This window comes from Camelus dromedarius, chromosome 20, assembly GCF_036321535.1.
Source record: "Camelus dromedarius isolate mCamDro1 chromosome 20, mCamDro1.pat, whole genome shotgun sequence".
Taxonomy (NCBI): Eukaryota; Metazoa; Chordata; class Mammalia; order Artiodactyla; family Camelidae; genus Camelus; species Camelus dromedarius.
Window position 1 is genome coordinate 6,801,248 of NC_087455.1, and position 123,797 is coordinate 6,925,044.

Sequence of the window (123,797 nt, forward strand, 5' to 3'; positions counted from 1 at the left end):
GGAAGCTTGGAACACATGATATGATCCCTCCCTCCATGGAGTTTATGATAGAAAGCTAAGATTTACAGTTTAATTTTTTGCGGTTTTTACAAATATTATATTTATTTTCATAAAGCTGATACCGATAATGTCCATTTAAAACCCATATCCCAGGCCAAAAAGTACATATAAAATAAAAAAATAGCAATATTCTATTGGGGATGAATACCTGAAGGCAAATTTCAAGGGGGGTGCAATTAAGTGACTAAACGTGAGATAGTGAGTAACACGGAATTTATGAGAGAGAGGGAGGAAGTGTAGAGGGTTGACTTCAGACTGACATAAAATGTGCAACTGACGTCAAGCAAGGGCTTTCCTTTGAGAGTAATTTTGGACCCAGTACATATACAAATGTGCTGAGCAACTTTACACACGTCTCATTTAATCTTCCCGCTAGCTCTGAGGAGCAAGTATTTATTTTCTCTGCGAATAAGGAAACAGAGGCTGAGAACCAAGATCACTTGCCGAAGTCACACTACTGACGGGACAGACCCAGATTCAGACTCTGTAAATCCCAGAGGTCATTTAGATGCAGGGCACTGTGCACACGGGTGTGAAGCAGAAATCCTTGTGACTCAAAGTGTGGCCCATGGACCCTGCATCCCTTGGGAGCTGGTTAGAAATGCAGAATCTCAGGCCCTGCCTTAGACCTGCTGAATCAGAATCTGCATTTGAACAAGACTCCCGGGCCACCTGTGTAACAGTCTGGGAAACATTTGTCTGTGATGTATCATTTCAGACTTCCAAGAAGAATTTTTACTGTCAGAAATTAAGATAATAAAAATAATCATCACACTTAAGCTTACCATCCTGAACCAACCACAAACTTCCCTGAACTTTTCAAAATATCATTTAACCGGAAAAGATGATAATCTGCTTTGCTTATTGTGCGTAAAACCTTTGGCAAGACAAAACGTTCTGCTCCCCCTGTGAGATCAACAGACCGTTTCTAGTGGTGTATTTATTTAGTTAGCATTTCTCACATATATTACGTAAAACCACCCCCTTTCTATCAGCTATCTCTGGTTTATTTGAATTTCTGACTTAGCTGGACCCGAGCATACACTGAAGCTCGTGCAGCAACCCAAGTGTTTCTCTTTGGAAGTCCCCTGGGCCCCCACGGTGGCCTTGGCTCCCGTCCTCATCCCATAGATAAGACAGCTGTGTCCCGCCTCCAGTTCTCCAGGTGAGTTGGGATCCAGCACTGGCTGAGTCCATACTGCTTTCCATTTTTTGATGATTTTCTGGGCTTAGCTAAGGCCCTTTTCAGATCTTCTTTCTCAGCTTTGCTGGGAGGAGAGATGCTAGGTAATTAGAGGCACCTGAATCAGAGTAAGTGCAGGTAATGCCAAGCAGACTTTCCCCCCCATCCATGATGGCAGAGGAGGAGGGTCGCTGGTGGGCTAGGACCCAGGATGGGACCCCAGGGGTCAACTAGGGAAGGCAGAGGTCAGGAGAGAACAGTGCTAAAAAGCCAGTGCTCTAAGGTTGGACAGAACTGAGATCGAATCTGGCTCTGTTTCTTATTTGCTGGGTGATGTTGGGTAAATTACTTACCCACTCTGAGCCTCCCTGGGCTCATCTACAAAGTGAGATTATGATGTCCATCTCTGGAGGTTGAACTAGATAATATAAGCAAAATACTGGACGCCAGTCCTGTCCTGGGCAGGCGTCCAGTAAAAGAGAGTCTGTAATTTGATTATAGAGTAGGTCACTGAGGGATAGAACTCACAAATGTCACGAATCCACCAATTCTTAAAAACAGAGAGAGAGAGGGAGAGGGAGAGGGAGAGGGAGAGAGAGATGTTTCTCTGCACGAAATTCAATAAAGGATAACTGAAAAAATTAAAAGGTATATGACTTCTTTGGATATTTAATGCCATAATGGCCAAATCCACCTGAAGTGTATTTTTTTATGGTCCACAAACAAGAATACATTTTATACTTTTAAAGAAAATTTAAGAACAAGTTTGCTGGTCCTGGATCAGAGAACAGTCCTAACACCCCCTCATGTCGAGTGTGCGCCGTGTGTGTAATTACCTTCACAGAGAGCCGGGCCAGTCTTCCCAGTACACCAGTAACATGTCCATCTTTGTCTCGTTTTACAGATGAGGAAACTGAGGCTTAGAAAGCATGAATAATGTGACCAGAGTCACACAGCTAACGAGCGGCTGAGCCAGGATTTAGTGTCACTGCTCCAAACAAATTACTTTCTTGTGGACCTTCTGAACAGATTTGACAAAGAATCAAAATCAGGAAAGGAAAGTCCATGAATGCCAAGGGTCCGCTCGGCAGCCCGAGGGAGAGGACGTGGCTAGTGGGGAGATCCACCCCTGGGGCCCCGTCGGGGAGGCTAAGTCAGCGTAGTGGGGTGTGAAAAAGGTCTGGGTCATCCAGGAGCAGAGAGCAGGGGAGACCTGGCAGGCTGCTCCACACCTGGGCAGGCAGGTGCGCAGGGATGTTAGGAGACAGTGGGTCCTTGTCCACATGTAGTGTGGTGGGCTTTGTGGATTATGTACTCGATTTATCTCCACTCAATTATCAGTGGTGGGGCCCCGCTCACGTATGAGGAAGCACCAGGTGCCTTGGGACTGCAAAGGTAAGGAAGACTTACTCCCTGCCCTGAAGTCGCACTAGTGGCTGGAGGGGAACAGGCTGCAGAGAGGAGGTCTGTGCCAATGAGCTGCAGTTCAGGTGTGATGGGGACAGTACAGGTGAAGCCTGGCTGGGCGAATGGGGAGGAGAGGGATCCACGGACTTGCTCGTTGGCGTCTACAGTCCTCCCTTTTGCTTCTTTCCTTTCTTTCTTCCATCTTTTCTTTCCCCTGCCTTCCCTTGCCTTTCTCCCTCCCTCACTAATATTTTTTTGAGCACGATCAAGAGCCCAGCACTGTGCCGGGTGCAGAAGAAAACATACGGAAGCAGCTGACCCATTCTCTACCCCCACATCTCATGGAACCCTGAGGGGAAGACGTGGAGCAGGACTCTGGAGCAGCGAGGTAGAGGGGTGTGCAGGCCCTGGGCAAGCTGGAGGAGCCACCGGGTGGGGTAGTCCCTAAAAAAGCATGTCAGGTGGAGTCGAAAATACTTTACTAACAAGATTCCATGTAATCTCTATCTTAAAATAACAGAGTCAGAGCAAGGACTCTATTAAATGCAAACACAGAGACAGCAGCAGACTCTGTGCGGGGCTGCCATGCACAGTTCTGCAAGTTGCGCACTGCACAAAAGGGCTGAACTCCAGCTTACCCTCTTCTGGCCAACTTGTGTGCTCTGGTGCAAGACTTCATCTGTCCAAAGCAAGTGGGCTTTTCTTCTAACAAAGGGGCCACTGCTTCCCCTCCAAGCTGTGGGACTGCACCCACCCTGCAGGTGCACCTTTTTCAAACCACATGGAGATTCCATGTGCGCTAGCAATGTCCCAACTCTTTCTGAGGATTTGGGGGAAGCCAGGCCTGAGCGGTCTTGGGGACTGAAGCATTTTCACCTTTAAAGCACAGAGAAAGACAAAGCAGGTATCTACCCTGAGGTTTTACAGACGAGGAGTCCCAGGCTCTGGGAGTCAGCCTGAGCAGCCCGGGGCCACACAGCTTCCTAGCAGCACAATTCCGAGCAGAGCAGACCCTCATGCTTGGCGGGCTGCCCTCTAAGCCCTGCAGTCTCCAAGGGTGTCTCCCCAAATGCAGGAAATAGTACAAGGAGAGATGGGGCCAGGGATCTTTCCCCAGCTTCACAAACAGTGCCGGGGCTGTGGGACGGCGCCATGGCTTTATGGTTTCTTGGAAACTTGAATTCCCTGTAGTCAGGAGTTTCCCAAGTTCTTTATAAATAGCGTCATATTATTGATGACAACATTCAACTCATGCCCAGTGAAATTACTAACAGCAGCATCAGTAGCAGTAAAAGGGGGTCATTTTCTGGTCAACCTCTATGTTTCCAATATGGTGTTATATTTCAAAGGTCTTTTTATTCCTATAAGTTGGGAGCCAGGGATTATGTGTGTTGGGTGAAGAGCAATTAAAAAAAGAGAGATTTACATTAAGGGTCCCTAGGAGGGAGTGCGCTGGGTGCTGGGAGCGTCTGATGGAGGGGGCGTTTCTGAACACAGATGTGTGCACATGGAAAATGCATGAGCTTTGCACTGAAGATTCGTGCACCGTACGCAGGCGTATCATGTAAAAATGGCAAGCGTCCCTCGGTTGTGTCTTTCCACCATAGGCTGTTTACATGCCTTGTCTGACTTGATCCTCACTGCACTCCTGCATAGAATAGGTGATGGGTTTACAGAGGAGGAAGCACAGCTCTGCCACTCGTCAATGCAAGCTCAGAGCATCTCCCAGAAACTCCTTTTCTTTACCTGAAGCTGGTTGCTGCTAAGTTAGATTACATGGGATTGTCTGTGAAGCCATGGTTGGTCCCCACGGAGGTGGGCACATCGGCATCCTGTCCTCCCCTCCTAGCCCTGCTCTGCCTGCACAACCCGCTAACAGGTGAACGCCGTTGTGTGTGGATGAACTGGACCACAGGCTGGCTGCTGGGACTTGAGAGCAGACCCCATCTGGAAAGCACACATGTCCTCCTCCTGCCTTGGCCCAAAAGCAGCTTGAGCACTTAGGAGGGTGTGCAGGGCACGTATCTCCTGATTGTGTGAAATGTTCCCTGGCAGACCTCAATTCAGCAGTCATAAAACTATCTACAAACCCCAGCTGGAGGGACGAGGCAGACCCACTATTCCCATGCTACTTGAAATGAGATCGCTTCCTCGTAACCCTGGGAAATATCACATGTACGTACGTGAGTGAATGTGTGTGCGAGAGAACGAGAACGTGGTATGCAGACATCCCAAGTTCCCTTTCATCTTGGAATCCATGTGCTTTCTTTTTCTGCTGAGTTGTTGGTACAGGCAAAGGACACAGACAAACGTATACTCATTAAAAATGCTTCTCAAGTGGCTAATTTGTGCAGGGCTCTGGAAGAGCTGGCATGATGAGCCCAGAAATGAGGACAGGGCTGTGCCGAGAGCATTGGGCTCTGCCTCTTCCCACTTCAAGCTCATTGTGGATGTAAATGAAATGTTTGTTGAATTGAACCGAGTGCAGAGAAGCTGAGAAATAATCCCTCTCGACTGTGTTCCCCTGGAGACCAATCCAGGCACGTACAGGTACAACCAAGTCAAAGCTCAAGCCACCGAGTCATTATTACGGATTATCAGGGACCAGAAAAGATTGCATTCAGCTGTTCACTTGTTTATTCAACAGACATTTATCTATTAAGCTCCTGCGTTTGTCAGAAACTGTGCTGGGCTCTGGGGTCGTTACAAAGAGGTAAACCCAGAAGCCCCACCCTCAAGTAATTCAGGAAGAGGACACATTCCGTGATAAATATAACACAGTGTGCTCACTCCAGTGGCTCTTGGGACAGGCAGGAGGGGCATTTGGCTGGGGGCATGTGGGAGGCGTGCAGATAAGTTCCAAACTAATCTCGCTTGAAAGTTCAAAGAGGAAAGGGAAGGAAACAGGCAATGGCTAAATTCCACAGTGTTCCTGGCGTTGAAATGGAGGTTTTTACACAAGTTGTCTGGTTGTATTTCACAAGACCTTGCAAGGAAAGGGACTTTTCCCCTCATTTTGCAGATAAGGACATGGAGTTTCAGAGCGGTTCAGATGACTAGTTCAAGGTCAGAGAAGTGGAACATAGCTGATCAGGGTTTGCAGTGTAATCTTCCAGGCAACACAGAGGGTCATAGACTGGAAGCAGTTGGTGAGGCTGGGGAGACCGGCCGGGTAGTCCACCCTGCAAAGAGATGGGCTCTTTAATGTACAGACAGGGGTGCTGCTTGGCAGCCCAGGGGCCAAATTTGGGTCGCGGTGGGTCTTAAATGGCAGCGAGTTGAAGTGTGGGAATAGAAGTATGGACCACAACGTCCAGAGCCAGATGCCTGATGGGTAAGGTTAATTTCCCCTCGCACAAGCTGTGTGACGTGGGGTCACTTACTCAACTTCTCGGAGCCTCATTTTCCTCATCTGTTAGCATAGAGATATTTACACCGGTTCCCTTCTCCCAGGGCTGCTGGGAGGAATGAATGAGTGGCACATTACCCTGCATTAAGCCATCCCAGGAACACGGAAGTGCATAATGTACGTTAACAATTCTAAGGGATATTCAGCACCAAGCACGGTCTCCAGTACCTAAGAAGTGCTTAATAAATGATCATTTTTCTAACCTCATGTTTTATCAAAATTATCAAATATCTTCCATGCTTAATTGACTTATATCAGAATAAGGCAAAGAAGGGAGTATTGGTCAGATACTGATGCCATCTTGAGGCAGAGGCATCATTTATAAATTGAAAATAAATCTATTTTTTGGACACCTCAGGAGTTAAGGGCAAAGAGGACTCACTTTCTTGACTTGCCGTGTATTTCCGTATGTGGCCGTGATGCCAGGGAGAGCTAAGCCTTGGTGTTCAGGATGTGAAGAGTGGGCTGGCTGCATTCCTGGCAATGGATAGATTACTGAATGGGTGTCCTTCTGAATACTTGATGGCTCAGGATAAAAAAGGGTGACAATTGCCCAGTGTTCTAGGGGCAGATTGTGAGATGAGATGGATTGATAGGTGAGCTGTAATTTAAGGGTTTAGATAAGGAACAAAGCATGCGTTTTGGAGGGAATACAGTTTGGTTAGAATTCTCTCGTTTATCTGCCAGATCACGTGTTGAATCCGGGTGGTGGTGGATGCCCAGGACAGGTTTCCCGGGGGCTATTTCAGCTTTCCCAAACAAATTTGGATAGATGAGTGATTGGTTTGGGGTTTAAGGGAATTTTTTTTTTTTTGCAAGATGTTGTCTCTGTGTTACTATAAAACATTCCATATTTTATTAAAGGAACAACTGCATAAACTAAATAAGACATGGTTTCTTTCGTCACCTTCTTAGAAGAGTGGCAATGGCAGAAATTCAGAGCCTAGCCTTGAAGGGGGACAAGCCTTAGAGGCCATCAGGGGTGGAGGGGCAGGCGCGGGGGAGGGGAACCATGCACCAGGGAGACCTTCTGGCTTTAGGTCTCATTTCTGCAGAAGCCCTGGCATCTCCCTTCAGTCCAAGCTAACAACGGTTGCTGTGAGTTTATTTTGACATTGTCACACCGTCCCCAAAAGGTGGCATTGACATGCTTTCTTTTCTTTTTGCCTTGGTATCACAGGGCCTGATATACTGCTCACTGAGTATCAGAATCATCTTGACACCAAACCCTGGCAGCTACAGATTCCAAGGAACATGCTTCTGCCTCTCGAAGAAGCTCAGATAGGTCTTTGTGCTGGGGTGAACAGGACTTGACAGTCCATCTGCTTGGTGGAGATTATTTAAGGGCAGGGTAGGCTTGGACTCAGAAAGGCACGCAGAATAAGTGGATGGGTTACTCGTTGAGATAGGTGGTCAGAGTCGTTGCCTTCCCCCAGTGCCTGCAGGCTTGTCCTAATCCACTGCCTGAGCCTGCTCCCAGGGAGGCGGGGGAGACTTCAGCTTTTCTGTAAACAAGAGGCAGGGGGTGGGGCACAGGGTCCTGCTCCCTCTCAAAAGCACATCAGAGAAGGACAGCGTGGTCTAGGGTAGACCCTGTTCAGTAAATCTCCAGGACCACCAACTCTGGGTCAGGGACCAGGCTGGCAGTGGGTAAAAAATGATGGAGAGACACACACCCTGCCCACAAGGAGATCCCATCTGATGAGTGCAAAATGGGGTTGTGTTGAAAATGCACAGGGCAGTAGGAGCAGATATTCGGCAACATGCTTGGGGGAGGTCAGGGACTGTTTCAGGGAAGACACTGTGTGATGGGAGGCTTGAAGATGAGTGGTCAGTGCCAGCTGGACCAGGTGGCAAGGAGGGAACGACATACACAAAGATATGGAGGTGAGAGAGAGCATGGAATAAATAAGATGGAGAAGGAGTCTGGTGCTTATGAAAGATACGCTACAATGGGAAGAGGAGAGAAGGAGCAGAACTGGAGATGAGGGCGCAGCTAAAGGCAGTCCCGGCAGGTCTGCACGCCAGGCTGAGCAGCTGTCACCTTTATCCCGCAGATGAGAGGGGCTCCTAGGAGATGACACTGAAGGGGCCAGTGGAACTCAGGCAGTCATGAGATGCTGGTGGTGCTTTTCTTCTTCCCCTTCCCCATCTCCTTCTCCTCCTCCTCTACTTCTACATCTGATCCTTGTTGAATTTATTGTAAAATTATGAGTTTATTCCTCTGTCTTAATAAGAAGAGACTCTTGTGAACATCATAGACCTTCTTTAGATATTTGTCCAGAATTTGAGGTCACTATTCAGCACATGATCCTTATAGGCAGGATGGCAGGTGTGACCGAAGAAGGGGCTCAGAGCACACAAACTGGAGGAGGAGCCCTTAACATGACCAGACCCGGTGGGTTTCAGGTATGTCGCTTGGTGCCTGTGATCCACTGAGGCGACCTTATGCTGTTACAGCGGTACAGGGGGTCCAAGGGGCCCTTCCCCCTGCACTGAGGGTATCTTTTTTTCACACTGGGTTTATTTCAGCCAGAAAACGTTGTTTGCCAGAAACAGAAATAGTCCTTAGTTAAAAAGTAAGGAGGACAAAAGGAATCTGATGGAAAAATGTGGGTTCATTCATACAACTGAAAGAAATCTAGGCAACTAGGTAATAATAATCATAAACATATATTGAGCACTTACTGTATGCCAGTCACCATTCAAGAGATTTAATGGATTAATGCACTTAATCTTTACAGCAATACTAAATACTAAAGAGGACACTGTTATGATGTTAATTTTATACACTAGGAAATTGAGACTCAAAGAGGTTAAGTAATGAACCCAAGGTCACACAACCAGGTAGCATGAGAGCTGGATTTGAACACACAAAATCTGGTTTCCGAATCTGCTTTTTACTCCTGTGCTAAAAAACAAGAAGCAGGAAGGTAAAATGGAGTCTTCCACATAGAAGGAGAGAAAGAACGATGGGTCTCTGCAGAGAAGTGGCAAGTGCAGTGGAACCAGCCTGCTGTCCTGAAACTGAGGACGGGGAGGGCTCCCTGACCGAAAGGCTCCCCAGACTGCTTGGAATGCAGGGGAGTCATTTCTCAAAGGCCAACACTGGATTCCACATAAGATTTAATTTGAAGCAACAAAGAAACAAACTGAAAAGAATTCCACTACTAAAAGAAAAAAGAAATGATCCCCAGAGCCTTCTCATTTGTATATGAATAAATAAAATTTTTAAAAGTTGAAGCTGTTAGTGTTTTTTAAAATTATATTATTATTATTATTAGGCAGCTTTTGCACACAGAAAAATATTTAAGGTTGATCATTTTTTAGTATATTAATAATTTAAAAATCCATTTTTTCTTTAGGTCTTTCAATTCAACTTATAATTCTCTTTAAACATAGACTATGTTTTAATTGTTATTTTCAGAGACTCCCTTGTTCAATGTTTAGATAAATCTAAATAACTTTAAACAATGGGCTCAGATAATGGCTCAATTCATTAAAATCCTTCCAGTATTTATACTGATATGATAAGCAAAGCCTTTCTAAGTATTTGAAACATCTAGTGAAGCGATAAACTTACAACCAAGTTTAAAGACTCTTAGATTCTTCTAAACATGGCAAATTTTCTTAAATTTTCCAATGAAAACTTACAAGTCTATATTAAATTGCTACTCGGTTACATTTTAAAGTGGCTTTATCAGGCTGTAATATGTCAAAAACATTTTTTATTATACCACACACTTCAAATACCAAACATACGCTGATTTCCTCACAAGTATTATTTCTGTGATTTACTTCCCCATCACTCAGTATATTTCTAAATTTTCCCAGCGAAAAAGTGTTTAGCACCAGGAGAAAAAACAAGTCATTTTAACATCACAAGCCAGTGCCGTCGTCAGTTTAAGAGTTTATCAACAGAGGTTTCTGGCTAGAACACAGGGTCTGAGGTGCAAGGACAATTTTTGTCTTCATGCCATTTGGCATGTTCAGTATTTTCTAGTTACTATGGCAACAAGCAACTCCAAGTCCACACTTTGCACGTGGGATTAGTTTCTACACTCCTGCCCCTCGTCAACAGTGAGTGATCTAACCCCTTTTAATCCTGAAGCACAGACTGCTAATTGTCCCCAAATACCTACTCTTCTTAGCGCACGTTCCCAAGATAAAGACTACATTACCAGTGTCTCTTGTGAGGCAGCTGGAAGCGGCCTAGGGGGTGAGATGTAAGCAGAGACTGGTTTGGGTAATACGTTGGAAATGTCCTAAAAGGTAGAGGGCATGCTCTTCATCTCTTTCTAAATGCCTGGAATAAAGATTTGATGGCTGGAACTGCAGCAGCCTACTTGGACTAGGAAGTAAGCTTATAGACAGACGGTGTGTACTTTTGTGGAACAAGGTAGATGAAGCCTGGGTCCCTGAAACAGCAAAATGCCATATCAGCCTTGTCTACCAGGACTTGTAAAAGAGAGAAATTAACTTTCATCTGATTCAGCCCCTGTTATTTCAGGTTTTCTGCAGTCAAGCCTAATCCTAACTGCTACAGACACTACCATCTGGTTTGAGTAGGTGAAATTCTGAATCTTTCCTCCAACAACAGAATTATTCACCAGTCAGCTATTTTACTGCCTGGTGGAATTCTGCCTTCTCCTAAGTTTGGCTAGTCCTAAGGCACCCTAGTGACAATTTTTTTTTTTACCAAATTGACACTCCAAATTAGTAGCGGATGTCACACCTCTTAAAATTGATGTCATTTTACACATTTACACAACCTCAAGGTAGATTAAGCTGCATCCGGGAATCATTAAATGAGGATCATTAAGTGCAAGAAGTTACCATTAATTTATATTTTATGCATTTACTGTTCAAAGTATATGTCAACACCAAAATATTTGGTAACTCGATACACTACAAATAGCAGTAGCCAACTTACTGTGCACCTACTATGTTCCTGACCCATTTGATAATCACCTTATTTAACCTTCCCAACAGTCCTAGAGGGTGGATCCTATTATTATCCTTGTTTTAGACATAAGTATTCGGAAACTGAATGTTCTGCCCAAGTGCATGCACGCAGCTCCATTCCGTAAACCGCTGAGTTATAGAAGTACTCCATCCATTGTGTGTTCTCTGAACTGTTTTAACTACCGAAAGGGGAAAAAAAAGATGTTTGCAGGTTTAGTCTCAAGTGAAGTTAGCCTAATAAACTACAAAATATGCAAAGAAATCATGTCAGGGCCTCTTTTTTATTTCTCAACAACATATATGAATCTCATCTTTTCTTTTTAGAACATGGAACTCTTATACCCCAAACTCGAATATTTAGGCTTGGTTTCGACTGGGCAAAAATAACTTGCTCTCCTTTGGGGAAAAGAAAAATTGGCAAATTCAAAAATTTGAAGGCTACCACCATGGGCATGTAGTTTAAAAAAGAATTACACGGCTTTCTTCCCCTAGAAAGATGCTGTTGGCCTGACAGAGCCCAGATATTGGGCAATTCTTAAACTGCATGACTTTCCACTCTCATTTATAGAACATTTTGCAGAAATGCTGACAAGTACCGAATGCATTAGAAAGATATTTGTTAATAACAGCCATCATTTATTGGATGCTAAGTATCGAGCAGTGAAAAAGTAATTTTTAATACACAGTCTTTCTCTTTAAAACAAACCTGAGAGGCAGGTACTATATACCCATTCTGCAGATGAAAACCAGAAGGCTCAGAATGTGTAAGTCACCTGACAAGAAGCTCCAGCACACAAATCCAAGTCAAGAGTCCCTGCCCTGTGTCTCTGTGTTTGGCTGCCTCTTCCAACAAGCAAGGCTGCATTTCACCCTTCTCTGTCTGTTCAATTTCCCAGGTTAAGGTGCTGGTTTTGAAATGTCATAAAACTATGACATAGAACATGTTTAATCCCTAAAGAGCTCCACAATTTCTTTTCAAGAATGAAGACGTTAACCTTGGGGTCTTGGACAGCCTTCAAATCCAGTAATTGCATTCTGCCTCTTTTGACTTTACTCAGAAGTAAATCATGCAAAAACATCCTAGAACAAAAGGTTTCTGTTTGCAAGGGCCCTAAGAGATTGCCTGAGCCAGTGGTTTTGTTACCAAAACTCAGGTCCGGCTGCTCAATGCTCGAAAGCCAATACTAGAAAGGCAAGTGTTTGTAGAAAGGAAAGTTTGCTTATTACGGAGGCTGGCAACTGGATAGGAGAGGGCAGACTTGTATCCAGAGGCATCACTCCCCTGCTGATTAGTGGGCAAGGGCTTCTGAAGGGGGGTTTCAGGGGTATACAGGCGGAGGGAGGGGCTGCACGCAGAAGAGCTCAGGCAGCTCTGACAGTCATTTTGAAGTTAGTCATGCGGTGTCTGATCAGCCTCATCTTGATGTTTTAAGTACAGTTTCTTTTCAGTTCCAGGGCCAGTTTTTTCCCATCTCTTTGAAGCCAGTCCTCAAAATAACGGCAGCTTCTGTCATGGCTACAGTTTGGTCATCATGCAGTTAACTTCTTCCACCTGGTGGGGGTTTCAGTTGCTACAAAACAGCTCGAAGGACATGGCTCAGAATATCATCTACAGCCCTTGAGGAGGAACTAAAGGTCTTTGACTTTGTTGAATGACTGACTATTATTATTTTGTTTTGCTTGACTATTTCCCTTTGTTTCTGTATTTACTTATTTCTCTGATTAAACTTATTCTTTGACTAAAGTTATTCTATGGACAAGAGGCAAGTGGAGGAAATAGGGGGTGGGGATCTGCCCTGGGAAGGCCCCATAAGGTCCTGCTCCGTTTCAACTTCAGTCCTGGAAACGGCTTGTCCAAATGGCAACCCAAGGAGAAGTGCGCACAACAGTTTCAACCACCTTTGTGGGTTCGCTCTCTTATCCCTTCTTTGCTTCTCTTTTGAGGTACCTCTCATAACGATAATCAATCACTGATTCTGTCATATCCCAGTATCCAGGCCAAAATCCATCCCAGAGCAAATGTCCAATGAATATTTGTTAAATGGATCAATGCAGGTGGGAACCCAATGTGGAACCCCCTCACGTCTCATGCAGCACAGTTTGAGAACATTGTTTTAACTCAAACTCCTAATTGTACAGAAGAAAATTGATATCAGTAGAAGGAAACTGTCAGAAGTCAGGTGGTTACAAAGTAGCAGGGCCAGGACTTGGAGACAGGACATCTTAACAAAAAGACTGTCCGTGGCTTCACAGGGATTTACGGCTGAGTGGCGGAGTACTGTGTGGTCCACCCACGTCTATGGCTGTATTACAGACAGAAGTTGTTTAAAAAGGCAAACTCTGGGACCCTCCTGCAGGTCTGCTGAATTCCAGATCTCTGGGACTGGAACCCAGGAGTCTATGTTTCAAATAAGCCTCCTAGAGTCCTCCTGTGCACACTGAAGTTTGAGAAGAAAACTCTGAAGTTTCCTTGTTTGGCTCCAGGACAGAAGCTGAGACTCAGATAACTGCAGTCATTCCCCTGCCTGGAGCCAGACTGAAGAACCACTAACCTGGGAGGGCTATCAATAGAGTCAGGTTCTTGAAGAAATTATTTATTCCATAAACATTTACTGACAATCCCCATGTCCTCGGGGCTCCATCCTCATCCCTCTTGTCATTCCTCACAATGTCCCCAAGTGATCTCAGCCACGCCTGGTCTCCACCACCACCCGTTGCCTGTGAATCTGGCATTTCCCGGGTCTTGCAACTCAGTCCTGAAAATGCGACTGCCCAAGGCTATGTGGCTTTGTAAAGCCAGACATAAAAAAAAAAAATGTTGGAAGAGGTCACTGAGAGGACGTGACCTCTGGTTGACCTGTGAGCTGGACCCAGGCAATCGAAGGCTCCTCGTCCCCTCCCTCGTCCCTGGGACGTACGCTCTGCCCGCCGTCCCCACAGTGGGAGCTATTTTCAAGGACACAGCCCCGAGAGTGCATGCGTTGTTGTGTCCCTGAGGATGGCATAGGTAACTGACCCCCGTTACGGCTTCTCTATAAACTCTTAAGATTCTGGCAGGCAGATGCAGAGATCTGCTCATCTTGCTGCCCAAAATGAGCCGCATAAGAAAGTTTCCCTGCTTGTGAAACCTACCACTTATGAATCTGGAGTATCTGCCTCTTTCTTTGGTCTCTCCTTGTTTCCATGTATTGCACTGGTTTCAGATTTCACCTGGGAAGTTCCCAAGGTTGCAAACCAACAACCCGTAAGTGACCTCACTACACCCACCCGTTAGCCTATCACAGCTGCCCAAGTGTGGTGAAATACCCAGCACCCCGTCCATCCCCCGCGAAGTGTGGCTCCAACAGGACTGGAGCTGTGTCCTGCTCGTCCCCAGCCTGTAGCACAGTGTCTGACACGTAGTAGGCGCTCAGTACATTTTTGTTGAGTAAAGTGAATGATCATGCCTTTCCTCCAGGACCTTTCCATCTGGCTGGAAATGCAGCTTAATATGCAAATAAACTACAAATGTACAAAGGAATAACAGATTCTGAGAAAGACACAGTAGGATTTCATAAAGGAAGGAGACAAAAACTGCACAGGGAACAACAGAATAGCAGTAACAGCTTCACATGGGGGCAGCCCGTCTACTCTACCTAGAAAACCGTGCGATGAGACAGCAGGCGCCAGGCTGATTCACAGCCTTCTCGGACACCAGCAGTCCACAAGCAGAGCCTGGAGGTGGGTTTTCTAGAGGACTGGCGATGTGTGCAGAACACAGGTGTGACGGGCACGGCGGGACACCCTATTTATTTATTTTTTATCCTTTTTTGTATTCTTTTTCATTATGGGTTACTACAGGATATTAAATATCCTATAATATGTGTTATAAAGTAGGACCTTGTTGTTTATCTATTTTATATATAGTAGTTAGTATCTGCAAATCCTGAACTTCCAATTTCCCCCACCCCTTCCCCCCAAGCCCCACCAACTATAAGTCTGTATTGTATTTTTGGTTTGTTTGGTTTTTTGTTTATTTGTTTTGTGGGGGGAGGGGGTAATTAGCTTTAGTTATTTATTTAAATAGAGGTCCTAGGTTTGAACCCAGGACCCGGTGCATGCTAAGCATGCACTCTACCACCGAGCTACACCCTCCCCACCGCCATAAGTTTGTTTTCTGTCTGTAAGCCTGTTTCTGTTTTGTAAATAAGTTCAAGGACACCCTATTTAAATATTAGTTCATGGCTTCTGTCCCCTCTCTGTTCCCATTTTCCCCATTTCAAGCCATGCCTTGGATATTTCCTTTCTTCAAAACCTTTTAGCAAAGGGAAAATTAAAAGTAGGATTTCTTTGAAATCCACTTACATAGGAAAAGGAGAGAGGCGTGGAGAACACTAGGTGGGAAAGTGACCAAAAGGATCTCTGAGGCTGGAGGTCAGCTGGCGCTCCGTAGAGGGTGGAGCTCTCGAGAGGGGTGAGCAGGCAGGTGGAGCACCCCTGCTATAGAGGGTTGGATGGGCCTCCCCCGCCAAATTCACGTTCCCCCAGGAACCTCAGAATGATCTTAATTGTGCATGTAGTTAAATAAACTGAGATTATGTTACTATAGGGTGGGCCCTAAGTCCTGGTGTTCTTCTAAGAGGAGAAGACATATACAGACACACATACATCCAGGTGAAGATATGGGCAGGGACCAAAGTGATGCTTCTTCAAGCCAAGGAAGGCCATGGATTGCTGGAAGGCCATGGATTGCCAAAAGCCATCAGAAGCTGGGAGACAGGCAAGAGACGGATTCTCTCAGAACGTCCAAAAGGAACCAATCCTGCTGACACCTTGATTTCAGACTTCTGGCCTCCTGAACTGTGAGAAAATAAATTTCTGCTATTTTTGGCCACCCAGTTTGTGGTCATTTGTTCTGGCAGCCCTAGGAAACTAAGACATCCAGGGACACTGGACCGCAGGACAGGGGTGTTTAGGAACCATGGTCCTGTGTGGGTTTGGCAGCGGGAGACTGTGCTGTTACACTGAGTGCTGCTAAGAAGCAGAGCTCCCTCCTTCCGGGCCCTGTGTTAGATCTCTGGATCTTTGCAATCTCAAGGGTTGAAAAGCCCCATGCTGGATGTCAGGGAAATCTTCTCCAGCCCAGCCACATGGAGATCTATGTTGATTTCAAGGCCATACTAACACGGAATTTCACCAGAGCTCCTGGGCTGAGTCATGTCTGCTATGTGGGGTTTATAAAGAGGAACAGTGAAGGAAAACAAGTGAGAAACATACGTTGGGACCACATCAAGGAGGACTTTTATTGCTAGGCTCTTAAGTTTGGATTTACTTCCCAAGGCAATGGGAGCCATTGAAGGTTCAAGGGTTTTAATTTGGGAGTGACTTGGGGGAGTGACTTTCCTTAAGGGGGACTTAGGGAAGATAACCCTGCCTGTAGTTGCATACAGGTTTATTGAGTGACTGGCTGCAAGTAATAGAACTATGATCTAAAGTGGCCTGAACAAAATAATTGTATTGACACATACAAAAGAAAGGCTAGAAGGTAGGCTTCAGACATGGTGTGATCTGGGCTCTGGATCTATTTAGCTTTAATTTGGGTTCCCTCATGCGCATGGGATGTCTTCCAGAGAAACTGAGTAAAAAATACTTTCTTGTTCATGTCCAGTAGGAAATAAAGAGAAGCTTCCCAGGGCTTACATTTAAGAACATCTTTCCTACAAGACCCAAGTATATTTCTCTCAATCTTGTTGATCCAAATAGGGATTCAGTCTACTTATTCCTGAGCCAAATTCTGGCAAAGAGATTAGGAGAGTCATGATTGGACAAGACTCATCAGCTGTCTCAGCGGTGGGATCTAATCTATGCGACTGGTGTCGTGTATGGCTCTGTTTATCACCTCTGCTGACGCGAATGCCTCAAGATTGTCAAGGTTGGAAGGAGACTTAAGGACCATGGGGCCCGCATTCCCCGCATTGCAAAACCTCCTGTACAGCCCTCCTTCCACATGTTTACTCTTGAGGTGTTTAAGGACATGAGGTTCTCCTGAGGCTGAGCACCTGCTGCCTGGGCACTTGGGTTATTGACCTCCAGCAGAGTGGGGTCTGCCAATCAGACTCTGCTCCTGGAAAAACTAAATCCAGAGTGGGGCAACAGTGGAAGGGAAGCTGATAGGATTATTTCGACCATTGCCACGATGTCGGCTGTGGTGGGGCTGGGGCCACAAACACGCAGAAGACTTTCAGGACCGATCCCAGGACTTAACAGAGAAAGTCTATGGGCCGGGAGAGAGTGGAGCAGAGCGAGAAGGGAGGGGGCAAGAAGAGAGACAGAGGGGCCAGAGCCAGAGAGACAGGCTGCCTTCCTCCTCCTGGCTCCACTTTCAGGGTCAGTCTGTACATCCTTACGTCACTTCTTTTTTTAAAAACATTTTTTATTGAAGCGTAGTTGATTTACAGCGTTAGTTCCAAGTGTCCCAGCAAAGTGATTCAGTTATACATATACATACAGATATGTATTTTCTTTTCAGGTTCTTTCCATTATACATTCTTAAAAGAAATGGAATACAGTTCCCTGTGCTATACAGCAGGTCCTTGTTGTTCGTCTGTTTTATACACAGTGGCGCACATCACTTCTTTTTATCTAAGGGAAGCTGGGCCAGGGCCTCACAGCCCCAAGAACCTGAAGCAAAATGCTGCCCAGAACAAAACCACGTGGCCAGCAGCTCTGGACTCACCTTCGACAAGCAAGGCAGCTCTTTCCTTTTCTGCACAATCACCCAGATGGCATCCAAACCCATTAGGATCTTTCCACTCTGGTGTGCCAAGAAAGGGCATGGGGAAAAGATGAAATCAATTCCCTTAACCATTCATACTGAGAGCTTTGCTGTTGCTCTGAAAACGTCGTGGGGGTAGGGTGGGGTAGTGGTGAGTGTTAAATCAATGTCAGAGCTCCCCCGGGAACTCACTGTGCAGGCACTCCAGTTGTGACTGTTACCAGTTGCTCTCCGGCAGGCCTTGTTGAGAGACACACTCAGGGTGAGAAGGAAGAACGTTTGCAGACACACGTCTTTGACATGGAGCCCCAGATCTGGGGTCCTGGAAATGGGCTGGGGCATCAGAAGTGCTTTCCTAAAATATCACATCTCTAGAAAAAAAGAGGAGAACGAGAGAGAGAAGCCTTCTCTGCTAGCTGGTGAAAAATATATCGTAAAAAGAAAGGAAGTGGGGCTAGAAAGAGTCTTGCCAGGTTAACCCATCAGCGACTGGGGGAAAAATGTCTGCTGTTCATTTTTTATATCGATAAGGTCATATTTTAGGGATGTTTCACCACAGAGTCACTTAATAAGAACTTTCCAGCTCACTGTAGAGTCATCCGGGGGAACTGCCAAGAACCCAGGGCTGAAACTGAGGACTGACTTTTGAGTCTTGGCAGCAAAGCAGAACAGCGGATGATCTGCAGTCACTAACTTGCCTAATCTCATCCTCTGTCCAGAATCTACTGGGATATAAGAGGATATGACTGTAGCATTTTCCATTTTTCAAAGTGTTTTTCTGTCCATTACATTATTTGATGCTTGCAATAAATAACACTTTTTAAAATTAACTCATCCAGGAACTCTTTATTGAGAATTTAGCATGTGACTGGCATGAGATGGGTGCTATGGTCAGCAGGGAGCAAAACCCAACGCATTCCCTGTCCACAGCTAGCTGAGTCAAATCAGAAGGCAAAAGCCACCAACTATATAATCACGAAAATCAACAGGGCACTACAGGCAGTTGTCCCTGTGAGGACAGCAAGATGACCACTCTTGTATTTTGGATGATAATTTGGACCCAGATGATGCTCTGAGCCACGCCCCCAGGTGCTGAATCTGAGAGGTCTATGTCAGAAGGTTCCCTTGGCTGGAAGATGCTTCTGCAGGGAGAGTAGTAGCTGATGCTCCCAGGAACCGTCTCTGCTTCCCTCATTCCACACACTAAAGGATTTTGGGGAGCGGCAAGTGTGGTAAACATCCTGATTCACTTATCAGAAAGAGCAAAGTGCACAAGATGCTTCCAGGCAGACCAAAAGGTTCACCTCTACCCCCTTCTAGAAATGAAACAAAAACGAATGGGATCAGGCAAGAGGTCTCAGAATCGGTCGTGAAACACCCAAAATTTTCCTCTCAAACTCACGGAGAGTGGGAAACTTAAGACAGGCGGCAGGTCCCTGGTGCAGACTGGCAGGGCTCCTTGAAGAATTCTTGCAGATCCACATGCTTTTTGTTTTGGCTCCCCTGCCCCTCTCCCCCGACTATGGCCCATTGCACATCTCTGCTCCCCTCCTAGTAGTGAACTGTCTCACTCTCTCCCCTGCCCCTTTTCATTGTTATCTCTTCTATTTCTCTGAATAGCTCTCCTTTGCTCCCCCAAGTCCCAGGGGAATTTCCAACATGGCCACCTCACCCTCTGGGACAGGCCTCCCCCAGCTGTGGGCAGGAACCTGGTGCTAGAGGAGTCTGCCATTGGCACAACTCACTTTTCTTGAGCACTTACTGTAGGCTCTGTACAGTTTTTAGGATTGAACATGTCTGAATTCATTTACTCATCACAGCAACATTTCAAGACAGCTAGTCTTAAGCCCATTTCCACAGGGCAAGAAACTGAGGCACCGAGCTAGTAAGCTTAGGGATTCTGGAAGTAGCCTAAGATCACACATCCGGTGAGGGGCAGTGCAGGGTGTGAACCAAGCCTGGGGCAGCTGGTCCTGGTCTGAAGCAGGTACCACACATCCCTCCGACGAGTGATGGGTTAAGAAGCTCTCTCCACTTCCACAGCAGAAGGCTGACCTCTCCGACTGGGGCAGTGGAAGCTGGAAGAATTAACTGGCCCCTGGGCCAAGCTGTGCCTCTCTCCTCTTAGGATTTCTCAGAAAAGTTGAGAAAGAGGGAAAGTCCTAATAAGGAAATAAGAGCTGTAAAACCAAATTTTTTTCGGTAATGCCTCTAAAATCGTGCGTGCTGCTCTTAAGCCTCTAAGACTGGCATTCTGCCACTGAGCAAGATGTCTCCACCGTCCCTATTTCCCTATAAAGGAGGAAGGGCAATAAAACCCCGCAATGCTGACCCCGAAAGGGGGCCCGGTCCCCTAAGCCCCAGCCCCAGGCAGCCTTGGAGCTGGCCCCTGCCTGGGGTCCAGCTGCCGCGAGCTTGCCCAGCTCTGGTCGGCGTTGCAGCCTCTCCATCTGGGAGGAAAATACCGCGGCGGGCAGGCGGGCCGGGGCGGGGGCCGGGCTGCGGTGGCCGCTCAGCGGCTCAGAGTTGGGCCCCGGCCGGGGCCTCACCATTGCTCCAGCTCCGCTCCTCCCCTCCGTCTCCCTAAATCCCACCGCCAATCCCGCTCCCTTAGAGGAAGTCGGTGGCTTGGCCCAGCCACCGGCAGGGGGATCGGCCCCTTCCCGCTACCGTGCACCCGATTCGGGCTCTTCGGAGCACCGCCACGTCCTCTCGGTGGGCGCCCGTCACCTCCTCCGCGGGGCTGACCCCAAGGGGCCCCGGGCCACCTGGCCGCTCTTCCCTGCTCTGCCAGCTTGAAGGCAGCGGCCTCCGCGCGAAATGTCGTGGAGCTGTCCGCGCAGAGCCCCTCTCCGAGCGACGATCCGGTCCCAGCGCCGCCTCTGGTGTCTCCCGGGCCGGGCCTCCGCCGAGCGGGCAGCAGTCCACGTGGCTCGGAGCTCTATCTTGGGCTCGCAGGCAGCCCGGAGCCAGGGGAAAGCCGAGCCGAGTCCGGGCGGGAGGGGGGCCGGGGCGGGGGGGGGGTGTGTGTAGGGGAGCGCAGGGCAGCGAGGGGCGGGCACTGGGCGGAGGAAGGGGAGGGCCGCGCGCAGCGGAGACGCCCGCCCCGCTCTGGCGCGCCCCAGCCCTCGGCCCCGGCGGGCCCCTCCCCGGCCGGCCCGCCTCCCCCTCCCGTTACACCCGGGGGAAGGTGTTCCCGAGACCGCTCCCATCCTCACCCCGCCTCCCCGCTTCCCCGGCTCCAGCCTCCGCCGGCGGAGCTCCACTATGCCAGACAGTTTCGACACTTTGCAAAGACAAAGACCAGAGGGAGGAGGAAGAGGAGGACGGCGAGGAAGAGGAGGAGGAGAGAGAGAAGGAAAGGGCTATGTGAGCTGGGAAGGGGGCGAGTATCCCGGACACTCACCTTTTATTCTTCTCCGAGTCCTCTCATCGCCTCAAGCCCCGGAAACTTCCGCGTGTCTCCAGCCACGGTGAGTGAGCGCGCGGGGCCGGGGGTGCGCAGGGGGCTGCGTCCGCCGGAGTTGGGGCTCGGGCAGTTCCGTGTGTGTTCTCTGAGTGGAGGAGTGATTGCCCGGAGCCGGGGACAGAAGTGGTGGGGAAGGATCCAGGAGGGTGTGACAGGAGGGTGGAAGTAGATTGAAGACCCCGGGCGCCGGGAGGGAGGAAGACACGCGTAGGGAGACCTCTTAGCAGCAGCGCCGCCGGGGTTTTGGGGAGAGGACGAAGGTCGGTCAGGAGGGTCGGGCTCAGGGGTCTTCAGTGGTTTCAGGAAGAGCTGCCAGGAGCCCAACGGGGAGCCTACCCTGGGTCTGGGGCAGCGATCCCTGCGGTGGCCCCAGTGACATTGCACCCGGCGCCGGCCTGCATCTCTCGGGTCGGGGCCGCCTAAAGGTGGAGCCGCCAGAGGGGCCGCGGGTGGGATGAGACCCCACCAGGCGGCAGGGCTCTGGCTCTTTAGAGCGGAGCCTGGGGAGTGTGGGGGCGCGCGGAGGCCACCAAGTGATCCGGTCTGGCGGCCGCGGGATGGTATCCGGAGCCAGCTTCCAAATCCGCTGCGAGCAGGCGCAGATCTGGGAGGTGGCCATAACCCCCGGGGACACCGCCGGCCCGCGTTGCTCCGGATATGGTGGAGAGGTTGGCACCCGGGACGAGGCAGCTGGACGTGGCGTGGTGGGCAGGGAGGGCCTGGGGTGGGCGAAGCGGAGCGTGGCGGGGGTGGTGCTGGTGGCAACTCGAAACTCTTGAGTCCGCCCCAGTCCCGTTAGGCGCCGCAGCTGCCGCGAAATAATCTGACAAAAGTTAGCAACTTGTCTGCGTCTCGGGTGTGCGACCTGCGCGGGGCAGGGGCCGCTCCTTGGGAGAGCGCAGGAGCGGGGAGCCGTGTGGGTACAGCCAGATTCGGAATCGGGACAGTGGCGCAACTTTCAGCTCCTTCTTTCACTGAGCGTGAGTGTGTTTGTGGTTGACCTTGCGGGAGGAAGCGCGGCTGAACTTGAGATGAGGATTGAGGCTGCGCCCCAGCTGGGCAGTTATGCCCCCAGGGCACCTTCGCCTTATCCTGCGGCCGGGTCTCCTGGGAAACGTGTTGGGATCGTCCGGGTTCCTCTTGTCCGCTAGAGACCGAGTCTCCTCTCCCTCCTACCCGAGGGTCCCAGCCAGCGCCTAGCACGCGCCAGGCTCGGTGCGGGCGCTGGGCGAGTGGACACCAGCTCGCCCAGAAGCGTGCGAGTGGGTGGGGGCTGGGCGTGTCACTGCGTCTCGCGGGCTCTGTGTCCCAAAGAGGGAAACAGCCTTGACCCTGAGGACAGTAACCTCCTCGCTGCGTTACCGCATCAGTCATCCTCCTGGCTTTCACGTGCCCACGGCCGGGGAACTCCTCGCCTCTTCCAGATCACCCCCCACCTCAAGGGCCCCACGCCACGCGGATTTGTGCCGAGATGGTTCCTCAGGGAGATAGCGAGCATCCACTCCCGCTCTGCGGCTGTGTGTGTGTGTGTGTGTGTGTATGTGTTGGCAGCGGGAAAAATGAGATAGGCGGTGAACGACGTTGTCCAGCTGTCGTGCCTGGCACACAGTAGGTTGCAAAGGCTGTTTGAAAATTCCTCTACGGGGGAAGGGGCTGGCCGGGGTCTGGACATCCCTTCCCTCTTTCTCCTCACGTTTACTATTTAATTCACATCCGTCTACCCGGTCAAGCCCTTTTGGTTTCTAGACATACCTTGCGCACCTACTACGTGCTGGGCTCAAAGATGGGCTGTTTCTCGAAGCTGCAGGCGGATCCGCCTGGGCTTCTTTCTCGGGAGCTGCGGGAGAGCTGTCCGGAGGTTCGAAAAAGGCAAGGTACACTGCCCCCTACCGGCTTCCGTGGAAACTGCCGCTTGATTCCGACGCGGGGAAGAGGCACCAGCGGCTGGGTGCTTAGGGGTCGCTCACTGCCCTCCTCACACTTCTGGTTCCTCCTCCCCAAAACAATGGCCCGCCCGTTTTCTGAAATCCTGCTGTTGGCTGAAAAGACCGACCCGAATTCACCGTGACATGCCCAGGTCTGGGGGCAGAGTGGGGAGCCTTTCTAGTCTCCCATCATCTCTCTCTGACTTTGGAGTGAGATGAAATCTCTCCGAGTCTGTTTCCATATGTGTAAGATGGTGTCATTACTACAACATTACAAATATGTTACACAAAATAAATACCGTATAAATTGTGTGTATGTGACCATATGTGTATATACGCACATATGGTCACACACCGTATATGTGGAGAGAAATTTCATCACATAAAAAATGTATTTTGCTGAATAAATATCAGAATAAGTAGGGAGCCCCTTCGCCAACCTTTGAACAACCCTGCATGGGCAGGAACTTGCTGTCCCTGAATTTTCCTAGGCCCCTATCTACTGTCCAGGTTTACAGCTGGGACAAGGCCAGGGCCTGGGCCCCAGCAGTTTCTTCCTTCAGCTTTGCTCCACTGGCGGGGGCAGCACCTCCTTGGAGCCCTGGGCTAAGAGGAAGGAAACAGGAAGTGTGGCCTGAAGTGATAGCCGAGGGTTTCTTTAGGGGGTGCGGGTTCTCATCCTTTAAGCTCAGCTTTAGCAGGCACCAGTTAGCATGTAAGCAGCCTCCTGCTGACCTCAAGACTGTGTTTCCACTTGGAGGCAAAGGCCGGCACTCCGGGGTTGGGCTGGCCAGCACCTCTCCTGAAGTCGGGGACCTTCCCGGAACTGACCACCAGAGCCTTTGTGCTCCAGTTTTGGTGGGGTGGGTTCATCTGTGGGTCTGGCAGTGAGGGTCCTTTGGAGGTCCTGGAGCCTCAGGAGTGCATGGGGCTTTGTGCCAGATGAGTCTCCGGCTTCCCGCTCCACCACCAGCCCCAGGAGCATCCCCTGGAGGTAAGCTGTGGACAGCCCCTCAGGAAGGGGCCTCTTTTCATCTTCTGGTCAGTTAACCTTGCCTGAGTCCATTGCTGCATAGCAGGCTGCTGACCAAAGGAGTCATATTTGGACAAGACTTTGCCTTATAGGATCTAAACCTTAACCTTCTCCTGGGCCCCCTCTCACACCACAAAAAACATCCAAGAAAGGGAGAAATAAAATCCACCAGTCATCTCATCCTGAGACCACTTCCCAGGGAGTCCTACGTGCATATCTGCACACACATGCCACAGGCGGGTGGAAGAGCTGGCCTGGTCACAAAGAATTATTCTCCAGTAAGGCTTCCATACACTTGGTTCCACTGCAAAACCATGTGGAACCTTCAGTGCCCCCTCGCAGACCAGAGGATCTGGGCGCTCTCTCCTGCTCTAATCTGGTTCCAGGAGCCCAGCCTTGGGCCCTGGCGAGAGCTTGTGTTCTAGCTCCGGGGCCAACATTTAATTGCTTGGCCACGCACCCAAACTGTTTCAGGCTCTGGGTCTCAGTTTCACTCTCTGTGAAATGAGGGGCTTGGAATTCTGCCTGTGTCCCCTTGGGGCCCTTAGAGGCTTTCTTTGTGAAGACAGCCGCCCCCGCCCTCCCCACATTTGCTTTGCCTCCAGTTCCATCCTCAGAACTGTCCAGACATCCCAGCATCATAGACACCCCAGCATCACAGACAGCCCACCCCACCCCAGGTTTACTCTCACTCACGGAACCTTGAGGAGCCCACGCTCAGTCAGCCAGGTCATTCTCCAGAAATTCTCCGCCTGGCTATGGAGACGGGGCCCAGAAATGTCAGACTCTGGGGTCTGAAACCTGACAGAGTTGAGGTGACTTCTGTGAAGACGCCCTAAAGATGCCTACTGCAAATAGGAACCACGGCGACCTCTCCAGGAGGTCCCCACGGTAAGAGCTGAGAAGATGTTTTTAGAAATTTTGTACAACTCTTTCATTTTACTCACAAATCCTGAGGCCTGGTGGAGAAGTCACAGGGACCTTTGGTGACAGAGCTGATCTAGAATGCTGGCTAGTCTCAAGCTTTAAATAGATTAATTAGTCCTCCAGGTTTTCCCTCCCAAGCCCACTCTTTTCCATACGCTTCTGTCTCTGTTTCTTTATTGGAGACCGGCAAAGCCTGGGGTTCTCTCATTTCTTTAGGTGGTATTGTTGGTTGGATGGTTTAGATTTTGGTTGAATCAACATTTATTAGGAAATTCTTCTGTTCCAGGCACCATGCAAGGTGCTGGAAGTGTAGAGATGGAAGGACACATATTTGGTCTGCGTCCCCCACCCCCAGAGGTCATGGTGTCAGGGGAGGTGCGTGTGGACGTACAGTTACCCTACAGTGCTGTTTGCACTAGAGCAGAAATATGCATGTGCTCAGGCAGGGTTGGGACAGGGGAGGGAATGGATTCCTCTGCCTTGGGGGACCCACAGAAGGGTCCGTTGAGGAAACAACCCCTGGGTAACTTGGGGAATTCTTCTAGACATCAGTCAGACTACAGGAGAGCAAAGGTATTTTCTTGAATGCGTAGAATTGATGTCTAATCAAAGTGGTCTGCGTGCAAGAAAAATAAAGTAAAAGAACAGATTGGCTGTAGGTCTCTTGTGCATGGTTCTGCAGAGGTGAGGGAACTGGGGATTTTAGGGGTTCGGTGCTTTGGCCCCCGGTTCCTGTACTACATCCTGATCTCCGGTTTGCTTCTGTGGGATTCATCATTGTCACTCAGCCAGAGGTCCCTGAACCCTGCGATCCTCCGAGGGCTCTGGGTTTCAGAGTGATGGCATGGAAAAAATGAGAGTGGCTGCTTTGCTTTGGTTTCAAAAAAATAAAATTCAACGCTTTGTCTTTAGTATTTGTCCTTATACTTCAGCTCCGATTGAAATAGCTGATTTGGGAGAGTGCGATTCAATGGCAGGTGGTGTGGGGTCGGAAGTGCCACCGTGGTCCAGCTGTGTGAGCTCGGGCAAGCCCTGCACCCCTTATGGGCCAGATTCAAGATGCGGTGGGCAGTTGTCCCTCAGGATGTGGGCCCCTGTGAGGGTGAAATTAGAGTGTATGTGAGAGAGGACTGCAGCTGGGACCATGCTCCTGGAGCCTCCTGGGATCCCACTGAAGAGCCTGGTTCCAGAGAGTTGTAAGAGGATGTGCTGGCTGGACAGAGCATGTGGGACTAGCAGGGTTGACTGCAGGTGTTAAGTTTTGGAAAGCTCTTGGAAAAACACGTGAAACACAAGGCTGGTTTTAATGGTACATGGTTGGTTAATAACCCACCCTGGCAGGAGTGAGGTGGAATGGTTGGGTTGGAGTAGTAACATTCTTTTCTCCTTCCTGCAAGTTGTATGAAGTTTTAAAGTTTCTTTTCTCCTACGGCATGACCCAGAGAGGTACCAGGAGCAGGGACACCTGGGTTGGGGGAGGGAGATGCTCTCTGCCCTGAGTCCCTACTGTGTGGCTTGGCTGGTCAGCTGAGGGCGTGGCATGTGTGGAGGCTGAAGGCCCTGGAGTGGACTCTGTCGTGGTCAGCACTGGGGCAATGAGGTGGCTCCGATGTCAGGATATTTCCTCTGGGCAGGGGGACCTCCTCGGTCCTGGTCCTGCTCCTGCCCCTTGACCTTGGGTACATCACTTAGCCCGAGTTTCCATTTCCTCAACTAGATGGCAATATAAATCCCCCAAGACAGGATGGGGCATGTGAACAGGCCTTACTGCTTATAAATTAAGCAGCATTTACTTTTTAGTAAATGGTTAGCGTGTGCCCAGTATTGTGGCAAGTATTTTAAACCTCAGATCCTTCTGTGTTCCAGTAGAAAACATATGAACTCAAGCTGAGTGGAGAGTTTAAGAGAGAGTGTTTACAGAGCTGGGAGTGGTATTTAGGTAAATCAGCATGGGATGTGACAGTACCTGGGCCCAGTGACCACGCCCCACCACTCCCATCCCCCAAGAAGAGGCAAAGGGAGGGGTGGGGGAGGGGAACCAGGAAAGGGTGGCATTAGGAGCTGATACACTTAGTTTTTAGAAAGGGCCTCCTGACCCCTGGCAGGAGAGGGCCAGGAGGATACGCTCTCCCACCTCGCTCGGTTCTGCCTGCCCCCCACAATCCCTATGCCAAGAGCTGAGCCCACCCAGCAGCCAGAGGTCAAGGGCTTCCTTGTTGGAGCCTCTCAAGGTCAAGACAGGGTGGAGACAGCCGGGAGCAGGCCTGGAGGGGAGCAGGTAAAAGCCTGTCATCTTCTGTGATGACACAGGAATCCCAGAGGACAGGGAGGAAGCTGGAGGCGGAAGAGGAACTCCTTGCCCAAGGCTGCACGGCCGGTGGAAGCCCGAGTTTGAACCTGTCATGCTCTGTCCACACTAATACAAGTGCGTCGGGTGTTAGATGTTATGAAATCCTTACGCTATTTTTAGTAGCATCTTGAGAGAAACAGAATAACCCAAGTATTAAGGTTTCATTCCCAGGTTTATCACCTATTACTCAGTGATCAAATTACTTACCTTTTCTGTGTCTCCGTTTCCTCCTTTGTCCAGGCGATGGTGTTTTGGACAGTTGATGTGAAAGATACACAAGAGAGGGGTGGGTGCAGCTCAGGGGTAGAGCGCATGCTTAGCATGCACGAAGTCCTTGGTTCAATCCCCAGTACCTCCACTAAAAAATGTTATTTTTTTAATTAAAAAAAGAAAGATATGCAAGAGTCACCTGACAAATTTTAGCTTTTATTCCTGAAAAGGTCAAGATTCAGACATGTTGGTATAGGGGTGGGCTGAGCTCCACCACATCCTTTTAGCCTATTCAATATTCAATTATCAAAGAATCCTATTTGAATATTCTATGTTAAGGGGTTTTTCCTTCCAAGAACATCTGGGGATGTTTAGACCATTTCTTTTGCCTCTACATGTGTGTGTGTCTGTGTGACTATCTGTGTGTATGTATGTATGTGTGTGTGTATATATGTGTGTGTGTATATATATATATATATATAGTTATTCTCTAAAATACTTAAAAGCTATCTAATTAGGTCTGATTCTGGAACCCTTAGGAGAACATAAAATACAAATTAAAAATCATTTACAGTAATACAGAGAAATTGAGAAGAAAAGAACATTAGTTCCAAATTATTTGTCAGCATTAAAAAAAGAGGTTGCAAATGACTTCTGGGAGGTCCACACTTGGATGTGACAAGAAAATACTTTCTCTGACTTTCACCAGATACCTTAAAAAAATCAAACCTACATAGTTATCATTGTGATAGATTTTGCTGCATTAAAAAAAAAATCCATTTGAATTCATACTGAACTAACAGAACGGAGTGACTAAAAATTCCCTTCATGCATATTTACTTAGCAGAGGGCTCTTGAGAAAAACCCAACCAAAAAAACACGACCAAAGCAAACCCAGCTACTTCTCTCACTGAGAGAGTGGAATGACTCCAAAATATTGTTTCATGCTCCAAAAACCTAAAACAACTCCACATAAAAGACGAAAATCCATCTAATTGGGCATGTACCTTTTCAGAAATAAAAGGCTCAGTGGAAAGGAGAGAAAATTAAAAAAAAAAAAATGTTTTTCCTTGGAAGACTAGACTGGAGCCCAGAATAAATCCCCTGAATTTGGCCGAGTAATGAAGGGCTGCATTCTGTCTCCCTGTGGTTTGCCTAGAGCCCCGGGGAACTCTCAGTGGTCTCAGAGCTAAAATACCCTCTGAAACCCGCCTCAGTGCACACAGCCATTGGCATCTGCAGGTCTGACCCTGTTTGGACCTCAGTTTGACTCCTCCATGTGCTATACTGGGTTGGGGGTCCTCCCATTTTGCAGAGGGAGTGACTTGCCCAAGGTCACAGGTCTCCCCTGCAGTGCCTAGAATTACCTTTATGTAAAGTTGGTAACTCCTGAGGAAGGAAGCAGCCCACACTTCCAGCCACCTCGCAGCCCCATCACATCTTCCGCCTCCACTCACCCCTGAGAACCCCCCCCATCCACCCTTCCTGTCCTGAACTGTACGAGTGAGGCAGCTGACGCTCAGTCAGGTGATCTGGTCCACACCCGGCACTTGCTTAGGAAAGGGCCTCTGACCCTGGTGGAGCCACCTCCCTGCATCCCAGCCCCTCAGGGTCTTGCTGTCTCCACCTCACCCCCTGCTCCCTCCATCTGCTTGGTTGACTCTGAGAACAGAGGCCAAAAAAACGCATAAACGAAGTCTCAGCCTCCTCCTTAGATCCTAGCATCAACTTAGGAGGCCAAAGCTTTATCGCTGTGACAATATGACGCCGCACAGCACAATCTAACACAGCACAGCACCTCGCAAACAGCGACCACAACTGCCCTTCACGGTTCGTGTGAAGTAGGTGCGGAGGGACCGCAGCCAGAAACAGACCTGACCGAGAACCAGCCTGAGCATTGGCAAGCCGCCCTCCGGGGGAGACTCGCTGGGGGGCAGGCGTCCTAGACCCAGGTAGGCAGGTCATAGTGGCACCTCCGGAGAGGAGCCGTCAACCAACGAGTCAGACGTTTCACTCGGGAATTTCCCTGATACTTCGTTTTTTGGCTTGTAAATCATTTTCTCTCACAAGACAGAAAATCAGCTAGGACATGGAGTCGAAGTCAGAGAACAAAGGCAGGAACGGGGTTTGTGAGAAAGGAGAGAGGAGAGAAACAGCCTGCAGACCCTCAGGGAGCAGGGAAGATGCCTGCACGTTTGGGGGGAGGAGGTGAAGTGATTAACTGTCCGTGAGCAGAGGGGTTACAGTGTGTGCTCTGTGCTTGAGCAGGACTTTAAAGGCTACAGTTGACGGTTTTTAAAGGTTTCAGTTGATGGATTTTCTAGTAAACCTGAGAGTTTACCTGTGGAGCCTGCTCTCTGGGCTTCCTTGTGCCCATTAGCACCTCCACCTCCACTGGGCCAGGGTGTACACTTTCCCTCATTAGAGTTAATTATTATCCCTAGTCTTTACAACAGCCCTGTAAAGTCACTGTTTGTACTTTTTCTTAAAAAACTAATCCCATTTTACAAATGTGGAAACAGGCTCAGAGAAGGTAAGCCACTTGCCCAAGGTCACACAGCTAGCTAGAAAGTGGCAGAACCAGAATTCATAACTGTCCCATTTCTGCCCGAAGCCAGAGATCTCAGGCCGTGTGCTGTGTAATTGTCAGGATGACCCTGTGTCTCTAGATCAGGGGAACTGGGAAGGGTGGGGCTGCCTCCCTAAGAGGTGCAGCTGTCAAACACATTACACTGGGTGTCTGTCCCCAAGTAGCCCAGGAGGTGTGCCATCCAACCTGATGCGTGGTACAAATGGACCCAAGTTCTGTAACATCCTTTTTGGAAGGAGGTTTTAATTTTTCTCCCCATGCTATTGGCCAAAGGCTCAGATTCCAGGCCTTTTCCCCGATTCACTGTTTGGGGCTGGTTGGATGGGTGTATTCAGCCCGTGGTCGTCTGGCTGGATTCTCAGATTGACACGTGCATCCCTGCCTTGCTGACTGCAAGCTCTCATCCTTTGGCTCATCTGCATAGATGCAATTCAGAGATCTCCATGGTTCCTGGGGATTGAGGAAGGACTGTGAGCTGGAAGCTTAGTATAAAGTTTGTCATCAGGCTTGGACACCTACCAGATCCCTAGACAGGTGTCTCTGGGGCAGTCTGCTTCAAGAAAAATGAGCAGTAAAAGTCGCTGTTGCAGCATCCAAAAATTCCCTCTTAATAACATCTTCACAATGGAGAGAAAGCTGTGTTGTTCTTCCTGTTACTTGAAAACCCTGTTAATCCTACCACCTGGTGGAGAGTTTGTTGAATAAAGACTGTTGCTTGGGAAACATTAGCTGCCGCAAACAAGAATGTCTTAATTGGTTGTTTCTAAAGCATATTCTTTAAATTTTAAATGTCAGTCTTTCAGCAAAAAAAAGGAAATTAAAACGAAAAGGAGAGGTTAGAAGGCAGGCTGTGCACCACCACCTAGGAGAAATTTCAAGTTTCAGAATGGTTTGAAGAACTGGCTCCAGTGTAAATGCTGCTTCTGTTTTTCTGTCTCAAACCTATGACAGGAAACAAACTGAACTAAGCAAAAATCATCCATGAACTACAGGATTGTATAAATTAAGCTGATGTCTATACAATACCAAACATCCAAACAAGGAGAACAAGACGAACTGGCTTTGGGGACAGTTTTGAATATCGGAATGCCTCTGCATCGTCAGGGACCTGCCCCTGGGGTGGAGTAAAGGGGTTTCTCTTTTTCTCTGGGTGTGAGCCTTGGTGTCATAAGCTGTGACCGTTATAGGAGGGGCTGAGAGGAAGCTGTGTGTGCGTCGGCTGAATGATAACAAGTTACAGAGGCAGCATGTGTAAAAGAGCATGAAATCGGAAAGCACTGTAAAATCCCAGCATTTGCAAAGATCCTTAGCAGTGCCCTTGTTCAGCCTTCCTCTCCTCCAAGACTTCAAGCATCCATCTACCGAGTCATTCGTTGCTTCACTCAATACAGTCCTGCTTTGCCACTTCCTTGCTGTGTGACCTTGAGTGAGTTACATAAGCTCTCTGTGCCTCCATTGCCTCATCTATAAAATATGGATAATAATAGTACCTACCTCCTGGTGGAGTCTAAGTGAGTTAATATTTGGAACGTGTTTAGACCAGGGCCCTGCAGAGTGCCTCCCGTATCAGTGCTTGCTGAGTACGTGCTATGATCATCATCTTTCAAGTTTAGAAATCCCTTACTCAGCCTCTCGTGAGTTAGGTTTCCTCACTTTGACTCAAGCGTGTTGTTATCCTGCATCTGCTTGAATGCTGCCAGTGAGAACCGGATCTGTGCCCCACACAGTGGCCTTTTGACTTCCGGGCACCTCTGTGGATTAGAAAGCTCTTCCTCACACAGAGCTTCCAACCCTGGAGGGCTTCCTAGAGGAGGTGGTAGGGTGAGGGTCTCTGGAGCTGTCTACATTTAAGGCTGGGAAAGTTCCCTGGGCTTGAGAAGGTACAGTGTGGCCCCTGGACACCAGTGGTAGACACGGTCCACCTGAGACTTGGGATGTGATATTTTAGACATTCCCTGCCCGATTTTTCATCTCTAAGACAGCTCAGCTGGAGGACTGACCGGTGTGATTCCTCAGCCTTAGCAGGCGGAGCCTCAGTGAGAAGCCAGCCCCATGTTCAAGGCTGCCATGGCCTGCTTTCACTGCGGGCTTTCCTGCCCGACTCGGGCAGCTCAGTCTGTCCTAGAGACGAACTTCCAGTGCGTGGACCCTGGTGCCAGGTCTCCTAGATGAACCGCTGCCCAGGCCTCCTGTGCTCATGATCCCCATCGTGTACACCTGTGTCCCAGAAACACCCCCAAACACACAGTCTCTTTTAGACCCCCACTCTGAGCAAGTCTGCATGCATTTTTGTGCCCTTCTATCTCTCTGCCCTTCCATCCTTTCTGAGTTTCTGCCCAGGAGACACCACTACTGAATCAAACCATACTAAACTCCTTCACTAAACCATACTTGAAAAGGCTATAAATAGGACAGTTAAAGGTGGCACTCTGGTCACATTCACCGCAGACCGCCTCTGCATGACGCCAGTGTGGCCTCCTGCCCAAGGTTTTCATTTTCAGTACAGGTTTTCTTCCCTCATTTCCCTCCTTTCCCTCCTTCTTTCCTTCCTTCCTTCCTTCCCTCTGTCCCTCTCTTATTTTCTTCTTCCTCCCTTATTTCCCTTCATCCACAAAATCTTGTCCAAAAGTACCTAGTGATGCCTCCTTAGTTAGGCTGTGGTTGCCTAGAAAAAAGCCCTTTCGTGTTTCACGATTCCTCCTGGTTCCAGCAGACATGCAACTGTGCCCATCAGGCCCCGGGGAGGCCGCCCAGCCTGCCAGCATCTCCCTCCTCTGAAGGCAAATCCAGGTACCCAACAGGAAGGCCAAGGGGGCACCTCGTGTCCCGGAGGCCTCAGAGGCGGAGGGGTCAGCGAGGGTCAGGGCGAAGCACGGGCCACTTTTCGTTATCTCTTGGGCCTCCGTTTCCCCACGTGTGCTCTGGGGACACCACCACCCAGCTTTCCAGCTGTGATTTGGGATGAATCAAGCAGGAGCAGGGTGTGGGAGAAAGACCCGGAGAGCAGATGGTCTTCATGCTGGAAGACGAGTGGGAGGATGGGAGAGACAGTACACAGGGGGCAGTTCCGGGGGGAACCCACAGACAGAGCAGGGGCACGTCCCCAGCGTGCGATTGGTGGGAGGAGCAAGAGAGGAAAATATCCAGGTGCCAACCGGGTGGATCCTAACCGCCCTGCCTTCTTTCAGTCGTGAGGTCTGATCACAGTGACTTTCCCCGCGTGCAGAACGAGACTTAGCCAGACCCACATTTCAGGCAAACCGACGAGCGGAGTGTGCAGCAGGTGGGAGGCAGAGGCCTAGCATCTCACAGGTAGCCCACGGGGGAGTCTCTGCGTTGCTCCAGGGTGAGAAGGACTGGTGACTTTATCTCTCTGGGGTTTGAGAGCTGTTGGTACTCGGATGCTGAGAGATTAGAAATTGAAAGCCACCTGGAGATTCCCAGTCTGGTCACTGAGAGAACTGGGGAGCCGTGGATGACCACGGCCGCAGCAGGACAGACCAGTGAGCCCCACTGTCCCTCCCCTTGTGGTCCTGAGATGGGGGCACATCCTTCTAGAGCCCACTCAGGCTGGATAGGGAAGAGAAAGAAAGCCCCGGCTTTGAATCACACCTCTGCCAATTTCTAAGTGCATGGCCTGGGGCAAATGATATAACTCTTTCAGAGCCTCAATTTCCACATCTGTGAAGTGGGCTCGAGACCACCACCCTCAGAGGCCGGCTGTGCAGACTGAATGAAATCATGTGCAGGGAACATTAGCGTTGTCCAGACTCAGCGCACAGCAGCTGCTGTTGATGATAACATGTCCCCGGCAGAGCAGCTAGAACTCAGCATTTGGGCTCCAAATTCAGAAATCCACTCATTCTCAGGACCCCTTTCAGAGAGGGAGGGTGCCCATTCACGAACAGCTTTCCCAGCCTGTTGAGGACACCTGCTTGCTGTCCAGGTTTCTTCTTTAGACCCGCAGGGCTGGCTTCCTCAGTCCCTGGGCCGTGAGGGATGGGGTGGGGGTACAGCAGCACCCCAAAGGGGCTGTCGGGGCTGCCCCCTCAGCTTCCTCTGTTCTCGGCATCAGCCCTGTCATCCCTGGTTCCCACACCCAGAATTCCTGCCCCCTACCCCACTGTCATCCCACAGCCTGGCCAGCAGCCCTGCTCTGGACATCCTAGCACTGACACCAGGCTTTTCTAGGGCATCTCACCATCATCTTCTGATTCTGCCCCTGCACCTTCCTGCTTCTGGGTCACCCGTCCCCTCTGCAAAGTGATCTCTCCTGACAGCCTCAGTTCTAGACCTCACTCTCCATGATCGTCTTGTGCTGGTCAGGAGTTTAGATTGAGAAACCACCCACGTGGATATGTGCCATCTCCCACTGGGTACAGAGTGGTGTGGTTCTTACTGGTATGCCTGCGTCCCCTTCCTCACACAGGGGACTTCTTACGAACAGAGCCCAAGAGTGTACTGCTGTCCCTGCCAGGGCAGAGGACATGCTTGCACAGCACAAAAGAGGCTCTGTAAACACTGTTGAAGTGAACTGTGTTAGTCCTGGGCTTCAAAAGAGCCCACTTAGGAATTTTGTTTCTCACTCAGGCTGCACTCTACTGTGATCATTTAATCTCTGCAACCCTCCACTTACTCATCCGCAAGTGATGCAAATAATAGTGCACATATCTCACGACCATTGCGAGGATTAACTGAGCTTTTCAGTACAAAGGGCTTAATTTGAAAAAGTGTTAGTAAGCACTTAAAAATGGTATCATCCAAGAGAGGAGGGTATAGCTCAGTGGTAGAGCACATGCTTAGCATGCACAAGGTCCTGGGTTCAATCCCCAGTACCTCCATTAAAAAAAAAAAAAAAAGTAAATAAACCTACCCCCCTAAATGGTATCTTCCACTATGCTTACTGCTGGTCTTACCTTATAATTATTATTTTAGCAATTTCACGTTTCTTATTCTCTTGCTTTGCAGTCCAACCCCATAAAGCATTGGAAGAGGTGTAAGTTCTATTTTACCAGTGAGTAAGCTAAGACTCAGAGGAAGGCTGTTTTCCTAAACTCACGCAGCTGGACTCAACCGGCCTCCCCTTGCTTGGCACACCTAGCAGCCAGCCACCCTGGTTTGGAACAAGGCATGACCACAGGCCTCTGAGAAAAGATTCCTGTAATTTGAAAGTGCAGCCGTATTTTTCATCCAGGCCCAGTGTTAATGATTTTCCAGATAATCATTTTTTTGCTTAGAGGAGAAAAGTTATGATTTATTAAGCAGACAGGCTGTGCTCCTCCGAGTGCAATGTCGAGTTTCACTTTCAGTCCCCTGTTCTACCCACAAGAGGAAAGAAAACTGGAGAACAAAATCTCGTATAAGATTTATCGCATGTTACTGCACAGGAGAAAGGCACTTCAGATGGTGGATGCGCTAACAGGGGCAAAGAAGAAATGATTTCTGGCTCCAAAACAGGAGAAGTGAAAACTAACTGTGATTGATTTGACTGGAATTTGTCCTAGTCTTCTGTGCACCGGCTGGAATTAGTGGACATTTTTCTTGCCTCCAGGTCTCCTGGTTTAAGCCCAGCAGTTTGCTGCTAACGGCCTGGTTGGTACCTGGTGGCTGCCAGTTGGATGGAGAGAAATAAGGGGGAGAAATGGGCTGGGATGGGATGAGAGCGAGTCAGCCTGGTCGCAGGAAGAGCACTGAGCCTGGAGTTGGATGCACTCAGCTCACGTTCCCACAGCTCTGATCTCCAGCCCTGTGACCCCTGGGCCCACCTCTCTGGGCCTCAGTTTCCTCATTTGTGATCTTGGAGAGGCATAGGAGCTTGTCTGGGCCTCCCCTGAAAATGGGGATTATATCTGATTGGTCTCCCATGTATAGCACTTCACTCATTTTTGACAGTTTAGTTTTTGTTCTGAACGAGATGCAGTTGTAGGAGGGCTGGGGAAACGGTAGAGACACAGGAAGATACAAGACAGCAGGCCATCCGGAAGGAAGCTGTGATGTGGAGTTTCAGAAAAGGTTTTTAGGACCCACGTGAAAAGCAAAAGACAAGAGAGTCAAAGTAACTGCTGAGGCTGGCCCGTGCTTGCAAGCTCCCTCCTTGGGGTTGGGAATCCCATGCAATGGTCAAATACATATATAAAGAAGCCAACTGCAGGTGAATGCAAAAACTGGTTCAGGGTTATGCTTTGCTCCAAGGCCAGTCTTAGGCTTTAACCAGACTTCACAGGCAGCCGCAAGTGCCAAGCTGTGGCATCAGAGACCCGGGGCTGAACTGGGAGCAGGGCTCCACGTTTACTGTAACTCACAGATTTCCCTCTTATGTCTTACGGTAGAGCACAAGGACACTCTAAGTCCCTGCTGGTGCATGTGTACGTGTAGGTTGGCATTACGGTGATTATCAAGTCTTTCATAAGATGTAACATACATAACACTCAGATACAGGCTCCTGCTATGTTGTAAGTCAGCCGCATCTCAACTGATGCTTAGGGATTTATCTGCTTCTTCACTCGTTCATTCATTCACTCGTTCACTCAGTTGTTCATTTATTCAGCAGTCATTACTGAGCAACTCCTATACCCATACCCCCATGTGGGACAGTGGGGAAATCTAGGAGATGCCTGGTGCTTAGTAAATTCTTGCTAAATGAAAGAATAATAAATAATCCCAAATGAATGAAGAGAAGCACAGGAAGCCATGGGTACCCCAAAGTAAGGACCCTAACCCATTTGGGGGGCAGAGAAGGCAGCATGTCAAAGCAAACATCCTGGAAGTGTGGTCCATGAATTGCTTTGTTCGTTCTCACATTCAGGAGATAGTACTTGACTTTGTCCCACGGGGAAGCAGTGTGCTGGGTGGTGAGGGCCGAGTGGTGTGTAGGACAGACACACTCATGCCTCATGGAATTATCGGGCTGTGACAGTAGGAGTGCAGGGGATTGTGGGAGCATGTGGTGGCTGTGCCTGGCCCTGTCTGGCCAGTCAGCAAAGATGTCCCTGGGAAGCTCGTTGACACTGAGATCTGAAGGGTGAGTAGACAGTACAGCGGGAAAGAGGATGATGTGAGCCAGTGGTGGGAGGGAGGAAGGTGTGGGGTGCGATGTACAAGGACCCCTCTGGCTGCTGCTGAGAGTGGGGCTGGCATTGGAGGACGTCGCAACAGCAACCTGGTTAGGAGGCTGTGGCAGTGAGCCCCGGCCTTGATTCTTTCAGACATCTGAGGCTGAAAAGGAAGTTTCAGTTCAGCAGCTTCCCTTGACTGCTCTGGCTCTGGCTGCTTTGTGTTTCTTCTGTGTAAACATCCCGCCCCCATCAGGAGCTCCAAATAGAATCTGTTTATAGTCAACACCAGACACCTTCAGAGAAATCTGGGGTCAGTTGGTCATGAAATCCTTAAAATAACTCCTTCATCTTCCACTCTTCCTCTCGCCCACAGCCCAGCCTCAGCCATGGCTCTCATCATCTCTTGACCTTTCTTTCTAACAAGAATTTTAACCATGTTGTATCACTGCCAGCAGTGTAAAGATAACTTGATGGTTGTATCAGCTAGCTTCTCTGCATAACAAACAGCACCAAACCTTAGTGCTTCCAACAACAAACATTTTTTATTTCCCCTAATTCTGTGGGTTTACTGGGCAGCTTGTCTGGGGCTCAGTTGTCTCTGATGGTCTCACCCACGAGCCTGGGGGCTCAGCTGGGAAGACTGGGATGCCTTTTGCCTCTCCCCATGTTGTTTCTCATCAGGGGGCTCACTCGGGCATGTTAGTGTGCAGCAGAATGAGTCCCAGCTGCAAGACAGAGGAAATTCTGCGTATAAGCACTCTTAAGCCTTTCTTTGTGTTACACTTGTTATCGGCTTATTGTTCAAAAGGGCCAAGTTCAGGCTCAAAGGGTGGAAAAATGGACTGCACTTCATCATGGGAGGGAAAGCAAAGCAACACCACAGAGGGGTGTGCTGCAAGGTGACAGGAGCAAATTAGGGGCTGTTACCACCGTTGTCTCTCCCAGTGGCTAAGATGAAGACTTTGGAACCAGACAGAGGTGGGGGTTCCTGTCATGGTCTCTTCTCTCCCCTTATGGCCTCTGTCACGCTGGGCAAGTTTGTTCACGTCAGCTCTGCAAGCCTCAGCTGCCCATCCACGAAATGGGAATAATCAGTGTGGTCATCTGGGTTATTTCATGAGCAGATCCGCTGAGAAAACACATGGTCTGCACATCGCAGTTCTTGGGACTCAGAGCTCCACTGAGGGTTTCTGTAACTGTTCTCAGATGAGGTCTTCAAAAGTCCTCTCCTGTCCGGCCCCTGCCTGGTTTGTCCTAACTTTGATCTCATAATTTTCACTTTCAAGACCCGCATATTTCTGTATGTTTATCCTTAGCAATACTTTACCCAAGGCTTTTTCTTTTGCCCAATAGCATCTCACTTGTACTTTGATCAAGGGGCTGCTAAAAATGTCTCCACTTCCAATTCGTCTTTCTGACTGAGTTGGCTGTTTTCTCCCCAACTCTCCCAAAGCTTATCCACATCCACAATCGTATTGCTCTGGGTTCTTTACTTGTTTTCTCCACCAGGCCGAGCTCCTCGAGGGTGTGAACGACACCGTCGCTTACCTCTGTCTCTGGCACTTGGCTCTGTGCGTGAAACAGAATAGGGGTTTATTGACAACGTATTTGATGTATCAGTCACTGGGTGAGTGAGAGGGGAAGTGGGTGAACATCTTTTATTTAATTGAGTCATCTTCAAAAGGCAGCAAGTGATCTAAATGTCAAAGCTGACAGACTCTCCTCCTCTTCCCTTCCGGCTGCTACCATTTTCAGACTCAATCTTTCTGACGTGGAAATGCCCGCAGAAGTAATTAGCATCTCCAGGAGCTGTGGTGAGGAGACGGCTTGAGGTCTGCAGCCGGGACAGACATCTGGGGACCAGAGATGGACACTCCCTCACCCCACTGAGGTAATGACCAACTAACCTCGCGCTGCCCCGGAGAGAGGCGCTGCCTTTCTGGCCTCTTCCTTGGATTATGTTGGGTGTGGGTGGGGAGATGTCCCCTGTATCTCGGTCTCTTTGTACTTGGCCTGCTGTCCCGGGATATCCTATAAAGAGGAAATGCTTTCTCCCTCTGGGAAAAATGCAGGCCTCTTAGAGTATCAAGCAACCTCTCTTTTTCTTAAAAGTCTTCTGCGCTTTCATGAAAACTGGTAAATCCTTCCATGACAAGTGCCTGCCATCCCACAGAAGGCCTGCAGTGACACTCTGGTGTGTCCCGGAGTGAGCACTCAGTTACCAAACACTGTGACCCACACGACAAATCCGGCCTGGTTGTGTTTGACAAATAAAGTTTTATTGGCACCGAGCCACGCTCATCCGTTCAGTATATCTGTGGTGCTGTGACACCACGACAGCAGCTCGGACAGACGGTGTGGCCTAAAGCTGGAAGTGATGACAGTGTGGTCTTTCACAGAAAAAGCATGCCAGTCCCCGGTCTGGAGCTGAGCTGTCCACACGTATCCACTCTGTATACGGCTGTTTAAATTTTCATTAATGAAAATTAAATAAAAGTAAACATTTAGTCCTCGGTCACACTCACCACTTTTCAAGTGCAAATAACCACATGTGGCTCGTGGCTGCCATTTTGGAGCGAGCAGACTGAGAGCATTTCCATCTCGGCTTGGGAAAGCGGTGGTCACCCCGGGATGTCTCTCCTCGCTCTGTCCGCCTCCAACTCAGCGTGGGCATGATTGGAACCATCGTGAAAGAAGGAAGGTTCTTGTGAGTGTGTAGGTGTGTGTGTAGCTGTTCTGTATCGTTGGCAGGACATCTGTGTATCTACCTGTCTACCTCCTCGTCTATAAACAATAGATTTGCTTTTAAAGTTTCTTTGGGCAGCTGACCTATGGCATCTGTATGCCAGCCTATGTAGAAACTAAGGCGCTTGGGCCTTGGGGTCTGTTAGTTTTAGGTGCAGATAGAGAGATACCGCTGGGAGCTTTGTCCTTGCTATGGTCACAGGTGGGTGGACACAGTATGGGCCTCCTGCAAAGGGGAAGAAGCAATGGCCATGGCATGCCATGGTCTGAAGATAAGGACAAGGGAGATAAGAAACAGAGCAAGAAAAATGAGCTGAAGATAGTGGTGAAGATATCATATATATATATATATATATACACATATCTCCAGATAAGATATCTGAAAGAACGAGGAAGGGTGGAGACAGAAAATGATAAGAAGGGATCTCAGGTTTATGTTCAAGAAACACATTGAATGAAGCAGTGGGGTTGGGACCTTGTCACACCTCAGAGCTGGGCTGAGCACAGCCAGTTCTATACAACAGACCTTTGGGGAGAGCCTTGGACTTGGCAGCAGTCCCGCCATCTTGGATGGGTCAGGATCTGGGGGCAAATAAGAGCCTCCACTTGTTGTTTAAGCCAGTGTGCAGTGGGGAGTAACAAGGGCCAGACACCGAGATGCCCAGTGTTTATGGATGGGTTTTGAGAAGGAACAGAGAAAAAGTTCTAGGTGGCCAAGAGGCCTGGGCAAGGACCGGGTTGTGTGTTTAGGAGCTGTCCTTTTTCAACCTGGAGTTGCCAGGAACTTGCAAGAACAAAGCAGAGGTTCAGAGGATGACAAAAGTCCCAATGCACATGCATCACGTGCATCCCGGTCTGCGAATGCCTTCCGCCTCTCTTCTCGTGGTTGGCCCTCAGCCTCCTCACTGTTGTAGGTGCGTGTTGCATGCATTTGAATAGGTGGCAAGTGTTTTGGTAACAAACCCTCAAATAATGCAGTTTAATGCAGACGTTAAGTTATTAGAAGTAACAGTAATAAAGATACTAATTTTTTGGTTCTTAATTCCAAGCACATCAAGACTGATGAAAGTGGTGATGGTGATGAGTGACAGCGATGATATTATCCACTTCCTGCTTACAACACGCCGGGTGTGCTGTTTTGCAAATAATAATAATTACTATTATTATGATAGCTTTAAATTATTGGGCACATATGCATAATGTGCCAATCATCATGCTAAATTTTATATTCACTTTTTCTGTCATCTGAACCCAGAGCTTTCTTTTCAATTAAAAATTGTTTTCCCAATTACTTTATTTTTATATAATTGCAAATTTATAGATAACCTGCAAGAATAGCCAAAGAACCATGGCTACACTTTACCCAGGTTTCTCAAGTGTTCGTATTTTATACTCTACTCCTGAAATCACAGAATTCTTATAACCACAATACTGCTAAGTCAGAAACTTAAGACTGACTCGCTGCAAACATTGGCTTGCATCTCCTGACATCAACCTTTTGGATACATTGAAGCCAGTTATTTTCCAGACGGTCCCTCAGTTTGTGTTTGTCAGATCCTTCCTCCTGGTCAGATTTAGACTGCATGCTTTTGCCCGAATCCCACAGAACTGATGCTGTATCCTTGGTGCCTCGTGTTGGGAGGTGATGCTGGTCTGTCCTGGGACTGGTGATGCTCCTTTGTCCCTTGGTTAAGGCGACGTCTGCCGGGTGTCTCCATGGGAAGTCACTGTTTCACCTCTGTAATTTCTAGGTATCTTGTGGGGAGATGCTGTGGGACTTATCACCCCTTAATGCATCACCCCCTAGTCTTAGCAACTGTTACTACTGGGGTAGCCTTGCTTCTAGGCCCTCTGAGCAGACAGCTGAGAAATGTGAGGGGGGTGTGCGTGCGTGTGTGTGGGGTGGGGTGTGTATGGATATTTATAGACACGTGCGTGCACATCCAGGTATCCATCCACATTATACATACGTGCACCATCAAGGTTATTTCTAAACCAACCTGTCTGCATTTAAAACCACCATGAGTGCACACTGATGCTTCTGGAACATTCTTGAAATTCCTGTCTGTCTAAATGATGCCGAATAGCCACTCCGTCCCCACCTTCAATGCCACCACCCACCACATTTGTTAAGCTATGGACCAGGTCCTGTTTTGGACCCTTGCTGCTGTCACTGCTTGCAAAAACCCAGTGGCCCAAGTACAGAGAAGGAAACAGGATTCTGGCAAGCTAATTCAGTGACGCAGCTAGTGAGCATGACGAGCACGCGCTGAGCTCCTGTCTGCCTTTTGACATTTGATCAGATGGCCCTGGTACTGTCCCAGGGAAAAAAGCACAAAAGGTGGGGAAGTGTTTGTCCCCCTGGACCTGGGGCCTCTGGCCCTCACAGCAGCAAGAAAGTCCAAACGTATTGGTGGATGCCCACCTCCTTCACACCCAGGAGCCGTGCTCGTGGTCTGCATCATGTAATACACAACAGGGTGTGCAGAGGTGTTGTGGAAACGTGCATCCGGGTCTAATTGCCTGCGTGTGAGTGTTTCTATGGGCGAGGGCGGGGGTGCCTGGCTGCAGTGTTTGCAAAAGCCTTGGTCGGGTGGAGGTGTGATCACGGAACTGGGCCTCTCTGGGGAGAGGGCATTCCCTCTCTTGCAGTGGGGGTTTTCTGGGTGACCTACTTAAGCACAGAGGCCTGAATTTAAACACATTTGTACCCCCAGCTCCCAGCAGAATATACATAGAATGTGCAGTTGGGAAATGCTAGTTTCATTCATGTAGCAACAAATATTTTTGAGATACCTCTCTGTGCCAGGCTCTGTTCTAGGCAGACGACGACCTAGGGAGTTCACATGCAAGCAGAGAACTGGGGAGGGAAGAGACTGATAGCGAGCAGGAAGAGATTTACGTGAATACGTGTATGCTCGCAGGGCCGGGGGCAGGCCGAGGGACCCAGGGGAGACCACAGTGTAGGTGTGGTGGTCCAGGAGGGTCACTCTGGGGAGATGTTTATGGAACCAAATCCCACAGACAATGAGGGGTGGAGAGAGGAGGGGCTGCTGATCAAAGGACAGGCAGGGGAGTTGTTCACTCTCCTCCAGGGGCTGTGGCCTCCCCAGCCCCGGGGGCCAGGCCTGTTTTTTCCAGTGCCTCCTTTTCAGGCCTGAAGAGTCACGTGCACCGACGTTCTTCCTCAAAACTCAAGCATTTCCTCCCCCCCAAAAATAAATGTTATCAGCTGGCCCACAGGCAGGCTGGAGGCCAAGGTATTCTGTGTAGATAAAGGCACATCCTGGCAGTCATTAGATGTTGAAAGGAACAGCAGCGAAATGCTGGTGGAATTTCTGTCACTGATAACCTTTAAGAAAAGAGCCCTAGTTGCAGGAACAGGGGTGGTTTCCCTGGAAGAGCGGAGACTTGGAGGAGCCGTCTTTGAACAGCTGAAAGGCCGTCAGATGAAAAAGGATTAACTTGTACGGGACAATTTTGAGGAAAAGATCCAAGTGGAGCGATTGAAATGAACAGATTTTAACTCACGGGGTGTTTTTTCCTTCCTTCTTATCCCCTCATTCATTCATTCATTCATTCACCCAGCAAACACATCTAGGTGCCTGGCATGGTGCCGCGTGTTGGAGGTAAAACAGAATAAGACAAGCTCTCTGTCCTCAAGATGTTAATAATTTAATGGGAGAAACAGACAGATTAACAAATCAGCGGGGTGTACGGTTGCAGTTCCGAGTTCTGTGAGGCCTGAGGTTAATAGAATTTGGGGCTTCTCTTTAAGAAAAAGGATACAAGGCTATGTGTTTAAAATACAAGCCCCAGACAAGTGGGGAGCCACCGAGGGGCCTTGGTGCTTAAGCCTCCTTGCTGGGGGCCAGGCCTCCCCTGGGGTCGGTGAGAGGGATTTGTCACGTGGGTACCTGGAGCCGCCGGGGCTGGCTTGGCACCAGGGTTTGTTAACTGCAGGAGGCTGGACAAACACTTGGCAGAGAGGCCGGCAGTGGGAGTTCCAGTGTCCATCCAGGAGGGGGTCTCATCTTCTGAGTCCTCCGAGCCCTTGTTCTTGGGCTAAAGACTTTTTCCTTCTTCATGCTGCTGTGATTTCAAAGGGGCTTTCCTTGCAATTCTGCAGGCTGACCTTACGATCCCACTACCGGGACTGCGTTTTATGGACTCACGTGGACTTCCGGAGTACAAAAGTGCCGGTGGGGTGTGTGTGAGCCCTTTCGGCGGGCTGACCGGGGGTCATACACTCTTCTGACAGCCCCAGATCTTGACAGCTTTAACCCTACAGCTGCTCTGGAAGCTAGCTGTTGTCATTCTCCCATTTTACTGATGATGGAGCCAAGGCACAGAGTGGTTAAGTAACGTATTCACAGATGCACAGCTAGTAAGTGGAGGGGCTGAGCTTTCAAGGTGTATAGTCTGCCTCTAACCACTTGCTGCGTTACCTCTCCTTGATTCTCGCTGCCTGATTCTCCTGGAAACATCCTAAGTGGCCAGTATTGGACAACGGCTAACGTGCATCCAGAGGATGGGATACTACGTGTTGGAACCACACAAAGAGTTCTTACCAGCACGTTGAAATGCTTTCCTAGGGGTGAAGGCTGAATACATAGAAAGTAACACTAACTGTCAACAGTAACCAAGTGCTAGCAGTGCTTGAACCTTGTCTTAGTCTTAGCCGGTTATGCCAGCTCATTTGTTCAATAGGTTTTAACTGAGCTTCTGTTATGTACCTGATACCAGGGGTATGGTGGTGACAAACTCAAACACGGTTCTGCTCTCATGCAGCTATGACCCAGGCTTCTGTCTGCTCAGTCTGTCTTTGTTTTCTCCCTCCACGCTGTCCGAGATGTACCTTCCTCAGGCCCTGCTTGGTCCCTGGCCCTCAGATCCAGCCCCTCGCTACATCCGCTGCCATATTTGTAAAATGGACCAGGGACCCACAGATGTTCCCGACGTCAGGGTGTGGGCGGGCTCTCCACAGTTGTCAGCAGGCCCACCTCAGGTCGTCACCATCTTCTAGAAGGGTCAGGCTCCTGACAGCTGCAGTGACTGCCCATCTCCCTGAATGTTCAAAGATTCAGCTCCGGTTGACAGCCAGGCCGGAAGGGAGGAAGCAAAGGCCTTGGATTCCAGAGAACAAGCTTCAAGACGGCTCTCCACTTGCCAGATGTGCGTCCTTAACCTGCTGTGCTTTGTTCTCTTTTTTTTTTTTTTTTTAACATTTTTATTGAGTTATAGTCATTTTACAATATTATGTCAAATTCCAGTGTAGAGCACAATTTTTCAGTTATACATGAACATACATATATTCATTGTCACATTTTGTTTTCGCTGTGAGCTACCACAAGATCTTGTATATATTTCCCTGTGCTATAGAGCATAATCTTGTTTATCTATTCTACATTTTGAAATCCCAGTCTGTCCCTTCCCACCCCCAACCCCCTTGGCAACCACAAGTTTGTATTCTATGTCTATGAGTCTGTTTCTGTTTTGTATTTATGTTCTTTTTTTTTTTTAATTCCACATATGAGTGATCTCATATGGTATTTTTCTTTCTGTTTCTGGCTTACTTCACTTAGAATGACATTCTCCAGGAGCATCCATGTTGCTGCAAATGGCGTTATGTTGTCGGTTTTTGTGGCTGAATAGTATTCCGTTGTATAAATATACCACATCTTCTTTATCCAGTCATCTGTTGATGGACATTTAGGCCGTTTCCATGTCTTGGCTATTGTAAATAGTGCTACTATGAACATTGGGGTGCAGGTGTCTTTTTGAAGTAGGGTTCCTTCTGGATATATGTGCTTTGTTCTCTTGATAAATGGGGCCAGTCCTGGTCACCAGGGGAGATGAACCCCACAGGGACACCTGAGCTGTAGCAGGTTCAAGGCCCTGGAGTGGGACCTGCCTGGCGTCCACCTCGCTTTGTCACTTGAGCAGGTATCTTGCTTCTCTGCAACTCAGGTTGTCCTTCTGTAAGAAAGGGGACAACCACAGGGCCCACTTGCAAGGGACTGTGAGGATTAAATGAGACGATGGTTCAAAATCCTGGGCATGGAGCCTGGCCCGTTGCAAATGCTGGGTATGTTACAGCTGTGTTATTATCACCGTTACATTACAGCTGAGCCGCACTGGTGGACGTGTGTGAGCTGTGAGGGTGGGAGCGGGGCCTCCCTCCTGCCAGCTCGGGGAAGGTGTCCAGCTGCAGCACAGACATTTCTTCCATCAGAGGTTGGACGTGCCAGAGGTGGCTGCTGCAGCCTGGCCTTGAGGCCTCAACAACCCTAGGGACACAAAGAGAGGGCGTCCACCACCAGCACGCATGTTTACTGTGTTCTTTTAGAAGCCAAACCCACAGAATGAGTCATCCTCAAAAAAAATGATTTTTATTCTAGTCAGGCCCGGCTGATAAGAATTTGGGCAGTAACCTTTGCTCCTCAAGGGCATCCAATAGTGCCTTTCCTGCTTTCAGTCCCCATGTCCCTTATGGCCCTGGGATGGGGTCCAAATTCCAGATCAGGGTGGACAAAGCCACTGAGACCCAGGTCCTGCCCAGAAAGCCAGCCTTATCGCTGCTCTCCTGGCCCCACCCGACTTTGTGCTTATCACAGAGTAATTTAATTAATTTAATCAATTTATTTTTTATTGAAGTACAGTCAGTTTACAATGTTGTGTCTGTTTCTGGTGCACAGTATAATGTTTCAGTCATACATACACATACATATATTCCTTTTCATATTCTTTTCCATTATAGATTACTACATATTGAATACAGTTCCCTGTGCTCTACAGAAGAAATTTGTTGTTTATCTGTTTTATATATAGTAGTTAGTATCTGCAAATCTCAAACTCCCAATTTATCTCTCCCCACCCTCTTCCCCCGTTCCAGGTAACCGCAAGTTTGTTTTTTTATGTAAGTCTGTTTCTGTTTTGTAAATAAGTTCTTTTCACAGAGTAATTCATTTTGTTTTATTTATTTTATTGAAGTACAGTCAGTTTACAATATTGTGTCAGTTTCTGGTGTACAGCATAATGTTTCAGTCATACGCGTACATACATATATTCCTTTTCATATTCTTTTTCATTATAGGTTATGACAAGATATTGAATATAGTTCCCTGTGCTCTACAGTAGGACCTTGTTGTTTATCTAGTTTATATATAGTGGTTAGTATCTGTAATCTCCAACTCCCAATTTATCCCTCCCCATCCCCTTCATGCCCTGCCATAAGTTTGTTTTCTGCCTCTCTGAGTCTGTTTCTGTTTTGTAAATAAGTTCTTTTCACAGAGTAATTTTAAGAGTGATATTAAGATCATGGACTCTAAAGACAGATGGCCTGGGTTTATAGCAGTCCCTAACAGCTAGTGTGATGTATAGCTTGCTGTTTCGTGATGCTCTGGGCTAGGAATGCCTGGAGTACTCGCCGGGGCCCCACTGACATTTCCCCAGCCCCACTGAGAGCCAGTGCTATCGTTGGACTGGCCTTTGTGGTTGCAAAATGTAACCAGCAACAACTATCCAGGAACTTTTCCTAAAAGAACAAGGCTTGTCGCTGGAGGGTACACAGGGAGGTGGGGTGTGCACAGTCGTGGGGTTCTGCCTTCACTGGGGTCAAGGGGGTTACATGAACTTTCACAGGTTCATTCTTGACTGGCAACTTGAAACAGAAGCGCAGAAATGTAAGTGTGGGAAGGGAAGAGCAGGACCACTCAAAAGGTCAGCTTTCTAGGTCACCTGCGGCTTTCATGGGAACTTCATGGGTGGGGCCACCTGGCTCTTTGTCGAGTTTTGCAGCTGCGGCAGTGTGTTTATTTGACATGAGTACCTTTGAAATGGATGCCTTGGTGATTAAAAGCTTAGTATCAGGGACTTACAATCAAAAACAATTGTCAGGCATTTATACAGTTATACAGTGGTAGATGTGACTGTGGCTAGAGATACAGACACTGATACAGATACATCCCATGTTCTCATTACGCTAAATAACATTCGTTCTAAATGAGGTCACTTTTCTGTCTCCAGGACTTGGAGTACGTGGTTTGCATCTGCTCGATCCTGCACGGAGGACACCCTTCTTTTACCTTCCTGCTTATATCATCCCTCTTTTAAAACTCACCTCAATTACCACCTCTGCTGGGAATTCTTCCCCCATCTGCCCTCCATCCCCCCAAATACCCCATTTGTGTCTGGCTTTCATCCCACTGACCCCACTGCCTGTCCTTGTGCGTGTCTGTTTTCCCTGTTGGACTGGAAGCTCCGTGGGGAGCAGGCACGTGTGATTCATCTTCGCAGGGACTTACTGAGAACTCACCTGGGCCAGGTGCATCTCTGCAGCTCTAAGGCCAAGAATCGGTGTCTGAAAGCGGGCACAGTATGTCTACTTAGCTGCCCAGAGCCAGCCCTGGCCTCTGGTTTGGTCAACATGATGTCCAGCTAGCTGACCCCTCTGCTGGGCTGCACGCAAGCCTGGGCCTTCTTGGGGTTATTGCTCTCTTCTTCAGCCCGCTTTGGGTATCAGCCAACCTGCCACACTTCTGCCCACTTCTGCCTCTAGCTTTTGGAGAACTAGGAATGGGGGATCCCACGCCTGGGGACTTATGTCCCTTTAACTTTGGGACTGGCCACCTTCTCTGTATTGCTCACAGGTCGGCCTGCCTGCTTGCAGAACACCTGCTATTTATAGATCTGCAGGCCCCAGCCAAAATTAAGCAAGTGGCCCGGCCAAAATAGCCCACCAGCCTTTTGCATCTGGATTATTGGGGAGAGAAAGAAAGACATGGGAAGGACCAAAGCCAGCTTGTCTGAAGTCCATTTGGCCAGCATGTCCCATGTATGTGTCAAGGGCCATGTGGGAAAGACATGTCACCATGTGGCTCCAGTGCCTTCAGGCACCCCAGTGCTTTTAGGCACTAAAAATATCCTGTATGCTGGGGGATTGGCCATCAGAAAAAGAGAAGGAAAGGAAGGCCTTTGGGGCAGGGGAGATGGATTTGCTCCTTCTAGTGGTTGGATGTATGGCACTGGCTCCCTGTCTTTGAAACCACGGCAGAGGGACAGTTACTTAACTGGAACCTCCTTGAGGACAGGGGCCATCCCATTCCCCACTGAGTCCCCAGTACCTGGGTCAAGGAAGGGTCACTGAGGGAGTGTTTCAGGGGTTGCCCTGAACAATAAACGGCTGTATAATGTTTCACCAAGTGGCAGTACCATATGACCTAATCATCTCTGTGAATGTATATTTCCATATGTCAGTGTATTTCATCATCATTATTATTATAAACAACACTGCAGTGAACATCTTTATGCTTTTATCATTTTCCTTCATTTGAACTGTGTCCTTGGGATGGGTTCCCAGGAGAGAGATCCTGAGGATGTTTTTAGGGTTCTGGGCACGTGTTAATGATTGTGACTTTGTCATGAAGCAGAGACAGCAGGGCAGTCTTGGGGAACTGGAGCTGGAGGACCATCCCTGCTGGGGATCTTGACTGGGACTGGGACTGGGACTGGGAGAGGGACCAGTGCAAAAGCTGGAGGCAGCAACAGTGGGATCCTGTGATGACAAGTGGAGCTGCTCTCAGCTGGGCCGGTGCCCACTCCTCAACATACACACATGCTCACACACACACACTCACACATACAGATACACTCAGACATACAGACACACACTGACACATACAGGTACACACACACACACACACACACACACAGCACCTGGGGGGTCTTCCGGCATTTTGTGGTGGGGACCAGGGATGCTGTATGTGCTGCAGCATGACCAGCCCTGCGCTGGGCAGGAAAGGCAGTCTTCTCCAAATTGCCAAGATGCCCTCCTCCAAAACCCTCAGGGACACGCAGTTCTTAAACTCGTTGTTTTCAAGACCTTTTCACACTCTGAAACGTTACTGATGATTCTGAATAGCTTTTATGTCTTATCTCTTTAAATGTGTATCAGGTTAGTTATTAAAATTAAGAAATTCTTTGCATATTCATTACTTTATTTAAAAATAGTAAGTCCATTGTGTGGTAACATAGGTATAATGAAAAACAGCTACTTTCCCAAACGAAAAAGAAAATTAGTGAGGAGAGGAAGCAGGGCAGTGCTATTTTACAGGTCCCTTCACTGTCTGGCTTAAAGGAAGGCAGCCGTTGCCTCATTCTGTTCTGAAATCCCAAATCACCTGCCTCTAGGAGGCCCCCCGTACATTCCTGAGAAAGTCAGAGTTTAAAAGCAAATGCTGTCTTACCAATCATATGCAAGTGATTTTGGTGTCATGGACTCCCTGGAAGGGCCTCAGCGACCCCTCTGGGGTCCCTGGAACATAATTTATGAAGCACAGGTATAAGGTTGAGAATATGGCTTTTCAAGCAAGCTGCCTGTGGGGGAAGGCGGGGGGTCGTATCCCAGGTTCACTTGTATCCACCTGGGTGACCGAATGCTCTGTAAAATGGGATTAACAGTACCTACTTAACAGGATTGTTATGAGAATTAAGTGAGCTAATATGTATAACGCTCTTAGAACAGTGCCTGGTACATATTAAATGCTGTGTAAGTTATATGCCCATATGCACATATGCACACGCATGCTGTATGTACATGTATACAATGTATATGTTTACATGTCATGCTATACACATATGCTGTATATGCAGACACATGTATGTATACATATACTGTATATATATATATTACTAAAGCCAATAAAAAACAGTTTTAAGTTACTACAGAAAAAGTCACTCATTTCACCTCATTTCTCAGAATCTGACTCTTAAAAGAGCCATGTCTTAAGGCAGCATTTCTGTCCCTCACCAGGGCAAGGGATACTCAGGGGACTGTCACACTGTGTCCAGGGAGTGCCTCCTGGAACAGAACCATAAATGCGGGACCCAGAAGAGAGCTCAGCTCTGGAGTCCCAGGGGCCCCAGGTCTGCCTGGCTCATGGTCCCTGGAGCCCCGATTAAGGGCTTGGTGACAGCTCCTGACTGTCCTCATTTTCTCTTCCTCCCTTTGCTTGTGAAGGGACTGTCTTCATTTTGCTTCCTGATCGAGAACATCTGGCTGCTGGGGCAGAAATCAAAGCAGGGTTCTCCAGTGCCTGGCCCCCGGGATCCCCCAGACACCCCAGGCTGCTCCTGCTCCTGCTCGTGGGGTGCTCTGCCAATGGCGCAGCTCACACCCAGACGATTTTCCTGAGATGCTTTTTGTCTGGACGCTCTCAGTGTGAGCTTTCCAAAAGGCATATGCACTCCCCTAGGCTTTGAAAAATACACATCCACATTGGTTCAAAAAAAAAAGGACAAGAGGTTGGTGTGCATCATCCAGGCACAACATTAGAACATGTGAAGAGGGATGGGGGTCTCAGTAAAGCCTGGCTCCTTCTCTGCTGCCTGCTTTATTTGTTAATTCCACTAACAGGTCATCCATGAGACACCTCCTCAGAAAGCTGGGGGTGCTTCAGTGAACCAGCTGATGACAATCCTTGGTGAAACAGACATGTCAGTGGGGGGAGTGTCTGATAAACTACAGAGTTAACACATAGATTCAAGGATTTGTGGGAAGATAACTAGGGCTATGAGAGCGAGAGGGGAGGAGAGGATTTGGAAGTGATGCTGGCGGAGGTGATGGTCTGGTCACACCAAGAAGAGAAAGGTGAGCAGGACCTTAGTCAGGTGGGCGCCTGGGGAGACAGCCATGGCTAAGCTCTAAGTAGGGAGGAGGGTGCCTGGCAAATCTGACCAGCTGAGAACTCAGGAGGCCCTGCAGAGTGAGCAAGGGGCCAGTGAATAGTCAGAGAAGAAAGAGGAGGGCTGATGGTGGGGGACTCAGTGGTTGTTGGGTGACACTTGTCTCCAAGGGTGACCCTGTGCCTCTTGATGGATCTCAGTGACCTCCTGTGGTAATTCCCCCAGCTCCCCGCAGTTCTTAACCTCACTTCCTCTGGGAAACCACCCCTGAACCCATGACTGGCCTGGGCCCCTCCTCTGGGCCCCCATGGTGTCCATGTTGACCTCCAGTCCCACATCCTCAGCCTCAGATGGAAGTTAATCCACCTGCCAGATTAAGCCCCATTAGCTGCATCTTTCAATTTTCCATCTGCCAGGTGGGCAGCAGCTGGTCCTGGGGTTTGTGACCTCCTGTCCTTGTTCAGGACCACCACCCCCCAACCTCTGAGCCCCAAGGACTGTTCTCAAATTCCAGCTCTCCTACAGGACTCTGTTCATCCTGTCCCCAAATGGGCTGATCTCTGTCCTTCATCCTCTCCGGCCCCCTCCCAGGCACTCAGCATGATCTGCCTGGCATTTGCCTGTCGGATTCCCCCACCAGATGCTAAATTCCCTAATACTGTGTTGTTGCCTTCTCTGAGAGTAGAGAGAGCTAGAAAGTCCTGCATGGCTGCTCCATACCAGTGGAGTGAGGACCTGCCGCTTCGCCCCAGAAGCCTTCGATGCCTGGTCATGTGGTGCTCCAGTGCCCGCCGCATGCGCCCTCCCGCATGCGTCCCCCGCTTGCGCCCGTCTACCCTCTTAGACTTTGCAGCGCCCAAGTGTCCAACAGGGCCTGTCCTTCTGTCAGGAGAGCATGTCTGTCCCCTGTTTCTTCACCCAGCAGTTGGCCGTTACTAACTCCCCAAAGGGGCCACCTCCTTGGGAAACTGTCCCCGATGCCCCAGCCCCATCCCCTTTAGTGCCTTTAGCGCCAGCCCCTTCCCCTATCTGGGTGGCTGCTTTCCTCTCGCCACAGTGGATGGGGAGGATTCATCTGGCCCTGCCCTCGGAGTCCTCACCTTCTAGAGCAGGGCCAGCGAACTTGTTCTGTAAATGGCTGGAGATGGGAAATATTTTAGTTTTTGTGGCTCAGATCCTTAGTATTGTGACTGCCCAAATCTGCCATTGCAGCGTAAAAGCAGCCACGGGCGATACATAAATGAACAAGCATAGTTGTGTTCCAGTGAAACTTCATTTACCAAAACTGGCGGCGGGCCAGATGCGGCCCGCGGGTGGTCATTTGCTCCATCTTGGTGCTGACTCAGGCTTGGCTGTGGAGGAAACCCGCTTGACAAGCACATGTATGCACTGTCTGCATTTGCCCTGGGCCCCCCTCACTGGACAGGGGCTCTCCTGGAGCACAGTGTTCGCACCCAGCATCGCGCCCTTGGTGACTAGCGTGTGCTTGACGCAGGGTGGGCCGCCAGGATTTGGGAAGCAGTCAGTGAGCGAGGCAGTGACATTTCTGCAGGTCCTGAGCCTGCAAGCTGGGCTGGACGCTGCTCCTTCCCTCCCAGCACCAAACGTTGGGGAGGGGCTGCGTGTGGTCTCTGGGGCTCCTAGGCATTAAACCAAATCTTCTTCTCTGGGACACCATTTCTGCATGATTTTAATGGGATGAGGATGGGTGCCTTCCCCTCGGGGTGGCCCTGGGAGGATTCAGCTCAGCCCTCCAGACATCCTGGGAATGCCTGCCTCCTGGCACAGCCCGCAGACTTCCAAGCCCCCAGCCTTAACCACAGAGCTGTGATGGGGGCTGGGGCACCTGGAGCTTCCTGTCTGCTGTTCATCCCTGAAAAGGAGGCATTGAGGTGTGAGACCCACCAGGAGGCAAGCGGTTCCCTTACAGCATCTGACCATCCTGGGCTCTGCGTGGCCCCGGCCTGAGTCCTGACATACACTTGGGCAGTGCCTTGTATGCTCCAGGTAGCAGCCACACACATTATTTAATTGTCATGACAACTTATGCTGTGGGTATTATTATCCTGGTTTTACACAGGGCATGCTGAATCCCAGAGGTTACGTGACGCAGGGGCAGAGCTGGGGTTTGAACCCAGCAATCTGACTTGGGGTCTTTGCTCATAACCCCCACGCCAAGCTGACATGCAGGAGAAAGGATTCAGCGCTGGAGGGAACCAGAGTGGATCAAATTCACCCACCACCCCAAACCCCTTTCTCCAGCTAGGACCCTGTTGCACAGAGAACTGAAGTAATTTGCCCAAGGTCACACAGCATTGGTCGTAGAGGCAAGTTTTGAAGCTAGGTGATTCGATTTCTAATCCAATGCTTTATTCCACAAGTCCAGACCCCTCCATTGGCTTGGGGCCTGTCGGAAACCACGGCAGCTCTCTTCCTCAGCTCAGAGTGAAACAGCCTTTCACCGTATCCTTTGTTAAAAGGCAGCCCCTTCTCCAGGAAGTCACAGTGTAAACGTGCATCTCAGTTAACATGGATGGGTACCTGGGCCTGCAATCAGCCAGGTCTGGGCTCAAGAATCCGTGTTCAGATGGATTTGGGCAAATCTTACCTCTCCCACCCTGTGGTTTCTGATCTGGCCAACTGGCGCTTCAGGGCCCCACTTGGCTGAGTTGTTCTGAGAACCAAAGACAGTGCTGTAAGTGATGTGTCTGAGCATCCAGCTATCACGGAACCCGTGGCCCTCAGTGAATGTGGCCTCTTGTCCCCACTTCCTCATGTACTGTCTGCCGCTCCCGCACCCGCTCTGCTCCAGGGAACACCCCTCCCACTGCACTCAGCTGCAGAGCCTCGTCCCGTGGTTCCTCCCATGGGTGGCCGCTCTGACGTCATCTTGGGCAGTATTGCAGGTCCAGGAAACCACGCTGGGCCGTTCCCGCCCCAGGGGCTGTTCCCGCTCACTTTTTCGTTCTCGCCCTGTAACTGCAGGGTTGTACAGTGGTTTCTCTGTTGCCTGAAAGGCCTGGTATTCTCTCCATTTCTCTCTGACGTGTAATTGTATCTCAGGAACCCACAGCAATCAGGCCCCTGGCCCCTCCGAGGGTGCCTTTTTCTATGGAGACAGATGTCTGGATAAAAAGGAAGGCATTAGCTGGTTGAAGCAAACTGTGTGATTAGACAAACGCTTTAATGAAGCCTCCTCATGGATTTGCTGGCTCTGGGTGGTTGGGGGAACCTTAACGTCTTCATCAACTCCTTCTGGCTTCGCTCCTCTTGATCTAGAACAGTCTGCAGTAGTCCAGACCCCTGGGTGCTGGCTGAGGCATGAGTGATGGCGGAGGGAAGGGGGAGGGCGAGGGTCTCTGGTGTCCAGGGCTGAGGAGTTGCCATGTCTGCAAAAGTGGCAGGGAGCGGGGGGCTCAGCTCAGGAGGTGGGCAAAATGCAGGCTGCCCGGGGCCTGGACCCTCCAACGCAAAGCTATGAAAAGAAGTGGCAGGATCCACTCACCTGCAAAATGGGGATGTCAGCTGGAGGTGGTGGCGTTGCCTGGTGGCTAAAGCTCTGTCCTGGGGGAACTGCCAGGGTTCGTGTCCTGTCCTATCACTGGGTGACCTCGGACCAGTTCTTAACCTCTCTGTGTCTCAGATTTTCATGTGAAAAATAGGGATGATGATAACTTGCTCCACCTTCACTTAAAAACAGATATTTTTTGAGCAGTCGTAAATGTTACCTGGGAAGAGCACTGACCCCAGTGCAGACCTTAGGGAGGTCCTAGGAATCCCATGAGAGTTGACTGTGCATTTGACACAGAGTGGGCGACGTGGCTGGGCATGCCGGCCTCCGTCTATGGCATGTCGCTTCTAAGTGCTTTACACAAACTCCTGATCCATCCTTGCAGGACCCATTTGAAGCAGGTGCTAGTTTTAGCATCACCATCCCTGCTTTGCAGAGGAGGGGGAAAAGACACAGAGAGGTTAAGAGACTTGCCCAGGAGTGCCCAGCACAGACTTGGCAGAGCTAGATTCAGATTCAGGCAACCTGGCCCTGGAGTCCATGTGCTTAGCCACCAGGCTTTACTGCCTCTCGGCGCACTGGCGTGGCTGTTGCCATGTGACATGTGCTGTGACAGAGGCGTGCACAGAGCAGGGCAGGTCTGTTTGTCCTTTGGCTAGTGTGGGCCTGGACCCCTCAGACCCTGCCTCTGTGGTGTTTGGAAGACTGAGCGATCTCCCAGGGGGCCAGGCAGCTCCCCTCTGGTCTGACCAGAAGGCAGGAGGCCCCTGGAGCGGGTGTGGGGTGACTGGGCAGGATGGGGGCTGGGCACAGATGCATCTGTTTGGAATTAGACTCGAACTGAGCAGAGTTGGCCAGAAACCCGCTGCATTAATCCAGAAAGCAGTTTGGAAACACTCGGCCAAATGTCTCAGCAGAGCCGACTCTCCTCTTGAATTCCATCCCGGTCTCTTTACCCAGCGCTCATTTGCCCGGCACCGTCTCCATGCTGGGCTGGGGATGGACACCAGGAGGCCCTTTCCTCGGGCTGGGAGGGTGGAAGGAGGGGGACAGTGTGCAGGGAGACCTTACTCCAGGGAGGACAATGGTGACAAACAACAAGGCCAACAATAATAGTACTTACAATGTGCTTACAGGGTGCCAGCGGCTGAGTGTGTTACCTTTTGGGTCGATATCAGGTTTGTCTCCAGTTTACGGATGGAACCTGGGCTCCCAGGGGTTAACTCTCAAGACCCCCACAGCCACTGAGCGACTGCTGGGATTTGAACCTGGGGCTCCTGGGCCAGCTGTGGTGTGGAGTAAAGCACTGTATGGGGCAGAGCAGAGGCCCGAGTCCCATTTCTTGCTCTGTCTCTTAGAGCTGTGTGGCCTCAGGCAAGTCAGTTGACCTCTCTGAACCTCAGACTGTCTGCTATGATGTATACTACATGACGTTGTAATAAGTTCCCCCAAGGGCAGTGCCAGGAGATCCACCCACACTGAACCTGCGATGGTGCTTTGAAAGGCCAAGAAGGACCTTTTTGTGCTTCTGGGTGAAGTGGTGCTGTCCCCACAGGCTTTCACTGGGACTAGAGAGGCGGTTGCAGGGCTGGTTGGGGCTGTAGGGAATCCAGGATGCTCCCAAGCCCTCCTTTCTGGGAGCCGGGTCTGCCCTGGCTGGGTCTGCATCCTTACACTCCCTTGTTGGCATCCTGCACTGGTTTCTATTTTATTGTTCCTGCTTTGGGCCTAAGCCTCTGGAAATGAAACCCCAGATCCTGGGAGGCTTTCTTGTTAAATACAGCCCTTGGGAGATTGTTCAGTCAAGGTTCTGGGGCCGAGCACTGGGTTGTGGAGGCTTTAGAGGTGCCACCGTTTTTTAGGTTTTGGGGGGGGGGTTGGTAGTTTTATTTCACAGTCATAAAAGTAGCCATGACCACTGCAGAAAAGTTTGAAAAGAGAGAACTCTAAGTCTGGGGAAAAGCTCCACAAAACCACCCCTTCCAGAAAAGTACTGATCTTAGCATTTTAAAGTATTTCCTTTCACCAAATGTATTTCGGTTTCTATGGTGTAACAGATATTTGCACAAGCCACGATGCACTTAATCATTTCCTTAAGGTGGAGTGTGTCAGAGCTCTGTGGTATTTTGCTATTAAAAATAACATGATGATGGATAAAGAAGATGTGGTATCTATGTACATGGAATATTACTCAGCCATAAAAAAGAATGAGATCTTGCCATTTACAATCATGTGAGTGGCCCTACAAGGTATTCTCTTAAATGAAATAAGTCAGGCAGAGAAAGACAAATTCTGCATTATTTCATTTATATGTGGGATCCCAGCAACAAAATAAACGAATGAATACAAAGCAGAAACCGAGTGATAGATACAGAGAACAAACAGGTGGTTGCTACAGGAGAGGGGGTCGGGGAGGAAAGAAATAGGTGAAGGAGACTAAGAGGTACAAAATTCCAGCTGCAAAACAAATGAGTAACGGGTATGAAACATACAGTGTGGGAAATATAGTCAATAACTAATGTTTTTGCAGCTATTTTGAAATATATATATATATATAAATTGTTATGTTGTGCACCTGGAACTAACAGTGTTGTAGGCCAATTTTAGTTCAAAAACAAACATACAAACAAATTCATAGAATAAGAGATCAGATTTGTGGTTATCAGAGGTGGGGAGGTAGGGGAGGGAGAATTGGATGAAGGCAGTCAAAAGGTACAAACTTTCAGTCATAAGAGATATGTGTACTAGAGCTGTAATGACAAATATCATTAACGCTGCTGTATATTATGCATGAAAATTGTTGAGAGTAAACCCTGAGTTCTCATCACAAATTTTTTTGCTTCTTTTATTTTGTGTCTGTACAAGATGATGGATGTTCACTAAACTTACGAGTATGTAAGTCAAACCATTGCGCTGTACACCATAAACTTATACAGGGCTGTATGCCAACTATATCTCAGTAAAACTGGAAGGAAAAAATAACACGATGCTAAATCTCTTTGGGCACAAAACTGTCTGCATGCTGAGCTGTTTCCGGGAATAGATTCCTAGAAGGAGATTCCAAGGAGCAGCCCAGCACTTGTTGAGGCTGTTGGTGCCTCCTAGGAACGTCCTCTTATTAGAGGCTGAAGGCTGTGGTGAGCAGAGCTGGCAGGAACAGCGCCTTCGCTGCAGGGGGCTCACACTTCTGCTGAAAAAAGATCAGAAGCCACTGAGAGGGAAGGTCCCAGGTGGACCAGACAGCATCTCTTCTTGAGGACCTCGAAGCAGCTCTAAGTGAGCTGAAGTGTTTCACTTGAAGCTGGGATGAGTTGGCACCGTCAGAATGCAGAAGTGACAGGAAGCAGGAGCTTTTATGCTGCTGGGGTAGGGGGCTGCCTCCAGCAAGACGGGGTTCGCTGCAGAATACCCACAAAACAGTGCAGCAGTGTGTGCACACACACACTCTCCACCCGCCTCCCGTTCTTTATCCTCCATCACTAGCCTCTGGACATCTGACCTTTTATGCATTTACTTCTTTATTGATTGCCTTGTGCACCTAGAACTTCAGATCCTTTCATCGGTTTTGCTCCGTGCTGTAGCCCTGCCGCCTGACATATTACCTGACGTGTAACAAGTCTTCAGGAAATATGTGTTGAATAAATGAATGAATGAGGGAGAATGTAAAGACCAGCTCAAAGGTGCCAAAAACATGATTGTTAGGAAGTAACAGACTTGACAACATTGATTTATGGAATTCAATGTGCCTGGCATGTGATCCCAGACACTTCCCAGGTTACCCTATGAGGCGTCTCTGTTAACGCCCATTTGTTTCCTGACGCCTGCCTCCTTGATATGACAACAGAGACATTCCCCCGTGGTTTAAAAAGTTCTTCGTGAGCCAGACTTTTTCTTCCTTTAACGCATAAGAATATTCCAGAATTTGCTTGCCCTTCCCGTCAGCAGGGCGTGAGTTCCCATGTCTGCGCACACCGCCGGCACTTGGCATCACAGCGCCCGCTGATTTTTGTCAAGCGATGTCTCATCCTGTTTTCATTAGCATTTCTGATTGCTAATGAGGCCCCAGACTTTTGCGCCTGCCCTGCCCCGCAGCCTGGCCCCTCTCCCACCCCGGGCTCGCTCTCTCTTCTGCTTGTCCTTCAGGATTCCGCATAGACGTCTGTCGCTACTGCAGGCTCTGGTCCCCAGGCTCTCCTCTCTGCTCCCCAGGCCGCCCTCCCAGAATAGCAGGCTAAGGTCATGTTTACAAACCTTGTTCTGGAGCCTCAGATCGCTAGGATCAAAGCCTGCTCCAATACCTGCAGGCTGTGCAACCTCCACCGAGGGCCCTAACCTCTCTGAGCCTCAGAGTCCTCACCTTCCAACCAAGGATTGAAAACAGCACCTCCTGGGAGAGTTTTCTTGAGAATTAGCTGAGATTATTTGTGTGGCATGTTTAGCACATAGTATGACCAGGTTCCTGGTGGCTGTTGGGTGTTAAGGCCTGTGACATCTTGCCTCGTCATTGTCTGTTCACCTGACCTGCCTCTGCTGCCTAGGAGGACTCCCCAGTGGGGCTGTGTTTGCTGCCTTTTTGTATTTTCAGCTCCTGGCAGTGCTGGGCAAATAGTAAGAGCTGGAACGAATCTTGTCAGCCTCCCTGGAGGGGGTTCCAGCATCAAATGGCGGGTTGGTCAAGACGCTTTTTAAAAAATTCCTTCCAACCCTGAAATGCTGTGGTCAGGAAATTACCCCGGAAAAAGTTCTCCTTGTGGGGTCCTTTCTAAGCTTTCTAAATGGGGCTTTAGTCTGCAGGTAACTATAGGAGGCTGCAGTGGCCGCAGGGAGCTCCACGTGGCCTGATGGCTGCTTGCTGCGTATTGGAGGTTATCATCTTTCTGCTGACCAGGGGATTGGAATCCTGGCAGAGACAGGGCCTCCACCTTCAGCTGGGCAGTGGGAGGCAGCCCGGGAGGCTGCCTCAAGCTGGCGGCCCTCCACTCTCTACTCTGGGGGGGCTGTCAGGGAAGGGCAGTGCGAGTGGTGTGTGAATATCAGGAAAGCCATGCAAAGCAGGAGCAGAGGAGACCTTTGAACATCCAGCCTAGGGGTCACTCCTTATGTCCATAGGGGCCAGGTGGGTAACATGATTGGATAAAGAGACCTGGGTAGGACAATAGGGAGTAGTGGGGCTTATGGCAAACTAGAAAACCAACCAGCTTCTGAACAAAGGAGAGATGGCTGATGCTCAGCCCAGGGATGTTGCTATGGCGACTGTGAGCCCAGGATTCCTGGATCTTCCCTTCTTTTATTAAAAGAAGCTAGAGGTCCAGACTTTTATGTGAAGCTTTCTGATTTTAGAAAGTTATAGCTAATTCCAAGTTTTGTCAGTTGCCGTATGGAGCAGGCAAAATAGACAGGATAGCGTTTTCCTATCTTCTGATTTAGCGCAATATTTGACAGATGGGGAAACTGAGGTTCAGAATTTGAAACTTGCCAGAGGTTCCGGTGGAGGTGGAGACCCTCAGGGATGTAAAGCACAGTCCTTTGTGGCTTAGTCTGGGCCTGCTGTCCAACACCCTGATAGGCTCCTAACCCCACATTTTCCCAAGGCAAGAACTAAAGCCCAGAGAAGGAAAGAGGCTCGCTCTAAGTCACACAGCTGGTGCTGGCAGAGTCCGGGGAAGGCCAGGGCTTCTGGCTGCCTGTGCAGTGACTGTGCAGCCAAAAACAATTCTGGGATGCTTTCAGTGAAAGCCTGACCACAGGCATGGCGCAGGGCAGATTCTCACTGGGTGCCAGCCAGCAGGAGACGGCTGGCACTCCAGGAGGCAGGGATGCTTTCCTGCTGCTCAGGAGAGCGGTTCTTGTATTTGCTGAACTAACGCTTTCAGCCCTGAAGGTGCAGAGATCAGCTCCGGCCTCTCTCTGAAGGATCCCTCCAACTGAGTGCTTGGATTCTGATTGAAGGGCATGTTCTTACTCTTGAACTGGCATCCTTAGAGTCTGCCCATGAGATCTCGAGTGGAGTGGGGGATCTTTCCTCCCCTTTGTGGTCAGCCACATGGCTCAGGGAAATGAACCTGGGCCTGGAGTTAGGAGAGTGACTGCAGGTCCAGTTCACGACGTCCTACCTGTGACACTGGACTGCCCATTTTAATCACTGCTGCCCTGCCGACATCACAGCGCTATTGTGAGAGTGTCCTCAAGCAGGTGGATCTAAATTGCCAAAGAAGAGGCTAGAGAAATGTAAATTATTTTTGTCCTGCTTATTCCACCTCCCTGAAGGGTGACATGTGAGTTGGGATGGGAAGGCTGGGAAGGCATCAGCACGGTCAGCAAGTGCAAAGGCCCTGAGGCAGAATGAGCCTGGGGAGTTCAGGCACAGATAGGGTGTTAGCAGGACAGGAACAGAGAGGGTGGGGAAGAATCTGTGAGGGTGAAGCAGAGAGGTGGCTGAGGACTCTGGGAGCACATATGGTCCCTGGAGGGAGGACCAGCTGCCTGGCCTCTCACAGAAGGTATTCTCCTCAGAGATGGTGGCAAGGAGGTAACCCTCTGAGATGAGCCCTTCTCCCAAGGCCAGGATCGTGGGTTGGGGAACAGAGAGGAGAAGACAGTGGGGAGGAGGAGGCTGCATCACCTCAAGAGACATCAAGGAAGGGAGGGTAGTTTGTCCAGGCTGTGAGTGTGAGTAGTGTTGGCTGGACAGTGAGAGGGAGATGGATTTTGCTGATAGGACTTTGGATTGGTCTAGGGGCCACTGTGGAAAGGAGTGGCGTGGCCTCCCTCTCTGTGAAACTGTGCACACACTGCAGGATTGACTAGAAAGGCACAAGGCATCCTGGACGTGCTACACTGACCTGCCTCCTGGGCAGTCTTAGGTTCCCCGGTGGAAGTGAGGGGGGTCACTGCCTGCAGCCGGAGGCAGGAGGCTTGGTGGGACCCCGGAACAGGGTGGCTGGACTGGGGACGGCACTGCGGAGGGTTTCCTCTCTCTCTCTGCTTCTCTCCTGACCTTGAAAGCTGTGTCCTCAGCGGACACTGGGCCCGTCGTGTCTTGAGAGACCTGTCCAGTCAACCAGCCAGTCCTTGGCAATAGGACCCCAAGTGAGGACCCCCTACTTCCACAGAAGCCACCAGTCCCTTTCCCCAGTCTGGACCCTTCCATGGCCTGGGTTGTCAGCCCAATCGTAAAGAAGCACATGCAAATTTTATACTAAGTGAAAGGAAATCCTCCACCTCCTCTGCTCCTGTTGCAGAGGTGTCTTTACACCCAGTGCTGTGGGTAAGATGCACATTTCCTGTCACAGATCTTCAGCAGTCACTTGAAAACCCAAACTGGTTTGGCAAAGGGTGAGCAGGGGGATGCATTTGGTTCTCTGGTTTTGAAGAGGCTGAATGGCCTTGTCCTCCTCTGCTCCCAGCTCACGTCCCCCCAACCCCCCTTGGTTAGCCTGGGGACGTGCTGCAGAAATGAGGCTTGGGACCTGGACTGTCCCTGAGTTGACTCACAGCTGGCCTGTGACTTGGGAAAGCCCTTCACCTTCTGCAACTCGATGGACTCTCCTTGAGAAGGAAAATGCTGATGTGTACTGTCAGAGTCTGTAGCAAAGATGAAGGGAGCTACCTTCAGGTAGTTTGTCATTATTGGCGTCAGCTCCAGAGCCTAGTGATCTGGATTCAGGTACCAACTCCACCACGTGCTCACTGTGTGACCTTGGACAAGTGACTTCACCTCTCTGTGCTTGTCTAAATATGGGGTGACAATGAAGTCTCTAATACTAGGTTGTTTGGAAGACTGAATGGCTTCATCCACATAAAGTTATTGAAACAGTGCACATATAAGTAGTTAGTGAATGTTCTACTGTATGTAGAGGGCTGGGCACACAGTAGGTGTTCATTAAACACAGTCACCCTTCTGTCTTATTAGATGTTCCAGAGCAATGCCTTTATGTTAGTCTTTGCTGCTTTCACAGGGGCTGCAGATTTCATGCGTATCTACCTCTCCAAACACCATTAATGAAAGTCTTGAGCCCAGATAACCTTGCTTTTCTGTCCTTAGCTTTGGTTTGATAAGAATTTAAAGTGTGTTTGTTGATCTTTTAAAACCCCTGAGATGAGTATTTACTGCCAAAATGTGCAAGTATGTCAAAAGGTTTTAATTCAGGTGCTGGATAATAAGGCTGGAGACTCTAAGAGGGAAATGACAAGGTTTTCCTTTCTTTGTCCTCTATCTGTTGTGGCTATAAGCACTTCTGTTTATCACTTAAAATCCTATTTGAAAAGGTCACTGGTTATTTTCATGAATCACACAGTGTGGGGATTCAGGAAGGAAGAACTGGAGGCCGGCGTCCTCAGATTCCTTCTCCATCCCCTGTCCTTCCCTGATGATGGATTTGTCCCACGTCACTGTGCTGCTCCCAGCTGTGGTGGTGGCCGCCCCTGGGCAGAGAAGGACCACTGGGTCCAGGCACGTGGTGCTGTCAGTCACGGTATGACCCGTCACCTGTGCTCAGAGTGTGCCCAGTTTGCGAGCTGCCTTCAATCCACAGTCTCACGGTTCCTAGTGTTCCCATTTTCCAGAGGAGGAGACTGAGGCTCCAGTTTCTTTCAACACCGGCTTCAAGTTGCCCAGCCAGTGAGCAGCAGGGCCTGCAGCTGCCTTCAGACGGCGGCGAGCCCCCTCCAAAAGCCCACACCCTGCCTCGACTCAGCTCTCACTGTGTCCACCCCACGCCTCCTGCAGCCCGTTCATTTGATGTGAGATGAAATGAAGGGCAATGAAATATTTATCGGCCACGCGTCTGCCGGGCACCTTCACACGAAAGCCCAGAGAAATGCTCTGGGAAGTGGAGCTGGTGATCAAAAGGCCACTAATTGGTTTACTCATGAGGCTTAATCTCTGGTTTTGAAATATCCGACCGGAAAGACCGTCCTGGCCTGGGACAGGTGTGTGGCCAGTTCCCCAAGGACGGATCTCACCCCAAGGAAGTGCTTCGGAAGAAGATCTATCCTAAAGGGTCTCCCTTCTGCTAATCTGCGGGTGACAAGCCACTGCCCTCCTGGGCGACACACTTCCCTCTCTGCCCTCAGCCTGTAAAATGGCCCCTTTGCTCTGGGTGTTCGCACTGCGCTGGCCTTAGGGCTGAGTATGGCCGGTTCGCTTCTGCCTTCTGACCTTGCAGGGACTCTCCCTCCTCGAACTCCGCTCTCCTCATCCTGTCTTTGCGTGGCTGCCTCACTCAGGAGCTCAGCTTGGCATTACCCCGGTGCCACTGTCCCCATCATGCCCCGCCCTTGCCTTCTCTGCAGAAGCGTTTTCCGTGATCTGCTCTGTTTGATTTGATGCATAAGTTTCCAAAGCAGAGGGATGTGCCCCTGTTCACGTTGTCTCACCAGCATCCCAGACAGGGCCGGGCATGTTCTGGCCCACAGTTAGTCTTTGCTAAGTGACCGGAGGCTTCTGCTGCTTGCTGTAAAGCTGAGTTTGGACCAGACGGTAGCTGAGGAGCCTCCCTACTCTTGAAAAAGTCCTCTGAACTTGAGAGGACGTCACTTGGAGATTTTCTCTTCCTGATGGTCACGTCTCAGATCAGCCTCATGCCAGAGTCTCAGTTCCCTCCCCGCAGAGCTTGAGGCAGGGATGTGGTGCACGTGGATTACTGAGGAAGGGTTCCAGGACAAGCAGGGGAGGGAAGCCAGACAGAGGCTGGGCAAGGAGATGCCTTGAACTGGAGTCACCCTTCAGCCTGACCCCCCAGGACTCTGGAGCACACAGTGGCCCCACCACAGGGCTGGTTCCACATTGAGGCAAAAGGGGCCAGCCTAGTGTATCCCCGATTCCCTCCATCATAGTCTGGGGGTGGCCCACGGTGGCAGGGGCCAGGGTTGGCAGCCCCTGTCTGGCTGGGACAATCTTCTGGAGCACAGGGCAGCTGTGAGCTGGTAGCAGCCAAAGCCACTGTGGCTGAGGAGTGGCACCCAGCCCCCGAGAGGCTCTCTGGGCTGGATGCCAGCAGCGTCCGCTCTACAGGGACCCGGCCCCTTCCAAGTAGCCTGACCCCAGAGGAGGAATTTAAAACCTGAGACCTGCCTTTCCAGGTGAAGTGGCTTTGAGGGTCAGCAGGGGTAACCTGCTACCTTAGCCAAGGCAGTGGCTCTTGGTTACCAACCCTTGCCCCTGATGCCACTCGGGTTTCCTGCTTGTCCCCTGGGCCGGCCCCAGGAGGAAAGAACGAATGGATATTCGTTTCTTCATGTACCCACTTCTTGCTGCCTCTCAGACCTTTACCCTACAAGACTCTGGAATTCTTTTTCTCCTCTGCCTTGTTGTATTCTTCCCATCTTTCTAGAACCAGTGCCGGGTTCCCCTCCTCCTTCAAGCCCTCCCCATCCAACACAGCCTGTGCCCACCCGTCCTGTCTCTTCTCTGACATAGAACATCCCGCCTCGCACTCTGGACCGGCAGCTCTGGAGAGCAGGGCCTGTCCCTTCCCGCACCCCGTCTCCCCGCCTTGCCTACCTCAAGGCGTGGGGGGCAGCAGACCAACAAACAAGGGCCCCAGACCAAATCCAGAGCCCACCAACTCCTCCTTTATGCCCCGAATTGAGTTCACAGCCGACGACCCCACTTCCCATTCCCGGATCCATGGAGTGTGTGAACGGGACCGACTCTTCCAGAAAGACAAGGAGATGTTTTGAAGTGACTCAAAGAAAAGCTTGTTGAATTACACTGAGTTTTGGCACATCTGCCCATGAAGGTAGAGAAACTTGACGTTTGCCTTCCAAGCCAGCGTAAGGAATGAGTCTCGCTTCCTCCTGAAGGAGCAGGAGGCAGCGGAATGATGCCTGAGCTGGTCTCAGGAGACTGAGGTTCCATTTCAAGTTCCAAGGCTCAGTGGCTGTGTGACCTTGGGGAAGGCACTCGCTGCTTCCAGGCTCAGCTTCTCATCTGTGAAGTGGGACTGGAGAGGGGGAAGAGGGGCCAGACCTTCCAGGTGCCTTCCCAGCCTTCCTTCCCACCCACGCTTCGGGGGGAGCCCAGCTTCACCTGCACAAGAACCAAGTGCCTCCCTGCTCCTCTCACAGCCTGCTTCCTGCTGCGCCCCCTGAGCTGGGCCAGCCCCCGCCCACCTCTTGTGGAAGGTCGCCCGCCATACTGTCTATACTGAGGAAGCACTTGCTGGACAGATGTGCTGAAAGAGGAGCCCTTGGTCTGAATCCAGCCCTGCCCACCTTCAGCCTTAGCACATCACAGCAGCATCCTGCCTAGCAACCCTGTTGAGCACTCAGTATGTCAGGCACTATGCTGAGAAATTTTATCATCTCTCGCTGAGTCCTTGCAACAACCCCAGGATGGTGGGGGTGGGGGGGGCGTTGTTCTGCCCATTCTGCAGATGAGAAAACTGAGGCTCAGAGATGTGAAGTGGCTTATCCAAAGCCACAAAGCTGGTGGAAGGCAGAGCCTGGTGGGAAGTCTCCAGACACACCTTCTCAGTTCTTCCAAATCGATTGTTTGTTGGAAGGAGGTGGGACAATTGCCAAAGGAACCCTGAATGGTGCTGCATGACAAAGAGTCCCCAAATCTCAGTGACTTACAACAAATCCTTATTTCCTGTTTACATGACAGGTGGACCGCAGTTCAACAGCAGGGCGACTGCGGCTCGGCCCTCTTCCTTGAGTTTGCTGGGTTTAAGTTCGAGCCTAGTCATTACCTAGGACATGCCGTGCTCGTGCCAGGACTGACAGAGCCACACAGTCAGATTTAAACTGTCCGCTTAGAGGGGGCACACTCATCATGTCTGCTCACACTTTGGTGGTCAAAGCCAGGGGCATGGCCACGCCCAGCATCAGCAGGTCAGGAAGGTAGTCCAGCACAGCGAGGAGTGGGGGTAAGGGGAGAGGGAAAATGCTTGCATGATATGATTGGCCACAGCCATCGGGCTCTGCAGCCAGACATGTGCGCCTGACTCCCAGCTCTACCTCTTAGTAGCTGTGTGGCCTTCAGTGTGGGACTCCTGCTCGTCCCTCAGCTTCCTCATCTGTGAAATGGGGGTGAGAATTACAGCCCTGTCTTGGTCTCCGAGGGCTGCCGTGACAAGGGACACAAACAGGGTGGCTTACGCAGTAATGTTTATTTCTCACGGGTCCCAGATCAAGGTGCTGGCAGGGCTGGGGTCTGGTGAGGCCTCTCTTCCTGGCTTGTAGATGGACACTTTCTCACTAGGTCCTCCGACAGCCTGCCTTCTGAGTGCACTTCTTATAAAGACACCAGTCCTATCAGATTAGGGCCCACCCTTAGGACCTCATGTGGCCTTAATTCCTTCCCTAAAGCCCCATTTCCAAATGCAGTCACACTGGAGGTTGGGGCTTCAACACGTGCATTTGATGGGGGACACCAGTCAGTCCATAACAAGCCTGTCTTCTGTAGGGCTGTTTTGAACGTAATGGGTCAGGCCCTTAGGACAGCATCTGACCTGGGAGCACTAGCTAGATTCTGGTGGTAGTTTGTCCCACGTTAAGACTGACTGGGAGTTCCCCTGCGTGCATGAGCCCTCATTCCACTTATCTTCCGATCCGTGACCCCTATTCCAATTCCTGGGACAAATTAGGTGCTCAGAGATCACATTTTTGGAATCCTACAGCGAAGCATGAGGCAGTTGAGGGGAGCCATCCAGGGTCGGGAAGACCTGGGCTGTGCTCCCAGCAGTGTAGACTGCTGTGTGGACGAGGCCCTGTCTCAGGCTGACCGGGATCCATCACATTGGCTTTGTCAGAAAAGTCTCAGATTTCATTTTCCTGTGGCCTCTGTGCTACCTCGAGGTGGCTGGGCAGCATTCAGAGCCAGGGTCGACTCAGAGAGATCCTTTTCCACGAAGATGTTGTTATAAACTCCAAGGTGGCAGTGACTCTCTAAGCCCCCTCCCACAGATTCTGTCCCCCACCAGCAAAGCACCATGATGACCCCATGTGACAGGACTGGGCGTGGATGGGCATCAGGGAAATTTATTCTGGCTGCTTTGTATTTGGAGATGTTTCTGACACAGAACCACCAAGCTTGGACTGACCTCTTGGGATTCCATGGCTGCACTCAAAACCTCCGTGTTTGTCTCTCTTTCCTAATTCATGTTACCTTTCCCACATCTGGCCTTGCTTGGGTAGGACTATGTCTGAGGATGTTTATTTAGCCGGTGGCTCTATGACCTGGGGACAAAAAGATGAAAGCACATGGGGACAGCTGGCCTTTCCAAGCTCCCTGCCTGACGCGCTCAGCCCGGCAGTGGAGGGGAGAAGAGAGTTGTAAGTGAAAGTTCTGGGCCTCCTCCCAGCTCCCTGGTAAATTACTTGTTGGCGTGGTGAATCATTTAGTGTGCGCTGACTCTCTCAGGCTCAATTTCCTCATCTGGGAAATGGGAGTGATGACACTTTCTATGAGATGTGCGGCAGCTGGCCCAGAGCAGGTGGTGATGGTGATGATGATGGTGGTGGTGGTGGTGGTGGTGGTGATGATGTGATGACTTTAAGATAATGATGCTGACAGAGATGATGATGGTGCTGCTGCTGCTGATATAATGACGATGATGACATGATGATGGGGGTGATGACATGATGATGGGGGTGATGACATGATGATGGGGGTGATGTGATGATGATTCGATGGTGATGATTTAGTTCTTAGAGAGCACTTACTTCTTACCAGTTTATGTACATAGACCTTAATCTTCTCAGCAGCCCTAGGAGGTAGGCACCCTCAATATTCCTACTTAACAGATGAGGGAACTGAGAGTAAGTGACACTGAAGAGTGCACGGCCAGGAGTGACAGAGCTGGCGGCCTGGCTTCACAGCCCGTTGCTCTTGCCACTGCAGAGATGGCCTCGAGGCTCACCCAGCGTTACTTCCGAAGGACTGTGTCTCCCAAAGCTCCCCTGCATGTGGCACGTGGCGGGAACAAGGGTGCAAGCAATACCTGCCGCTTGTTCTGGAAAGTACTTTAATTCAACTATTTTATGATTTTTAAAAATTCCTCCTTCTATGTTGTTTCTGTGGAGAGTCAGAGGCAGGCCGGGCCCATCTTAGGCGCCGACTCCCTCCTGCCGGCCGGAGCGGCCGCTATGTGACACTAACGTCTGCCGGCCTCCGAGTCATCCATTATTGACGGGCACAGGCCAGCGAGCGCGGGGCCGCCGGTGCAGGTGCGCTCAGGTGAGAGGAGAGAAGGAGGCCCGGGCGGAATCGACCATTCGGAAGGTTGTTTTCATCCCCACCGCCAGGGGGGAACGTATTTTGCTCACTCCCTGGTGGCAAGAGCTAAGGCAGCATGAGGCTGAAGCTGCCACAAGCCCAAGCCCACAGGCTTGTTAATAATAATAATAATACCACGGGGTGTATTGTTGTTTAGGGAGGGCCCCTCACCCACTCCACATTTAGGAAAAAGGCTCAAACAGCATTGATACCTCCCTAAGTTTTAGATTCAAGTACTCTCTCCCTTTGCAAAATTTACAGCTGTCTGCTGGCTGCCAGTTAGAATTTTCTAGAATCAGATCCCCTCCCTCACTGCTACACATGACCTGGGACTTGCCACCAGTTCAGTGGCAGGTGCCACCTGCTCAGGCCTGCCTTCTGTCCTGTGAGTTCAGCCTGGCAGACAGGCTTCCAGCCCCGCTCTGACTCTGCCAGGCCCCCTCCTGACGAGCCTCGGTTTAGCGGTTTAACCCTCTGTCTCACCATGCACTGGCGCTGCCTCGGGGCTGCCTGCGAGGCCAAACCATGTGAGAAGCTCCTGAGCTCAGTGCGAGGCGCGTGGCGGTCTCAGGATCGGAGCACGCCCTCCTCTGTCTTCTGTCTAGAGCAGGAAGTGTTCTTAGCCATTGGGCAGCCCTGTGCTTTCATTTACAGTTTGGAACAGGAAGCCTCCACACTCAGGTCCCCTGGCTCCGCACCACCCCCTCCCTGGGGCCCTGAAGGTGACTGCCGTTCCCTCCCCGCCGCGCTCCGCTCCTTCACACCAGCACTTGCTCTGTGTCTGAGCTGCGCCTGACGCCGGCCTGCTCCCCACGCCTTCACCCTCTCTCTGGGAAGTCTCAGCAGTTTTTTCTATTTTCAGATGAAGAAACTGAGGCTCAGAGAGGTTAAGGAACGCCCCCAAGGTCACACAGCTGGTAAGTGGCAGAGCTGGGATTTGAACCCACCTCTCTCTGACACCAGGATCTGTGCTCTTAATTGCTTCATTTTCTGTGCCTTAAACTGTTGAAATGATCGTTCTCGTCCACACAAGTGTGGCGGACCTGTGGCTTGGTTATCATTGTATTTCTCCCTGTGCCTCTGACAGCTTCCAGAACACAGAAGGCTCTCCGTCCATTTAGAAGATAGTCTTTTCAAATCCTCTGTGGTCAGGCAGTGTTCGGGGAATGGGGTGTTCATCTGATTATTGGCGAGTTCTGGTTACCAAAATGTTTCCCTCTTTGGCCACATTCACATGCTTCAGCAGGTCGCCAACACGTACCAATAAGAAATGCATTCTACCCTCATTATAAAGATCAGATACTCCATGCGCAGACTGTATCTGTAGACTGTTTTGAAGATGAATGTGTCTTTCTTTGTAATTCCGAAAGTAGATCCTTGACTTTGTAGTGGGAAGGAGGGCAGGGCAGGCGATGGAGATGGGTCCAGCCTGGGACCCCCCGACATCCATGTAGGTACCCATTGGGTACTGACCCTCTGCACCAGCCTCTCTCCTGCATCCTGGCTGTCACTCTGACTGTTTCCAGTTTCTCTTGGTCCTGCTGCTGTCACGTCCCCTCTCTCCCATCTCTTCTTCATCCTTGAAACCTACGCTCTTCTCTTTGGGAAGATTTCCTAGAGCCCATGTTTTAAAAACCTTTGAGAATGAATGAACCCCATTTAGTAACATGACCACAAATTAACTGCCTGATTTGGTCTCCAAAGTCTTCAAAGAAAACCCCAGGGTGGGGGTGGAGGAGAGTGTGACATTCAGAGGCTACCAGCGTGGACAGTGGGTGTGGTCTTTTCAGGACTTTGGTTTTCAAACCACTGTAGGGGTGATGTGGAGGCCTAGCAGCTGTGCTACAGGTCCCTGCCCCCGTCTCAACTGGAAAAGCTGTTTCAGTAGCCAGTTTCTGCTAGGGTGAGATCTAGTTTAAAGAAGATGTGAAAACCACAATTGACAAATGTTCTTACTTGGAAGTCTGGAAAGCTGGTTCTAGGTCTCGCCCTGCCACATCACACTGTGTGGACTTTGCCAAGCCCCTCCTCTTCACTGGGCCTCAGTTTGCCCATCTGTGCAGTGGGCTATGGACCACATACAGCTAAGGCTGACCCCGGGCTGTGGTTTCCCAGCTAGGGCAGCGGTGAGGCATTGACGAAGCTCACGCAGCTTCCTGGGTTGACAGGGAAGAACCATGGAGGCAGAGGGCTGAGGAGAGGGTGGCATTTGATAAAAACAACCCCATCCTCTGTGCGTACCCTGGTCAGGACAAACCCAGAGCCAGATACACACGTGGGTTCAGGAATGAGACCCTGGGGCTGACAGCGGCCACTCCACCATTCTAGGTAGTCAGTCTAAAGCTCTGAGATCTCTGGGAACCAAACCCCAGGGCCCCACAGCAGGGCCAGGTGCCTCCTCACGTGCTGTGTGCCCTGGGTCCTGCCCCAGCCACAGAGGACCCCAGCAGGCAGGACTCACGCTTGCTTGCCACAGTTCTGAGCACAGTACAGATATACAGTATGGTTTTGTAGTATTTTTAGTTTTGCTGTTTTTGCAAAAACCAAAGGAAGTCAGTAGGCTGAGCTCTGACTTCCTCTCCCTGAAGATGGCTGTTTAGGTGGGGACATGCAGAGCTCAGCTAGGAGAGGAAACCTCTAGATACAAGGCCCAAAGATCAGGGGGCACCTGCTCTGAGCTGGCTGCTGTGATCGGCTGTTCATAGGCAGACCTGATTGGAGTTACCATTGAAATCATCACATTCATCATATGAGGACACTGAGGCCTGAAAATGACCAAGACCCCCCACTTTTCACTATGCACACGCCAGAATGAACCTCTGCTCCCTGAGCTTGGGGCGCTTTCACTCTGTGCTCAGTCCATGTGTATTTCTTGAGGTCTTACCACCGTTCTCAGCCAGGGGGACACAGCAGTGAGGGAGCTGATGAAGTACCTGCCCTCCTGGTAGGGGCAGACAGACAGACAAAGCAGGAATTCAGCATACCATGGAGTCATTTTCTGATTAAGGCTGTGAAGGAAAATGCAGCTGAGCAAAGGGATAGTGACATTGATGCTGTTTTGGGTGATCAGGGAAGACCTCTCCAAGGAGGGCAGCTGGGAAGAAGCATGAAAGCAGTGAGGGAGCAAGAGTGGGTTCTAGGTGGCAGAAATAGTATGTGCAAAGGTCCTGGGGCAGGGGATGTGCTTATTGTTCCTTCACACCCTCAGATTCTGATTCTTGGTGTATTTGCCTTCCCACTTTCCCAACAACCACTAATCATCCCCATTGTTCCCTTCATCTGTCACCTCCAGGTGTCTAAGGATGTGGCAGGGAGGAGTGGTTGTGTAGTAAGAAAAATTAAACAGAAAATGAATGGAGCAGAATTGAATAGGTGCATCTCTAAGAGGAAAATTCCTTGTCTCATTCCTTAATCCTCTTCGCACAGTTCATTCTTGGGTGACATTTGAAATAGTTTCACATTCTTGTCTGGCATTTATTCTCAAAATGCATGTTTAAACCAAGACTGAGTTTTCAGCACTCCGTTATGCACTCTTTCAAGCAGGGCAGGAACCTGGATTCCAAAACCACAGAAACAGAGCAAGAAATTGGTTTGGTGCTGCATCACTGACCTCAGGCTGACTGCAGGAGAGGGGGCTCCAGCACCTGGAACCTGGGGTGGGGGTGGGGGCATTAGCAGGTTCTGATTGGGCTGGCCACCCCAGCCAGGGCTGTTTGCCCTGCCATCTGTGTGCTACTGATGTTTGCATAGCTCCTGCTGGAGTGGCTCATGGGCTGGGTGTGCTGGAAAGGACCTGCTTTTGGAATTAGGGACCCTGGGTTCTAATCTTAGTGTCACCACGGACTCATTTACAACCTTGGGCAAGTCACATTCTCTCCCTGAGCCTCAGTGTCTGCACCTGGAAACCGAAAGCTGATAGATGCAACCCTCCCTATGATCCTCTGTGATCCTGAAATGCCACAAGCCTTTGCCTCCGAGGCAGGCAGCAGCCAGGCCCAGGGACAGAGCCTTGCAGCAGCTCCCCTTTGATTTCATAGACAGGGGGCTCTCAGCAGAGAGGTGCCCAACAATGGCCCTGCCTCAGGCATTCTGATAAGAGCTTCAAATAGTCCTCACCTCTGCCTGATCTGAGACCTGGGGCTGCAGAAACTCACTTCCGGGAGCAAATGAATGTCTCTCTTTCCTCGGAGCCCAGAAGGACTGCATCCATGAACTGCATCTCATTCATCTGGAAGAATGATAATCAGCAAGCAGTCCTGTCTAGGTGCTGTGAGTTCCTTGAAAGTTTCCCATAAGAAAGGGTCAGAAAGCTCCTGTCCCATGAGGCTCAGAGCCCAGCCACCCGTTTCCTCCCCAAGGAGCAGGCAGCCACGTGGTCGACCAGCAAGCCCGTCAGCTTCACGGGGCTGTCCACCTGCCCATCTACCCACTAGCAGGCCTGCATCAGGGGCCAGGGCCAAGGGCACAGCACCAGAGACACAGAACTAAATAAGACACCTTCTGTGCTCTCAAAGGCAGTCCAGGCTCAGACTCACCCCTCTCTCCATTTGGTCAAACTCTGGGGAATTTGTGGCTGAGCTTGCTCTCAAGGCCACAAAAATGTAAACATTCAGAAACTTTCGCCTCTCTGTGTTACCTGTTTTCGTCACTGTCTGCCCCAAATTCATTGGCTTAACACTGGTTCTTTGTTTATTAACTAAAGCTAATGTCTCTCATTTAATCAAATCACATTTTCTTCTGGTCCGTTCTATCCACTACATCCCAGTCTCACACGAATTCTGGGCTTAAGTGGGGGAAGGCGGCCAGGGAGGTGCTCCTGGGAAGAAGGGGCTGGAGACATGAAATTCACCAGCTGGGGGCTGGACGTTCTGTTAGTAACAAAACACGTGAAGATGTGGAGAGTAGAACTGCATGGGTGTAAGGTCTGCGATTTGGTTTTATTCCACTTACAAGCTAAGAAGCTAGCGTGTTAGGGTTTCAGGGTTGCTGGTGAGGACAGGAGACTCGGGTCAGAGACTCGGGGCTGCTGTGAAGTGGGAGAGACCCCCTCCTTTCATGCTTGGAGCCTGAGCTCTTCTAGATCTTGGGGAATATGACAGCTCAGTCAGTGCCCTCAGAGGCTGAGCTCAGGAAACAAAAGGGAGTAAAGGCACTTGGGACCCAGTCCAGGCCCGGCTTATCAATAAGAAGGCATTTATTTTCTAAGCTTGCGCATCTACCTGTAAAATAAGGAGGGAATCAGCATCCGGGCATGCTGTGGGAATCTCATACAGACACGGATCTGCAGACAATGTGCTTATTATTTACATTAGTAACAGGACGCAAACTCATCCTAATAGTTCAGCCTTCTGGGTTTTAGATCACTCCTTTTCTTTACCAAGAATAAAACTGTTTGATGTGTAGCTCTAGTTCACAACACACACACAGACGACCACGCAAAATTTACCTGCCAGTGTCATCCCTGATAAAAGTATTGCTCACTCATAAAAAGTATTGCTTGGGAGAAGGAAGGAGAGGAGGTGAAAAGATCAGGATTGCAGGAGGCAAAAGAACAGAGCCAGAGAAAACAGCTGGGGCGGCCCCTCATTAGAACTTGTCCCTGTGGATGAAAAAAATTAAGCAACAATCCATCTAAGAAAGAAGTGGAAGATTTGATTCGAGCCAACCTGAGGGTTAGAACCTGGGAGACAGTCTTTCAGAAAGCTCTGGGGACTGTTGTACCCGCTGGAGGTCAAAGCACAGTTATACACGTTTTTGAGACAAAGGGTTATGTGTCAAAGGATATGTTATTGACAGTTTGCACAAGCCATTTCTACACTTACAAAGAGAGGAGTCAGTCATGGGGCACCCTGACCCCTTACAAGATGAAGAAGGAACGTTATTGCCTAAGGAGTAGTGACCCTTTGTGAGATTAAGAAGGAATGTCACTTCTTAAGAAGGTCTGGTTGGTGCAGGTGCACAACAGGCACTAAAATGGAAAGAAGAAGCCCAAACGGACAAAGAAAAATTTTATGTTTAAATTTTTCTTGCCTTGCCATAAAATACGAATTCCATTTCATCATCCCTCGCTCCCACCCCATGCTGTGCCATAGTTACTATAGCATCTCTCCCACAAACTCCAGCGGTCCCCGCGTCAGCCCAGGATGCTCAAAGAATATTTGTGCTGTCGCATTTGCAGATCAGGAAGGCTTGGCGAGGTTGCCCATCTGGCCAAATAGGAGCGCTGGAACTCTCAGATGGAGACCCTGCCTGGTGTCAGGTGTGCTCCCAGGGACCCGCCTGGACTGGCCACCTGTCAGCCTTGGTTTCTCTCTCCGAGACCCCGGGACAGTCGCCAGCCTCTTCAAAGCCCACCTCTCACCCCCGCATTTTAGGAAAAGATGAAAAGACACCTGTGTGTTTTAAAGCAAATTAGGTAGAACAAGAGGTTTTGAAAGTGCTGTGTTCCCCAAGTGGGAGGCCCTTTGATGGGTAGCAGGGGACAAACAGTGCAGTCTCCCGCCCACGGCCCTCAGGAGCTGGGGGCAGAAAGGCTCTGTCCCCGGGGCACCCCCTGGCCACAATGGGGGCATTCGGCATCCCGAGAGTCAGCGTAGCACACTCCCTCTCTTCTGCTCGACTTACCTCCTCCATTGCATCCAGGGTGAGTAGCAGCTGTGAGCACCTCGCGGGGAGGGGTGGGGGTGGGAGTAGGGCTGAGCTTCCATGGATGCGCCTGCAGGGGAGGTGATGGGCTCCAGCCAGGACCCGGCTGTGAGACCAACTCAGGCTGAGGGGAAGGTACTTGGGAACAGAGCCCAGTCTCTGCAGCACCACTGCCTGGCTCACCCTTTAACATCGCTCTTACAAAATGTACGGCCCTAGACCAAGTGGCTTAGCCTCTCTGAGCCTCCATTTTCTCATCCCAAAAATGGGCATATTACTGGATTGGAATAAAACTCTTGGACCATCTCTTACAGGTGCACTTAGCCCGAAGTCAGTGCACAGGACACGTCTGCTCTTAATAGAGTTCATACAGAGGAGGGATCCGATCTGGAAGCCAGAGCTGTCCCTGCCTCATTCCATCCCCTCCGGACTCCCAAGGCTTGCATTCTTACCGTTTCGATTTTGCACACAAGAGCGAGGTGCGGCTCAGTGTGGTTGGATGCCCGTCCCAGGTCCCACAGCTAATCTGACTTTGGAACTGCAGCACCATCCTCTTTCCACCTCCCCCACGGGAAATGGAAGCTGGCCTGAGTCCTCTGCCTCCATCCGCGGCTTGCCGTAGGGTTAAATAAGCACTTGGAAGGTGAGGCACCTTCATATCTGCTAATTACAGGTGAGAAGCGAGGCCAGAGGAGCCCAAGGGAGAGGGTGAGGGTCAGATGGGCATTGCCCAGTCCCTAGCATTACCCTGCGGGGACTAAGATGCAAACACTCGCAGGGCAGTGCTCCCCTCCCCCCCGCCCCACCTCAGTGCAGCGGCTGCTGTGCAGCTTTGACTCAGGGTTGACTCTCAGGTCCATCACTGGCCGTGTGCCCTTGAACAAGTGCCATCAGCCTTCCCTATGTGAGGCAGCCTCCCCCCAGTCACCCTGGGAGAAGCGCCCAGCTCGGTACCCAGTGCACAGCTGTGGACACTGGGGACACGTCCCTGAGTCTCCTTACTGACATACATTAGCACAGATTTCACCAGCTATGGGGAGATGGCAACGTGGTTCTCACCCTCTCCCGTGGCTCCAAGCCACCCTGCCCCTCGGCTACTCCCGGCTCCGGGGACGTCTTCCAAGTCCCCCCACTGTGAGACGGTCATCGCTGGCCTGTGTGCTCCTGCCCTGCTAGCAGGGCGTCTGCTGCCCCAGGCTGCCCGTGTTTCCTCAGACTTCCCGCCCTGAGCCCGGGCAGGGCTGCCTGGTCTCAGCTGCCCCGGGAGCTCCCTGGTCCTCGTGACTCCATCCTTGCACATCTGCTCTGGGCGCCCTTGTTCTCAGTGCTCCCAGTGGACTGCTGCACAGTCCCCTGTCAAAGGGGCAAGGTCCCCTTCCTTTCCCAAGAGGGGGGCCCGGGAGGGGGCCGCACATGGATGGCCTGGCCCCAGGCACCGCGGGCCTGAGCCAGCTGAGCTGCTCTTCCTCGCCTCCTGAGTGGGGCTCAGACGGGTGGTGGGGAGTGCTGGTCCAGGGCAGTTTTATCCCAGCGACCCCACTGGACACCACAATACCCTTCTGACCCTTGATTCCTGGGGCCGGTTTATGCCAGACGCGTGCTTGTTGTCCGGGCCCCCCCCAACCCCAGAACAGTGGTGGGTGCCGGGGTCCTCATCACTTTAGCCGCTGGGTGTGTCCTGCAGTCTGAATCCCTCTTCTGGGCATCACCAGAGATCAACCCCCAACCCCTTCAGGAGCCTTCTGGATGCCCTTGTGCATAATTAGAGTTAAAATCTCCCCATGGAAGTCAGGGGGCCTAAGGGCAAATTATCTCTTTAAGATAATTCAGGACTCCAGCCCCTCTCTTATGCAAAGCTCTTTAGAACTAGCTCTCCAAGGCGGGGGTTGGGTGAGGGTTTCATAGTTCTGAATTGTCTTTCCCTCGTCATGACTTCTGCACCACCCAAATCAGGGAAACCCCTCTCTTTTCTGGGGGCGGGCATCAGCCTGGACGGACGTGAACACGCAGTGTGACTCCTTGAATTCCCGACCACGTCACACACTTCCGATGTTGCATGGATGTCTTTGGACTCCGAATGGAGGACCCCTCAGTCCACACCCGTAAGAAGATTTGTGGATTTAAATTCCTTTTGTGCAGTTCAAAATATGAAAATATATCCAGTTCCTTGTCATATGACCCTAATCCTGGTTAATCGTGTTTCTCGGGGGCTCTTCTCCGAGCTGCCTGTTCTGAAGCACTGACGGTGCTTCTGGGCGTCTTTGCTTTCTCTTCCAGCCCCCCAGCAAAGGAGCAAGCAGGTAGTACTTGGGTAAGGAGAGGAAGATTTTTGCAAGCACAAGAGAGGATTCCCCCAACTGGCTGGCACTTCTCAGGTGTGACGGAAAGGGGTAAAAGGTCAAGTCAGTGCAGGAAGGAGGGGGGAAACTGAAGCCCCCAAAAGACGGGCTTCCCAAGCCACAGGATGGAGGCAGGGCTGCAGTTACAACCCAGAGCAGCCAAGGGCTAAAGCTGCCTTGCTCGGCTCAGGACTCCCCTGCGGTCCTGTGATCCTGTGGGAGGTCCTGCGAGGAGGTGCCTGGTGGGTGTCACTAGGGAGCCTAGGGGGGGTGCTCGTTAGCGCACCCCCTATTGGGACCCGGGGTGAATCTGGAGCCTGAGTGGTGCCCACTGGGAGCCCCTGGACAGGAAAACACCCAACTCCAACACCACCGGCTTCTGTCCCTGCCATAGCCCATCTCAATGGCACGAGGAGGACCAGGAGGCCTCCTGATGGCTGAGTCCCAGGCAGTGGTGGGAGCAGCATTGGGAGGATTCCAGAAAGAGCAGCTCCCGAGGTGGGAGGGGAGCTGGGGCTCAGGGCCGTCCAGCTGGCCTAGCAGCTCTTCATGCAAATCCTCTGAGGCTGCCAGGGCTGTTCCTAGAGCAGCTTGTTCCTCTGGGGAGAGTACGGGTGGGGAGGCATGGCTCCCTGCGGGCCCAGCCTCCAGGGGCTGCTGCTTGCATAAACCTCGGAGTTTTGCAGCAGGCAGGACTGTGGGGCCACTTGCCCCCATCAGCATCCTGGCCGGATGCAGGTGGTGGACTCCAAGTGGGTCACGAAGGCAGTTTAATGAAAGGGTTATTCACAAGGGCAGGGTCTGTGGTAGGAAACCCGAGGTCAGTGTGGTCCTTGGCGATGAGAACAGTGGGATGTCGCTAACCCTAGGACTAAGAGTCAAGAGGACGAGGACAGAAGTGTTCCTGGGATCCCAAAACAGAGCCATTATGGGGAGAGGGACACTTGACAGGAGCTAGAGGCCACCTGGTCTCGGCTGCCCCCAGGGAGGTGCCCAGGGCCATAACCACGTGACCTCAGCCCCCTTTCTCCCTCCAACCTTCTTTCTGCGTCCCCATGTGTCAAAGCCGAGCAGAAGCCAGCCAGCGTGGAAACTCTGAGTGCAGGCCCTCAGGCAGCCCCGGGGCACAGAGCAGGGTGCCAGAGGTGGAGAGACCATCTGGAGGGAACCCCAAGCCCCTAGAAGGCCTGGATGCACACACCCAGCCCTCCTTGGCAGGCGGGGGTGGGATGGTTGGGGATGGCGCTGCAGAGGGCGAGGTTCTGTCAGTCCTGATTTTCCTCCAGCCTGTGTGACTTACGCAAGTCTGGGCCCTCCTGGGCCTGATCAGGAAACCCCACTGTTTCAAAACCCAAAGGGGCTTCCCATGGCTCCATGGAGATGTGGCTCCAGCCCTTATGGGACCGCCAGCCCTTGCCTGCCCCACCCCCACCCCAGCCCCCCTAGCATCTTCCTCTCTGGGTTTCTGCCCCACGTAGCCTTTTCTTTTTCAGTTCCTTGGGACTCACTTGGTCTCCTGAGAAGCCTTTGCACCGGCAGCTTCCTCTGCCTGGAGGCCCTGTCCTCTCTGACTAATTACCGGACGTCCCACACTCTCCCCTCCCCGACACTGAAGGAGGCTGTAGCAACTGGCTCTCCAGAGAACCAGCACCAACAGATGTATTGGTACATTCAACTGTATATGTATATTCAGAGGTTGATTTTGGGAACTGGCTCACGCATTGGTGGGGCTGGTAAATTGAAATCTGGGTGGCAGGCCTGCAGGCTGGAACCTTCACGCCAAAAGTTGCAGCCTGAAGTGTGCGGTCTGTAGGGCAGGCAGGCGGGTGGGCTGGGAAGTCGGGCAGGGTTCCCGGCTTACTTCCCGTCATGGCCTGTTTGCCTCTGCATGGCTGGGACCTCCTCTCAGGCCTCACCTCACCCAGGCTCGGCTCCTCTCAGTGGTGTTTTCTGGAGGGATGTGGGTCGGGCTGTAGCAGAGGCTGGTCCTTCCTGACCCCGGAGAGGAGGGAGGGCCAGGTCCGGGCTGGACCACAGGAGCCTGACTGCTAGTTTTGTGTGTGACTCAGAGGGTGGAGCTGAGCTGGAGAAAACAAAACAGGGAAAGGAGGGTTCACATCCCTACCCCTGCCAGGCCCTGAGCTGGCCACACGCAAACCCTGTTCAATGCCCACACCGCCACCGCCACCACCACCGCCACCGTGCAGTGGGGATCATCGCTGTCCCTCTCATTCAGCTCAGATGCTGCAGGGCTCAGGGCAGGGCCTGACTTGACAACTCGGAACTAGACACCACCCTCTGGGCTCTCCCTTGCCCGGAATCCCAGCTCCTTGAGCAGGTCTCTTGACAGCTGTGGGCCTCTGTTCCCGCCTCTGAAAGATGGAGATGGTACCCAGTACCAGCACCGTGACTGTCATGGGCTCCAGCAATTTGATCCAGTATCGTATTTAAAACAGGGTCTGGCAAAGAGAGAGCCCGCCATGAATGGAGGGTGTCCTTACTGTTAATAGATTAATTAGTGCGCTGTGTGGCCCCCTGAGAGGCAGGGATGGTTTTTAACCTCCGTTTTATATATGAGGGACTTGAACCTCCAGCAGCCTGTGTGACGCCTGGGTCCCACTGCAAAGGGCTCAGTGCCTTTAGGATTTTCCTGCAGGACCACACCCCTGGCTGTAGCCGTCGGATCAACTCCCGACCTCTCTACCTCAGCCCCTTCTCGCTCCTTCTCCTGATGGATGAAAATCTCACCCCAAGACCCCTTCCAAGCCCCTTCCCCTGGGGAATGGGGGAACAGCCACACTGGGGCAGCTGCTGAATAGAGCGGGTTCCTTCTAAGGAAAGCCTGTCTGGGAGTCCGGGGCCTGGTTCCCCCTCAGCTGTGGCATTTTGCTGTGTGTCATCGGTTGAGTCACTTCCCCTTTGTGAGCTCAGCCTCCATGGCAGAAGTGAGAGCGGGCGGGGGTGTTAGTGGGTGCTCCCTGCTGGAAAACACAGACCTCTGGAGGGATGTCAGTAATAAAACCTAACATCCCAATATTCTGTTGAGGATTTTTGCATCTATGTTAGTCGGTGATATTGGCCTGTAACTTCCTTTTTTGTGTGACATCTGTGTGAATGTCTGGTTTTGGTGTCAGGGTGATGGTGGCCTCATAGAATGAGTTCAAAACTGCTTCTTTCTCTGCAGTCTTTTGGTGCAGTTTGAGAAAGACAGGTGTTAACTCTTCTCTGAGTGTTTGGTGGAGCTCGCCATCTGGTCCTGGACTGTTGTTTGCTGGGAGATTTTTAAATTACTGATTCAATTTCATTACAGCTAATCTGTCTGTTCATATGTTATATCTATTTTTGGTTTAGTCTTGGCAGATGTCTTTTTTTTTTTTTTTTTTTTTAGTCTCTATTTCATTTATTTCTGTTCTGATTTTTATGATTTCTTTCCTTCTACTAACTTTGAGAGTTTTCAGCTATTATGTCTTCAGATATGTTCTCTGCCCCTTTGTCTTGCTCGTCTCCTTCTGGAACCCCCTATAATGTAAATATTAGTATGTGTGATGCTGTCCCAGAAGTCTTTTAAATTGTCCTCATTTTTTGCACTATTTATTTGTTTGTTGAAGTATTGCAGTGTTGTGTTAATTTCTGGTTACAGCATAGTGATTCAGTTATAAATATATATTCCATTTCATATTATTTTTTATTATATAGGGATTTGCAGATACTAACTACTATATATAAAAAGGATAAACAGCAAGATCCTACTTCATAGCACAGGGAACTATATTCAGAATCTTGTAATAACCTATAATAAAAAAAAAGCACCTGGTGGTTCCTGGGGCTGGTGCCCTCCCACTGGCATGCGAGGCGTGGTCCTAGGCCGTCTGGTGGACAGAGCTGATTCCCGGGGTGACTGTGGGCTTAGGGGTTCCTGTGGCCGTTGCCCTGCTGGTGGCTGGGTCTGTGTCCCTGCCCAGTTGCTTGGTCTGAGGCGCCCCAGTACTGCTGCCCAGAGGCTGTTGGCTGGGGCTGGGAGCTTAAAAGCTGGAGGGAGGATTCCACCATGGCCCTGGCCGGCACCAGTGTCCTTGAGGTAGAATGAGCTCCCCAAATGGCTGCCACCAGTGTCTGTGTCCCCAGGGTGAGTCCCAGTTGCCTCCTGCCTCTCTGGGAGGCCCTCCAAGATCAGCACGGGGGTCTGACCCAGGCTCCTTTCGAGTTACTGCTTCTGTCCTGGGCCCCAGACCGTGTGACGGCTTGCGTGCTCCCTTTAAGAGTGGCGCCTCTATTTCCCTCTGCTTCTCCCGAAAGTAAGCCTCACTGGCCTGCAAAGCTACACCTTCAGGGGGCTTGTCCTCCTGGCGCAGGACCTCCGGGCTGGGGCGGCAGACGTGGGGCTCTGACCCCTCACTCCTGGGGGAGAACCCCTGCAGTGGTAATTGTCCCCCTGTTCGTGGGTTGCCCACCTGAGAGTGTATGGGTCTAGACTGTTCCACGAGTCTGCCCCTCCTACCCCTCTCGTTGTGGTTCCATCTTTAGATCTTCACTTGTAGAAGCTCTTTTCTACTAGATGCTGGTCTTTCTCATCAACAGTTGCTCTGTAAATAGTTGTAATTATTTCGTGCCCATGGGAGGAGGTGAACTTAGGGTCTTCTTCCTCTGCCGTCTTGGCCACTCCTCCAGAATTGTTCTTCTTTGGTAGAAGGTTTGGTGGGGCGGCCCTTCACCAGTCAGTTCTGATTTCATTATGCCCTGGGCTACCATGTGAAACCTGCCAGGACCCCAAAGGCCAGGGCATGCTGGGATTCATTCATCAGTGGTCAGAGGGTTCACAGATGCTGATTCCTCACGACTGCTCACTGTGTCCTCAGGACGGGCTGAGCCAGGAAGTCATCCTCACAGCGTAGCCCAAAGCTGGTGTGGGAGGAGGCAAAGCGAAGGCAGATGGAGGCGGGCATCTTTGGGGGCAGGGAGATGGTGGCAGGCGAGGGGCTGCAGCTGGTGTGAGGAGACTTGTCCTGGGACCTCCGGGGCCTCTCTGCCCCTCCCCCTTGCTCCAGATTTGCCAAGCCCCTGACGTGTGCAGGACGCCACGCCAGGCACACGGTGAAGATGGATCCCATGGCCTCCCCGCTCCGGCTGTGGCTGAAGTGTCAGACTGCTTATCCCACCACGGACTAGAAAAGCTGGATGAGATGGAAATTCAGCCCTTTGAAGGTGTGAGAGAACAACCAAGGCAGCCAGGACTTGAGGGACGTAGATTCCTGAGAGAAGGGAAGTGAGTGGGGTGAGCCTGATATTTCCCACCACCTTCCTGCATGAGGGATATGCTGGCTCCTAGAAATTCCGGAGGACAAGCAGTCTCAGGAGGCCAGGAGTGAAAAATAATAATGATGGAATGAAATAAAAATGGAATTCAGGACTATCAATTCAGCTGTAACGAAGGAGCCAAGAACCTCGAGCGACGGAAACCACAGGAAGGGAGTCATTATTCTGCACCTCTTTTTCCTTTCAAAGCATTTGCCAGGATTTAAATTGCCTGGGCCCAGAGCCTAAGGAAACAAGCTGGAAACAGCAGCTGAGAGGCTGAAAAGCTAGACTGAGCTTTTGACAATCTCACAGTGTAGGGGAGACAGAAATTAGAAGTGAGAGCAGGGAAGAGGCCCCTTGGTGGGTATCCCAGCTTCCGCTTCAGAAGGGCTCTGCCCGTAAGTCAGAACAAACCAGAAATAACCAGTCATCACAAAGATTAAGTGCAGCCCCGATCATCCCGCGTACCAATTGGAGCAAGGCCATGGGCCCGTGCGTTGCCTGCCTCCAGGAGCAAACAGATTCCTCCCTGAGTGAGACAATCTTATCCTCATTCTCCACCTTTACCAGACATGCCAGGAGACAGAACCAAATGACCAAAGAGAGAGAAGAAGAGAAAACAGACAATAGCAATAGAGCCACATCTCATCCAGACGTCACAAGGGTTAGACATGGTCTGTAAAATACCTGCGATGGATAATTGCAGGAAAATCGATGTCAAGGTGGAGAGTTTCACCTGAAAACTAGAACTTACAAAAAAATGACTCAGATGGAAACTCTAGAACTGAAAAAACAATTCCTAAAATGAATGTAAGATATAATTCAGACAGATGAGACACAGCAAAAGAGAGGATGAACCAGGTAGTGTCTATCTCAGGAAGTTGGAAAGATGACAAATTTCCAGCCCAAAGAAATGACAAGGAAGGAAATGATGAAGATGAGAGCAGGTCCTGAGAAAGTAGGACAATTAGCTGGGCCTGCAGAGGAGGGCCCAGGAACAGGCAGAAGCCTGGAGCAAAGTGCTGGCTTTGCCACTGACTTGCTGTGTGACCTTGGTCAAGTCACTTGCCTTCTCTGAACCTTAGTTTCCCGTTTCAGGGAAACAAATGTGATTGCTCATTTTGCTCAGTTGATGTGTGGGTCCCATGGAGAACAGTCATGGCAGCTCTTTGTTAGAAGCGCTGGCATTGCCGACAGCGTGCCGTGTTCACACAGACATTTCACCAACGATGATGGTACAGGAGGCTCTGCAAAGAGTTCAGAGGGCATCCTAGCCTTTGAGAACTGCTGTGTAGTTCAGCGGGCATTAACCAAACATTCACAAACCCATACTGTTCATTCATTTGGTTTTCCCAGGATTTGAAACCACTCTTCCCTCAGTGGCTGGTAATTGCCCCCGTCTTCCTACTGCCAGGGGAGTCTCTGTTCATTAGGGACCCCCCCTTCGGGAAAATCGTTACTTTCTGAGTCCTTGAAAGGACACTGACATGTGTCAGCATCATGCTGGTGACCCCATTAGACTGTCACATACACATTCTCTGTGCCTTCTCCAGTACACCAGTCTGTGGCTGGGAGATGACTGCCTCTCTACACACAGGACAGGGAGCTGTGTCCTCTTCCCCTCCCTCTCCTCTTTCTCTTTGTTTTGGTGAGGCGTGGCCAGCCTCCCTCACCGTGCACTTGGCATGCGGAGATCTTTGGCCCATGGCGTCTTGGCCAAGGTTCCATCTCAGGGAGCCAGGGCTGGCGTTCCCCGTGTGTTGCAGGCTGCCTCACTCAGTAAAGTACAAGAAGTCATGCTTTCTTCATTTCTTCCCTGGGGCTGGGGAAGAGGTAGAGGGCTGTTCTTGCTTTTCCACTGCAGTGTTTTCCAAGGCTTCCAAAAGTGCTAACTGATACCAGCCTGGAAGTGTCTGCTGGGAGGTGGGATGAGAATGGGCATTCTGGCTTTGGAGATGCAGCTACCACGTTGTGCCAGATGGGTGGGAGGAGGGTGTCATGATCCCCCGGCTTCTGCAGCTCAGCCTTGTCTTCTGTCCCAACTCTTACCCCTCTGCTCCCCTTCCAGCATTCGCGTAGAACATTAACATCTCTCTCATGGAGCTGGGACATTGTAGGGAACCTAACCTCTCCTTTGATATTTACTTGATCAACAAGGCTCAGTGACCATCCATTTCAGTGAACTTGTCTCTGCTCTTGGCATCAGGATGGAGTCAGTAAGAGCATCAATGGACCCTGCTTATTACAAAGGCAAGTGTAATGAGACCATGTGCCTCCTCTGCTCAGACCCTGCAGTGCGTCTCCACGTCATTCAGAGAAACTTGGACTTGACCGTGGCTTCTGCAGCTCCACACACCCTCCAGCCCACTACAGACAGGCCTGCTCCGCTCTGATCCCACCACCTACAGCTCCCCGATCCAGGGGCACCAGCCTCCTTTCTCCCAAAGTCACTGGGGCCTTGCGGATGTCAGGGACGCTCCCACCTTAGAACTTTTCACGCTAGATCACAGCCACCTCGCCCAGAGCCTGGCACAGCACAGGGCCCCAGCAAATACGGAGTGCGTCAATCAAATGAATTGACAGACCTCACTCAACTGACAGCCCAGAGAAGTAGGCAGAATCCATGCTGTCAGCCCCATTTTCCAGTTGAAGGAATGGGTCAGAGAGGGTAGGTAACTTGTTCATAGTCACACAGCAAATGGGTCTTGCAGCCTGGTGAGAATCAGAATCTTCTGACTCTCAGTCTGTGCTTTCTTGCTCAGATCTCACCTCTGAATCAGTGGCCCTTGCCTTTTCCATCATTCACCTCTGCGTTCCTTCATGCCACGTGTGATGCAGGTGACAGGGCCAGGACAGTGAGTGAGACTGCATTTCTATCCTCACAGAGCTCGCAGCCCAGGGAGGAGACAGATAAGTACACAGTGCATGCAGAGCAGAGTCAGGACGCCGTGGAAGCCAGAAGAGGCCTCAACTCAGGCCAGGAGTGGGCAGGCCTCCCTCCAGGAGTCAGCGCCAGCTGAGCCCTGAAGAAGGAATCCAAGCCAAGCGGGGTGGGGTGGATTTTCCAGACAGCAGAGCAACTGTGACCTGTGGGTTAGTCATGTTGCTTCAGGATAAGAGCAATCTGCTTTAAACAATAAAGTGGATTTATTCGCTCATGTCGCCAGAAAGTCAAGGTGCAGGGTGGGCTGCAGGGACGACTAGACTGGGGATTCAGCACCACTTGTCTGGCCCCATTCAGTCCTCACCTCTTCTGAGGAGCTAGCGAGATGTCCAGCGTGACCATGACCTCCATCCACATCCAAGTGGCAAAGTGGCCAGGGCCAAAGAACGTGTTGAACCTCCCTACAAAATCAAGCGTTTCACTCTGGATGAATCAGGCTACGTATCCATCCCTGGACCAGTTACTGGGGGAGGAGGGGTGGGAAGGCTCTGCCTGCCAGGTTGAATCAGAGCCCGCCCTTGAGGATAAGCAGGGTAATCTAACTCAGATGGCAGAGCTGCTGCTGCTGGAGGAGCAGGGGCGGCTGGAAGGGACAACGCCAGACACCATTAGGCTCTCGGTACAAGTCAGGTCGCCGTGACAAGTAGAAGCGAAGCAGTAAGCAAATGGAAAGACCTCGCCCCTGGGGCTGAGACGCTGGGGAAGCAGTAGGACGTTGCAACACGTCTCGAGCCCTGGGTCTCTCCAGGAAGGCAGAGTGGATTTCATCTGATTTTTGAGCTGTCCCACTTTCTACCAGAAGGTAATCGGTCTCCCTCCCATGGCCACTTTCCTGGTGGGGGCGGAAATAAATTTATATATATCTCTCCTGCCCATTGATAAGGCTGCATGTTGAGGATGCGGAAGGAATCGATCAGACAAACAGAGACGCACATTCCAAGCCAAAGGCGAAGTGCTCATGTCCCAGTGCAGGGGAGGGCCCGCAGCTGCGCTCTGCAGAAGCCCAGAGAGCCAGCGCAGTGTGGGGACCTGTGTTACGGGCATCTGAGGAGGCCTCGCTGGCTTTCTTGGATTAAATAACCTCCCCTTTCTCTATATCCCTCCAACTGTGGTCATCTGGAGACCAGTTAACAGACAGGGCGTCCTGTCCAGGGCAGAGCCCCTGCCCCTGTTCCAGGTGCACGTAAATCAGTGATTGTGGATCTGGGTTCAGACCCCGCTTCTCCTTTTCCCCATGACCTTGGGCGAGTCATTTAACCTCTTTGAATCTTAGTTTCTTCTAAGGACAACCTGGGAAACTCCTATCTAACTGACAGTATACTTTGTCCATTATCTAAGGAAATAGATAATATATGAATGTACCGTCCTGTCTGGCTCTTAGTGGGCCATCCAAGAATATTCATTCATACCTTGAAAATGGAAAATTAAAGACTAGCAATTGCTTCGTGAATACTAGAAACGCAGCATATATCATTTTGTCTTATCTTTATAATCATTCTGTAAGTGGAGGTGTTATTACGTCATTTTACAGAAGGGGAAACTGAGGGCGCCGAAAGTTAAATAACTTTCCCAGAACCGTAGAACTTCTAAACCAGTACTTGAACCTAGGCCAGGTGGAAGCACTGTTTTTTTTTTTTTTTTTGAGAGGGAGACGTGACTTTATTAGAAAAAGTAAAAAAAAAAAAAAAAAAAAAAAAAACCACAAAAAACTGGTGAGTTGGTTCTCAACGGATGCCTTGGTGGATGAGGCTGCTTTTGGCTGCATTGGCCTTTTCCCGCTCCCGCCGCCGTGCAGGGTCCAACTCAAAGCAACGCCACAGCCGCAGGGTCTCATCTGCTGCTGCTGATGCCACTGTAGCTCCATCTGGGCTCATGGTCAGACTTAGGACCCGGGCTATGTGACCTTTGAGCTCAGCCACCTTGGCCATAGTTGGGTACTTCCAAATGACCAGCTGGTTCTGGGCAAAGCCATGGCCTGAGATGAGCTCCTTGTAGTGGGAAGACGGGCATCCACAGCACTCAGACAGGCCCCAGAGCAGACATTCCAGATACGAATGTGTCGATCACTGGTGCCCCCTCCAGTTGCCAGGACATTGGACTGCCAGGGACACCAAGCTGCAGCCTTGACAGCCCCTTGATGCTGGGTGAATGTCTGCAGAGGAACCCAGCCACTCTCTCCAGGAGCACTGGGCCACACGTTGACCAAATTATCATTGCCGCCACTGGCTAAATGTCGTCCATCTGGGGCCCAGTGCAGCCCACACACTTCCTGGCTGTGGCCACTCAGTGTGGCCACATGGTGTTCTGCTACCCGAACGTCATGGTGGTGGATGTGGCCAGAGCGTGAGCCACTGGACAGGATATAGCTATTCCAACAGAGGGAGCCCACTCGGGCAGAATGACTGGTCATGTTTCGAAGTTGTTTCTGCTGTTGCACATCCCATAGCTGCATCTCAGCACTGCTGGTGCCCACAGCCAGGTAGTTGCCCTCTTTGATCCAGGATACAGAAGACACATAGTCCCCAGGCTGCTCCATTTGCAGCAGCTGCAGGATGTCACCAGAGCTGGCACTCCACAGGTACACACTGTTGTCCAATGCCACAGCCAGTACATTCCCAGAGCTCCAATCCACAAGGTTCAGGTAGTAGTCATTCCGGATTTCAGGGGCATCCAGGATCCCTGGATTTTGGTTATTGTTGAACTTCAGAAAATCCAAGAGGGTGAGGGAGAGGGAGAGTGGCACACGCTCGCATCTCTGGGTGCCCAGCACTGTACATGCGTCATTTACTCATTTCACAAATTTTAGTTGAATGCTTAAATGCACTGGGTTCTGGCTGTGGGAAAGATGTCCCTGGGCAATCTTGCAGAATCAGCATCACCATCCCATTTTAGACATGCACATACTGAGGCTCAAGAAGGTAGAAAATTGTCCATAGCCACCTGCCACATCGGCTTGACAAGAGAGCAAAAGATGATGGGAGGAAGTGGAGAGAGAAAAACATTAGAATTTCATCCTGTTTTCTTCCTCCTTTTCTGTGCAGATGACAGACAACCCTCGGTGCCCTTGTCAAGCCAGCCACTTCGGCACCACACCTCTGGTGACAGCACGGGCAAGACCAAGTTCTAATTAAGGATCATCCCGCACCATCGTTTCCAAAGGACAGTGGCAAAGGCAGCCTCCCTCTGTCCTGCACCGTGACGCTTCCTTCGAGGTCCTCACCTCCGAGGGACCCTAGACTGTCACAAGGATTAATTACACTTCAACCCCTTTGGTTGGAAAAGGAAATCACTGTTATTAAGTTTGATTAAAGCTTCATCAAGAGACATTATCGGCTGTTTAAGAGTTGCTGACAAAGCAAGCATCTTTATTTCCCGAAAAGACAAATTGTATGTCAGCAGAGCCAACCCACCACAAGTGGTCCACTTAGCCTTTGAATGGCACGGGTGGTGTCCAGCACTGCCAGGTGGCCGTCGCCCCGTGGAAGCGAAGTTGGCTGTGGGAAGCTTTGAGGCTCCCTGGGAGTCCCTGCCTTGCCTTGTGATCGAGCTTCTGTCTCTGGACTCTTTCTCCCGAGCTCCTCCTCGGTTAGGTGTGATTTGCTCCAGCCCATCCCTGGGAGGCACCCACCACCCCATCGGGAAACCAGAAATGGCGGCCCCGAGGAAAAAAACTCTCAAAGTCCTCACCTTCCTTGTGCTCTTTATCTTCCTCACCTCCTTCTTCCTGAACTACTCCCACACCATGATGACCACCATCTGGTTCCCCAAGCAGATGGTCACTGAGCTCTCGGAGAACTTGAAGAGGCTCATGAAGTACTCCAACCGGCCCTGCACCTGCGCCCGCTGCATCGGACAGCGGAAGGTCTCCTCCTGGTTCGATGAGAGGTTCAACTGGTCCATGCAGCCGCTGCTGACGGCCAAGAACGCGCTCCTGGAGGAAGGCACTTACAGCTGGTGGCTGGTGAGAGCTGGCGCTGAGTGTGGGGCTGGGGGCGAGGGAGCTGGGTGCCTGCTGCCCAACGCTCGGGCCGTGGGGAGCACCTGGGGCCCTGCCAGGCGCTTGGCAGGATTCAGACTACTGGCCATTCATACATTCACTTATTCAGCATCTACTTTTTATTCTTATTTTTTATTGAAGTGTAATCGATTTACAATGTGAGTTTCAGGTGTACAGCAAAGGGATTCAGTTAGTCATATGCGTACATACATATATTTTTTTTTCAGTTGCTTTTCCATTACAGTTTATTACAGAAACTGAATATAGTTCCCTGTGCTATACAGTAAGTCTCTGTTGTTTATTTTATATATGGTAATACATATCTGTTAATCCCAAACTCCTAATTTATCCCTCCCCCTTCCTTCCCTGCTGGTAACCGCATGTTCAGCACCTATTTACTGAGGATCTGCTCTATGGAAATCAGAACAGAGGGTTGTGTATTAGTTTCCTGTGTGTCTGCAGTAACAGAAGACCACAAACCGGGTGGCTGAAAGCAACAGAAACACCTTCTCTCACAGCTCTGGATGCAGAAGTCCGAGATCAAGGTGTCAGCCCCTTGGTTCCTCCCCGAAACTCTGTGGGAGAATCTGTCCCTTGCCTCTCTCCCAGCTTCTGAGGGTCCCTGGCAATATATGGATTCCTTGGTTCATAGACTCCAGTCTCTGCCCTCATCTTCACATGGCCCACTTCTCCGTGTCTCTCTGCATCTCAAGCTCCTCTCTGCCTTTCTTTATCAGGACACCTGCCATTGAGCTTAAGGCTCACCATATATCCAAGGTGACTTCATTGCAAATTCCTTAACTTACTTATACCTGCAAAGACTCTTTTCCCAAATAAGGTCGCGTTCACAGGTTCCAGGGGTTAGGACTTGGACATAGCTTTTTGGAGGCCACCATTTAACCCACTACAGATATTGAGAAGCAAAAAAGAGACAAGATCTTTATTCTTGTGGAATTATATTCTGGCAGAGAGAGACAGATAAGAAACAAATAAGGAGTTGGGGATTAACAGACGCACATTACTATATATAAACTAGATCTATGACAGGAACTACTGTACAGCATAGGGAACTATATTCAATTTCTTGTAATAATGTATAATGGAAAAGAATCTTTAAAAATGTATGTATGTGTGTATATGTATAATTGAATCCCTTGGCTGTACATCTGAAACTAATATTGTGAATCAACTACACTTCAATAAAATTTAAAAAAAAAATAAACAAGATAGAATCAGCTAGAAGTGTTCTAATGAAGACCAAAGAGGTTTGGGACAGGGAGATGTTTAGGTCAGGGGCCTCTGTAAATGGGGTCATCTGGAAGATCTGTGAGGAGGCAGGGCATGAGCTGATGCTCAAAGGCGGAGAAAGCATCGGCCATGGAAGGATCAGGAAAAAGTCCTGCAGGTCATGGAACAGCACGTGCAAGAGCCCTGGGGCAGCATCAGCTTGGTGTGTTGGAGGAGCAGAGAAGCTGTGTGTGGCTGTGAGTGGGAGGAGGCTGCCAAAAGAAGGGGTCTGGGAGTGGGCAAGACCCATGGTTAGGAGTCTGGGGTTGGTTCTAAGTACAACAAGAAACCACGGTAGAGTTTTAATCAGGCGAGTCGCATGATCTGATCCAGTTGTTCGGAAGGTCATTCTGGTTGTTGATTGCAAAACAGATTGAAGGGGAGTGAGAAATATCCATTCGTTCAAGATTTATTGAGAACCCACTATATGCCAATATATTGAGATGGAAAAGACAGCCCTTCCTTTCCGGGTTGCAGAGATGATGAGGAGAGAAGGGAAAACAGACAATCACAGGCAGGGTAATAAGCGACAGGGACCTGGGGTCCCTGGCTTTTGCTCCTGATTTTCTATATCTTATCAAGAGTGATTTGGAGGAATGGCTTCATTTCACTGAGTCTCAGATTGAGGTAAAAATCGTCACCTCACCAGGTTTCTCTACAACATTGGAAGCATTAGGTTTCAATATTTTTATTCATTTTTGCTGGTTTGATGGGTAAGTAATAATGAATTTGCATTTTTTAATAGCAGTTATGAATGCTGAACATTTTCCCGTGTGGCTGTTACCATTTTATCAACTTGTCCTCTCACGTCCCCACCCCCAGCCTTTATCTGAAGTCCTTTTCTGGAATTTATTCTCTGGTGGCCACTTGGAAGGGATTTTGCTGGGGAGGGGAGAAGAGGTGGGGCCTCGTGAATGGCAATCAACAGCAAGGAGCAGGGCTTTAGAGCTTCTGGGTTCTTTGATGACACAAAGACCACATGTTCTGAATAAAGAATCGGGACAGTGCGCCTGACACGCATTCCTGTTCCTCCAGGCAGAGGCACAGAATATTGAAATCAGAGCCATCCTGGGAATTCCACGGTACACCATAGCTCTGCATAAAGGCCCCAGACAGCCAGCACGACCTCTGACAGAGCCCAACCCCAAACACAGAGCCCCTGCCTTTAAAATGTGACAAGCCTGGTGGGAAGCCCCTGCAAGATGGTCAGCTGGCAGGGAGCCAACAGAAAGTGATCGGTGCCACGTGTCAGAGGGGCTGGCCCTAGATACGCTCTTCCCCAGCCCTACCTGGAGCCTTGGTTTGGAGCAGACCTCTGAAGCCTGCTCCCTCTTCTACTTCGTCTCCACAAGGAGGTGAAGGACTTGACCGAGGTCACTCAGCCATCAGTACAAAGCCACGCCTGGGACTTGCCCACTTGCCCCAAGGCACCCTTGTTTCCCCATCTTCTTGTTCACAGCTGCCCCTCTAGACCCCATGGGAGGGAGGAAAGGGGTGGGAGACCAGGAAAGAAGCTGTGAGGAACTGGAGGCTGACAGCTTAGGTGCCTTGGGGATCCTGAAATCCCCGGCATCCTGTAGCGTGAGGGTGATGCTGGCTATCACCCCATTGGGCACAGACCCCTCCCCCTCTGTCTGATCCTGGCGTGGAGCCCGTGGCTGAGCCAGGCTCATAGGAGTCTTCAATCCTTCCCCAGGGCTTTGAGAAACAACAATAGGTCTGATATCAGGGCCCCTAGCTGGCCAGGGGGCGAGAGGAGTCAGGAGAGAACCATGGGGTTCCAAGCTCTCATCCTTCTCTGAGTTTCACATTTCTCATCACTTACGTGGGCATCAAAATTCCAGTTAGCAAAGGAGACCATGCAGGTGAGAGCTCCAGCAGGAATCGGAGGACAGGAGGCATCACAAGGGATCACTCTCGGGTCGACTTGCAAATCACCAACACGCCCCACAAGCAGGGCAATTGATGGCTTCACGTGGCGCTTCCTCCGGCGAAGGGCTGGACCTGTGGTCCTCTGTCAGCCTGCCCACCCTGTGGCCCTTGCCTCCAGTCTCTGCCCCAGACGCCAGGACGCGGGTCCCTTCTTCCCCAGCCAGCATTTCCAGTTTTGAGACCGCAGAATGTTGAATTCCCCTTCTCCGTCTGCCCCAAACTCAGGATGCCCAGGGGAGCATTGAAAGGGAGAGGGAGCCTGCTGCCTCCTGGCCCTCGTGTCTGCCCACTGCGGGCGTCTTTCCGCCCGAACGTCTGTGCTCGGCCCACAAATACACGATGGCACCTCCTACCCCCGCCAAGTGCCAGATCTGGTCAGGCCTCCGGCCAAACCTTCCGGGTGCTGCTCGCCTCCCCTTCACCAGAGCTCCTTGAGGACGTAAATATTTTGTTACCTTTTGTACCTCCTGGGGTTGCCTCGCTGGTGACGGGCAGAGTCAGGTCACATTCCAGTTAAAGGACCCGCTCTGCTGTCAGGCCGGGGTACTCAGGAGCCCGGAGCTGCCCCAGGAGATTTTATCAGAAACAGGTATTTATTCTGAATATTGTTTTGATCTTATTGTGATAAAATATACACAACATAGTATTTATCACCTTCCCTACTTATAAGTGTGTGATTCTGTGGCATTAAGTGCATTCATCACGTTGGAGGACCATCACCACCACCTATGCCCAGCACTTCCATCTCCCCCAGTAAAACCCCGCACCCCTTAAATAATAACCCCCCTCCACTACTCACTCAGCCCCAGCAACCTCCATTCTACTTTGTCTCACTGAATCTGGGGGTTCTAGTACCTCCTGTAAGTGGGTCACACAATACAGGTCCTTCCGTGTCTGGCCTATTTCACTTAGCATATATCTTTTCAAGACTCATCCATTTGTAGCATAGACTGAATCTTCCTTTTTTATAACTGAATGATATTGCATCGTATGTACATTCTACATTTTGCTTATCTATCCATCCACTGATGGACACTTGGGATGTTTCCGCCTTTTGGCTGTTGTGAATAACGCGGCTATGAACCTGGGAGAACCGACACCTGTTCATGACCCTGACTTCAATTCTTTTTAATACTTAGGAATGGAATTGCTGAGAAACCACCAAACAGCTTTCCACAGGGGCTGCACCATTTTACATTCCCACCAGCAAACCATGAGGGTTCCAGATCCTCCAGGGCCTCACCAACGCTTGTTTTCCCTTCTTCTTTTATGATAACCATCCTGGTGTGATGTTTATAAGCAGAACTGTGTCTGTGGTCCTAGTATTGCTGCCTGTAGCGTCCCCCTGGCATGCGCAGTGTCTGAGACTAGAGGAGACGCGAGGCAGTTTTAACTAGAGGACCGTGCGGGTCTCCTGGGGTGCCTCTCTTTGGGGGGTGCTGATTCCTTCCCTGCTGGCTAGGCCCTGGGTGCCCAGGGAGCTCCCTACACCAGTACCCCTGCCACTCACCTCCTGGACAATGGCCAAAGGAACTACTAACTTCTCCTTTCTCTCCCAGCCACTCCCCTTTCCTGGGGCTGAGAGTGACTGGCGGGACTTACCCTACAGCCACCTCCCCCGCCCCAACCCCAGGGACTGGACTGTCCGAAAGTCAAGGTTCCAAGGGTGTGAGGCAGGCGTGGTGTTGTCGGGGGAACTCTGGGTGGGTTTATAAAAGCCCAGCTGCAAATCCTGCTTTGGATTTGGGACACGTGGCTCAACCCACCTGGGTCCCAGAGCATCCTTCCTCACCTGTAGTCGAAGTGACACAGCCCTGGTGTGGGACACGGGCAGATGCGATACTTCTTAGGAAACCTCTCCGGGTGTCACTGCGCCAGCAGGTGGTCGCCATGCAGCGTGGCCGAGCTCCACCTGGGGCAGTGGGTGGATGTGGGTGTGCAGGGTGGGCCTCAGTAAGATGACAGACTTGATCTGTTTTTAGCTCTGAGAGTCCTGCATCCAGGGAAAGCCCTCAGTCCTGGGCCAACCAGGTGGCTGGTCACCCTCAGATAAACCCTGTGTTTGTCCCCATCTGGTGGGTCAGGGAGGTCCTGGGGCAGCTGACCTCTGGCGTGGTCGTAAAGGATGAAAACAACTTGCTAGGCAAACGTCGGATGCCTTGGTGCATCTGGCAAAGGGCTCATTCTCGGGTCTGGCTGGAGCCCAGTGGTCCTGGGCTGCGGGAACTGAGGGGCGGGAAGGCGAGGGGAGCAGAGGCAGGGAGGTACCCTGGAGGGTCACCCAACCTTAATCCCACGTGCTTAATCATTCCAGCCAGTCTCCTTGCCTCAAGAGGCCAGAGCTGTACGGAGCAAATAGTAGGTGCTCAGTAAACATGTACAGAATGAACAAATATCTCCTGCTTTCCCATCTCCCTGAGCGGCCCTGGAGTTCCTGGCTGGGGTGCTGGCTGTCCGAGCTGCCTCCATCTCCAGGGGCCCGGCAGCAGGGACCAGAGTCCGCACAGCTCTGCCGACCTGTGTCCTTCATCCTCTGCCCACAGAGGCTCCAGCGGGAGAAGCAGCCCAGTAACCTGAACGACACTGTCAAGGAGCTCTTCCAGGTGGTGCCTGGGAATGTGGACCCCCTGCTGGAGAAGAGGTCGGTGGGCTGCCGGCGCTGTGCCGTCGTGGGCAACTCGGGCAACCTGAAGGGCTCCTGGTACGGGCCTCAGATAGACAGTCACGACTTCGTGCTGAGGTGAGCGTTGGCCCCCAGCCCCAGAGCTGTGGGGCATCTTGGCTCAGGGTCAGGAGGTCAAGACCCCAGTCCGGGTGTGCCCGGACTTACCTGAGGACCCCAGGACCCCCACTGCACCCTCTGGGCCTGTCTCCCCATCTGCATTGGCAGGATGGAGAAGGACCCACAGAGAGGAATCCATACACAGAGGTCCCCAGTGGGCTGGGACCTTGGCATTCAGAGGCCTGGTGAGAGGGCAAGATAAACTTGAAGACTCTTGTGTAATCTTTAAAATCCTTCCTTGGTTTGCAATCTTGGCCATAATATAACTGTATACTTTTAAAGTAAAATATATTTCCCTGCCACCAAGTAACAGATGTCCCAGGAAGACGTCCTTCATCTCTCCCGGGTGTCCTGTCACCCCCACCACTCACCTGGCCCAGGGCCACAGCGCCCCAGGGTGAGAAGCTCAGGCAGTGACACCCCCCCCCCCCAGGCACCTTCTAGAATCGTCACCTGTCTCTGTGGTCTCTGATGTTATGTCTTTAGACCACTCACCTGGCCTCTGGGAGCCTTGGTGTCCCTGGAAGCCAGTGGGAGTGCTCACGGTGAGGGGGGAAGAGTCAGGTTCAGAGTCAGACAGGCTGAGCTCACTCTGTGTCCTGGGACAGATTCTTGGCACTCATATATCTTCGACCATAAAAACAGGACCATACAATACCTACAGGACGCTTATCATTAAGGGCTAGTGCGGCGCGGCTCTGGGCCAGGACAGTGCCTCGCACGTGGTAGGTCATCGCTGGTGGCGATGGTTAGGCTGACTTGAGATCATAAATGAGAAAAAAGTAACAAAAGCCTTTGAGCTGGGCCTTCGTTGCCTCGGTTTTGCAGGAGAGGAAGTCGGGGCCGGTGAGAGGGGCGCCCAGGCTGAGGCCGTGAGCGCGGCCTCGCGGAGCTACCGCTGACCCTCAGGATCGGGGCCCATGGTGCGATGCGTGTCTCCCCGCTTCCGCTCCCAGGATGAACAAGGCCCCCACCGTGGGGTATGAGGCCGATGTCGGGAGCAAGACCACCCACCACCTCGTGTACCCCGAGAGCTTCCGGGAGCTCGCAGAGAACGTCAGCATGGTCCTGGTCCCCTTCAAGACCACCGACCTGGAGTGGGTGATCAGCGCCACCACCACGGGCACCATCTCCCAGTAAGTCCCCCCGGGGCGCCCGCTGCTCCTCCTTGTTGAGTGGGGGCCTCTGAGCATCCTGCCATGCTGTTCCCCCCAGCCCAGCCATGCCGGTGCTGTTCCTCCACCAAAACACCTCCCCTCCCCAAGCCTCCTCCTGGAAGGCAGAGCCTCACCGCCCTGAGGCCACCTCCAGACCTCAGGTCTTCTTGGTCCCTCTCCTCCCATCATTCTAATGCACCCCAAGTTCCCGCCTTCCTCCTTCTCCTCACTTGCCCCCTGAATAGACCTCCCAGGTTTGCTTCGCAGACCCAGACACCCTGGAAACTCCTCGGTAAGGGAGACCCGCTGGAAAGGATTCAGTGTGTGTTGGTTCTGACCCCTCCCTAATCTCTGCAGCACCCCCGCAATGAGGACAGCCCTCCAGCTTCTCACACTGTCAAAATAGCCCCGACTCGGTTGGGGGCCCAGTGGGGAGTTGGGGTGCGGAGCACGTGGGCTCTGGCAGGAGTCACCATGCTGCCTGGTGTATCAGGGAGCTCATGTCTTCTGTTGTGTTCCGGGCACTGTGCTTGGCATTGGCACGTGTCTCCCTGAATTCACCATAGTCCTTCTCATTACCTCTGTCCTCAGGGAGACACGGAGGCTTGGCCTCTATTCAGAGCCAGGCTGGCCCCTGGGTCCCATTCCAGCCTGAAGAGCAGGGGCTTCACTGTCCGGATGGCCAAAAGCCCCCTTGTCTGAAGCCTGGTTGAAAGCGTGGGGGATTCAGGTGCAGGAAACTTGGGGGCTGTTCTCTCAGGAGAAGGGCAGAGAGGGAGGTGGGCATGGACAGGGGAAGAGCTGGGCTGGGCCAGGTGTCCTTCCACTGGGTCCCACGGGCTCTAGAGTGAGAATTGTTAGATGCAATGGGAGGCCAGGTGGCTGGGCATTTATTCCTTCATCTTGGAGGCACGTGCAATCTTGCAGATGGAAAGGGGGCCGTCGTGGGCCTGATCAGCTGGGGGATGGGTGCTGTGCTCCTGTGGAGGCGAGGGCTTGGAGCCATCCCCCTTCTTAACCTTCTGGGAGAAGGTGGCATAAAACAGCAGAAGGTCCTCAAGTTAGTCACGATCGCCCTCTGGTGTCTATGTTGGGCCAGTGCTGAGGAGGTGGAGTCTCGCCCCACCTGCCTCTCCAGCCTCGCCCCCAGAGCAGCTGCCCAGGCCGCCGGCTCCTCCCCACGTTAACCACCCGCTCCTTGTTCTCCTCCAGCACCTACGTTCCTGTCCCCACGAAGATCAAAGTGAAAAAGGATAAGGTGAGTCGAGGCTCAGGTGCCCTGTCCGCTGAGCTCAGGCTCGGTTTCTAAGGCTCTGCGTGATGACAGTGACATCTCCCCGCTCTGCCAGAATCTGGCCATGGAGAGCCCCGGGGCCGGGCTGGTGAAGGTGGTGGCCCCCAACCTAGAGAGTGGAGAGACAAACCCTGGAGAGGTTCCCCAAGTGGGGACCCGGGACTAACAGCTCCACCCGAGAGCTTATCACCAATGCGCATCCTCAGGCCCACCCCAGATCTGCTGGATCAGAAACCCCGGTTTTTACCAGGCCCCTGGGATGCTGATGCAGCTTGAGAACCACTGCCGTACTGTGTGAGCATCTCAGAACCAGACCTCGCCTCCCGTCTCTCCATCTCTCCATCTTCCCAATGGGCCCTGGTACAGGGTTGGCTAAGACACAGGCAGAGGGCAGAGGGATGAAGGAAGTAAAGTGTCCAGCACACCAGACCTTTGCATACACTGTCATGGGAAGGTGGAGAGGTCAGGTTCAGAGTGGTTGGGTAACTCGCCCAGAGACACACAGCTAGTTCATCATATGGCTGGAGCTGATGACCTCCGTGTGCTGGCTGTGTGACACTAAGCACATCACTTAGCCTCTCTGATCCTTGGTTTCCTCACCTGTAACACAAGGAGAGGAAAAGCTAGCATGTGGGGTCATTTTAAGGGCTGGAGGTCATTCAGGCCCACATCAGGCAGAACGGGTACCTCAGTGTGTCTTTTCTTGCCATGTGACAGGAGTGTCCTTGTCCCCAGCTCATGCTGTTCCCTGGAACCTCCTCCTGTAGCCTCATGTCTGGTTTCCAGGCCTCTGATTGTAATTCAAATGTTACCTTGTCAGCGAGCCTTCTCACCCCACTGCTACATCACCTTTCTCTGCTTTGTTTCTCTCCGTAGTCTCACCTTTTCTAGCATCCTCCATCTCTTCATGATTTTGGGTACCGTCCATTCTTTCCCACTAGAATGTAGCCCCTCCAGTGCAGGGGTGTTAGTTCCATTCACGGCTGGGTCGCCCATGGCCACAGCCATGTGCGGCACTGAATACATGCTTGGTATCCTGTGCCAACCACCTCACTCGGTGCATGTCCTCCCCTCCCGCAGATCCTGATTTACCACCCGGCCTTCATCAAGTACGTCTTCGACAACTGGCTGCAGGGCCACGGGCGGTACCCGTCCACCGGCATCCTCTCGGTCATCTTCTCGCTGCACATCTGTGATGAGGTACGCCCACTGGCCCCCCGGGGATGGGAGCGCCTCATCCTGTGTTGCCAGGGGAGGTGGCGAGAGCGTCTGCAGTCAGGCTGACTCCATCCTCACTCCAAGCCCCAGCAGAGCCCGTTTCCTCTGGAAGCTCAGATCCCATCTCTACCATGGGGCTTGCAATGCCCCCCGAGTAGAATGCTTCAAAGAGTGACCGTGTGCTCCTTCTCTGCGACCTCTCACTGCAGAGCCGGGTCCTATGGGTGGAAGCTCAGATCTGGGGGCAAAATGAAGGAACAGATGATAATGGAGCTGTCTGGGGCTGTGGTTTCAATCTCAGCTGCACATTAAAATCATCTGTGGGGCTAAATTCCAGCCCCCGGCCACAGCCCAGTCCACTGCCACCAGGGGTTCCACTGTTCACCAAGGCTGAGAACCAGTGGTCTTGCCCAGCGTGTGTTTCGCATCGTGGACTCGCCTTGCTGTTGGCCAGGCTGTGCCCGGGTTTCCACGGACAATCTAGGGTGCTCGCCGCACCTGGGTATCAGGCACTTGGCCACAAGGCACCCCACTTCCTCCCTGGCCCTGGGTTCAGGCAGGGCACTCAGATGTCCCTTCTTCTCACAGCCCATCCCCGCCCTGACCCCACCAGGCTCAAAGTTGGAAATCCCAGGGCGGTGTTGGGGGTGGGTAGCAAATCCCACCCACCATCTCTGGCCCCGTAGTTCCACCAACACCCCCTGTCCTTCAGCCCCAAACCTGGGTGTCCCACCCCCAAACCATGCCTCCCTCTTACCCCCTACCTAACCCCGACCTCCCGTCTGCTGTGACCTCTCTTCCCTCCTGCTCTGGGGCGGGCCTGGGTCCACACTGGCATTTACTGGAAAGGCTGCACTTGCCGCAGATCTGTCTCCTGCCCCTGGTGGGTCCCCAGCCCTGAGGCCTGACCGCCATGTGGCAGCCCACGCAGCTCGCCCTCCCTGAGAGCCCTGCCCCATGTCTCTCCCCGGGCATCCTGCACTTACTTTCCAAGACCCTGCTCGGACGAGCTCCCTCTGCCCTCTCTGGCCTCTGGCCCCTCCTTCCCCAGCCCTGTGGGAGCCCTGGCCTTGGCCCCTGTCCATCCTGGTAGCCCAGTTGGTTCTTGTCATAGGTGAGAAGCTCAAGGGCTGAGGCCTGACTCCTGCAGCCCGAATTTCCCCAGCGGCCGCCTGAGCGCTGATGGATTTAATGCAGCACTTGGCACAGAATAAGGGCTCAGCAAATGCTCGTCCCTTGAAAGGAAGTCCCCCCATCCTAACTGCTGGGCTTTGAGGACCCCTGGGCCAGATGGATCTTAGTCTAAGGGAGGAGAAGGATCAACACTTACCACCCACCTCACTGTGGTCATCACTCTTGGCCCCATTTTCCAGATGAGGACAATGAGGCTCAGAGAAGTGGTTTGACACTTGCAAGGTGTACCAGTGAGAGGCAAAGTTGAGGCTGGGGCAGGCTTCTGGGCTTCAAAGCCCTGCTCCTCAAGCGTTGGAGAAGAGGTTGTACCTCCCCAAAGATGGACCCAGCACCTTCAGGGCCACCCGCACGCAGTAGCCTCCCATGGTGCCTCCCGGCATTGGACTTGACTTTTACTTAACTTGCCTTTGCTTCACCACGCCCCCAGGGGTACCAGGGCCCTAGAGAAGCGCCGATATGTATCCTTAGGAGGGGTGTTTACGGATTCTGGGGATGCTTGCGGGCTCCCTTTCCTAGAGGTTCCCCCTGCAGCCGTGCTGTCCGGTCCTCACCTTTGCTTTGGCCCCGCAGGTGGATTTGTACGGCTTCGGGGCAGACAACAAAGGGAACTGGCACCACTACTGGGAGAACAACCCAACGGCAGGAGCTTTTCGAAAGACCGGGGTACACGATGGGGACTTTGAGTCCAACGTGACGGCCACCTTGGCAACCATCGACAAAATCCGGATATTCAAGGGGAGATGACGCTGTGAAGTGTCAAGGACTGATGCGCCAGAGCACGCCTCTCCGTGTCCTGTCCCAGCTTCTTGCCGGAGCCGTTCGGTTCTGGGAACTTTGAGGGCCAGCCCCAGGGGTGTGCCCAGGTGCCCCTTGAGCCTCTTGCACCCCAACATTTGGCAGTATCTACTCAGCAAGGTCGCCAAGCCCTGCCAGGGCTGCAGAGCAAATCTCAGGACCAGTCTCGGGTGGGGAGAACCCCCTCACTGCTGTCCCAGGCTGGGAGGAGGTGGGGAGACAGGAGACAGGTCCAATCTGAAGATCCCCACGTTCTAAAGGAAAGGATGGTTTCCTGGGGAGGATGCCCAGAGACTCCTCTCTGCCGAGGGGTCCAGGGCCAGCACTTTGATTCTCTCTGGGACGTTCCTGAGGGTGACCTCCAGGACAGCCACGGGGAGACAGGTGGGCACTGGGGGAGATGACGGCTTTCTCTGCATGGTGCCCGGCCTCTCACCAGGCATGGCCACTCCACCTCCCCTTTCTGCCCAAAGCTCATAGGAGAGGCTCACCACCCCAAAGGTCTTCAGAGCCACTAAGTGTTTCTGACTCCAGGAGACGTCCTCTTCCCAGCATGACGTTCTCCTGAGTAACCAATCTTTGTGGTTGTAATGATGGCCAAGAGCAGATCTGACTACTTCCATGTGCCTTTGTATTTGGGGGAGAAATGCATGCACTGGCTGAAATGAGGCAAAAGCCCTTACGTGGCAAAGGGGACCTGGCCATGCTGTCCCCTTGCTCTGTAGCTCCGACAGCTTTTCTAGTTTCCTGAGCCAGCGCCAAAGTTGCACCAAAGCTTGGATGATACTCAGCTCCGCGCAGAAGCCCGTCAGCCGTGGACGGTCCATTCTTATTTTCACAAACTGTAACCTTCCAAAGCCACACAGAGGGCCTCCACCAGCCGGCAGGTTCCCCAAGGGTCGACGCTCTGGGCCAGGTCCCTGCTGGCCACCTGCGCGGCATCCCAGGGGTTGGGGGTCATCCTAGGAACGTGACCGTCAGAGGGGGGAAGTCATACCTCATCCTTCACTGTCCAGCTGCTCTTTCTTCTGTGTCAGCCCTCCTGATTATTTATTGTTTTGTTTTGATTCTGAAATCCAGCTGATGTCTGCACTTTGTGGCTCTGTTGATCTGGCTTCACCTGGCAGCCGGGGAGTGGGTGCTTGAAGCAAATTTTGTAGGAATTCTAGGAGTTGAGGTTCAGGGGTGTCTAGGGTTTGAGGGCAAATCCTGGGGTGTCAGGATGGGAGGTTTGCAGAATGCTCTGTACCTCCTCCCCTTCCCGCCCTGCCTCTCTTCTTTCTCATTGTGGACTTGGATTCAGTCTCAGGCTAGGAATCCCCAACCTAGTGGGACTTCCTTGGGGCTGGGTGGGGAGTAGCGTCACAGGCATGAGAGGACAGTGAGTGTTGGCTCAGTTACCGATATTTACTCCAAAAAACAAAAACAACAACAACAACCACCATTTTTCCTGTTGAGAGCCTTACCTAAAAGGCCCCTGATGCTCTGAGGGGGTGTGACTGTTTCCTGGTGGAGGGTGAAGCCAGGGCTGCCTCTGCCGCTCCCTGCAGCCCTCAGGTGAGCCCTGCTCTCCTCGGCCTCAGTTTCTTTCTCTGCAAACGGGGAGAGGGTGATTGATGAGAGGTCGTGGGCCGCAGATGGCACCAGGCATTCACAGGGGTCCCTGGAATCCACATGCCACATTTGGTTTTCCCTGATTCTCTGTATATGAGTATTTTCCTGAGGAGTCTTTTCATAGTTTTTGTTAGATTCTCAAAGATACAGAATCCAGAAAGTTTTGAAAAACAAATAATCAAACAAACAAAAATCTACTCCAACTTTAAAATTCTCCAAAACTGAAGACCCTCTTGACTGATAAGGGCTCCTCAAGGGCCGTGAGGTCAGATTTCGAACATAAACCCTCGGAGGCTGCGGAGGACGGTGCTTGGCGTGAGGAGCTGAGCGAGCGTGCGCCGGCCGGCTGGTGCAGCCCGGGACAATCTTTGAGGAAATGGACCCTGATGCAGGGAGCAGCTGGGCTGACCCCTGAGCTCTGGCTTCTCCCGAAAGCCAAGTCTGTTTGGGGAGGACGGACTGAGAGGGAGGACTCTGCTTCTCTGGGCTGTGCCGAGTCAGGACAGGCCCCTGGAGTGAGGAGGTATCCACGGCTGAGCTGCGTGCTGCCTGGGCCAGTTGCCTGGTCCCCGTCCCATCTCTCTTTCCCTCCCACTTGACTGTTCAAGCCCCGAGAGGCTTTCTGGCCTGTGGATCCAGCTCTCCCATTTTACAGGTGAGAAAAGCAAGACCAGAGAAGGGAAGTGACTTGCCAAAGTGAACCAAGTGTGACAAACAGCACAAGTCAAACAGAATTTGAGTCAAAAGAGGACGCTATTGGCTCCGTGTTTAAAACATCTAGCATCAGGCTTTCCCAACCGGGCTCATCCAGCCCCTCCAAGAACTGCAGGCCGTGTGGATGTCTGACTCTGCTCTGCCTCACCACCAGCATCATTCTCACTCTGCCCAGGTTGGGCGGCAGCTGCTGCCTCCCCACCACCCTGCCCGGGGAGGCGGCGACGTCATGCTTTCCCATAACCCCAGCAGACATCTCTGTGTCTCACTAGCTTAACAACAGCCGCCTCACTAAATAAAAGCCAGCCATTGTGGCCGGGATTCATACACCATTGCCTTAAACCAGTGAGGACCACAGCCGGGGTAACGGTGGCCGGGCACTGGACGAGAGTGTTTCCCATGTGGATCTGGCCATCAGCAGGAGGACGGGAGGCATCCACGCAGGGAGGCTCTTGCGTGTCCATCATACGCACTTGGGCTCCCCGGGGCCCTGGGATCCCAGCCCAGGGCTCTTTCTACTCCACAGAGATCTCCTTGGAGTCCGGGCCCCAGGCAGGGAGCAGAGGCGTCCCTGCCTGCAGCAGTCAGAGCCGGAAAGGGCCAAGACTGACGGAGGAGAGAGATGTCAGAGATGTCCCGACCTCCTGTCTCCCCTGGGGAGCCAGGAGGACGCTGTCACCTGCAGCCAGAGCCCCCAGAGGCCCTGCCCTCACCCACCTGTTGGGGGAGAAAGGAGGACGGGTTTGTAGTGATCTGGGGCAGAGAAGAAAGTTCTTGAATTGATGTCTTTTGATACCCTGGCTTCATCGGGTATCGCCCAGCAAACTATGTGGGCTGAGCATAGGGGGAGAAGCCAGAGACAAGAAAGCAGGACAGAAAAGGAAAGCCAGGCAAGAAGGTGGAGCAGGCGAGTCCTGCAGCACGAGGGGAGGTTCGCAGGCTCCGTGGCATCTCCGTCTCTGCTGTGGCCAGCGGGTGGATTCTACCTCCAAGCACACTGGGCCTCTGGGTCAAAGTGGGCTGGAATCACAGAGGATGTTTAGAACTGTGATGTTTGCTTTAACTGTTCTCTTCGAGGCAGCCTGAATCCAAAGACAAAATGGAAAACTGAAAAGAACTCACTCTCCTTTGCATGGTTGTGGTCAGACATGCTTTCTCCAGGGAAGCCCAAGTTCCGAGTGACCCCGGGCCAGCTCAAGATGGCTGGACTTTGGCCACATGCCATCAGGAACTGGCAACTGTCCTCGTCCTTCCAAAGAGCTCAGGGCTGTCATGATGGTGGACATCTGGTTTGTACCAGACGTGGCCACAGGCCACCAGCCAGTCGCCCTCTCCTAGGGTCTGGGCTAACAAGTTTTGAGCCTCCTCGGGGGCTCTGCAAGACACGTCTGGAAAGAAAAGAAGAGGGTGTGGGAGGAACAGGGGGGCCAGGCAAAGCGGCATCGCTCAGTCCACGCTTTACCAAAAGCACCGCGTCTCCCACAAGCAGCCAGCCTGTCTCCGGCCTCCTGTCTCCCTCCCAGCCCACTCATTGAACTTGACCCCATTGCTCAGCTTCTGAACAGCCTTTGTTGCCCACCTGCCCCAGACCCTGGGCCAGAAGCCAGCTTTAACCTGGGCCTGTGTCAGGAGACCCTCCTCAGCCCTGGTCGGCGGGCCATCACGTTAGCGCCTAACTGAATTCACATCAAAGCCAAAGTTTCCCGAGCACTTTTCCTCCTTTGCAGTCACGTTGGGTTGATCGGTGACATTTTCAGACGCGCTTTCCCCCCTCTTGCCTCAGCCCCATGTTTTGCAGCTGAGTGTTAATCTGAATGCTATTTGAATGAAGTTGGCAAGAGTGTCTTCCTCAGCCTCTGCCTTGTTGTTGTTTTTTAATTTATTGTTGAACATTTCCAATGATCCAATGATCTGAATCAAAGTGAATAAAAGAGAGCTATTTTATTGTTCAGGTGTGTTTGTCGTTTTTCTGTAAGGGCTGTGCCTTGGTGCTGCCTCTTGGAATGTCCACTCAGGAGACATGTTCAGTCCTAAAAAGATGCCTCCTGGGTTAGTGTCCACCCCTACCGCGTGCCCAGAGGCTCAGGGACATGGAAAGTTAGCTTCTCCTCAGATGCAGCTGAGCCTCTCCCTGCTGTGTGACTGCGGCAAGTCACCCGACCTCTCTGAACCTCAGCTGCCTCATTTATCCAATGAGCGCCACAATATGGGACATCAGAGCAAGTAGGAGATTAAGAATAAGTGGAGGAAGCAGGGAGAGTATGGCTGAAGTGGCAGAGCACATGCTTAGCTTGACCCAAAGTATAATTAGCATTTGATTTTTTTAGGTGTTATTATCATCATCGTTTTTTTAAATTGACATATAGTCAGTTTATAATGTTGTGTCAGTTTCTGGTGTACAGCACAACGTTTCAGTCATACGTATACATGCATATATTCATTTTCAGATTCTTTTTCATGATACTGAATATAGTTTGCTCGCCCAATCCAGAACATCCTTTCTCCAGCCCTAAGGAAGGGGTGCTCACGTATAACCTATACTGCAGAAAGTTAAGTGTCCTGAAAGGCACCTCCGGATCCACAGGTGTCTGGATCAGCTTCCTGTGGGGACCGATCAGTTCTGAGAACCCCTACCCCTCCATGGTTTAGAGCATTTGGACTGGCTTTCCTGAAACTGTGTCCCAAACAGGGAGCTATAGTTGGTGTAGATTTGTGGATTGCTGGAAGATTCCTTCCCTGTGGAAGCCCCCCAAGAAGGGGGCGTGGCTGGATCACAGGCACCCACAGGTCCCGGGAGTCAAAGACCTGGTTTCGGACATGGTCATCTGTAAACTGGGAAAGATGGTTCCTGACTTGTCTGCCTCATAAGAAAGTGTGAAAAACCAAACTATGTTATATATACACACACATTTCATTTGACAAATGTATACAAAGGCCACAGAGAGCTGGAGATGGGCCAGACAAGTTCTCGACCATCAGAAGGTCCCAGTCTTAACGGAGGACAGGCAGAAAGCAACACTGTGAAAGGGTGAGATTATTAACAATGAACGTGGTTCTGTTTCACACTCTGTTCAATGTGAACCGAATGCTTTGCCTGTGTTAATCTCATTTAATTCTGCAACGATCCTGCCAAGCAGCACTGTTTCTTCTAGAGGAGAATTTAACAAGGAAACTGATGAAGTAACTTGCCAGTGAGGAAGGGGTATAGCCAGGACGTCAAAGGTGAGACTCTGAGTTCTTCACAAGAACATGGGGACACAGAACTGTCAGCTTTGCTAGAAACCAGAGCGCTTTGGAGATGAGCCCCCATGGCCTGGTTACCCTGCCCTGGGACTGCCTGGAGCTGCCAAAGTTTCACTGTGACCTTGACTGAAAGCCTGACCAGGACGCTGAGAAACTGTGGCCACCAGAGAGCGCAGTGGAATCACCTTCAGCCAGAGTTTCAGAGCAGGATTGGGTTGGGACCAGAAAGAGTTTGAAAACCACATGAGAAAACACACACACCCAGCTCAGAACTTTAAAAAAAAAAATCTTGGGATTGGATATTATCAGGTCCACACCCTCCAGATAAGGAGATTGGGATCTCTGTCACTCAGCGAAGAGAACTATGTCAAGAGGAAAAGTTTGGATGCAGTTGGAAAATGTCAAAATCCTGACCTAATGTGGATGGTCTAAAAAGCTTTACATAGTGTCACATTGTCACACAGGACCTGCTGGACCTCCAGACCTTAGAAGTTCACTAGTGTCCTACTCTCAACCCTTCCTGTGTGACTCATTAGCTGTGTAACCTATGGGATAAACCTGATTTCTTGGAACCTTAGTTTGCTCATCTGTAAAATGGATATTAAATGACAGAGTCTATATAAAGCAAAGATGGCAGCACTGCATTCTCCAAGTCCTTTCTGTGTACCAGCATTCATCTTGCCTTTTATCATTCCATCCTCACAAGAGCTCCATAAATGAGATAGTGTTACCACGTTCACGGCAGATCTGAGGTTCAGGGACGGTTAGTTACTTGCCTGTGGCCACATGCTCCTACTAGTTGTCAGGGTTGAGGAGGGGATGCATCTCCCCAGCTGGACCACCAGTCCCTCAAGCATTCCTAGAAGTGAGCGGAGAACCTGACCCAGGTGTAGAATACATGTGTGAGGAGCTGAACTGAGTTGAATGGAATGGATCTATTGTGGAAAGTCTCAAGTTCTAGCATGCATGCTGGGGTCTCACAGCAAAGATGTGGGCAGGGCACGTCTTCACCACAGTTCCAAGCTCAGCATCCTCCAACTAGGTGAGGACAAGCATCACTCTGAGCTTTATCCGTCCACACAGGGGCAGTTAGCAATGCTCCACAGTGAACCAAGCAGGCAGCCCAAAGAAGGGGAAAAGTTCTCTTACTGAAGTACAAAGTCATTTCCCTTTCTCTGTGAAGATAGAAAGAGGAAGGGAGGGAAGAGAGAGAAAGGGTGGGGGAGAAAGAAAGGAGGGAGGGAGGGAACAAGGGAGAAAGAAGAATCTCTGCTCCCATCCTCACCTGTGCAGGTGTATTTTAACAGAGTTGTTATCACGGAGAGGAATCTAATTTTGCATTTTATCGGTTTGTTATTTTGTAACCATATTGTCCACATTGAGACATTGTTTCCCAACCACCATTTCAACTGCGATAAAAGTGCAATAAGAACCTCTATCCAGGAGGCCAGCCTTACTGTGTGTCCGCTGGGCACTGGGCATGGTGTTATGAAACAGAGAGCCCCACTGGCCCCTGGTTCTTATGGGACAAGAAGGGGAAGGATAGGGAGGGGCAGAGTTGGGAGGGGTCCTTGGATGGGAAACATCACAATTAACTAGGCAAGTCAGTTAGGGAGGGGGCAGGATGCCTGGAGTACCCAGAGGATGCCTCCCTTTGTTAGAAGAAGCCAGCTCAGGGGGTGATGGATGTCAGCAGGAGTTGGCCAAGTAAGGAAGACAGAGAAGGGTGTCCCAGGTGAACAGAAAAGTACATGCAAAGCCTTTCCTCACCTCCCTTTCCTCATCTCTAAAGTAAGAATGGTACCTCAAGAATAAATGAGAAAAAATATATAGAGAGAGGGAGGGTATAGCTCAAGTGGTAGAGTGTGTGTTTAGCATACACGAGGTCCTGGGGTCAATCCCCAGTGCCTCCTCTAAGAATAAAATAGATAAATAAATAAATAAATAAATAAATAAATAAATAAATAAATAAATAAATAAATAAATAAAATTACCTCCCCCTCCCAAAAATAAAAAGTGAAAAGAAAAACAAATGTAATTTTTTAAAAAGAAAAAATACATTAAGTTCTTAGCACGATTTCTAGAACACAGCTAGTGTCCAAAACAAAAGAGAGAGAGAAGAAGAAGAAAAAGAAGGAGGAGGAGGAGGGAGAGAGGGAGGGGGAAGGGGAAGGAGAGGGGAGGAAGGGGGAGGGAGATGCAGCAATGCTAAAGCTACTAATACGTACCATTTTTCTTTTCCACTTTTCTAACTAGTATTAAAAATATTTTTTTCAAAACCTACAGAATGGGAAGAACTGTTTCTAAATCATATACCTGATAGGTTTCCAGAATATATAAACAACTCTAATGATTCAACAAAAAACAGGCAAACAGCCACATTGAAAAAATGGGCAAAGGATTTGAATAGATATTCCTCTGAAGAAGACGGACAAATGGACAATCTGCACACGAAACATACAAAATACCTTTAGTCATTAAGGAAACACAAACCAGACCTCCGTGAGGTTCCACTTCCCACCCACCAGGAAGACTGTAACGAGAAAGATGGAAAATGACCAATGTTGGCAAGAATGTGGGGAAATTGGAACCCTTGTACTTGGCTAGTGGGATGGAAAATAATGCAGCTACTGTGGAATATAGATTGATTTGTTCCTCAAAAATTTACACACAGAATTACCATGTGACCCAGTGACTGTGCTCTCAGGTGCACACCCAGAATAGCTGAGTACTTAAACACATGTACCTGAGTGCTGACAGCAGCACTATTCACGGTGGCTAAAAGGTGGAAACAACCCAAGTGTCTGTCAACAGATGAGTGGATGGATTGTGATGTACACATATGAGGGAATATTATTCAGCCATGAAAAGGAATGAAGTACTGATCCACGCTGCCATGTGGATGAACCTCAAAACCACCATGCTCAGTGAATGAAGCCAGACACCAAAAGGGCAGATATGATACGATCCCATTTATATGAAATGACTCTACTTTGTAAATCCAGAGACAGAAAGCAGATTAGCAATTGCGAGGACAGAGTGTTAGGGTGGGGTAAGGGGGGCCGAGAATAACTGCTTATATCCTGGGTTGATGCAAACATTGTGGGACTAGATAGAAGTGGCAATTGCACAACATTGTGAAAGTACCCAACGCCACTGGAGAGCACACGTTCATATGCTTATGTGTTATATGGGTACGGCCTAAGTCAAAAAATTAAAAATTGATTAAATAAATAATTTTAAATGGCCATCAATATATTTTTCTCATCTATCATCTCCTTTGATAAGATGAGCCCTATTGGGAAAGGCGCACAGAATATGTGCTGATAATCCCTTTTTATGGATGTGGAAACCTGAGCCTGGTGAGGTTAAAGCAGAGTCTCACAGGGTCTTAGCAGCAGGAGAAAGATGTGACCCGGATTCCTTGACTGTCTGGCTTCGAGGGTGAATCTAGGGGCCAGTGTCTGCATCACAGGTCCAAGTTCAGAGGTTAGGCAGACATGAGCCCCTCTGGGCGGAGTCCCTGGGCAGCTGCCCGGCCCTGTGTCTGATAGGTGGGGATTCTTCTGGAAGCCCTGAAAGAAAGCCTCCAGGTTACACATCCCCCACAGCCAAGCCTTTGAGCTGGAAGAGGAGGGAAGGTGGGAGGCAGGGAGGACCACAAACAATGAGAGAGAAATCTGGCCAGCGGGGTTCCATTTACGTTTTCTAAAGCAGTTAGAGCCCATAGAACTGTTCCAGAAATAGAGCTGAGACTGCAGGCACGTCCTGGAAATCCAGCTTCCTGTTACACACACGTGGCTTCCCTTTACTGGCTGAACTTTCAGAATAAAGATGGAAAACACACAGCACAGCCTCTCCAGGTCCTTGTTGTATAAACAGTGCATGTCTCTCTGTCCTGACGCACGTAAGCACTGCTGAGAGTTGGAGGGTTGGAAAAAGCAGAGCTGATTAGGTGATGCCTCTGGACAGATTCTTCCCGGGGCTCCAGATCCCTGGGAAACCAGGTTCCAGGCCAGGTGGCCAAGGCCTTGCCCCAGCCCCATCCCTGACCTCCAGCTCTGCAATCTCCTTACTGGGCTGTGGTGGCTTGACAACCTTCCTGCTTTTGCACCAGCTGGCCAGATGGGGACGGGAGCAGCCTTCTGGCCCACTGGAAAGTCATCCATTGCCTGCTCAGCTTTGGCTGGAGGATCGATCTCCTGTTTCCTCTTTGCACCCACGTTTCATCTTGGGCTTCCAGAGCCCCCAGGAGCGCCATCTGCCCTCAGAAGAACATCCTTATTCCACCAGAATTATTTCTTTGCCTTCCTGTCGACCTCGTCCCCTAGAGAGCTCCCAATCAGGGGTTGGGGAGTTCTGCTTGTGTTCTCAGTGTCCAGCACAGTGCCTGGCAGCTGGCAGGAGTTCCATCAGTGCTGGCCGAATGGAAGAGGGTGTCACCTTAGAAGTGCTGGCTGGATCGGCGGGTAGGTAAGTGTGAGAGATGCAGCAGAACATGAAAGATGGGGGACGAGGAGCGGGAAGCTCAGAGAGCCCCTTGTACCATTCTCGATGCCAGTCCAGTGATTTAGCCATTACACTCCGCTGTTTTCTTACTACATTGGGCTGCCAACATGTGAGCCTGGAGTGTTGGAAGGAAGGAAATAATGGGCTGAATGCCTTTAGGAAGAGCAAAAATGAGAAGGCATTTCAGGTACAGTATTAGCCAAAGTCTGTGGGCACAAATCAAGATGGCGCCCCTTCCCGACCCAACAGTCTGTGATGGACTGATGTTGCCATGATTCCCTGACTTCTGCCTTTCCCCTAGCCTGCCCACAAGGCTGAAGTCCTCCTGCTGATGTAGAAAAGACCTGACCCTGCCACATGCTTCATGTGCAAATTTCTTAATTTCTCTGAACCTCAATGTCCTCATCTGTAAAATGAAAAAGAGGCACATCTTCCTCAGAGTTTGGTCAAGGATGGAAGGCGAACACCATGACTATGAATTGCTTCATATGGTTCCACCAACGTTGTGAGGGCTCAAGAAATGGTTAAGGAAGTCCAGTGTATTTTTGGTAAATGTGGTGAAATGTACCCTCTATACACTGTACGCTTGTCTGGTCTTCTCGTGTTCCAGAGGGCTGATCCCCGGAAACTACATTTCCCAGGCTCCCCTGCCAATGACTTCTCACTGGGTTCAGCCAATGGGAGGCACTGAGGGGGATGGAGGGCAGGAGGAAGGAGGAAGTTATACCTTCCATCCCTCTGCTTCAGGCAGCATCTTTGCAGTGGCTGCATCCTCTCCCTGGTCCCAGCCCCAGCGAGGCAGTCCCTGCCAAGGTGCCGGCGCCATGGAGCAGCCTCAGCCCCTGGACCCTGGTAACAGCCCCTCCTTTTTTGTCCCCCAGGCCCAGGAAGGGATGCTTCCTACTATGCTAACCTCTAGGTTATGTCAAAGTACCCTGTGAGCAGAGTTTATCAGAATTAATAAATAAAAATGTAGGAAGCCCACTTAACTTTGCATTTCAGAGAAACACATCATTTTCTTAGTATAAGTATTTCCAAATATTGCATGGGACATACTGATATGGGAAAAATGTCTTGCTTACTGGAAATGCAAATTTAACTGGCTGTCCTGTATGTTATCTGGCAACCCCACGCGTAAGGCCTCTCAATTCTTCTGACACCGTTGTACCTAACTCTGTATTAGATGTCCTCTATTCAACTTCCTGGTAAGGGTGCTTTCATTGCTGGATCCTGCTTGCTATGGATGCCAGGCCCAGTATGAGCCAATGGCAGACTTCTGGAATTCTAAAGTTACTCCCTCACCCCAGCCTTCTATTCCTCTTCCAGCTCCCCAGGAGTTCAAAGAAGACAGAATTCAAAATTAACATTAATTGAGTGTCTCTAGATGCCAAGCACTCAGAAACTTGGCAGGCATAAAACACTTGCTATCTTAATTGCTGGCATCGGAACACAACTCTGAGAGAAGTTTTGTTTAGGAAAATACCTTAACAAGCCATTTGGGGTGGAATCTGAGACCCCGAGGGCAGTGACTAAGACAAAAAGAGAAGTGACTAATGCGATACTTAAGAAAAGGAGGAAAATCTCTTTGGCCTCTGGGAGAGCGGGGAAGGGATGTTCCAGGGGCCGTGTTACTGCAGAGCAAAGTGCAGCCCCCAGACCTCGTGATGGAAAAGCACAATTTCATGATGCTTGTGAATTCTGTGGGTCGGAAGTGGGAAAGGAGCACAGAACGGTGGCTCCACTGGGAAGAGTCAGCAGTGTGCCGTCTCAACAGCAGGGAGCTGGGGACATCAAAAGGCATCTGCCCTCGCCAGTTTGGTGGCTGGTGCAGCCGCGGCTGGGGCTGGTGACCAGAGCAACCATCGTGGTGTCTCCATATGGTCTGGGCTTCACCACCACTATGGTGGCCTCAGGGGGGGCTGGACTGCTTACCTGTCAGCACAGGTCTCCAAAAGCAAGCGTCCCAGTGGACAAGGCAGAAGTGACATTGACTGTTGTGACCCGGGCTCAGAAACCACATGATGTTTCTTCCTCCTCATTGTGCTTGGATGACGCAACTCTGCTCAGAGTCAAGAGAAGAGGACAGAGACCCCACCTCTGATGGGAGGGTGGCGAGGTCACATAGTTGAAGGTTACGTCATTGAAGGGAAATGGCTTTGGGAAAAAAGCACAATCTGCCACGAGGAGAGAGGGGAGCGGAAGACGACGGACAAAAGAACCAGGAAAGGACCATGTCGTTAGAACAGCGTGTGGGGGCCGTGGCAAAGGAGAGCAGTGGGGGGCCCTGGAAAGTATAAAGGGCCCCAACTTCATTCGGAAGTTGCATGCAAAGCTGCGGGGTGATGATACTTGTCTGCTTTCATTTTCCTGCCCCTTTTTTCTGCTTCTCTACAGATATTATTTATGAAAACTTGGAAGCCCAGAAGACCTGTGGGCTCGTCTTGGAAGAACCAGAGAATGTTTGCCAGTGCCCCCGACTTGGAGCCAGCTAGGGGCCCAAGACAGGGGTGGCACCTGAGGCCTGGGGTCCTGTGGGAAGGGAGACAGCCACATCCCCAAGATGCCCGGGTGGAGGGCGGGAGGGAAGCCCATTTCCCTCCAGTGGGCCTTCCAGGTCAGAGGAAGCAGGCCTCCAGGGCCGCCTTCCCCGGAAGACACCCACCACGGGGCTTTTCAGAGGCGCCCAGGGCCCTTTCCACTGCAATTCGCAGCGTTCCTGACAGAGGGCCCCCAAAGCAAGCACAGCCTTTGACCCTTGGCCACCTCCATGGGGGTGGTGGTTTCGGCCTCCCCAAGGGTGCTGAGCAGCTGGCAGGCCGGGAGAGCAGTGCTGGTTAATCAGTAAGCCTCTTGTTTGTCTGGCTTGGCCTTTGGGTGACTTAGCACACCTTGGCCTACTTGTGAGGGCTGGCGATATCAGCATTAATAAAATGTAATGAGTAACCAGGGTCCTGAGGCTTCCACACCTGCCTTTTATAGATGCGACTCATGGCCACCAGTCTCCCCGGGGACTTTGGGCTGGGAGCAAATCCTACACGGTTGAGAACCTGCAGCCTCCTGTCAGGACAGAGGCCTGAGCTCCAAGCTCTGAGCCGGCTGGTCTTGGGTTCTGGGCCCAGCTGTCTTTACCGGCTGGGGTCATCCAGCCTCCCAGGGTGTCCAGGTCTGCCTCTGCAACGGACACTCCTTTGCCCATTCGACAAATGCTTCTTTTTAAAAAAAATTTTTTTTTTATTGAAGTTGGATTGATTTACAATGTTAGTTTTAGGTGTACAGCAAAGTGATTCAGTTATACATACATACACATATTTTTTCTCAGGTTCTTTTCCATTATATTTCATTATAAGAGATTGAATATAGTTCCCCATGCTGTGCAGTAGGTCCTCGGTGTTTATCTATTTTATATATAGTAGTTTGTATCTGTCAGTCCCAGACTCCTAATTTAGCCCTTCTTGCCCTTTCCCCTTTGGTAACCATAGTTTGCTTTCTATGTCCATGAGTCTGTTTTGGGTTTGTAAATAGAATTTGTATCATTTCTTTTAGATTCCACATACAAGTGATACATGATATTTGTCTTTCTCTGTCTGACTTAGTATGATCAGCTCTATGTCCTTCCATGTTGCCACAAATGGCATTATTTCATTCTTTTTTATGCCTAAGTAATATTCCATTGTATATAAACTGGACAAATGCTTCCTTTGTTGTTGTAGTATATATTTTTTTATTGAAGTGCAGTCAGTTTACAATGTTGAGTCAGTTTCTGGTGTACAGCACAATGTCTCAGTCATACATATACATACATACATTTGTTTTTATCACATTGACTTTCCTGTGCTTTTTTCTTTTTTTTTCATTCTTCAGCTTTATTAGATAGAGTTGTTACAATTTGACCGCACTGTATGATATATTGCATGTAAATACATACACACAACATACTGCACATATTTTGAACAAATGCTTCTTAACCATGAGCTCTGCTGACTGTGCTGAGGGGTACAAATAGCACAGAAGGAAGCAGGTGAGGGGATCTGAGGCACCTGCTAAGCACCCAGTAAATGAAGATCCACTTCCCGTCAGTCCCTGGATGTCAGCCAAGGTGGTGTGAGCTGGACCCCGGGGGGCTCCCAGAGAGCCGGGGCCTCTAAGAGAGGCACGTGCCCTGGGTGGGGGCATAGGTCAGGTGGACATGGTACTGGGGTCACCATCCCAGGGGTGTCAGACTCAGGCTCTGCCCTCAACCCCCCAACAGTGGAAAACCTCTTTCTGTGTAGAAGGGAGCTCCCCGTGGCTGGAAGCTTTCCAGCAGAGACGGGCTTCCACACGTGAGTGCGGTATTAAGAGAAGATTGGCACGCGCGGGCCTCCTCAGTGGCCTGAACATCCATGGAGTCGCCTGTTGCTGGCAGGGGGTTCTAGAGACACTGACCACTGGGGAGATGGGGAGCAACTAGGGGGAAGAGCAGCAGAAGTGGTGAGGTCAAGAGGACGCCCCTGTTCCTCAGACCTGCCTGCTTCCAGGACAAGCCACCCGGGCTGGGTGCTCTTGCTGGAGGCTCCTCCGTGGCCAGGTTTAAGGCACGGCCTGCTCTTGAAGTTCAGAGAGTTTGAAGGACATTTCCGAGAGAGTCAACTGATATCATCAAAGCAAATTAGAGCTTGAAGGAGGCCCCGACACTGCTAGATCCAAACCTTCATTCTGCAGATTAGGAAGCTGAGATCCCAAAGCTTGGGGACTTGCTCCAGGTGATGGTCAGGGATCCAGGCAGCTGTGCCCTGGGTGGACCCGTGACCTCACACAGGCCAGTTCTAACCTTGCTGGCGTCCTCCTGGCATCCTCAGGCTCCCAAGGACGTTGGTTCATTCATTCAGCAGGCATTATTCGGTATCTTACCTACCGGGACAGAAGATAACCTGGCAACAGAAAGTTTCAAAAATAAAAATAGTTTCTGTCTTTGCAAAGCCTAGAGGTAGGACAGTTATATATTAAGTTACTATACAAATAGCTCTTGGCTTTCTCCCATTAAACCATGAGTCCATGAAGAGCAGGATTAAGTTTGTCTTTGTGGAACAGATGGAGAGAGGAAGCTCAGAAGATCCTAAAAGCCGATTGTTAAAGATGCAGGAATCTTGCCAACCACTTAAACTGTTGGTGGCTTGACGTGGATGGTGGTGGGAATGTTTACACCACAGCAGTCGGCAAAGGCCACACACTAGGGCTCTTTCCTTCTTTTGCAGAGTGTGGTTTACCCACATGGCCTCTTCCCCTCTGTATTGGGGGCTCACACCCAGGAGAAACTCAGTAAATACTTACTCAGATTGATAAACACTCACAAATTCATTTCTTTGAAAGAGGCACTGTATTGTGCCCATTTTTCAGATGAGGAAACTGAGTTGTAAGGGGTTGAGTCATTTGCTCAAGGTTGTACAGCTTGGAAGTGGTGAAGCTGGACTTGAGACTTAAGGTCCCTGGCTCCTTTCTGTTCTCAGCCTCCTGTCTGCATGTCCAGGTCTTCTGGGAAAAGAGGAACGTCTACACTGCAGGACAGAGAAGGAAAGGGGCCTGGGGCTTGGACCCCTTGGCTGCCTGATGAGACGAGGAAGGAGTTTGAGACACTGGATAGTGAGACCAGATCTGAATTTCTGAAAGTGGAGGCAGAGATTGCTTTTGGCTGTTGTGATCAATTTTGTTCCCCAAAATATAAACGTCCACCTGAGGGGTCTGGATTCCTTTCCGGGAAGGCACGTTTGAAGCCGAGGTGATGCACCCCAAGGCTGATTGCTTAAATGTGCGGCTGTCGGGGGAGCTTCCAGGCAGACCTGCCTCTTTTATAAGAAGAGGTGGGCTGTGAGGGCTCCACGTCACTGGACCAGCCACAGTTCTGTCGCCTCCATGAGCCCAAGGGCTGCGTGAAGGCTCGCCGGCTGGGGCTTGAGCATCGCGGCAACGCCTGGCTTTATCAGCGCTGACCTCAGAGTCGGCACTTGGTGAACTTGATCGATGAAGGAGACAGTGTATCTCTGATGCAGATTAAACAAATAACACCTATGTTTATTCTGATTTAAAAGTAATCTAGGGTATAGCTCAGTGGTAGAGCACATGCTTAGCATGTACAAGGTCCTGGGTTTGACCCCCAGCACCTCCAATTTAAAAAAAAAAAAAAAGCTAAAAGTAACCTACACTTAGTATACTGTCATTTTGGAAAACACAAATAATTACAAGAAAGAAAATAAAAGCTAAGCTGCAGTCACAGAGATAACCATGCTTAGCATTCTGGTATATTCTTTTAAAAAAATATTTGCCCGTGTGTGAGTACATCCTTATTGAATCACACAGCGTGCACACATTTGTATTTTCTCATTTTCATATAGTCCTTTATCAGGAAAGAATTCTCATGCTATTAAAGTCCAGTCCGATGTTCCTTTTATAGTCTAGGTAGCCTACTGTCATACAGAACTCCCCCAGTGTAGCTGATCCCCCCAGCTGACTTTAGTATCGGTCCTTTGTTTATGCTTACACCTAGCATGGCCATGATGCCGTTTCTACGTAAGTCGTTGTTCAGACGTCTGTTTTGCCTTCTTTTCTTTTTGATTATGATTCCCTAGAAGTGGAAATAGTGGGTCAGAGGGTCAGAAGTTTTCAAAGTAATACATAAGGCTACTTTGATTTCAAGCAAATTTGTTCTGGGACTTTTGAGGGAGTATGTATATTAGCATTTTTTTAATGAAGTACAATCAGTTACAATGTGTCCATTCCTGGTGTACAGCACAATGTCCCATTTTTAGCCTCAGGGGTGCGATAGGTAACTAATGTGTGTTTCTCTGACTGCTTGTGGGGGAAGCTGCGTTTTCCATCTCTTGGCGAGCTGCCCACAGTTTTCTTGCTCTGCTCTGTGCTCGCGGGAGCCGAGGGTGCAGACCTCCAGCTCGACTCTGGGGAGGGTCCTGGAGGGCTATCCTGCCCCAAGGCCCTGCGTGCGGCTGCTCCCAGCCCCTGCGCTGTCTGCTTTCCTGCAGGCGGATCAGAGCACAGAACCAGAACATCGCCTGGCACAGTGGGCAATGCAGATTCCAGGAGAAGATTGGCACAGCGTGGCGATTTCTGGGAAAAGCCACAGCCCACCTGGCCAGTGCCCGAGGCCGACTTGGCACCCTAACATTTCCCCTCCTCAGTGGGAGGCCAGGACTGGGGGGCGCTGAGGCAGAGGCGGGGGTGTGGCTTGGCTGGCTCCCCGACCTGCCTCCCAGCCCACTTGGTTCCCAGCGAGGCCAAGCCACCACTCCAACTCTTTTCCTTAGGGCTGCCAGCTTCCTCCTCGGGGAGGAGGGAAAGAAAAGGGAAAAAAAAAAGTGAACAAAGAAAGAGAGGTTCCTGCCTCGTGGGTCTGAGGATCTGGAATAGGAAGGAGATAAGATCCTTTTAGATTCTTCCTTAGAATCAACACTAACGCAGTCAACTGCTGTGTCTTGGGATCACAGGGGTGAAGGTGCCCAGCACCCTCTCATTCTGGGGTGCAGTGAAGAGCTGGTGCTGCAGAGTCGAGGTCCACGTAGCATCCACATGGCAGTCACTTCACTTCTCAGCCTCCGGGGCTCAGAGACATAACCAGTGCCGCGTGCTGAGCGCAGGGAAGATGCAGGGAGCCCCCCATATGTGTTGGCTGTTCCTTATGCAACGCTTTCCTATCTCTGCTCTGACAAATTACAGGAAAGCTAGCGCCTTAAAACAAGATGAACTTAGGATCTTACAGTTCCGGGCACCAGAAGTCCTAAGTGGGACTCAAAGAGCTCAAATCAAGGTGTCAGCAGAGCTGTGCTCCTTCCGGAGGCCCTCGGGGAGTGTTTCTTCCTCGTCTTTTCCTGATTCTGGAGTCACCGGCACTCCTTGGCACACGGCCCCTCCCTGCATTTTCCAAGTCAGGATAACTTCACTTGGGCATCTGCTTCCATCATCTCATCTCCTTTCCTGACTATGGTACCTTCCCCTTCCATCTTTTAAGGCCCCCACCCCCACCCAACCTCCCTATCTTAAAATCTTTGACTTAACCGTATGTGCTGAGTTCCTTTGGCCACGGACATCTTTAGGGGCCATCAGTCTGCCTATCCTATGGTTATATTTCCACACATAGTTCTCGAGTACCTGTTCTTTGCCAGGTGTAGTATCTTATTCTGAACTAAAGATTAAGGATTGTTTTCTCAAGGAAGTCCCAGGTGAGTGCAGAGGACAAACATGTAAACAAAAAAGCAAATGGAAGAGCTGCAGAGGTAAAGGTGTTACTCTATCCTGGAAATGGAGGGACAGGTGAGGAGAAAAGGAGGCCTGGGGGAAAAGTACATCCCAGGGAGAGAGGGCGGGAAAAGCAAAACCGTGAAGGTGAGAAGATGACGATCAGAAATCACGTCGAGGAACTAACGGTAATTGCAGCTGAGGGCAGGTGGCTACTTATGTGCACTATGTATTGGTTGAGTCAGGGGCTGAGGTGGCTTTGAGACATGAGCCCAGAGAGGAAAGAGGAAACCAGGTCACAGAGGGCAGCCTATGTCCCAGTAAAGAGCCTGGACTTTATTAAGTAGGCAACGGAGAGAAGGAGAAAGATGGAGAGCACTGTGTGACATGGTTAGATTTCTAGTTTATGAAGATAAGATGGAGTGCGGATTATAGAGAGTGAGGTTGCACATCTCACCCACTTCCATGCTTCCACCCAGCCAGCCAGCCATCCAAGCATTCAACTGTCCATGCTTTAATCCATCATCCATCCAACTGTCCATCCACCCAGCATTTAATTCATCCATGAGTAGATGCATATATACCTACATTCTACCAACCTGTCTGTCCATTCTTCATCATCCATCCATTCAACAATTCATCCATCCATCTACCCATTAATCCATTTATTCATTCTTTAATTCATCATCCATTCGCCCACCCACCCATCCATCCATCGAGCCTCAGTCCATCTACCCATCTGTCTGTTCAATAAACATTTATTTAGTACCAATTTCTCTGCTTGGCACTGTGCTCAGAATGCAGAGACACAAATGACATCATCTATGTCTTGAATAGCTTGGCTTCTAGAAGAATTGGCAGACGAATAAAGGCCAATTACAATAAGTGTGATAAGTATCAAGACAGCAAAAGCTCTCCGGAGTAAGGGGTGGGGGAGATGTGGCAAAGAAGGGTACCTAAGACAGCCAGACTAGAAGATCAAGGAAGACTTCCTGGAGGACATAGTGCTTGAACTGAGTATTTAAGCCGAGTAGGAGGTAACAAAGCAAAACAGAAGAAGTATTAAAAAAGCAAAGAGGATGCTGAAAGCATGAACAAACATGGTGGGTTCAGAAACTGCTTGAAGGATTCATAACAAGACTCCAAGCTAAGCACGTAGCGGGAAATTATTGTCCCAGAGCCCAGCAGAAGATCAGCTCCACGAGAGCGGGGACTTTGACTTGTTGTGACACTTGGTAAATGCTCAACTAATATTTGTTCAATGAATGAATGAATGAATGAATGATGATGAAAAAGAAGTGTGTGCCCTTATGTCCGTTTCGAACATCCCTCCATTTCCTGGTAATTACACTCAGGATCAGTGATGTTTTCAATGTCAGATTTGCTACAACTTGCATTCGATTTCAGAATCATACTTCTCGCATTTGTTTTGAATCACTTGGGCATTTCATGGACTCATTGTTGACCATTAGTCTGTTTATGACAATTTCTCCGTCTCAGTGTCCTGTGTTTGATTTATCGCTTGAATAACAGGAATTCATATCATCTGTTTTTTCTCGTTTTCTTCTTTTCTTCCCCCAAGAAGAGCTCATGGATGCTCTGGTTCCTCATTTCTTGCTTGACTGCAAATATTGGTCTGCTGCTTTCATACATGCAAGTCAGCGTGGCTGGATGTTACATGTGTGGGCCCCACTGCCTTTCTTCAAAACGTCATTGCCATTGTCTCTGGCAGTTAAGCCTGCTGGAGGACAATCAGGAGTCAGCCTGGCTTTAACTTCCTCTCACACACAATTGCGTTTTCTTCCTGAATGTCTCCAAGGTCCTTTCCTTAGCATTAAAGTTCAGTTACTATATCTTGACCTTCATTATTTTGCAGGCTTTTTTTTCCCCCTGGGACTTTGCCCATTGAGTCTGCCTATTTGTTTTAGGAAAGTTTCAGTCTAACACATCTGTGGATAGTTTTTCTCTGATTTTTTGGTTTTCTTTCTCAGAAACCTAATTATAAAGGAAAATGGATGCCTTCTGTTTGTCTTTCTTGTTTATCTCTCTTCTACTCTTACCTTATTTTCCACAAAACTGGAGCAAAGGAAAGAAAAGACCAGATCAGAAAAGAAGAAAGGAGAGCTGATCACATAGGCCTTTGTAGTCACCGTAAAGTTTTTGACGTTTTCTTTGCATGAGAGATGGAAAGCCGTCAGGTCCAAATGCAATTATTATTATCATTGACTTTGCTGTTGTTGTTCTTGTTAGAAGGATGGCTGCTGTGGCCCGGATTGCTCTGCTGAGTACTGGCCATTGATTGGGTTAGACCTGACCCTTTCTCTGGGCCAGCAGGAATCCATCCAATGCTATGATTTCTGTAAGTGCACTGTGACTCATGCTGCTCCACCCACAAGAGCCAGGCTGAGCTCCCTGGGCCACCCTCCTGGTCCCAGGCCCCAGATAAGCAGCAGAGCTCCATCCAAGGTGCATAGCACGCTGCTGAGTGTGCAGCCAGCAGGGGAGACCAACTGAACACCTGGCCCTGTGCTTGGCTCCTCCACCCATGACCTCTTTGAATGATTCCAGCAAACTCCTTGAGGGTTTCCATCTTTATCACCTGGCTTAAAGGAAGAGGGAGTTGCATGGGGGCAGGTGAGGGGCGGAGGACAGCAAGGGACAGTCTCTTATGCAGGGTGATAACGTCTGAGGAATCAGGGAAATGACTGGAGAAGAGAACCCTGACAGAATGGCCACCAATTTGCAAAACCAGGAAAGAAAGCACAGATGGGTCTTTATGCAAAGATGAGGGCAGGGGATGGGGAGCCAGAGAAGGGAGGGCAGGGCACACGGGAGATCTGGGACAGGAGCAGGTGCCGGGGACAAGACAATTGCCTTTTGTGTGTCCCTGGGCTACGATGTATGAGGGGCAAAGAATATTCAAAAATGCAGCCCAGAGCCAGCAAGAGATGCCAAGTCTTGGGCTGAGTTTCCCAAGAAGCAGACTGTGATGCAAGGATTTGCGTGTCGATAGTTTATTGAGGAAATGATCTCAGGAAGCACTAGGGGTGGGAAAGTGAAGCCTGGAAGGGAGGGACACCAATGCCAGCCGCATCCATGGGCAGGTCACCGTC

General features: G+C 50.7%; 2 protein-coding genes across 10 annotated transcripts; one reads left to right on the forward strand and one right to left on the reverse strand.

Annotated features, from left to right (window-relative positions):
- The first annotated feature begins 21,007 nt into the window (after positions 1 to 21,007).
- On the forward strand, positions 21,008 to 106,658 carry ST3GAL1 (ST3 beta-galactoside alpha-2,3-sialyltransferase 1). Of its 9 annotated transcripts, XM_064476819.1 has the most exons (10): positions 21,008 to 21,251; positions 38,847 to 38,964; positions 39,093 to 39,228; positions 70,365 to 70,419; positions 89,767 to 90,686; positions 96,485 to 96,681; positions 97,680 to 97,859; positions 99,093 to 99,138; positions 100,255 to 100,374; positions 102,157 to 106,658. In XM_064476819.1, the coding sequence occupies exons 5-10, from the start codon at positions 90,375 to 90,377 to the stop codon at positions 102,328 to 102,330; spliced, it is 1,029 nt and encodes a 342-aa protein (XP_064332889.1). In that variant the 5' UTR covers positions 21,008 to 21,251; positions 38,847 to 38,964; positions 39,093 to 39,228; positions 70,365 to 70,419; positions 89,767 to 90,374; the 3' UTR covers positions 102,331 to 106,658. The 9 variants fall into 9 exon arrangements, with proteins under 9 accessions (XP_064332889.1, XP_031295522.1, XP_010987106.1 ...); XM_031439662.2 differs by lacking the exon at positions 38,847 to 38,964; XM_064476820.1 differs by lacking the exons at positions 21,008 to 21,251; positions 38,847 to 38,964 and adding an exon at positions 22,093 to 22,227.
- LOC105096471 (cell division cycle protein 20 homolog) lies at positions 88,399 to 89,674 on the reverse strand. Its single transcript, XM_064476652.1, is given in 3 exon segments — positions 88,399 to 88,730; positions 88,733 to 89,480; positions 89,666 to 89,674. Coding segments are annotated over 3 exon segments (1,038 nt in total). The 3' UTR covers positions 88,399 to 88,449.
- Positions 106,659 to 123,797: the final 17,139 nt, after the last annotated feature.

Coding starts and splice junctions, on each gene's coding strand:
- ST3GAL1 (XM_064476819.1), top strand. CDS start 90,375: ATGGCGGCCCCGAGGAAAAAAACTCTCAAAGTCCTCACCTTCCTTGTG. Junction 97,860..99,092: donor ACCACGGGCACCATCTCCCA/GTAAGTCCCCCC, acceptor GTTCTCCTCCAG/CACCTACGTTCCTGTCCCCA. Junction 100,375..102,156: donor CGCTGCACATCTGTGATGAG/GTACGCCCACTG, acceptor TTGGCCCCGCAG/GTGGATTTGTACGGCTTCGG.